This window comes from Nycticebus coucang, chromosome 17 (genome assembly GCF_027406575.1).
Source record: "Nycticebus coucang isolate mNycCou1 chromosome 17, mNycCou1.pri, whole genome shotgun sequence".
Classification (NCBI taxonomy): domain Eukaryota; kingdom Metazoa; phylum Chordata; class Mammalia; order Primates; family Lorisidae; genus Nycticebus; species Nycticebus coucang.
The window spans coordinates 70354111-70498289 of NC_069796.1; the positions used below are offsets into that span (position 1 = coordinate 70354111).

General features: G+C 38.0%; 1 non-coding gene across 1 annotated transcript; it reads right to left on the bottom strand.

Moving 5' to 3' along the window:
* Positions 1-109225: 109225 nt before the first annotated feature.
* Positions 109226-109328, bottom strand: LOC128569350 (U6 spliceosomal RNA). The gene has a single exon (XR_008375314.1). It is a non-coding gene; the product is annotated as a U6 spliceosomal RNA (small nuclear RNA).
* Between the last annotated feature and the right edge of the window lie 34851 nt (positions 109329-144179).

The following is a 144179-nucleotide window of genomic DNA, read 5'->3' on the forward strand; positions in this document are numbered from 1 at the left end:
AAGCAGTGAATTCATTTTACCTCCTGAAGAATTTGAAACAAATAGAATTTTTCTCTAAAATACATATTATGGAAATATTCTAGAAAGCGTCAAAATCATAAGTCTTTTAATAGATAGCTTGCTGTTAATTTACATCTTGAATATATGTAGTTTTAGGAATGACTTCAAAAGAACAGTGAGTTCTAAATGGTAGTGAGAAAAAGAAGCGGAAAGGGCTAGTGTCCCCCTCGGTCACATTCAGGTTGGTTTTTGTCATTATTAACATAGAGTGATTTATGTTTTCTGCCATAGTTCTACCCATGTAGCAGTTAACTACCACCTGGTCAGTATTATTCCTGCTAAATCTGAAATGATTGAAGGATTTGCTCCCTGGGCTCTGCTGTACTGGAAGTCTCACTAGAATTGCCTGAATCTTCAAAGTTCCTGAGCTCATTGTAGGGTAGTTTTGGCGGGTGGGGGTCTATTTTTGAAACTTTAGAACATTATCAGATCCAGAGTTAAGTGAAGGGGCAGTAAGATATCCCTACAAGCACAATGAATAAAGAATATTATACTTTCAAAAAGAAAAGAAAGAACAAACAAAGAATATTATATTTTCCAGAACATCTCTCTGAGATAAATAATTAAATTAACAGCTTAGGGATTATGGATGGAGGGCAGGTGAGATCAATGGCCAAAGTAAAAGCTTGAGTAACAATGGCAGATCCTTCCCTACCATTCCAAGAAAGGAGGGTGTGGCTCACAGAAGGGGTTCTGCTTTGCTGAGTGGGTCATAAGAGATTGGGGACAGAGCTAAGACTCTTGGGACAATCAAGAAATAATTTCCTATTCATTACATACCTCTCAATGGAGTAGTCCAGTTTCAAGAATGCTTTAAGTTCCTAAGGGAGCAATACACATGTGGCTACTTTTTTTTCATTCATCAGATAAATTGTAACCATTTCTGGCATATTAGGGAATTAAAAAAATTAAAAAGACAATGTCTTGCTCTCAAGCCTTTACAAGTTAGTATTCAGAAAATATACGTGTTAACAAATACATAACATGGCAAGAGTCTTTTAAAGGAGTATGGAGGATAGCAGGAGCCTAGAGAACACCAAGGTGTTCCTGGGGCTCTGAGAATCTTTCAAACAAGAAAAGGAGAACTAACAAGCAAACAGAAGTTTGACAAGGGAAGGTGCGGCATGGTGAGTCATCGCAGCAGCAAATGCAAGGCAAGTTGGTCTGTACAGCGAATGCTCAGGAAACAGCTACATTTTTCTGAGAGAGGAAGAGAATGTGAGAGAACTGGACAGGTTGACTGTCTGAATTAAATTTTAACTTTCATGTTAAGAAATTCGTATTTTTATCTACTAGTTCTGTAGAACCATTAATTGGCATGGTGACAATTTTCTCAGGGGCATTTTACTAAAACTGAGATATATCCATGCTCAAGGCTTAGAAGTCCTTAAGGTATTTTGAGCTGGATGGTTCTGTGGTCATGTTGGCACGTGTGTGAATCCCTAAGACAGAATGGATGAGGAAATGAAACTGGAAGACTATGGAGAGAGAAGTGAAGAGAAAGAGGTGATGTGCTTCTCAGCTGGGCAGGTCGTAAAGAGGACTTGAAGAAATGGGCAAACAGGCGCCTAGATTGAAGAGAATGGAAAAGAAGTATATGCTAAGTAACCTGGTGACTGCTGTGATGTGAGAGGTGAGAAATAAAGAGGCAAGGGTACCACCCACTTTGGCCGCTATGTCAAAGTGCCATTCACTAATAGCAGTAATTTCACTTGGCAATGTAGCTTTAGAGGAGGGTGAGATAATATTTTTTGATAATGTTGAATGGAATAAACACTCCGAAAATTAATAGACCTTTAATAAAGCATTAAGAATATACTTGGGTGGCGCCTGTGGCTCAGTGAGTAGGGCGCTGCCCCCATATGCTGAGGGTGGCGGGTTCAAACCCAGCTCCCGCCAAACTGCAACAAAAAAATTGCTGGGTGTTGTGGCGGGCGCCTGTAGTCCCAGCTGCTTGGGAGGCTGAGGCAAGAGAATCGCGTAAGCCCAGGAGTTAGAGGTTGCTGTGAGCCGTGTGACGTCATGGCACTCTACCCAAGGGCAGTACAGTGAGACTCTGTCTCTACAAAAAAAAAAAAAAAAAAAAAAGAATATACTTAATTAGGGTGGCGCCTGTGGCTCAAAAGAGTAGGGCACTAGCCCCATATGCCACAGGTGGTGGGTTCAAACCCAGCCCTGGCCAGAAATTGCAAAAAGAAAAAAAAAAAAAAATATATATATATATATATATACATACACTTAACTAATAACTTCTCAATGCTAATTTCTTTATTTTTTTTTTTATTTATTTGTGTGTGTGTGTGTGTGTTTTGGCTGGGACTAGGTTTGAACCTGCCACCTCCGGCATATGGGACCGGCGCCCTACTCCTTGAGCCACAGGCGCTGCCCTCAATGTTCATTTCTAAGTGAAGAAATTGCTTTTCATCAGCTGCTTTAATTCTGTTCATAAGAGTCTGTGAACAAAAAGAAAGATACTAAGAAAGGAATGGTTGGGGGAGATCCCTTTTGGGGGATCATAAAAGAAAATAATTGTGAAGACAGATATATCCTGGGGACCAAGTTTCAAGTTCTCCTCATGAGGACAAAGCATGTTTCAATAGCCCAAGAGCAGTCCTCCAAGTAAGAGTTGCTATTTCTGGAAATAAAAGTATACTGAAGCCAGGTGGTATTTACAAAAGAGCTAAATGGGATCCAAGGAAATATTGATAAAAGGAACACATTCTGTGCTCTATAAACCTTCTGAGACTCTCTCTAGAAGACTCCTGATTAGAGAATTCCCTATCACACTTAGTTTTGGTTCACAGAACTTTTCACAGTTGCCGTGAATTAACTGTGATGTAATATTGAAAATATGTTCCTCCCCATCTAAAGCATAAAGTTCAACAAGGCAGAAATTAGAATTTTCTTGTTTACAGCTGTATCTGTCAGGGTTCGACCAGAAAAGTAGAATTACTTAGCAGATGTATACACGTAATGGTAAGGAGTTTGCTACAGGCATTTGGCCTCGTGCCACGTGGGAGCTGGTGAAGCACTGTTCATGTAAGATACTAGAGTTTAAAGTCCACAGTAGGCAGGCAGGGAGGGAAGATGGATGTAAAGTGGGGGAGATCTAGAAGAGGCTGGAAGGCATGACACCAGCTGGAAGCTCACACGGATAGACTGAAGCCCAGGTCAGTTCTTCTTTCCTCTGAAGTTGATGTTATAGATATCCTGCAGAAACGAGGGCCCCTTTTCATAAAGCTAAACACACATTCCTGGTCCATGAGTCAATGAAGCTTAGGAGCAGAGCTTAGCTAGCAGAGTCACCAGCTAACTTACATCAGTGAGGTAAGTTAGCAGATCATTAGCAATGAGTGTCAGCTACACAGCTGTTGCTTTCTGTCTACATTCCATGCGTTTCAGAACAGTAGTATCTGAAGGCCACTCCAATCAGAAATCTCTAGGAACGGGAATTCTGGGAAATGTAGTTCTGCCAGCTAAAGTGATCCATTACAAATAACAACACACAGTAGGCACTCAATTAGCTTTCTTTGAATGAATGACTAAATGAATCAATGACCTGTAGAATGGGGAGGGTTTACCAAAGACCGGCAGGAATTGAAAGACTGAGGGTGAAATAACTATTTAATCTTTTTTTGGTTTGCAAATGGAGTCCATTGCTAAATGAGAAACCACATACCACTCTGCCTCTCTCCCTGTCTTTATCTCTCTTTCATGTACACACACATACACACACACACACACACTTTTTTCCCCTTTAAAATGTGTAAAGGGTAGGTAATGAATTAGTTGTAACAGCACTGTCCTAGTTTCCAGGCTATAAACTCATCACTGTAATAACTACAAAGTCTTTACAGTAATGGCATACGAGTAGGAATTTGCGAGATGAAATTTTTGGCAGTTCATTAGTAAATTCGGGTTTTGCCTCAGCCTTAGGGAACAGAAGGGATCCCAGACGGTATAGCAATCAGCAGATGAACTAACCCTCCCCTCAATAATGTGAAATGCTATTTTAAAAGAATTAAACAATGCAAAATAAAGCCTGGGAAATGAAATAATAGCTCATTAAAAATAATCTTTCAAGTTATGTGGGATGGGAGAGGATGCATTCTAATCGCCATAATTCAAATAACTAATGCAGTAATTTCAATGGAATTTCACTGTGTGTTCCCAAAAGCTCTGTTAACATTGGTTAGCTAAATCCTTCAAGATCTATGTCATGCTTTAATTCATGGTTGTGTCCCTGGCACCTATCAGAGTGCCAGCACATCTTAATGCTGAATAATTTTTTTGTTGGAAGAATAAATGGGAGAATGAATTAAGAGCATTTAATATGAGACATGGGAAATATTAACTTGAAGAGGAGACTGAAGTTAATGGCATAGACTTGAGTTGTAGGCTTAACACAACCTATGATACTAAATAATGGGTTCGTGTGGAGATGTCAAACTGGCCTGGGATGTGGATTCCTGCTCCAAGATCAATACAATGAAAACTACAAAATGTAGAGAAAATCATGGATTTGAGGAATGAAAATTTAAAAACCAAAGGATACCTGAAGAGTCTAAGGTATGCTTTCCCTATTTGGGAGTTTTGGGTGGGTGATGCTTAAAGCCCAAAGCTGAGATCAACAGCTGTAGGAGGCTATCAAACTTGGCTCCTGCTTTACCATAGATAGTGGATGCAATGCCATAGGCCTCCAGTATTGGAAAAGAGCAAGGGTAAGATCTGCCATGTTTGTGTGAATGGATATAAACTTGCAGGCTGGCCAGAAAAGCTCAGAAATTCACTTCTCTATGCTCAAACCCCAAGAAATGAAGGATTAGCGCTCAAGAACCCCGCTGCTGAAACAGTAATCAGAAGCATTTCCTGGTGTACTGGCAATGAATGGAAGTGTTTAGTTCCCAGGAGCTTTTCCCCCTTTAAGTCCTTATATGTAGCTGGAGGCATCCCAACCAGAGCCATCAGCCCTCCCATTACAGACTCCAGACAGAGCAGCAGGTGCCCTGTGATGTGTATTTGCAAAGCTAAAATAATAAGACACTTGAAGATGACAAGACAGCTAATAGCAAAGCAAGCCTACACAGAAGGAAAGTACACCATTTGATGCAGAATAAATTGAAAACAGAGAAAAATAATTTAAAGTATGTATGATAATCCTAGGTATTTCATTTTCTTTGAGACTATGGTGAAAGGAGTTGTGTCCTTAATTAGCTTCTCATCTTGACTGTTATTGGTGTATACAAAGGCTACTGACTTATGGACATTGCTTTTATATCCTGAAACATTACTGTATTTTTTGATGACTTCTAGGAGTCTTGTGGTTGAGTCTTTGGGGTTCTCTAAGTATAAGATCATGTCGTCAGCAAAGAGGGAGAGTTTGACCTCCTCTGCTCCCATTTGGAGTCCCTTATTTCCTTGTCTTGCCTAATTGTATTGGCTAGAACTTCCAGCACTATGTTGAATAGTAAAGGTGACAGAGGACAACCTTGTCTGGTTCCAGTTCTAAGAGGAAAAACTTTCAGTTTAACTCCATTCAGCAAAATATTAGCTGTGGGGTTGTCATAGATAGCTTCAATCAGTTTTAGAAATATGCCACCTATGCCTATACTCTTCAGTGTTCTAATTAGAAAAGGATGCTGGATTTTATCAAATGCTTTTTCTGCATCTATTGAGAGGATCATGTGATCTTTATTTTTGCCTCTGTTAATATGGTGGATAACGTTTATGGACTTGCGTATGTTAAACCAGCCTTGCATCCCTGGGATGAAGCCTACTTGATCATGATGAATGACTTTTTTAATGATAAGCTGTAATCTATTGGCTAGGATTTTGTTGAGAATTTTTGCATCTATATTCATGAGTGAGATTGGTCTGAAATTCTCCTTTTTGTTTGGGTCTTTTCCTGGTTTTGGTATCAGGGTGATGTTTGCTTCATAGAATGTGTTGGGGAAGATTCCTTCTTCCTCAACTTTTTGAAATAATTTCTGCAGTACAGGAATAAGCTCTTCCTTGAAGGTTTGATAGAATTCTGGTGTGAAGCCATCTGGACCAGGGCTTTTTTTGGTTAGAAGATTTTTTATTGTTTCTTTGATCTCAGTGCTTGTAATTGGTCTGTACAGGAGCTCTATTTCTTCCTGGCTGAGTCTAGGGAGAGGGTGTGATTCCAAATATTGATCCATTTCCTTCACATTGTCAAATTTTGGGGCATAGAGTTTTTGGTAGTATTCAGAGATGATCTCTTGTATCTCTGTGGGATCAGTTGTTATTTCCCCTTTATCATTTCTTTTTTTTTTTTTTTTTGTATATTTCTTTTTTTTTTTTTTATTTATTTTTTTTTTTTGTAGAGACAGAGTCCCACTTTATGGCCCTCGGTAGAGTGCCGTGGCCTCACACAGCTCACAGCAACCTCCAACTCCTGGGCTTAAGCGATTCTCTTGCCTCAGCCTCCCGAGTAGCTGGGTCTACAGGTGCCCGCCACAACGCCCGGCTATTTTTGGTTGCAGTTTGGCCGGAGCCGGGTTTGAACCCGCCACCCTCGGTATATGGGGCCGGCGCCTTACCGACTGAGCCACAGGCGCCGCCCTTCCCCTTTATCATTTCTGATTGAGGTTACTAGAGATTTTACTTTTCTATTTCTCGTTAGTCTGGCCAATGGTTTATCTACTTTATTAATTTTTTCAAAAAACCAACTCCTTGTTTCATTAATTTTCTGAATGATTCTTTTGTTTTCAATTTCATTGATCTCTGATTTGATTTTGGATATTTCTTTTCTTCTACTGAGTTTAGGCTTCTTTTGTTCTCCTTTTTCCAATTCTGGAAGAACATACCATGCTCATGGATGGGAAGAATCAACATTGTTAAAATGTCTATACTTCCCAAAGCAATCTACCTATTCAATGCCATTCCTATCAAAATACCAACATTGTACTTTCAAGATTTGGAGAAAATGATTCTGTGTTTTGTATGGAACCGGAAAAAAACCCGTATAGCTAAGGCAGTTCTTAGTAATAAAAATAAAGCTGGGGGCATCAGCATACCAGATTTTAGTCTGTACTACAAAGCCATAGTGGTCAAGACAGCATGGTACTGGCACAAAAACAGAGACATAGACACTTGGAATCGAATTGAAAACCAAGAAATGAAACTAACATCTTACAACCACTTCATCTTCGATAAACCAAACAAGAACATACCTTGGGGGAAAGCCTCCCTATTCAATAAATGGTGTTGGCAGTACTGGATGTCTACATGTAAAAGAATGAAACTGGACCCACACCTTTCCCCACTCACAAAAATTGATTCAAAATGGATAAAGGACTTATATTTAAGGCATGAAACAATAAAAATCCTCCAAGAAAGCGTAGGAAAAACACTGGAAGATATTGGCCTGGGGAAAGACTTCATGAAGAAGACTGCCACGGCAATTGCAATAACAACAAAAATAAACAAATGGGACTTCATTAAACGGAAAAGCTTCTGTACAGCTAAGGAGACAACAACCAAAGCAAAGAGACAACCTACACAATGGGAAAGGATATTTGCATATTTTCAATCAGACAAAAGCTTGATAACTAGGATCTATAGAGAACTCAAATTAATCCACATGAAAAAAGCCAACAATCCCATATACCAATGGGCAAGAGACATGAATAGAACTTTCTCTAAAGATGACAGATGAATGGCTAACAAACACATGAAAAAATGTTCATCATCTCTATATATTAGAGAAATGCAAATCAAAACACCCCTGAGATATCATCTAACCCCAGTGAGAATGGCCCACATCACAAAATCTCAAAACTGCAGATGCTGGCGTGGATGTGGAGAGAAGGGAACACTTTTACACTGCTGGTGTGACTGCAAACTAGTACAACCTTTCTGGAAGGAAGTATGGAGAAACCTCAAAGCACTCAAGCTAGACCTCCCATTTGATCCTGCAATCCCATTACTGGGCATCTACCCAGAAGGAAAGAAACCCTTTTATCATAAGGACACTTGTACTAGACTGTTTATTGCAGCTCAATTTACAATCACCAAAATGTGGAAACAGCCTAAATGCCCACCAACCCAGGAATGGATTAACAAGCTGTGGTATATTTATACCATGGAATTCTATTCAGCTATTAAAAAAAATGGAGACTTTACATCCCTCGTATTAACCTGGATGGAAGTGGAAGACATTATTCTTAGTAAAGCATCACAAGAATGGAGAAGCATGAATCCTATGTACTCAATATTGATATGAGGACAATTAATGACAATTAAGGTTATGCGGGGGGGGGAAGCAGAAAGAGGGATGAAGGGAGCGGGGTGGGGCCTTGGTGTGTGTCACACTTTGTGGGGGCAAGACATGATTGTAAGAGAGACTTTGCCTAACAATTGCAATCAATGTAACCTGGCTTATTGTACCCTCAATGAATCCCCAACAATAAAGAAAAAAAAAAAGTATGTATGATAAATGTACTTAAAGCTAAAAGAAGATGTTTGCAATATAAAGGAAGAACAAGAAAGAGTCAAGTGGAAAAACAGGAATGAGAACGGATGAAAAACTCAATAGTGTAAATCACAGGACATATAGAGACTAATAGTAGATGATCAGATGAATGAACTCTTGCCGGAGGCACCAAGAAAAGATAGATAGAAAATATAAATATAGATTCAATAGACGGAGAAGTTTAAAAATAAAAATATATACCTATCAATATCTGGGTAAAAGAAATTCTGCAAAGTGGAAGAAAAAAGAAAACAGAAAATAAGAGATATCTGAAGAAATAATTAAGGTAAATTTTCTAGAGTTTAGAAAAAACATGTTGAAAGATGTCAAACTGAAGGTGCTCGAGTAGGAAGAAATAAGAGCAATGTCAGAGTTAAATACTGTAGTTACATATAAGGATTAAATAAATAAAACTTGCAAAGAGGAAGGATAAATCACTTACAAAGGAATAAAAATTGAACTGGGAGTGGGTTTTAACAACACTGGATGCAAAAGGTTGAAGAAGTTGTGTTTCTAAAGCAGTGAAAGAATAACTTAAAGATATATGTCACACCAAAGCATCATTCAAATGTGAAGACAAAATACAAAATGTGCTCAGGCATACAGGACCTAGGACCTCGAAGTTTTCCACAAAGAGTCATACACTAGAAATGCACTTGAAAGATATACTTACAGATGGAAAAAAAAGTTCAAGAGGATTTTGTAAGTGAAATGGGAATGACAGAAATTAAATAACTTGATTCGATTTATGTTTTCATTAAAAAAGCTTGAGTATATCAAAGGATAGCATATATTCACAATAATTAAGAACAACCTAGGACTAAAAGTATAGATGAGAGAGGAGAAGATATAGATATTGATAAATTAAGAAATTAATAAGAATAAATAGACTTCAGATTTGGTCTTAAAGGCAAAAATATGAATACAAATATGTAATATATAATTTTATATCTGAGAATAAACCTTGTTTATATAGGGGAAAGTAAGAAAGGAAACAGTGGAGGAAAAAAAGTTCAGTAAATGAAAAATATCAAGTAAGAGAAATCTCCTACCATGAGGATAATTAAATACAGTAGAACCTCCATAGTTGACCACCTCCTTCAGTTGACCTAATTTTCATAGACTGGACATGCACCACATGTACTAAGGCCCAGTTTCTTATGTTGACCACCTCCCTATGTTGACCAGTTTGTTGCACTCTCTTGGGTGGTCAACTTACAGAAGTTGAATGAGAAAAATTAAGGAGTCTCAGACTCTATTTTTAATAATAACCTAAGCGATCTGGCAAAATCACTGCCTCAGCAGACAGAACAAAGCGGTGGGAGGAAGGACGTTGTGAAAGTTTTCTTTCAACAAAAGAAAACTTCAATGCAAAAATTCAGAAATATTAAAAATAGAGGATGAAAAATAAAATGTGAAACAGAACTAAAATGGGATGGTACTCTTACTGTCTGACAAAAGATAATTTAAAAAAATGCAAATGTGTAATGAGCTGATTTGTTCAGGATTTTGCTCTAGGTTACCTAGAAAAGCCAGTTAGAATCAGTCTCACATCCCTCTTTTCTCCGAGGAGGAGAGTCTGCATGTGAACTCAGCTTCCCCTGGGCATGTGCCCCACTCCTGCAACAGGAATAGATATAATTGCCGCAAACTGTAAGGAGTCAGCATTCATATCCACAGACCCTCTGGACGATCTGTGTCTCTCATTAATAAATTTGTGCTCTCATTTTTCCGTACTAAGAGCTCAGTAAGGGACTTGGTTCTACTCCCTGAAAAACAGATTCACCCTATGGGGCCTCACCCCTGACATTCCTCTCTGGAGGATGGTGAGACGGTGGGGGTGTCCTCTCCTCTTCTTTTTCTCTTGTTGATTCTTGGCTTCATAAGATGCCCCTTTCTCCTCAAAGTCCTAGACGATTCTGTAGAATGTGTCCTGAGCATCATTGCACCATAGGGGAACCACCACCAAGGAACCTCACCTTCCTCAGCAGACAGAACGAAGGGGTGGGAGAAAGGATGTTGTGTACTAGTAGAAAGAATGTTAGAGCAAGATGGCATTGTGTCTATGCATGTGACATGATAAAGATTAGTAAAAATAAAAGTTGACTTTTGAAAAGATTTTCAGACTTTTGGCAAATCACCTGGAGTGGGGGGGGGAGAGGGACAGCGGGAAAGAAGGAGGGCGGGACACTGATATTTTGTTGATAAACTAAAAACAAAATGAGGAGGAGAAATATCTACACTCAAAATAGAGATTTCAAATAATTGGGTTACTATAACTCTAGCCTAATATATTTAAAACATAGATAAATTCTCGGAACTATCTAAAGCAGCGGTTCTCAACCTGTGGATCGTGACCCCTTTGTTACAGTGAAAATACATCCTACACATCAGATATTTACATTACGATTCATAATTACAGTTATGAAGTGGCAACGAAAATAATTTTATGGTTGGGGGTCACCACAACATGAGGAACTGTATTAAAGGGTCGGAGCATTAGGAGACATTAGGAAAGTTGAGAACCACTCATCTAAAGTATCAAAATTGATGAAAAGTTGCATGAACCAAGAAATATTATGTTTAAAATTTGAAATGGTAATCAGAGACATCTCTTCCCATAAAACATGAGACCTATATGGATTTAGAGTTAAGTCCTAGGCAACTTTTAAGAAATAACTACATTTTAAAATATTTTCTATCTCAAATAGAGAAAGGACATCTTAGTTTATGTGGCTAAGAGTTATGTTATTCCTAATACCAGAAAAGTATAGGACAAAATAGTTGTACATATGCTTTTTTAATGAATATATATACCATAATTCCGAATATAATGTAGCTAACTGTATCTGACATAGTATCTAAAACATTAATGGATTGTTATTAAGAAATGCAAGAATGATTCAAAATTACACTGTTCTTAAAAGAAGAAAAACTAACACAGCTTAGTTCATGGTTCCAAATACAACTTCAGAAGCTTCAAAATCTTATGGAGGGCTTATTAAAATGCAAATAGTTGGTCCTCACTCCCAGAGATTCTGATTCAGTGGATCTGGAATAGAATCTTAGAATCTGCATTTCTGACAAGTTCCCAGAAGATGCTGGTGCTGCTGGTCTGGGAACCACACTCATAGATCTCCTGACTCAAGACAGTTAATAGAATTGATGCCGCTGTGTCTGCCATATTTTATCACATTCTTTCTATGTGCCAGACGCCGTGCTAATCACTTTACAGGCATTATATCCTTTAAGTTATTCCTCACAACAGCCCCCTTTTATTCCATTTATGGGCAGATTGAAACCGAGAAGTGTAAAATTACTTGCCAGGACATACAGCTTTTCAATGGTGAGACTGGGATTCAAATCTAGGTTCTTCTCATTTCAAAGCTGGTACTTGGGACCACTATATTAAACTGCCTTTCTGCTGCTAATTGCAGAAAAATTCAGGGAAGATCCCTGTGACTGTACCTACTTCATAGTAAGCTGTAGAGATGAGAGAAATAATTTTTTCATGCCTCCCTTTCTAGAGAGGCTGAGTACAAATGCTCCTGTAGTCTACAGCCATCCCAAATCAAACCGATCTACACCATGTGCTTTCCCTTGGTTTCCCAGGACACAGCAGGCAGCCCTTAGGGCACTGAAGACATCACAGTGTAATCACCTGTCCAAATAGTTGTTAAACCATTATTAAACTGAAGAGAGAAAAAAAAATCGAAATGATTTTCTCAAGTGAGGCAGAAAAAGCATTTGATAGGGTTCAACACCTATAAACAACTTAATAAGAAATTCAGCAAAGAAGGAAATGTTCTTATTCTGTTAAAGGTCATATATTAAAATAGCAAACATTTTACTTAATAGAAAAGCTTTGGATGGATTATTTATCTTTAAAACTGGAAACAAGAGAAACTTACCCATTGTCTCATGTAACATGGTATTAGAAGACTGACAAAGCTATAAGGAAAGAAAAATAACTAGGAAATAAAGGATTCAAAAGAGATAATTATTTTATTTAAATTACATTATTTGCAGTTTATACTATCAATCAACAGACAAATTATTCAAACTAATACAAACCATTCAGCAAGTTTTCTAGATTTAAAAAAATAGGCCATAACCAACAATGGCATAGTAGAGAAAATAGATACTTTTAACAATAGAAATACAAATTATAGAGTATCTAGGCATTACTAACCAAGGCTACCCATAATATCCATGAAAAACATTTTAGAATTGTAATAGAGCACAAAGAAATAAGAAGTAAGTGAATTATAGAGCATGATCTTTTTTTTTTTTTTTTTTTTTTGTAGAGACAGAGTCTCACTTTACTGCCCTCGGTAGAGTGCCATGGCATCACACGGCTCACAGCAACCTCCAGCTCTTGGGCTTATGTGATTCTCTTGCCTCAGCCTCCCGAGTAGCTGGAACTACAGGCACCCACCACGACACCCGGCTATTTTTTTGTTGTTGCAGTTTGGCCGGGGCTGGGTTTGAACCCACCACCCTCAGCATATGGGGCTGGTGCCCTACTCACTGAGCCACAGGCGCCGCCCAACATGATCTTAGATGATAGAAAAATTATATGATGTCAATTATCTTCAAATTACTTAATTCAGTACAATCTCAGTTAGAGTCCTCACTGGAGTTTTTGAAAAATTTGTCGAACTTACCTGAATTTTTTATGAAAAATAAATAAAAGACAATACGTAGCTAAATTAATAATAAAAAAGGAAGAAGAAATAAAAGGAGATAGCTCTCTCGGATATGAAAATATATGCTCCAAAGCCATGTTAATAAGTAGGCCAGGGGCGGTGTCTCACGCCTATAATCCTAGCACTGTAATTTTAGGAGGCTGAGGTGGGTGGATTGCCTGAGCTCACGGGTTTGAGACCAACATAAGCCAGAACAAGACCTCACATCCAAAAATAGCTGGGCGTTGTGGTGGGAACCTGTATCCAGCTACTCAGGAGGCTGAGGCAAGAGAATCATTTGAGCCCAAGAGTTTGAAGTTGTTGTCAGCTATGAGGCCAGGGCACTCTACCAAGGGTGACAAAGTGAGACTCTGTCTCACACACACACAAAAAAAAGACAAATGGAATACAGGAACTCCGAGGCAGACTCATGATATGCAATATGAATACATAAAATAGTCAACAAAGCATGAATCAGTGGGAAAGACTGTGTGGTTTAGTTGATTCTATTTGAAAATTTCATCAGTAGCAGCATGTACAAAAAGGGTTTGTGGATGAATAAAGACCTAGCATGTACAATAAAAACTATAAGCTAGGTAGAAGATAGCAGAGGAGAGTGTCTTCATAATCTACAGGAGGAAAATTATTTCATAATCCAAACATTAAAAACACAGAAACCACTGAGATAAAAAAATAAAGAGGTTGTGATTTTGAATAATCACTTTGATATATTCAAAATCAAGAATCTGTTCAGAAAAGAACCCCATGGACAAATTTTAATAGATGACAATATGAGAGAAGATATTTGAACCCAAGAAGGGTTGAAGGGTTTATTTGATATAAACCCAAGAAGGGATCATTATCTAGAATTCATGAGGAATTTCCACTAATCAACAAAAAGACTACAACTCTAATAAAAATGGGAAAGAATAAGAACAGGCAATTTCCGCAAGTGAAATCTCCAAAGGCTAGCAAGTGCATCAAGAGTTTTAAATTGTATTAGTAATTAAACTAAAATTACGATCACCTCCTATATTACACCTAATAAATTAGCAAAATTTAGACTGCTAGAAATACTAAACAGTGGTGGAAGTGGAGATTGTTGCCATCCTCTGAAGAGCAACCAGTAGTCCTTATTCAAATGCAGAGTGCAAATATTTAGTCTGCATGTATTCAGCATATATATATATATATTCAGCATATATATATATATATATATATGTATATACAGGCTATGTATACTATGTACACACATAAACATGAATATACTGTGACCAAGCAACTATGCTGGTAAGTTTATAATCCAAAGATTTTCTCACATAGGATGAGGGACATTTAGTAGCACACGCATTGCAATATTGCTCATGGTGGTTGTAAATTAGGTGTCTGTCCCAGTCTGAGTATCTATCACTCGGGCACCAGGTAGGTCCCCAGGGGTAGATATATTTCATGACGTACAAGGAACACATTAAGAACTCATACGACAGAAGCAATGACTTGATGACACACAGGGAAATGGATGGATTGTGTGAAAATACCGTTCTGCATATAAAAATAAGAGAATGTTATTCATTTGTTGTTAAAACACATTAAGATACATACAGACAAAGTAACAAACACATATTATATAAATTATATTGGACTATAATTGCTGGGCTTAGCAAATAAAAATGCAGGATGCTGAGTTCAATTTGAATTTCAGATAAACAATGAATAATTTTTAGTTAAAGTGTGTGCCAAATATTTAGTTTAGGTATATTCCCAACAATATTTGAGATGTACTAAAAATTATGTGTAGTTTATCTGAAATTCAAATTTAACTGGAGGTCCTGTGTTGTATCTGTGAACTCTACACAAAATAAAAGATACATAAACATGTCAAAATGGTTGCCTTTTTAGGGTAGGGAGAGGAATGAGTCTGGGAAACTACAAATAAAATGGATAAAGGAAAACACAAACAGGCTTGGCGCCCATAGGTCAGTGGTTCAGGGCGCCAGCCACATGCACGTGGAATGGTGGGTTCAAACTAGTACTAGCCCGGCCTGCTAAACAACAATGACAACTGCAACAAAACATAGCCCAGCGTTGTGGTGGGCACCTGTAGTGCCAGCTACTTCGGAGGCTTAGATAAGAGAATCACTTAAGCCTAAGAGCTTGAGGTTGCTATGAGCTGTGACGCCACAGCACTCTACCAAGGGTAAATATATCTCAAAAAAAAAAAAAAAGAATAAAGAAAACACAAACATAACCTGCAAATATCTTCTCCCATTCTGAGGGCTGTTTGCTTGCTTTACTTACTGTGTACTTGGCTGTGCAGAAGCTTTTTAGTTTGATCAAGTCTCAGTAGTGTATTTTTGAAGCTGCTTCAATCGCCTGGGGGGGTCCTCCTCATAAAATACTCGCCCAGACCGATTTCTTCAAGGGTTTTCCCTGCACTCTCCTCTAGTATTTTTATAGTTTTGTGTCTTAAGTTTAAATCTTTGATCCAGTGAGAGTCTATCTGAGTTAATGGTGAAAGGTGTGGGTCCAGTTTCAGTCTTCTACAGGTTGCCAGCCAGTTCACCCAGCACCATTTGTTAAATAGAGAATCTTTTCCCCACTGAATGTTTTTAATTGGCTTGTCAAAGATTAAATAACGGTAAGTAGCTGGATTCATCTCTTGGTTCTCTATTCTGTTCCAGACATCTACTTCTCTGTTTTTGTGCAAATACCATGCTGTTTTGATCACTATTGATTTGTAGTATAGTCTGAGGTCTGGTAATGTAATTCCTCCCGCTTTGTTTTTATTTCTGAGTAATGTCTTGGCTATTTGAGGTTTTTTCTGATTCCATATAAAACGAAGTATTGTTTTTTCAAGATATTTAAAGTATGACAGTGGAGCTTTAATAGGGATTTCATTGAAATTATATATTGCTTTGGGTAGTATGGACATTTTAACAATGTTGATTCTTCCCAGCCATGAGCATGGTATGTTTTTCCATTTGTTAACATCTTCAGCTACTTCTTTTATTAGAGTTTCATAGTTCTCTTATAGAGATCTTTCACGTCCTTTGTTAGATAAACCCCCAAATATTTCATCTTCTTTGGCACTACTGTGAATGGGATAGAGTCCTTAACTGTTTTTTTCAACTTGACTATTGTTGGTATATATAAAGGCTACCGATGTATGAATGTTGATTTTGTAATCTGAGACGCTGCTGTATTCTTTGATCACTTTCAAGAGTTTTGTAGTAGAGTCCCTAGTGTTTTCCAGATATACTATCATATCATCTGCTAAGAGCGAAAGTTTGAACTCTTCTGACCCTATATGGATACCTAGAATCCACAGAGAACTCAAACGCATTAGCAAGAATAGAACAAGGGATCCCATCGCAGGCTGGGCAATGGATTTGAAGAGAAACTTCTCTGAAAGACAGGCGCACGGCCTTCAGACATAAGACATAAAAAATGCTCATCATCTTTAATCATCAGAGAAATGCAAATCATACCTACTTTGAGATACCATCTAACTCCAGTGAGACTAGCCTATATCACAAAATCCCAAGACCAGAGATGTTGGCATGGATGTGGAGAAAAGGGAACACTTTTGCACTGCTGGTGGGAATGCAAATTAATACATTCCTTTTGGAAAGAGATATGGAGAACACTTAGAGATCTAAAAATAGATCTGCCATTCAATCCTGTAATCCCTCTACTGGGCATATACCCAGAAGACCAAAAAATCACATCATAACAAAGATATTTGTACCAGAATGTTTATTGCAGCCCAATTCATAATTGCTAAGTCATGGAAGAAGCCCAAGTGCTCATCAATCCACGAATGGATTAACAAATTGTGGTATATGTACACCATGGAATATTATGCATCCTTAAAGAAAGATGGAGACTTTACCTCTTTCATGTTTACATGGATGGAGCTGGAACATATTCTTCTTAGTAAAGTATCTCAAGAATGGAAGAAAAAGTACCCAATGTACTCAGCCCTACTATGAAACTAATTTACGGTTTTCACATGAAAGCTATAACCCAGTTACAACCTAAAAATAGGGGGAAGGGGGAAAGGGAGGGGAGGTGGATAGAGGGAAAGGGATTGGTGGGATTACACCAGCGGTGCATCTTACAAGGGTATATGTGAAACTTGGTAAACGGTCTGTGAAGCTAGTGAATGATGCCCCATGATTATATCAATGTACACAGCTATGATTTAATAAAATAAAATAAAAATGTTATCCAGGGTGCAGAATAACCTAGTACAGTGTCTACCAAAGATGACCATGTGGAATGCCCTAAAGCCCTGGATGTCCACTCCTGGGAATACACTCACAGAAAGACAGACGGGGGGGTATCAAAAGACATGAGTAAGAAAACCATAACAGGACCATTTGTGATGCTAAGAATTGCAAACTAACCAAATGTTCATAAAATGAGAATAGATAAACAATGGTATATTTCTACACGAAGATAATATTCAGCTGTTGAAACTGTATATAAGACGATAGATACATCCCATGAAATGCACAGATCTCAATTATGAATAGGGCTGCAATAAACATTCTGGTGCAAAAAAAAAAAAAAGAAAACACAAACAAACAAAAAATAAAAACTGAAGGTAATGAGTACATCAGTGGTGATAAAGTGCCATGAATTGGGCATAATTAACTATCTGCTATTCAGAGTAACAAGGGGTGGGGGAGGCAGAATAGTTCTTGGAGAAATAAAAAGGAATCTTCTGTTGCCATTTATAGGAGTTCATTATAAAAGACATACAGAGATTATGGAATGGAACTGACTTGTGAGTGAGATTCCCTAGTGAATTACAAAGTGTCCTTTTGGATTGGGAATCACTAATTATTTTTACATTAGCAAAAAAACTCATTTTCTTTTTCTTTCTGAAAGTCTTATCTTCAAGGAATAAAAATTTTTAATGATCATTCAGTGCATGAAAATGGTAAATTCAGGGTTATCGTGCAAATGAAAACCTATTTTCAAATGCCACACCATGTTTTCACACACATGGGTAAAGGCATATATATAATAATTATGTGAGCAGCAAAGCAAGTAAGATCTTAACATGGTTAGGTCTCCATTCTGAAGTTACCACTAAGAGAAAATGCCCTTAGTCAAGGCAAACAGCCATCCTAAATCAGGAAGTCCTGAACCCATAGCAAGCCCTGTGTTATAGCAGCAAAGCCAGACTTATAATCTCACCTGACCGCAGACAAACATTTTCCTCAGGCTGAACATGACAATCAAAACATGGATACCTGTACCTTGCAAATCAGAAACAATGTACAAACCAAAATGTGGGATGAACACACACACACCAAATTCACCAAATTCAAACAAGTGAGTTCAATCACAGGGAGATCCAGGGGAGCAAACTGCAGAATTCCTGGCTGGACTTTTCTTTGTGTAATTAATACTGTATCTGGGTGTGGAAATCCTCTGCTTATTTTTAATATACTGGTGAGCTTTTGGCATAAGATAGGAATGAGAGAAAAATCTGTAGTCCTGAAAACCAGTCCTCAAATACCTCCTATTCATGCCCAGGGAGCACCAATCTCCTTTCTCTATTTATTGTCCTTCACTTTTTTCTTTACCTTACTAATTGTTTTTAAATCTCTATCCAATTGCCCTCCTAAATCAGATCAAAGTTGGCACACTGTTTGTTCCTTCCTGCTTTGTGGTAGTTTCACTTTTTCTTCACCATTTATTTGTGTTTCCACCACTTTGCAAAGTCTGTTTCTAGAACTTAAGAGTCATTCCTCGTTTTATATTCCTGAGTTTATTACTAAAGGGTTTGCAAACCAATTGACACGAACAAGCAGCTTTATTCTGAGAACAAAGGAGATTTTTTTGAGCCCACTTCATATTTTCTCAATAAACAATAAAAGGCCATCTTTAATTATTTATTAAGTAAATAATTAATTGGGGTCGTATCATTCACCTTTTCAAAGTTTAGTGACTATTTTGTGAGGTCTAAAATTATTAGACTGAGTGCTTTGCAATTCAAACTCTGGAGGCCAATGGCTGTGTAAATTTGGCATGTTTCTTAACTTCTCTAAACTGTTTTCTCTAATGTACCATCTGAGTACAATTTTTGTTTCTTAACACAATAAAGAGATGATCATAGGCATTTCTTCTCTAACTTTCCATTAAAGTTCTTCTTTAAAAAAAGGATCTCAACAAGTCCATGTGTAGTAAAACATATTTGACCTTTTATTTCACTTAATTAGCTCATCATCTTGGACTATTTATTGAGTGTCTGTAATTCAGGCCTTCAGTAAACAGGATGACCTCTACCCTTTTGGAAGTTATATTCTAGTGTGGGGGGAAGCCACATAATAAACTAACAGGCAAAAATTAAACAGGGCGGGTATCACCAAGTGATAAGTGATATCTTGGAAACATTTTTGTGATGAAATATACACAGGATTTCAGAAGTAGTTGGCTTGCCTGTTAGTTCCTTTTATTGTATATATTAAAGGAATTAAGTTATATGTTCACTCTCCTTGATATTCTATTAAATAGACCAATGGTTGGCAAACTTCTACAGTAAAGGGCCAGATAATAAATATTTTAGGCTCTGTGGGCCATGCAGTCTCTATTGCACTAAGGCAGCCATAGATAATACATAAACCAATAGTCATGGCTATGTCTCCATAAAGCTTTATTCATGGACACTGAGCTTCAGTTCTCTTATAATTTTCATGCATTACTAAACATTAATATCCTTTTGATTTGTTTTCAACCATTTAGAAATGTGAAAAGCTGTTCTCGGTCAGCATGCCATACACAGAGGCCAGAAGCTGGGTTTGGCCTACAAGCTTAAACACTGTAGCTCGACACTCTCTGATCCATACCCCTTTCTCAAACTTTACCGTATGTACAGATGACTTGATACCTGGTTAAAATGTGCATTTTGATTTAGTACATGGAATCTGAGATTCTGAATATTGATGTTGCAGTTCGGGAGTTGTATGAATATAGAAATTGCTTTGAGAACACACAAAATAAAGTTCTGCAAGATACAGAGAGAGCAAAGTGCACCTCTGAGTAGGGGAGCTGTGTGACGAGGAGCGAAACTTTTCACTATTTTCTCTTTAAACTTCTGTTTAGCATGATTTTGCTTTTAAACTGAGATATTATTTCTAGAATACTTTTTTAAGAATACAAAATTTTGGATATACCCAAAAATGTGTCCATCCCACGGTGCAATTTTAAGGGCCTATTATATTTGTGTTTTCTAAGAATAGTACAAGACATGAAAATATCATGTTAAAAGGAAAAAAAAAACAATCCTGAGAATACACACAGTACATATTGTATCAGACATACACACGTGTACAGGCATACCTCATTTTATTATGATTTGCTTTGTTATACTTTGCAAATTTGGTCTTTTTTAATAAGTTGAAGGCTTGTGGCAACCCTGTGCTACATGAAGCAAGTCAAATAATCCCACTTTTCCAAAAGCATGTGCTCATCTCTGCATCATGTTTTGGTCCTTCTCACAATATTTCAAACCTTTTCATTATCATTCTGCCTGTCAGGGTGATCTGTGATCAATAATCTTTAATGTTACTATTGAAATGTTTTGAGGCGCTATGAAGTGTGCGTACAGTCACTAAATGCTGTGTTTTTTCTAATTGCTCCACCTACCAGCCATTATCCCTCTCTTCAGGGCTTCCTGAAACACAATATTGAAAATAGGCCAATTAATAACCCTACAATGGCCTCTAAGAGCTTAAATGAAAGGAATAATTGCTTGTCTCTCACTTTAAATTAAAAGGTAGAAATTATTAAGCTTAGTGAGAAAGGCACGTAGAATGCTGAGGCAGGCTGAAAGTTAGGCCTCTTGCATCAAGCATTTAGCCAAGATGTAAAAAGTTGTTGAAGGATGATAAAAATGCTACTCCAGTGAACAAATGTTAAGAAAGCAGAAGAGCCTGTTGTTGAGATGGAGAAAGTGTTGGTGGTCTGGGTAGGGGATCAGACCAACCATAGCATTCCCTTAAGCAAAAGCCTAGTCCAGAGCAAGGCCCTAACTCCCTTCAATTTCATGAAGACTGGAGAGGGGCAAAGAGCGACAGGAGAAAAATTGGAAGCTGCCAGAGGTTGGTTCATGAAGTTTAAGGACAAAAAAGGCCTTTCAATAACATAAAAGTGAAAGGTGAAACAGGATTGCTGACAGAGAAGATCTAGAACTAAAAATCACTGATGAAGGTCACTACTCCACCAGTGAATTTCAGTGTAGATGAAACAGCTTTCTCTTGGAAGAAGATGCTATCTAGGACTTTCAGAGAGAGAAGCCAAGGCCTGGCTTCAAAGGTTTAAAGGACAGGCTGACTCTCTTGTCAGGCCTAATGCAGCTGGTGACTTTAAGTTGAAGTCAATGTTCATTTACTATTCTGAAAATCTTAAAGTCCTTAGGAATTAAGCTAGGTCTAATCTGCCTGTGCTATGTAAAGGGAATAACAAAGCCAGGATGACAGCACACCTGTTTCCAGCATGGCTTGCTGAATATTTTCAGCACATTGTTGAGACATACTACTCATAAAAAGAGATTTCTTTAAAAATGTTGCTGCTTATAATAATGCTCCTGGTCACCCATGAACTCTGATGGAGATATACAAGGAGATTAATGATGTTTTCATGCCTACCAACACAACATCCAGTCTGAATGGATAGCTAGCTCATGGATGAAGACATTTAATAAAATTCATTTCATAAAGCTATCACTGCCATAGATCGTGGTTTCTCTGATATATCTGGGCAAAGTAATTGAAAATCTTCTGGAAAGGAGTCACCATTCCAGATGCCATTGAGTACATTCATGATTTATGGGAGGAGGTCAACGTATCAACATTCAGAGGTGGTTGGGAGAAGTTGATTCTAATCATCTTGGATGCCTTTGAGGGACTGAAGACTGCGGTGGAAGAAGGAACTGCAGATGTGGTAGAAATAGCAAGATAACTAGACTTAGGAGTGGAGCTTAAAGATGTGCCTGAATCATCGCACTCTCATAATTACACATTAATGGATGAGAAATTGCTTCTTAGAAGACCCTGCTCAAGATACATCAGATGATGTTGCTAGGATTTAATGAGGTAAGAATAGTAAAGGCCTTGGAATTGATAAAGATAGACTCAAATGTAGAGTATTATAATGAACAAGGTCAAATGACCTCAGCTTCCTAAGCAGCACGATAGGGGTTCTGGCATAGACTTCCACTTCTCCTGACTATTCCTTGTGGTTCCTGAGAAGACAAGGTATGCCAGAGGGTAGAAGTTCTCCAGCCTGAGCAGCCTGTAAGTGCTTTGTAAAGTAGATGTGGCTGAAACAGAGCAGATGATAGGGATCCACCCAGCGTCTCACAAAATTTATTTTCTAAGGTTTATTTCATAAATATGTGTTTCCTTTCATCACCCTCAGATTGAACAAAAATAGGCTGCATTTCCACTTTCAAAAGAGGAAGAATTAAGCCTCTAATTTGTATAGTTACGAGGTCTGAGATAAAAAAAAAAATCTCTCTGAAACTATAGGCATCCTTAAATTTCAACAAGTGATGAGACAAACCTCTTTGGAGTATGTCTGTTAAAATTAAAGTACCCTTTATATACATCTCAGGCTATAGCATTGTCTAAGCTAAACTTTGGTAAGTTTCTAGTTCTCTCGCAGGGGTCCTCAAACTGAGGCCCTGGGGCACATGTGGCGGTGTGATTGTATTTGTTCCCATTGTGTTTCTGTTTTTGTTTTTTTTTTGCAGTTTTTGGCCGGGGCTGGGTTTGAACCCACCACCTCTGGCATATGGGGCCGGCGCCCTACTCCTTTGAGCCACAGGGGCCGCCCTTCCATTGTGTTTTTTTACTTCAAAATAAAGTATGTGCAGTGTGCATAGGAATTTGTTCATAGTTGTTGTTTTTTTTTTGACTATAGTCTGGCCCTCCAACGGTCTGAGGGGCAGTGAATTGGCCCCCTGTTTAAAAAGTGTGAGAACCCCTGTGAGTCCTACTCATAAACCTGAGTGCATAGTGAGCTGTCTGGCATGACTCTACATTTTCTCAGAGGCAAGCAGCAAAGATAAGAAAGAGGAATGTGGGACTTGGCGTCAGAAGGCCTCATGCGGAGTCTGCGCTCTACCATTTGTCAGCTTTTGGGACTCAACTGCTATACACCAGGAGTCTCCAACCTTTTTTGCGCCAGGGCCAGCTTTCATGGAAGATAATTTCTTCATGGACTAGAGTGGGAGTGGTTTCAGGACAATTTAAATGTGTTATATTTATTGTGCACTGTATTTCTATTATTATTACTTTGTAATATATAGTGAAATGATTATACAAGTTAGCATAATGCAGAATCAGTGGGAGCCTTGAGCCTGTTTTCTTGCAACTGGAGGTCCCAACCTGTGTTTGCAGCTCCTTTCACTACTGGCATCGCTGCCTTAACTCCACCTAGATCATCATGATTTGGATTCTCTTAAGAGCTGGGCAACCTAGTCTCTGGTGCGGGCAGTTTACAGTAGGATTCGTGCTTCTGTGGGAAACTAGGAGGTGGAGCTCAGGTGGTGACATGAACAGTGGGGAGCAGCTGTCAATACAGATGAAGCTTTTTCTGGCTCACCCACTGCCACTGAAGCTTTTTCTGGCCACACTCATCCTGCTGTTTGGCCAGGTTCCTAACAAGTCACTGACCAACACCCGTCCACAGCCCAGGGGCTGGGGACCACAGTCCTAAGAGATAACTGCAGAGTGGTTACATGTGCCTAAGGACACACGGTGCAGAGATGGTAGAGCTCACAATGCCAGTTAAAATCTTCTCATTCTTGAAAAAAAAAAAAAATCTTCTCATTCTTGGCCAGATTTTCTTTCCCCTAAACCTCCCTATTGATTGTGCGAAGGGGATAAACAGACAGCCAGATGACAGACAATTAGATTTGCTAGAACATTTCATTTTATTTCAAGTTAAATTTTTCTGTAGTTGTTTAGCTCCACCATTGAATCCAGTATAAATGAAGCAGACACTGAAGTAAACTAGGGCACATTTAGCCCTGATGTTACATGTCAAAACACCATTTGGGTTTGTCTATTTGAATCTACATTCCAGGATTTTTCACAACAAAGAATAAATAGATGCATTCTTGAGCACTATACTTCATGAATTTGGGAGTTTCATTTTTGTGATTACTTTTTTTTTTTGGTATCTGATTATTATTCCAAGCATATCTTTTGATCTTCTAAGATAAATGCTATACTTTTAAAGAAATTGCTGTTGAAGTTGCTACTGTATTTTGACTTTGATATGTTATTTTATTAACATTTTCTTGTTTTCTCTACTATATATTATATTTCAAAGTCTTTAAGAAACAACCTTTTCATTTGCTAAATGCCAATTATGGATTTTTAATAAAAAGGGGTGTGGTTGGGTTTATTTGTTATTGTAGATTGAGTAAAAATCCATTAGTAAATTAAACTGAAACTACTTTTTTCACAAAGGAAGAGACTTATAAATCAAGAAACCCAAGGTTACCATAGCAATCTGTGGTATCTAAAGATTAGAAGCAGAGGGCTATATTCTACTTTCTAAAAAGCACTTCATTAAAGAAAAGATATAGGATATGCCTTCAGGGTGGAATATGACAATAAAAGTAGATCATCGCTTAACAAAAATACTTCCATTTTTTCCTCCAACTAAACATAATGCAAAGTAATTTGAAACAATTTTTTATCATAAATGTGCATAATAATTCCATATCTGACACTGTTTGGTATTTATTCAATAAGAGGAATGGGAGAGAATTGCATGTTCAGCTAACTATATTTATTAAAAATACCCTAGCTATAGCAAAAATATGATGTGGAAAATCCGGCAAAAGGCGTGAAATGGTAGAAAGAAAGGCATCTTTTAAAAAGCAAGAAGAAAACCGAAGGAGAACTCAGAGGTGGACTTACTGTAGCAATTAACACAAAATTGCGTGTGCGTTACTGTGTGTGCCTTTGTGTCATTTCTGTTCTTTTGGCTCATCAAAGACCCATCAAACAGACCTGCTGCAGTGGAAATCTGTTGTTTTTGCCTGCCCAGCATCCAGTCTTCCTTCTTTTGGTAATGGCATTTTAATTTTTCTTTGACAAATGATATTTTGCCCAACATGTGTAATCTATGTGTGATATTCATTCAAGGAATCCCGTTCTCTCCTGGCCAAAGGGTAAGCAAATGACCCCACACAGGCCAGCCAGACGATCCCTGGGGCATTGGAATCCTTTGTGAATGATACGTGGGCTGGAAATGTTTGCCAGAGATCTACCTCTGCAGAAGCACCATGGAGAAATTGTACTTTGTTCCCTGCAATTTTGATACTCAGAGCAATCCAGTTACTACCTTCTCAGGGACCTGATTGCTCAGGTTTTTCTTCTCTTCAGATTTAGTTATTTATTTTTAATTAGCTCAAGTTAGCCAGAGTTAATTTCTCTTCTTGATAACCACACCCTAACTGATAACTCATGCCAAATGAGGCATGAGATTGCTAGAGCGTGTATTCCCACAGTTTTCCTTTTTATAATTGAGTATCATGTGCCAAGTACTATGATTCCAAACATCAACGTTTTCTAGGAACGTGTTTCTGTACTTTAGTATCTTCATCTTCCCAAGGCAACTGCCAGCATCCTATTTAACTCATTAAATTTAAGATGAAGGATACATGGGAGAAAGGAAAAGCATGGTGAATTTCATGAGTCACTAGTCCAGTTTGATCGATCTAGTAAAGCCTCACAAGAAAAGAGAGAAAATGCTAATGTTCCAGATTTTACTAATATTCTAATAGATAGTACTTTTTATGCCAAAGACTACAATGGCCCTTAGCCACAGACAGAGACTCCACAGTACACAGAAGCCCAGGTAGGAAGGAAAACTTCACTTGATCATCTATATTTTATATACATTGGATCTATGAAATAAATAGTTCAAAAAGAGCTTAGTGCTCATAGCAGCATTTATTCACAATAACTAAGACATTCAAAGCAACCTGTGTCCATTGATGGATAAGGAAACTGTGGTGTATACATACAGTGGAATATTACCCAGTCTTGAAAAAGAAGGGAATTTGGACACATACAGCAACATGGATGAAACTTGAGGGCCTTATGCTAAATTAGCCTGTCACATGTGAGACTGCACTTACATGAGATACTTAGAGTAGTCAAAATCAACTTGTTTGCCAGGGGATAGGGAGAGAAGTAAATGAGGAATTATTATTTAACGGTAGAGTTTCAGTTTTACTAGAAGAAAAGAATTACGGAGATGGATGGTAGTTATGGTTATGTGACACAGTAAGTGTATTTAATACCACTGAACTGCACACTAAAAAATTGTTAAACAGTAAATTATGTTATTTTTTTTATCAAAATAGGAAAAAAAGAGGAAAAAAGATCTTAGTGGAAAAAGTTAATCAGCTTTTCAAGAAGGACATTAGGGCTACAGCTGTTTCTATGATTTGGACATACAACACCATACCCTGAGACTTGTGCTTTTTACTTGTTCTCGTCATTTATTTATTATTTCAGAATACATCCATGATAATTTCTTTCACAAGGTAGACATAATATGAGCCCATTTTTCATGTGACAAAAATGAGTGTCTTTGGAAAATAACTTACTCTAAAAACCAAAGCTAGTAAGTAAATAAGCCTAGTAAGTCCTTGCTTTGAATAGTCCAAACTTTCTTATATTTCATAATTTAAAATCAATTTCAAATTGCATACACTTCTTAAAGTAAACTATACTTTATGTGTATGGGGTATCATATAGCATATGGGTTTTAATCTCTCAGTATCCAAAGATTGTTTATTTCAGCCTCAGGAAGATTGTCAACTTTCCTCAGAACTTCAGATAGTTTTTTCTGAGCCTTGTGTGCTCCTCCAGAAATAGTAATTAAAGGTAATAGTGATAATAATAATAATTAGATGTCATAGATCCCTTGTTATTACTCAGACTGTGCTAACCCCAGTATCTGCATTATTTCATTCAATCCTCACGACGACTTTACAAACTAGACATTAATATTATCGCTCCTATCTTCTTTTTATAGATTAAAAAAACCCTTGAAGTTAGAGACGCATAAGCCCAAAGGAAGTCTCCGGGTTACTAAGAGGTAGAGGTGGGGTTCTAGCACAGGAAGCTTGACTCCAGCGACTCGCACTTCCAGCATCACCTTCTCCGCCGTCTACTTTTGACCCTTCCTTCTGTGTGGTGAGCTGCATCTTTGAGTTATCATTTCTTAAGGGTGAAAAATGGTAACTCTAGAAATTACCGACAACAGTAGACTTGTTTCTTTTACAACAGTCAAAAGCAAGTCAAATTCAATTCTCCATTAACAACAGGGTATCAGCCTTTTTTCTAATCAGCGAAGTACCTGATTCAAAGGTACTGAGGCAAGCCTCCTTCCCACCCAATCTCCCAGCTCCTAGTTCTTCTACTTGTTCTATTTTAACGCCCAACTAGAACCCACCCTTGCTTTCCCTTCCTGGCATTTGGTTACTCCCTTCTCTGTTCTCCCACAGAGTAGGTGACAGTTCCAATGGAATGCTTTGGTTATAAAGCTGTCTTCTCATGAGACTGCAAAGCGTTCTACACTTGCCACTCAGATCATGCCTCATTCTCTCCCTGGAGCCTAACACGATGCCGGGCACATGGCAGCACTCCGCAGGAAGTGCCGATGAATAACCCATCCAGGAAAGTCTATTTGAAATCCAAATTGACCTCTGTCTAAGTACATTTTTACAAACAGCACTCCTCCCCCCGATGTCCTCCCCTTCCCTGGATTTCAATTATTTACATCAGAATTACTTAATCATGTGGCAGATAATTAAGGAATCCATTATTTATGTTAAATAAATTAACCCGGCATCGCTTCTCCCCTCTTTCCCCTTGGTTGTAGAGCCTGAGTTTCAGTCTTCTCCAGACAAGTGCTGGCATCTTCTGCCCAGGCAGCAGCGCCACTGCGGTTGCTGGCTCTGCCAGCTTCTTTGACGAGTGTGCCTCCCGGCAAGTGTGCTCCCAATCTCTTTTCTCAGTCCTGTTGCTGCCAGTCCTGGTAGCTGCTGAACCATGGCAGCCCCTTGCCTTTGACTTGTGTGGGCCTTAGTTTCTTCATTTGTTAATGGCTTGCACAGCTGTGGTAAGGAGGTAATGCCTTGGACCCGTTAGGAAATAAAATGCCAGCTTAATTACTCTGTGCCCCCAAATACCTATTACGTGTCTGTAGGAGGCATCTATATTTACCAGCAATAAACTGGAGTTACAAAACTGTGGAATGCTGGAGCTGGAAGCATTTTATCATAATAATCTATTCCAATTTCTATTTTTCATAAGAGAAAATAGACTCTGAGTGCATAAGTCATTTTCTTCCAAGCTTACTAAACTATTAATAGTAATGATGAACATTTATTAATAATAAGTAACATTTAATGAGTCTTGGTCTGTACCAGGCATCGTGTTAAGTAAGGGCTTAACAGACTTCATTGCCTTTAATGAACACAGTGTCTTGAGGAAAGTATTACTGTTCCCATTTGACTGTTGAGGAAACTGAGACAGAGAGTTTGAAAAATGTGCCCAGAAACACAGAGGTAGTAAGCATCAGGGTCAGGGTGCAAGCCCAGGGTCATCTTAGATCAAAAGTGCAAATTCATGCTCATTATGCTAAATTACTTCCCACGAAGAGGAGCCAGTTAAGGACAGAACCCAGAGTAGGCTCTGAAGCTCTGTCCTCTTGTGTCTAAGCCAGTGACTCTGCACTATACGGCCTCTTAGCCTACCAACCTCCTGGCTGCACACCTCCCAGGTGCACAGGCCATCTCAAAAGAATGTCTCCTTTTTGCAGAAGCAGCCACATAGGTTTCTAATGACCTCTTCTTAGAGCTGTATGGCTGGGCTCTGCCTGTCTGTATCCATGCATCTAGTCAAACATCCTCTTTGTCTGCATTTGTGCTGGTGGAATTTTTACATTGGTAAGAGCACTCTCCTTTGCCATCAGAAGGTAAGTGCTCTCTGAAATATCTGTAGCATGTTCCCATCCAATGGATCTATGTGAGCACATTGCTTAATAACATACATTTAATCCATAGACAATGGCTATTTCCTGTGATCTAGATGGGCATTTATCTGTGTGATGTATGATACTCCAGTGGCCTGTCAGCTCCCAAATGAACCTTTTTGATTTCAGATGTCAAATATAACTTAATTTGGGCTCATTGGTGGTCATTTTGTCCAGTGTTTGTGTGGAAGCATTTGAAGGCTTCAGGGAATCTGTGTAGCATGCCAGTATTTTAGTTCACATGAGGGAAAAGGCTGTTCCCACCTCTGCTGCATGGACTGTGCTCTATTAAATCTGCAATGATAGTTGAACATGCTGTGTGGTGCAGAAGATAGTGTGTTCCCAGAGAAAAGATACTGTGTCTGATTGACAGGGCAGGTGACCAGGATGTCAAGGTTGCATAGTAGTATCGGCCATCTGTTATCTTGGCAAGTATTTGACTAGAGGGCATTAATGTGTTTGTAATTTCCCAGTTGATCTGAGAATGGGGTTAAAAAGACATTGTTACCACTGGGAGCAGCCGAGTATTCCTGCCCTAGCAGCCCTCCTGGCAGCTGCCTGCTCAGAATGGCATGGGCTGAACTCAACTTTTATTTTTGGGTTTCCCTCCCTGGTAAGTCATTGAGAGGGCAGCCCATTTTGTCATGCTGCTTGTAGAGAACAGCAAAAAGCAGCTCCCATCAGTGAGATTATAATAACTAGATTTTAAGTCATTCTGAAAGGTCTTGATCATTATAAACCTTCCTAAAGTAAAACAGCCAACTCTTCAGTTTTGTTAGAAAGCAATGAAATCCCAGTGTCTATTTGGCTATTCATTTCTCATTGCCCCACTTAGCTGAGAAGTCTGTGCTGAAACAGAGGATTTTGATTAAGCACTTAATATACAGGGAGACATTTACCTACTGTTGAGCTGTTGTATGGATGAGGACAGAAGTTATAGCTCTAGAGCTTTTGTGGTAAACGGTCAAGTCATTCCCTTATAGTTTCATCAATGCAAAATCCACAACAAGTAAAACACGTCAGAGGAAGATCAGCTATAAAATGTCCTCACAGCCAAACTGAAATCACAGGAGAGCAATACTGACTAGCGGGGAAACAGGATTTTAACATCATAATGAATGCATTGGTGGATCCCGCTATCTATCGAACTACTGAATTTAGGCAGCTCTCTCCCTTTTAAACTGAAACACGGAATAAAAGCAGATGGAGATGAAATTCTTAAGCAGACTATAAGTGAATCAAGAAAAATAACATATTTTCAGATGTGGTGTGCTTTAAAAAAGAATAAAGTAACCAAAGAGAGAGGAGGATTTATCAAGAAGACTCACTGCTGACGTTTCAGCTTTTGGCTGGAAACTTCAACTCCCTAGAAATGTTAGTCTAGCAGAGGACCAACATGTGTAAGTTAAACTTTAGAAGATTCCAGAAAACTTAAAAATATTATGAAGATAAATCCAGATCTCTCTTTCCTCATGATTTTTATCTGTCTCCAAATCATGGATGAAGACATTCAAGGAAATACATAGACCTTAAAACTAGAAAAATCTTTCTTTGCAAAAGATCTTTTGGCCTAGCTCAAAAGATAGACTCTCCAGACTTTCTCATCTCAGAGATGAAGGGATTTGGGGATTCTGGTGGGATTTGGAGTAAGGAGGTCTAGCTGTTTTGACCATTGTGATAACACTGCTTTTGACTGGTAATGAGAAAACAATTCCTCCAAAATCCTGCTTTCCTTATATTTCCTAAAATGTATTCAAATCCTTAAAGAAATCTCAAAATTTTGTTATTTTAATAAGAAACCCCAAACTGAACACTGCAAAGTAAAACCTCACCCTTTGTGTTATATTCTCTACACGAGAAGAAAGGGATATAGACGTATTATCAACTAAAACTTTCAGTAGAGAAAAAGTACTCAGTCCTGTTCTTTACCGTAACAGACTGGTGTTTACTGAGCTCTAAAGAAATTTTGTAGACTTTTGATATAGACCAGGTAAAAAATAACTGAGAAGGGTTAAAGAATCAAGTGATCAAAAACAAGTTGCTTTGCCCTTCTGAATATACTTGCTTACTTTCCACAGCAGATTTATTGGCAATGAATTATCTTAGTTTTCCTTCATCTGAATTGTGTTTTGGTTTAGCCCTTCATTTTTGAATGACATTTTCACTGGATATAAAATTCTGGCTTGTCAGTACTTTTCCTTCAGCACTTTAAAAAGGCTTTAAACTTCCTTCAGAGCGTCTTTGCCTACTTGCCCTGGCAACGGAGGCCCCTTCACTCTCTGTGGTGAACGGACCCAGTTCTATAAGGCTTCATCTTGCTTTCACTCTGTGAACCTCTCTCTCTTCCTCAATAAACTTTGTTCCAGGCTTGCCTTAAAAAAAAAAAAAAAAAAAAGCAAAAACAAACAAGCAAAAACCTTCCTTCTGGCCTTCATGGTGTTTTTAGTTTGGGGGGGGCTTTTTTGACACATAACATCACAGCTCGCAGCAACCTCAAACTCTTGGGCTCAAGTGATTCTGTTCCTTCAGCTTCTCAAGGAGCTGGGACTACAGGCGTCTGCCACAAGGCCTAGTTATTTTTAGAGATGAGGTCTCTGTCTGACACAGGCTGGTCTCCAACCTGTGACCTCAGGCCATCCACCCACCTTGGCCTCCCAGAGTGCTGGGATTATAGGCGTGAGCTGCTGTGCCTGGCCTGCCTCTATGGTTTTTGAAAAGAAATCTGCAGTCATTCAAATTATTGCTTATTAATAGATAATATATTGTTTTTGGGGATTTTTTTTCTTTGTCTTTGGTTTTCAGTGGTTTATGATATTTCTGAGCATGAATGTCTTTGAATTTACCATTTGCAATTGCTATCCTTTTTGAGTCTGTAAGTTTAAGTCTTTCACCAAACTTGAAGTTTTCACCCATTATTACTTCAAAAAACTTTTTTTCCAGACTCTTTAGATTCTTTCTCTGAGTTGATAATAAGCATTCAGTTATTTTCCCATAGATTCTGGTTTTTATTTTCCCCCAAAATTGTTTTGCTCTTTGTTTTTCTAAGATTGGCTAATTCCTATTGCTCTATCAACAGATTTAGTTACTTTTGAGACTATTTTGTGAGATTTGTAATTTTGTTTATTGTATTTTTTTCAGTTTATCTTTCCAATAAATTCTTCTGCATATCGTCTTTTTCTTTAAGGAGTTGTTTTATCTTTCTATTTGTTCTAAGTGTGTTCGGTGAGTTTGTAATTGCTTTTTGGAGCATTTTAATGTTTTAAATTCTTTATCAAACAATTCCAAAATTTTTGTCATCTGGACATTCGTATCTGTTGTCTTTTCCTATACAAATTGAGATTATCTTGGTTCTTTGTATTTTTGGTAATTTTGGATTAGGTCATGGATATTTGAATATTTTAAGACTTTGAATCTTTTTAAATATTATGTAGAATACTTATATCTTTGTTTGTGCAAGCTAGATTCAAGCTGCAAGTTACAACATGGATTCTGTAAGCTGTGCCTCAAGGTCACTTCCGTGTTCAAAGCCTTTCCAGAGCTATTCAGATCTGCTTTGGCTTGTGCTGTGGACTGGCCACCCTTGGACCTGGGCAGTGGTCTGTTAGTTCACCTATCAAATTATTTAATACCTTTATTAGAACCAGATCCAGATGTGAACATCTGAAACTGCTGGAAGTGAATCCAGCAGTTTATAAAGCATTTCATGGGGTTGTTCTTCCAAACATTTTCTCTACAATTTCCCTAATATTTTCTATTTCCTTGGACTTCCCTTTTGGACAGCCTCTTAGAACCAGAGGCCCACAATATGAAGAGGAAAATTCTTCTCACTCGGATTTTTTGGCTTCTGTGGGCTCTCCTTTCCACGCTGCCACTACTACTGACTGCGTGGGGCCTGGAGTGTGAAAAACGGAGAAAATGCTAGAGGAAGAAAAATGGGGAGGTCTGCTCTGTGAGTGTCGGGGGTTCCCTTTCCTTTCCTCCAAACAGAAGGAGAGGGAGCTATCTTTGTCTGTACTTCAAAGCTCACTCTGGAGAATCAGATGGTATGGACAGCAGATTGAGAGAAGCAGACGGAGAAACATCAGTGCCCTCATGGCAAGTCCAGTTGTACTGTGAGTCACTGTCTTCCCCAGTCTGTTTGCTGCTATTTATTTTTCAGAATTTTCAAATGGCTGCTCCAATCATCCTTTCTAGGTTTTATTGCTGTACTTGGTGTAAGAGAGTGGAATATGCTTACTTCATCTTATGTAGCACTGGAACCAGTTTGCTTAACTCCAAAGCATTAGTAGTAATAGTGAGGGCCCAGCATTGCATTGAACTTTTAAAATACTTAACACAGTTCTTTTTATTTATTTATTTATGTATTTATTTTTTATTGTTGGGGATTCATTGAGGGTATAATAAGCCAGGTTACACTGATTTCATTTTTTAGGTAAAGTCCCTCTTGGAATCGTGTCTTGCCCCCAGAAGGTGTGGCACACACCAAGGCCCCACCCCCTCCCTCCTTCCCTCTCTCTGCTCTTCTTTTCCCCACCCCTCCCTCCTTCTTTCTCTCTCTGCTCTCCCCTTTTCCCACCCCCACCATGACCTTAATTGTCATTAATTTTCCTCATATCAAAATTGAGTACATAGGATTCATGCTTCTCCATTCTTGTGATGCTTTACTAAGAATAATGTCTTCCACTTCCATCCAGGTTAATACGAAGGATGTAAAGTCTCCATTTTTTTTAACGGCTGAATAGTATTCCATGGTATACATATACCACAGCTTGTTAATCCATTCCTGGGTTGGTGGGCATTTAGGCTGTTTCCACATTTTGGCGATTGTAAATTGAGCTGCAGTAAACAGTCTAGTACAAGTGTCCTTATGATAAAAGGATTTTTTTCCTTCTGGGTAGATGCCCAGTAATGGGATTGCAGGATCAAATGGGAGGTCTAGCTTGAGTGCTTTGAGGTTTCTCCATACTTCCTTCCACAGTTCTTAAAATTTAAAATGTAAGCGGCACTAATTTAGCTTTACTATTACCCCCCACAAGGGCTACAATTATGCATTAGTAAATTTTAGAAATTAATAGGTATTCTAAGTATTGTCCATTTAGTGAGTACTCGGATTAAGTTCACAATCACTTGCCTCTTCTTTAAGTTCCCAAATTGTCTCAAGTGAACAGTTATAGCTGCTGCAGTAAGTGCTTTAGCAGAGGACTGTACTACATGACTGTGGCTCATCATTTTCTTATGTGATAAACTAAAAATGTTACTTTTAAACAAATCTTTAATATACTATACTATGCTTTAAACTATGTTTTAAAAACTGAAAAAAAAAGTATCCTGCTTATCAAGATAGGACTCAGAGAAGTAATTTGTGCAAAAAAAAAAAAATCATTCTGTAAAACTGTTCAACATTATTTGCATTCTACCTAAAGGCATACCCAATACAATTTTAAGTTGCTTTGTCCAAGTGAGTGCAGAATGCTGTGGGCCTCGAAGGACCATGGTCCATTTTAGGTAAGATTTCTTTTTAAGAAGAAACTGAAGCAAAGGATGGGGGGTATCCATGATAGCTTAGGCCATGCAAATTGGTCTAAGCTATCCTTTGTTTAGAATAGGAAATCTACATGATGGCATGTTGATAGTTCCCTGTTGTCTGAATTAAATACATTGCGATATATTTCAATTTACCTATGCTTTATTAAGTGAATTTGCAGAATATCTTACCAGGAGTTAACTAACTAAAACGGACAAATGGCATACATAGATTCTTGCAATAATACTGTAGATTGGCGATGATAATGTTCCACTAAGGGAAGCACAAATGAATCATAGAAAATGAAAAAACTAACACTTCTACCACTAGAATAAAATCCTTAAAAGTCATAAAACCAAATTAAAAAAAACAGACAATAATTACCTAATCAGAATTGACTCATTGAAAAGTTGGTGCCCATAAATCTATCAAGAAGTGTATCTGATGTAAGAATTTATATTTGATTCTATCAAGGATCAGCTTTATACTAAGCATTGGTTGTGTCTAGAGATATTAGCTAATGTTAGTAGAATGAAGTCATCACAATTAGTGAGACTTTTAAAAACTAACCATCCAGAACTTGAAAGCAAACTCTAGTGTTGTTTCAGGGATATTAAAAGGCATAGAATGTTCATTCCAAAAAACCTTCAAAATTTTATTGCACTTAAAGTTTAGAAGACTATTTTGAGGTTTCTTAATAGTAAAAAATAAAGTCATGTGTTTGTTCTTCCTCCTATTGTAAATGTAGCCGAAATAACATACCTAAGTAATACAGAACACAAACTAAAATACTTAAATTTGCCAATAAATACTGTAAAATGATGTGTAAAGTTACTGGTAAAAAATTTGAACAATCATCTTTTTTTTTTTTTTATTGTTGGGGATTCATTGAGGGTACAATAAGCCAGGTTACACTGATTGCAATTGTTAGGTAAAGTCCCTCTTGCAATCATGTCTTGCCCCCATAAAGTGTGACACACACCAAGGCCCCACGCCCCTCCCTCATGAAATATGAAACACATATGTAGAGTTTAATAAATGCACTGGTATGTCCAGTCATATGGTTGGTGTTTGCTAAATTTTGATTCAATAATGTATTATAAAAAGAACTCTTTTTATTTTGAACTACTGTTGGAAACACAATCCCAAGAAGTTATATTTTTACTATTATACAGTTTGTCCAATATAAAGTATGTTTTATTAAAATGTGTGAGATTCTTCCAGTAAATGACATTATTAATGACAGAGATTGGTTAATAAAAGAAGAGTCAGTATTGAGGTTATGGAAAAATGTACCAAATATCCATTTCATTCACCACCTCATCCAGTTGCAGACTAGAAATGTACATGTTAATATATTTGTTATCAACAATATAGCTAATTTTATAAAAGCAAGACTATTAACATACAGAAGTCTTTAATAGTATACAGATGTTTTTCAACTTACAAGGAAGCATGTAAACCCTACTGCAATTTAATCATCACATTGTGAAAGAAATAGTTATTTTTAAAAAGCTGTTGCTTTGGGAATGAATTTTGAAATATGATATGTGGAAAAGTTTACACTGATAGGTGATTTTATTGCTGAAAATGAAGGTTATCTTCAAAAAGATAACAAAACTAAAGTCTGAGCATGTAAAATTTTCAAAATTGTATTTTCAAAACTATTTAAAATTGTTCCAAGTATTTAAAGTTAGGTTTTGAACTCAACTTTTATAAATACAATAAATAAATGCTTTATGAAGTTTGTAAGTATAGTTGAATGACATTAAAGAAGATTTAAATTTATAAGCTAAATTTAAGAAAAAATAACTTTACATAATCAGTGAGTGTACTTGAAAAATAAATATCATGTCTTAATAAGCAAAGTCAAAGATTTGTTAGATTTTCTTTTTATCGGTGACAATGATTAAGAATAGCTATTTTTATATTTTTCAGATTAATGTGAGGGTACAAATGATAGATTACACTATTTGCATTTGTTAGGTAACGTTCCTGTTGTAGTTGTGTCCTGCACCAAGGAAGTGTGCCATATACCCTTACATTGTGCTGGTTTGATGAGAGCACATCAATCCCCCCTCCTTCCTCCCCTCTCCCCCTACATTCCTCCCCTCTCCCCTTCCTCCTCTTCTCTCCCCCAAACTTCAATTAAATTGAATTTTTCTTTTGTTTGGGCCTGTATTAGTTCATCTGTTGCAGCAGTTCTCAACATGTGGGTTGCGACCCACAGGAACTGTTTAAAGGGTGGCAGCATTAGGAAGGTTGAGAACCACTGATCTATTGGCTTCATATTGAAGGTTGAGAACCACTGATCTATTGGCTTCATTTCTACTAAAGAGAAAATTCTCTAACTACATCCAAGTTAATACAAAAGATGTGAAGTCTCCACCTTTTATGGCTGAATAGTATTCCATGGTATACATATACCACAGTTTACTAATCCATTCATGGTTGATGGGCACTTGGGTTGTTTCCACAGTGCTACTTTAAAAAAAAGAAAACTGAACTTGGAATCAAATCTGTGAATCATTTTAACACAAAGTGAGTATCTAATTACTTTGCCTTCATTAAACAATATCAATAGATGATGCTGCTGATGATGATGATATTCTTATATTTCTAGACCCTAAAATACAGGAAGAAACAATAGAATAAATGGAATGAGTCAGGTACCTTGGTTTTCCTCTAAATCTATCTAGTTTCCCCATTCTGAAACTTCTCATCAAACACAAAGCAATAAAATGCCTAATTGCCAAATAATACTGCTATCTGCAAAGCAAATGGCAATAATAACTGTTATTAATGTATTTTAGAAAGACATGTTTTATTTAGAGCATTAATGAGTTACATAAAATATTATGACATTTAGTTCTTACCTGTCCTCTAAAATTTCTATTGTAATGTGTTTCAAAAATTAATTTATGGAAATTTACTAAACACAGTATTAAGTTACAATAATGTACATTTAAATAAGAATTTATTGGATTCATGCTCAACAAATTTTGATTGGGAAGTGTGTTCAATTTTAAAAGATGGGAAGTCACATACCTCAATTTGCAATCACTAAGATGTGGAAACCTCTGAAGTCCCATCCACCCACGAATGGATTAGTAAACTGTGGTATATGTACACCATGGAATACTACTCAGACATAAAAAGATGGAGACTTTACATCTTTTGTATTAATCTGGATGGAGTTAGAGAACTTTCTTTTTAGTAAAGTATCACAAGAATGGAAAAGCAAATGTCCAATACTAACACAATCCTGCACAAGAGAAAAACTCGATTTAGGGAGAAGTAAGGGGACGGAGAGGGGGACTGGTGTCCTCTCACCTAACAGGGGCAATGTAAGGGTATATGGCACCCTTCCTGGGGGCAGGGTACAACTGCAACAGGGTCCTTACCTGACAAATGTAAACATTGTAAGCTAATTGTTTGTACCCTCATACTAATGTGAAATTAAAAGAAAAAAAATAAAGATTAGCAATCAACTGGAAAATTAAAAGCAAGGTAATGGAGTGAGTTCTCTTTCCCAGGGCATCAGTAGATGGGGGTGATTCAGGAACCAAGGGTCAGACAGGTCCAGATTGGAAGGTCAAACCTGCTCTGTTCTTACCAGTTACTTCAATTCCCTAAACCCCAGTTTCCTTTTCTGTACAATGGAGAGAAAACTACCTCTTCCAGACTATTACAATGTAAAATAAAGATCACAGTGGCAATGCCCAATACGAAGGCAATACATTTTAATTTTTTTAAATACAACAACCCCTTAAGTTGTCATAGAATATGTGGGAAGGTAACAACATAGTGTTGGATTGTTCCAAGCACATAAATATTTATCTCTATTTATGAACAAGTATAATAACATCAACATTGCTTATAACTGTAATGGAAAGAACTTAGACTATTTGAAAAGAGTTTATAATTAAATTGAAATAGAAACAAAAGTACTAATGTGAACTGACAATGTACCAACATTTCAAAAACACGATTTTGAGTTTTTTTTTTTTTTATTAAATCATAGCTGTGTACATCAATATGATCATGGGGCACCATACACTTGTTTCATAGAATATTTGACACATTTTCTTCTCATTAGTTGACATAGCCCTCCTGGCATTTTCCTAGTTACTTTGCCAAGACATTTACATTCCACATTTGCCAAGGCTCACATGTACCTTTGTAAGATGCACTACATGTGGAGCTGGAACATATTCTTCTCAGTAAAGTGTCTCAAGAATGGAAGAAAAAATATCCAATGTATTCACCCCTGCTATGAAACTAACTTAGGACCTTCACACGAAAGCTATAACCAAGTTACAACCTAAGAACAGGGGGAAGAGGGATTTTGAGTTTTTAATAAAAGCAAACTATAGAATTTAAAAAAAGAAATTGTACAATGTAACAAGTTTTTACAAGTTTCAAAACTTGTAAAAAGTTTGTAAACATGAAAAACAATATAGTTTGTTATTCACAGAGGATTCATATAGAATGAAGGTACAAAGGAGAGCTTCAGAATGATCCACGCCAAACGCAGGTTATGGTTACCTCGAAGAAGTGTGGGAAAGTGAGGCAGGACATAAAACCATGCAGTTTCACAGAAATTATGAATTTTCATTTTGAAACAGCACTAAAAACAGAAAAGTTTATTATATTCCTCTTTTTACTATTTCATTGCGGTATGTTTCACTATTTTTAAAAATAGTCAAAGAAAGAATAGTATTTGTCTCTACAAAAGGTAATAAATGGCTGACCATTTTAGAAGAAAAGAGGGAAGGAATAAACGAAGAAAGGGAGGGAGGGAGGAGGGGAGCAGTGAAGGAGAGGGAGGGATGGAGAAAAATTTTTAATAAAAGTAATCTTCTTGATATTTTCCTTCAAAATACATCTTGTACAAGCAAGTAAAAAACAAAAAAGGTGTTGGTGATCTGGTTCATGGAGTGGGACTGAATCCTTAAGACACCAGAACATGTTTTAACATCTCGAACATTCAGGTAACTTTCCTCGTGTGAAGTCTGAGGGAGTAAAGCAAATGCATTTGTTAGTCTCTACACCGCTCTTCTTTTTGCATTAATAAGAAACGGTATGGTAGGCAGACGATTTGATGTCACATTTTTCTATGATGTTTCCCCGGGCACGCCAGGGTGCCTGTACTCTGCAGCTCTGTGACACGCAGGACTTTTTTCTTTTTTTTCCCTTCACATCAGAGCCTCAAAAACAAGCCCCACAGCACCAGGCACAGAGGCGACCAGTCAACATTGCACCTTTTCATTTTCTCCTGTGTTATTTAATAAGGAAAACGCAGAGACCTGATTTCTGGATATCAGACAGCAAACATTTTGGAAATAATTGCTCTCCTCAAGGGTCTTTGACCTGGACGAGCTCCCCCAGCCCCGGCCTGTGTGCTCTGCCTGCGAGGATGCGCTCAGGGTGGGCTGAGCGCAGCCTTTCCCCTTGGCCAGACTGCAGGGCTCCGGTGAGTCCTGGGGCTCTGGGGGTCACCTGTGCATGTCCCCCCCCAGCCCCACGCCGGGCCGGATCTGGCCGGCTCCCTCCACTCTGCTCGGGTGGAGAGTCTCGCCCACGTCGCTGGCAGAATGCAGGTCACTGCGCATCCCAGCCACAAGGCCCGGGTTGCTAGGGAGCTACCCTCGGAGCTCGCCTTGATCTATTTTTAAATTTCCACGCTTGTTTCCTCTCTGAAGGAAGCAAAGAATAATACCGTTTGGCTTACTCCTCTTTTAAGAAACAAAGTAACCAACAAGGCTAAGACCTGTTGTGAAGTTAAAAAGCATTTGCTAATTAAGCTCCAGAATGTTACGCTGTTCGTGCCCATCTAGTTTCTGCTTAATTAAATTCCAGATAAGCCAGCGTCTCAGAAGAGGTAGTTGAGTGGTGAGTGTAGGGGAAATTGGCCGGTACTTCTTTTTCTTTCTTTTTTTCTTAAATCTATTCTGAAACTCCTGAACGACTACCGTTCCTAGAGTTCGACAATAGCCTATTGTGAGGCCCCCAGAATCCCCCACCACGGGGAAGAAATGAGAAATTTGGAGGGCTATTGAACAGCGAGTTTTCACAGCTGACACACAGAGAACTATTTAGCACAGGTGTTTCGGTAACTGTGAAATACTGAGGAAATTCAGTCTTCTGTGACACTCACATTCACTGTCTTGTGTGGGATGGAGTCTTATGGAACTTGTAAAATATCTGTAATATAAATACAACAAGAAGAAGAACAAAATTAGCTTTTCACAGAACTCTAGAAATTGTTCCTTGTATGGAAGAGTCTTCCTTTTTGGCCACTGGTAACTAGCAGTTTTCTTGGTATTTTTTTCCAAGTTAAAATGAATCCAATTTCAAATGTTGTTAGTGAATTTTTAAAATGATGTGTTATATGCATGCAGGTGTGAAGAAATCTGGTGGAATAACAAGTGTGCTAGTCTCCATGTGTTATTTTTTTTTTTTCTGAGCCTTTAAGAAAAGATTTTTCTCTCCTTCTCCATGATCACTTTCAACCTTCAACATGAGCTGATCAACAAAGTTAGCAGCTGTTCACTCTCAAAATTACAATGCTAAAAGTAAATTACAATTTCCAGCATTCATAGTAATACCCCAGTGTCGCCATTACCAAAAGCGTGAGCTTGCATATTGCCAGTTGCTGTGTACCTCAACGTGGGGTTCAGGAAGGTAGATGCATTTTGAGGGGACTGTTAGTCTGTATATATGTTTCCATAAAGCTCTCGGTTTCTCTTTTATAACCTTCAGTCTATCATATTTTTACCAGAGGTGATATTGCAAAATTATACACACCCATAGCAGAGATTGTATAGAAAGTACTAAAATTACAATGGAATTTCTTCTTTTACAACACACAGTCTAATTTCTAGTTTCTGCGGATAACATACTGGGACCAATCATTTTTTCTAAGCTCTTCATTGCCCATAATATTCATAAAAACCCTATAAGCGACACACCGTTATTATTTTCATGTTAACAGCTGAAATAACCCTATTTTCTTGAGATATAGATATTTTCTCTAGGTCACTAAAACTCAGAACTGTTGGATCACAGAACCTGTGTGTTTAACTACTATCCTATGTGATATCTCTTCTATGGACATGTGATACAGGTTATTGATGTTCATTTGAATTTCTGAAACAGTTTTTCAACTATGGAATTCAAGGTATCTACCAACATGCAATTCTGAAAAGTGGCACATGGGCTGCTCACTCTTAGTACGTGAGAGAGGGAGAGGGAGGGTGACACCCAGCCATAGGAGTCAACAAAAGGTGAATTTTGACTCTGTATTAACCTAACCCAGACAAGTTACCAAAACCCAGTCTCCTCATCTGTCAAATAGTGATATTCCCTCCCTCACAGGATAATTAAGAGGATTAAGTGCATATAACACATCATTTTAAAAATTCACTAACAGCCATACATAAAACTGGCATTTAGCAACACTCAATACATAGTAACCAAAAATTAAGACATCTGAGTATAATTTGGAAAGTATAGTCACAGGGTACCTTAGAATTTGAGAGGTAATTCTTACTCTTCCAACTTCAGGAACAAATGCTGAGTATTCATCTCTGAACACAGACCCACTTCCATATTTTCCATATCATGTGCAAGGGTGTAACACCTGTCGGAGACGGAAGAAACCACAAGAACAGAGAATGAAATCAACCTAAGAGCGTCTTGAGATGTATCCTCCAGGGTCAATCTCTTCTGTGTTTTGGTGGGTAATAATGTTCTTGGAGAGATAGGAATTGTTTCCTTTTTGCCATCTGTTTTTTGAGACTAAGAAGTCTTTTGATGCCACAACATGAAACATCACCTGTGAGAAATTTGTTTTCCCTTCTTAAAATATTCTGGCATAGCTTGGAAGCCAAGGACTGACGTTCTGAAATTTCAGACTGGTGACTTGCCATTCGCAGAAGTGGATCACAGAAAAACATAGGTCTCCCTAGTGAAATGTATTATTCTTGCTTTGTTTATGCTGCAGAGCTATCAAGTATTATACTCTATAAAGGGTAAACATTCTCATGTTCCTGCTGAAATGATAAACTGAGGAGGTGCTAAGAGAATCTAAGAATCTACCATATTCTTTTACTGAGTATCTGCTCCGTACTCGCTCCACAGTACTGAACACCCACCATCATGTACATTCTACCAAATACTGCTAGACACCAAGGATCCAGGTACAGTAATCTGTACCCTTGGCTCAGCTGCATGAGAAAATAGCCAAGTAAACAGGAAAATGAGTGCCCTAATAGTTTCCTATGATTATTACTAAAGGAGGTAAGGGAGGCTGGCATGGATTTTTCAGTGCAGGTATTCACTCCTTTCTCGCCCTTTGCTTCCAAACCAAATGAGAAATAAATATAGGAGTAACAGTAATGAAATGATCAGCTTTCCCTGCCATCAAGCCGAGTCAGAGAATGGGGCTGCAGTGAAAGCCAGCATGATTTCTCCTGACCTGATCCCCACCTCCCATTGCCACCAGCTTGCCCAGATGAAGTGGTTCCTCCTCCAGGCTCTGGCAGAGGAGCCAGACCACTGCCACTTCCCCAGCTGGGGCAGAGCTTGCCTCGTTGGCTCACTGTGCAGAGGAAACACATAGGTGTGTGGCTATAAGCAATACATTTCTAAGAAATCCTCAAAGAGGACATGAATGTGTAATTACTCTTCTCTTCTTACCATGAAAGTTAAGTCGCTCAGCCTCCCATGAACATAAATGAGAAATGAGCTTAGAAACAAGGCTGATCACTTCCCCCCACCTAAGAACTCAAACAAAACTATATTTTAGCTCAGGAAAGAAACATGCTTGTTCTGTTCCCCTTATGATGCTTTTCTGAGCTGAATCATGGAGAAGCATTTGCAGAAGAAGAAAGAGAAAAGCATTTTAGACAAGTCACGTGGTGTATGCAAAGCCGGGGATGCCCAGTAGGGCCCGGCTGAGGTCCAGGAGAATAAAAAGAAGACGTTTACTTTTGGATTTAGGTTTACAACTCCTGATGGGGTTTACGATCAGTGATTTCATTTTTGTCTTCAGAATAATGCTGAAAAGTAAAATCACAATAGGAACGGAGATTCTTCTTTCATATGGCTACTGAGACTAAATGAGCTAAGTTATATAAAGCACCTCACATAGTATATTTAGAATAGGGTTGGTTAACAAATGTTAGCCTTTATCATTAGCAGTGTGTATAATTATCTTTCTTACTATTACGGTTACCATGTATTGCTGTTGTTACTGCCAAGTTCCCGTAACTAGTGAGAGGCCTAACTAGTAAGTCCCATCGTTAGTAAGTGATACATTCGTTATAGCCAGTACCAGTCTGTGGCCTGTCAGGAAGTGGGTGGCACTGCAGGAGGTGAGTGGCAGGGCAGGCCAGTCAGCGAAGCTTCATCTGTATTTACAGCCACTGCCCACCACTGTCATCACCGCCTGAGCTTCCCCTCCTGTCAGATGCGTGGCGCATTAGCTTCTCACAGGAGCACGAAGCCTGCTGTAAACTGCCCTTGAGAGGGATGTAAGTCCAGAATCAAATGCCCCGACGATCCAAGGTAAAGATGGAATGCACTTGAATCATCCTGAAACCAGGTCCCAACCCCCCACCCCACCCCACCCCATCCTGCTCCATAGAAAAATTGTCTCTCATGAAACCAGTCCCTGATGCCAAAAAGGTGGGGGACTGCTAGTATATCTAGTAAGTCCGATAACTAGTAAGTGGCAAAACCCAGTGACATGTGCTTAGTAGAGTTCAGGGACTTAATAAGTACTCTCTCAAAAACTGTAAAGATTATCTTATTCTACTAACAACTTCGCCTGTCACTGGTGAACATTGGCACACTACACTCCTGACTGAGGAAAAGATAGCTGTATTACTCATGGCACACAGGAAGCAGGGGCTTCGTGCTGCCATTGGTTCTCCTTGTCCCCCAAGTCCCACAGGGTGACAGGGAGTGGCCCAGAAGAGTGCTGCACCTACAGTGGGTTTGCAGCACAGCAGAAGAATCCAAAGCTTAGAAAGCCACTGTTCAGAGCACTGAAGCTTCCCAGCCTGCACCTGGAGGGAGATACTGTCTTTATTATCCCTATCAGAAAACAAATCTGCTCGGTGCCCCAGAAGAAGGTAGGATCCCTCCCCTCTAGGACTGTTTGCTACACAAACATGCTAGTCTCAAATAAAAACCATCATAGACAGGGAGAAACAGAATTGTCTCAGCAAGCACATTGCCAGAAAGTTACTCTCACTTTTTTTTAGGCCATGTGGCTAATCTAACAGTAGTCAGAGAAAGTTAAATTGATTCAAATAATGGAGGCGTCAAAGATACGCTTGGTAAACTGCTTCTATTCCATGGAAACTTCCTTACACTTTTGCTTTAAGGTATTGGCAGAAAAGAAGGGAACTGTCCTTTCCCTGGGAGTGCAGCGAAGTCTCAATCCCCTCAGATGTTTGTATGGCTTAGAGACCCAGAGCAACCCGACCTCTCCCCGGGCTTGGAAAGCAGCATCAACATCTCAAGCACTGCAAGCTCAAGAAAGTGAGGATGCTGAAGCGGGTCCTAGGAGATGGAGGCATGGCCTGGGAAAGAGCAGCCACTGGTGTTAGAGGAGAAAGGAGTGAGGCTCTGTGTTTTTTCCAGCAGAAGCATACATTTGAATCTTGTACAGAATTTTCTCTCTGGCTTCCCCCAAGATGGGCAGATTAAATATTTTGGTGCATTATTTAACTTTTAAAAACACATATTTCTGGTTCCTGCCCCTGGAGTGTCTCATTCAATATGGTCGGAGGAATTCCTATTTTGGAAACTCTTCCCAGGTGATTAATATATAGTAAGGACTAGAAACTGCTGTTTTAGGACACATTTTAATACTTGGCTTTACATGTAAGGTAAATAATTTGTAAACAACTATTATAGGAGCTTATAGTTTAAGAATTATCTTTAAAAATCCCCCTCCCAAACAAAGTCAGGAGAATTAAATAGTAATCTTCTAAATCCTGTCTTCTATTTGGTATTAAGATACGCTGTTTCATTTAAGTATCTACTCTTGGAAACTCTAACACTTCCTCTTATTAGAAAATAGGTTATCATAGTAAAGAAGCTTTGCTAAATATAATGGTATATTTGGGTTTATTTTTCAACTTTAGAAATAGCAGGCCTCTTTACAATACCCGAAGAGGGTAAAGGCGTGTTAGTTTTGCTCCGATGGGGTGCACAAATTTATAATACGTCATTTTTCTACCGACCCACCATCTAATCTCCAATCAAAAATAGGTGCTAGGTTACTCCGACTGATTCTCAGAATAATCACATGCTAATTTGACTCCAGTATTTCTGGATACTTTCAAGCAATGTTGGGACTCTTCATAACTATCTTCCAACGTTCAGTTTTTCCAAAGAGCAGATCTATCGGTCAGAGACCATAAGACTGTTGCTGCATTTCCTATACTCACAAATCAAATGTAGCCACAGTGGCTCCAAGACAACCAACTTCGCACAGGCGTCTCTGATTCCACACTGAACTGTGCTGGAGCAACGAGCATTGTTCCTCAAACGTGATACTTCTCCATGTACTGAATAGACAGGCAGGTCGGTATACGCTGCCAGGAAGGCATGCCACACGCACACTTCAGACCTTATGAAAGAAAACCAGATTTTTGTTGTTGGTTAAATTAGTTTTGACCACTTTATTACATATTTTTTAAGGATGTTTCTCACTCATGTACTAGAGTTGTTTTGATATGTTAGAATTGGTTATTCTACCTAGGATTTCTATTTAAAGAAAAAAAATTAGTGGAAACAGTTATATTACTCTAGGTGCAAGTTGTAGTGAAACTAGAAATTCTTAAAGAGGAAATGGCCTGCTATGTTTTTATATTAGGATATTATTTTGTTCAACAAATAATAATTTAATGCCTCGTAGGGCAACACAGTAATTGACACTAAGAAAAATAAAATCATAATGCCTTTATTTTGTAGAGCATTTGCATTTCAGACATCTCTTGATGGTTGTCTTGTTTTGATAGAGAAAGCATTGCATTTTTCTTCAAAGAGATTATACCATTTGGGGTTGGGGTGGAAGAAACAGGGCAAAGTAAAAAATAAATTATTGGGTTACAAATTAAAATGTCATCCTTTAGCAATCAGATCATTTTCATACAAAATAAAGCACAGCTTTGGAATTTCTTCTCCCTGACTATTCACAATGACCCAAATTAGTCATGGCAAGGAAACCGAAATTATGAGCTTAAGCTACACAAGTAGTAGGGTGAAAATAGCTCCTCTTTAAGATAATAAATTGATTTGGCAACTTATTTAATTCACAAAAGGCCTTTTAATTTATGCTTTTAGAAAGAAAATAGTGGGTTCCTGTTGAAAGACAAGTTGCAGTGCCCATCAGAACATGTAGCAATGGGCTGGGTAATATAAACTGTCAGGCTTTTCTAAAACAGATATTATAAAGGTCAGAAGAAGGAGTGGGGAATGTCTATGATTATGAGGCAGACTCAGTAGCTATAGCTCATTCCAGCATCTAAAAAGTATGAGAAACGAAAATAGAATAGCCTGGTTTCCAAAAGGTGGTGAAAAATTCAAAATCCGGATAAAGTTTTCCTTAAACTGTCAAGCTTTCCTCTGGATTTATAAACAGCAACAAATGCTCATTGAACACCTGTTAAAAGAAACAAATCTTACAAGTAGAAGGAAACATTATTCCATTTCATGTAGTAATCTGTGCTGTACACCAAATTACTCCGAAACTTCATGACTTAAAACCACAAGCATTTAATACCTTAACAGTCAGTGGGGTCAAGAATCCAGGTGATCTTCCTCTGACCAGGGTCCTCTGATTCACAGTAGTAGAAGGCTGCAATCACATAGTTGATAGGGCTTCAGACATCTCAAGACTTGACTGGGGGAGGATTCACTTCCAAGCCTACTCACATTGCCTTTGGCAAGACTCAGGTTCTTGCCGGCTGTTAGCTAAAGAAATCAGTTTCTTGCCAGGTGGAGCTCTAAATAGGGCTATTCACAACTTAGAAAATTCCTTTAACGAGAGAGAGATAGCACGGTCTTTGTATCATAATCTAAGAAATACCACGAGATTGCTTTTGTTTTATTCTATTTGTTAGAAGTGAGTTATTAGGTCCAGCTCAAACTCAAAAGAGGAGGAACATGCAGAACATAAATCACAAGAGGCGCCATTAGGACCACGTCAGAGCATGCCTGCCTTAAACACAGATGAGCCAAGGAAATACAGCATAGCCTGACGCTGGCGTAGCAAGAGCCTAGATATCCTAACCTCATCTAAAACTCTCTAACCAGAGAGGAAGGAAAGGGTGAAACTATAGGACAACTTTCTACCACAGTGGTTTTCAAGCTAAAGGAGTTCCCCCTTTGTCCTTGGGGGATACATTCCAAGATCTTAGAGGGAGCTGAACTGTGGCTAGAGCCAAAGCTTGTATATACTATGATTTTTAATCTTAGTAACCAAGATGGCTATGAGGTGGTTAATGCATGAGCAGCATTTACCATTCAGATACCCTGGGTAAAGGCTTGACTAACATCATTGGTGAGCCAAAGAGGGATGGTGCAACATTTCATCACACTACTCGGGCCAGTGTATAATTTAAACTTATGAATTATTTCTAGACTTTTCCATTTAATATTTTGAACGATAGTTGACCACAAGAACTGATACCCTAGAAAGAAGAACCCTAGATAAGGGGTAACTACTGTGCTCTGACCACATGTATGCATTTTTTTCTAACTCTTTTCTCATTTTATCTAGAAATTATTTTCGATACTTATAAATAAAGGTTCAAGTTTTTCTGTGAGGCTTCATATATTTGAAAATGTCAGTTTTTAATCATTTTATCAATAACTTAATTAAGCCAATGCAAAGAACACCTTCCTTAAATTGTTCTCTCACATCATGCTACAATTAGCACCAGAGAGAAACTTGGCAGGACCAGTGATACATCTTTGAATAAACATTTGCTGTCTAGTAAAGAAGATAAATGTACATCTAGTTTGTGGACCAACCACATAGAAACTGAGTCCTTCGTATATTTCTGTCAAAGTCACTTTATAACCTATCACATTTACACAGTAACACAGTAAAAAAATAAAAATAAAATAAAAACTCAGGAAGACACCCATTAAAAAAAAAAAAGAAGAAGAAAAGAAAACCCTTCCTGGAAGGTCTATTTATTCTTTTGCCAAATTTCTGAAACTTGCTTGGAGACTTTGAATTGTTTTTAAATGTATCATCTTAACAGTCTGTTTTTTAAACTGATTTTTAACTTAAAATTCTATAAGCCTTGTTTAATTTTTGTAAAAACACATTTAGATCACTTTAATCCCTCATTGACATTTAGAATGTTTCCAACTTTGAAAATGTATTATAAACATCTCTGCGAAGACCAACCGTATATATTCACCTCTGTATACTTCTCTGAGTATCTCTTTCTAGTAATTCCCTAGAAGTAGAAGTTCAGAGGGAGAGGATGGACACATTTTAAAGACTTTGGGCTAAAAATACAACCAATTTGACTTTGAGTAATTTTATGGCCTCAGGAACAGATTAGGAGACAACAAGAATCTAAATATAGGTTTCTACACCAACCTCTCTTTGTGACAGCCCTTTTGTTTAACTTTTCTATATTTCTTTTTCTGGAAAGAAAGCAGCCATCATTTCCTGAGAGGAAAGAAACTTGTATCGTGAGAAAACATGAATTTAGGTGTGTGTGTCACTGCTTAAGAGAGCTGAGTAGTCTGACCATTGGCCAAATTCTCTCCTTTCCCCGATTGCTTCTGTGTGATCTAGTTTATTCAGTCTCTCCCATCCATTCCTCTACCACCTCACTTTAGGAAGTACGAAAAAATATATCACAAACATTTACAGAGGATCAGGGAACTCATTGATTTTCTGAAAGCAATTTGTTAATTAACATCAAAGGAATGAAATCTGACTTACATAGCCTGGTGAGTGGCATTTTTCCATAGTCCTGGTTGCTATGGTGATGAAGGAAACTCGTTTGTTCTGGGTCACTCCTAAATTTGTGCATGAAAGCATAAGAGATTATTCCTGTCTAATCAAGTTATATGGAAAAGTTGAAGGGGAGGTGCTGTGTTGTACAGCCATCAACCATCAACAGAATGAAACACAATAGCTGAGAAAAAGGGATTATTTTTTCCTTTAAAAAAATAGAGTAGAGAATTTCTAACTGACCCCAAAGCCTCTTCCAGGAGAATATCTTCCTTTTTTTTTTTTTCCTCTGTGCTAATATGAGGAATGTGGAATCACGTTTCTTAAAGGGAATTAGAGTACATATTGAAAAACTCTACAGCCCGACTTTGCATAATGAATAAGGACCAGGGTGTGCATTCATTAAACAATTTTACTTTTGAACTTGAATTCTACAGTGTGTCAAATGCCTCACTAGCTCTGTATTGCCAGGAAGCCAAGTTCTGTTACAATTAACATAATTGGGAAAGCTAGAATGGAGAAGGAATAGCACACCTCTTCTTTACCAGACCTCCCGGCCCCTGCGGTATAGATTTAAGTGTCTCCTACACATTCCCTTGCCTGTCCAGCACCTCAGTTACTCCTAAAGCAGATGGTAGTTTTGTAAGTCATCATTAGACCTTCTGTGTCACGCCAAACACTATTTTTATAAAAGATTGTGGCTTCACTAGAGTTTGATTTTTATTTGCAGAAAGCTTACTCTCCCCCAAACTCAAGACACTTAGAGGTTAATTCTAATCTTCATACTGCCATATATTAGCTATGTGCTTTCGAAAAAAATCCCTAAATATCTCTTACACCTCAGCCTTCTTATCTATGAATGAAGATTTACCTAGACAGGACTTTTTAATGGTTTCTTCCCCCAAAATTGTTATCTATTGCAACGTGACTAATTACATCCAACACCTGGCAGCTTAAAGCAATAAATAGTGTATTTATTATTTCACATAGTTCCTGAGGGTCATTTCCTAAAGTTGCAGCACTTTAGTTGAGTGATTCTAGCTCAGGGTACTGTCTTGAGGCTCCTATCAGACATCAGCCACAGATACAGTCATCCAAGGGCTCTACTGAAGCTGGAAGACCTTCCAAACTCACTCAGCAAACCTGCGCTGGTGGTTGGTCTGAGGCCACTGTTCCTCAGCATGAGTTTGTCTTCATGGCAGCTGGCTTCCCCTTAAATGAGAAGGAAAGAGTGAAAGACAAAAATAAGAAAAAGCACTTGACATAGACGCCATAGTCTTTTTTATAACCTAATCTTAGAAGGGACAGCCATCACTCTTGCTGTGTTTTATTTATTGGAAACAAGCTACTGACACCCAAGGAGCCCAATGAGACCACACCCAAAGTTCTACCTTTTGAAGAGATGAGTGTCAAAGAATTTGTGGACATATTTGTAAAAACACCAAGTCTTCCTTGGATCCCAAATTTACACTCACCTTACATGCAAAACAAACATTCCTCTCAAAGCCATCCAAGTTTCTTCCTATTGTAGCCTCAGTTCAAGGTCCAGAATCTCATCATCTAAACTGAGTCTAGGTGTGGAAAAGATTCATTGGATTTAGTACCAGTAGATCTGGAGCATAGTTTCTTTCCATCTAACGAAACCAAAGCATTTGTTATCTGCCCCCAACATAACATGTGATATGTATTTACACATGGAATGGTGGTTCAGGCTTAGGATAACTACTGAAGGTATTCCACACCCAAACATGAGAAAAAAGAAGGCTCTAAAGTGTTGTAGGTCCATAGTTACTGTGAAATGCAGCTGGGCAAGTGGTGCATGTTCACCGATTAGGTCTCATGGCCTAAGAATAATTCTCCACAGCTCTCAGTTTCACCATCTGGGGTTTTCGGTTCTCTTCCTCCTTATTTTTCCATGATGTGTAGAATGTGTTGGCAGCTGAGATGTTTTCTCAGCCTGCTTTCTGCCAGTAGAATTTGGGGAACCTAAAGAACTCTTTGGTTTGGTTTGGTTTTATATTGTCTCTGTCCTTTTGAATTCAAACTGGCAATGTCATTGTATAAATAATTCCTCTAAAAACTTTATTGGTCTTCCCTGAGTCTTATTTGGGGACATCTATTAGACAGAAGCCACCAGTCCCCCTCCCAATTTTCTCAAGATAAGATTTCCTCTACTTTCGTATTCTGCTGCGACTACTAAGGGACAATGTCCTTAAGATTTCCAGCACTACTAACTCTTGATTGAGAGACTCTGTAGGACATAAAATTGATATCTGTAGTGTAGTGGGTTTCTTGTCTGATCCCAAAACAAAACAAAACTCTGAAACATGACCATGTAGCTCTTTCTGAGGTCTTATGAGACAATTTCACAGTCACACCCATAGGGCATAATTGTCAGACTAGTTTTCCTGGCACCAACCTGAATATGTTCTTTGCCAAGGAACCATTTCTTAATTTTAGAAATGCTTGCTATCTGGAAACCATCACATCCTGGTTTCTTGAAGTTTAATCATCTTTTTTAGTGTATTTTTCTCTTCTCATATTTTACTATAAACAGCAAGAAGAAACCAGCCAGTACTTAAAACAACTTTCACAGAAATCGTGAGGTTGCAGTCAACTAGCTGCTGAGGTGACAGGCATCTCCAGCTTTAAGTGGGGCTGGAGAATCCACTTCCAAGTTTGTTTATGTGGTTGCTGGCAGGATTCCATTCCTCAGTGGCACTTGGGTAGAGACCTCTGTTCCTCATCTTGTGAGCCTCTTCATGGCAGTTGGCTTCCTCTGGAGTAAATGGTATAAGATGGTAAGAACTAGCAAATTCTAGTGAAACAGAGCACACAAGTTCAAGCTATATTCTTTTTATAACCTAAAATTGAAATGATGTCCTATCACTTTTACCTTAGTGTCCTCATTGAATCCAGCCTGCACTCAAGAGGAGAGAAATTAAGCTCCTCTTCTTGAAGGGATGAATGTCAGGTAATTTTTGGACCATCTTTGAAAAACTTTCCCACCTCATCCCTATGGACTGAATTTTATCCCCCTAATTTTCATACGTTGAAGTCTGAGTCCTCAGTATAACTGTCTTTGGAGACATGGCCTTTAAGGAGTTAATTAAGGTTAAATGAAGTCATAAAGATGGAGCCCTAATCCATTAGGATTTGTGTCTTTGTAAAAAGCAGGAGAGACATCAGAGCTTTCTGTCTCTGCTCACACAGACACAGAGGACAGGCCACATGACAATACAGAGAAGGTGGTTAGCTGAAGAAAGGCCTCACCAGGCACAATTATGGATGGTGCATCGAACTTGGACTTTCAGTATTATCTAGAACTGTTAGAAAATACATCTATGTTATTTAGGCCACCAGTTTGATGCATTTGGCTATAGCAGCCCAGTGAGATTAATACATCTACAAAACCCTACTAATGATGAAAGAAGAGAAGGAACTAAAACCTCTAAAAGTCAGAAGATTTGAACCCAAATCTACCCAAATGCGCAGAGGTTATCTGTATGGTTTTTTTTTTTGTAATTTGTAAAGTTTATGAAAATATTATATATGGTATAATATCAAGTAGCTCTGATGTTCTTTAACAACATGTTGTGGTGATACTGTGCTGGCTTTGAGTAAAGAAAACGTTGCATGTAGTAGTTCCTTAATAAATTATAATTGTTGTAAAAGATAGCTATTTACCTGTATCTGTTATCCTAAACTGTATAAAATTCCATGACGAATGATATTGTTATCCTTATTCTACATATGAGAAACTCAGGCTCAGATAAGTCGGTGCTCCCCATGGGTATGCCTAGCAAGTTACAAAACCGGGCTTACAGCACTGAAGGTGTCTTCTTTCTTACCACACCAATCTGCCTTTCTAAAGAGATCATGCTAGTATTTTGAAACAGTTCACTTCTTGGAAGACGACATTTTAAATAGGAACATGTCAGGATCCTCTAGAGACAAATACCATGAGTGGAGAACACAGTGTAAAATATTTTATCTTACAGAATCTTTGATTACATGAGATTCATGTATTTTTATTACAAAAGCGCCAAACCCTACTTTACATACCGGTACCCTTTGGGAAAATGGAAAAGAAGACATACATTTATTCATTCAACATTTTTGAGCACTCACAACCTATAAAATAGGGTGTTAGTTATTATCAAAATTTTAATGAAGACTTCCATATGCTCAGAACAACTCTAGGAAATATAATCTGGTAAAGAAAATTAAGTATGAACACAAAGAATTGTCATGAGTATGTCAGCTATGGCCCCTGCAGTATTGCATAAAAAACACTCTGAAACTCAGTGACCTACAATTACCATAATTTATTCTTGCTTACTTATCTGTGGGTTGTATAGGTAGGCATTGTCTGACCCAGCCTGCTCTCTGCTTGGTTTGCAATAGGTTATATCAAGTGTCCCCTCATCCTCCCTAATTTGGTGTGATTGCCAGAGCAAGCTAGTCTCATGATGATGACAGAAGATGGAGAGAGGCAAGCAAAATCATCAGTGCCTTTTAAAGACTCAGGTCTGGATATACTGTCACATCCCCTACTTTCCACCTGTCAAAGAAGTTGTGTGGCAAACTCAACATTAATGGTATGAGAAAATAAGCTCTGCGTTCAGTGGAGAAGCTACAAAGCACAGAGCAAAAGACATGGATACAGAGAACAGCAATGAATTGGGAATGATCATACAATTTATCACAATAAGTAACTGAATATGGCAAATTCCTGAAGATATATCAAAAAAATAGAAGAGTAATAAATGCCCAGAGTCCTTAGACCTTATCTTAATCTATCTCCTTCTCTAAAAGTGAATTAGTTGCCTAACTGGTTGGAGGCTTGGTTACCTTATCTTGAAAATGATTTTTGTAAAGACTAAAAGTGATCACATATGTAGAGGTAAATAACAGTGTCTGGCACACAGCAAAAGCTGAAAGAACAAAAATAAAGGAAAAGAAGGAAGGAAGGAAGGGAAGGGAAGGGAAGGGAAGGGAAGGGAAGGGAAGGGAAGGGAAGGAAAAAAGGAAAGCGAAGGGAAGGGAAGGGAAAGGAACCAAGACAAGGGCTATGAGAGTTTATATTCTACTCCAGGATGAAAGACATCCATTAGTGAAACAACTAGAAAGTGATAGCAGGCCAGGTCTGAACAAGAATGAGCAGCATATAAATTTGATCCATTTGGAGAGGGCTCAGGAAAGTCTTCTTTACCCCTGCAGAATGAAGCTCACCAAATAACTTCAGTCCTTTCTCTCTTTAATTTCTTAACAATTAATTTCAAGAGAGTATGCATATATTTCCATTCATCTTAACTGTTTATAAGAGCTGTTCTGACACTGAAATGACATGGTTGCCATGGAAGCAATCAAGAATCAGGAATCAGAACTCAGGAGCATCCGCAGCTGACCATGCTCATTGTTACAATATAAAAGATTTGGGTTTTTTTCTTTGCAAGAAGTCATTTGTAACAGGACACAGCCATCAAAATTTCCATTTTGTGGTACCAGATCAAATTCATTAAGCAAGTATAATCACATACATATCTAATCACAGGCACATGTGTATGTCCATGTATATACAGAGAGGACCAAAAAAGAAACATACATTTTTTTATTAAATCATAGCTGTACATTAATGCAATCGTGGGGTACAATGTGCTGATTTTATATACAATTTGAAATATTTTCATCAAACTGGTTAACATAGCCTTCATGGCATTTTCTTAGTTATTGTGCTTAGACCTTTATATTCTACGCTTAGCAAATTTTACATGTACCTTTGTAAGATGCACCATAGGTGTGGTCCCACAAATTACCCTCCCTCAACCCATCCTTTCTCCTCTATTCCCCTTCCTCTCCCCTTTCCCCTTCTTCTTGGGCTAGAATTGGTTTATAGCTTTCATAAGAAAGCTACAAATTGGTTTCATAGTAGGGCTAAGTACATTGGATACTTTTTCTTCCATTCTTGAGATACTTTGCTAAGAAGAATATGTTCCAGCTCCATCCTGTAAACATGTAAGAGGTAAAGTCTCCATCTTTCTTTAAAGCTGCATAATATTCCATGGTGTACATATACCACAATTTATTAATCCATTCATGGGTCGATGGGCACTTGGATTTCTTCCTAGACTTAGTAATTATGAATTGGGCTGCAATAAACATTCTGGCACAAGTATTTTTGTTATAATGTGATTTTTGGTCTTCAGGATATATGCCTAGTAGAGGAAATACGGGATTGAATTGCAGGTCTATTTTTAAATCACTAAGTGTTCTCCAAATATCTTTCCAAAAGGAACATATTAATTTGCATTCCCACCAGCAAATGTAGAAGTGTTCCCTTTTCTTCACATCCACAACAACATCTCAGGTTTTGGGATTTTGTGATGTGGGCTAATCTTACTGTAGTTAGATGATATCTCAAAGTAATTTTGATTTGCATTTATCTGATGAGTAAGGATGATGAGCATTTTTTCATATGTCTGTAGGCTGTGCACCTGTCTTCTTCAGAGAAGTTTCTCTTCAAGTCCCTTGCCCACCCTGTGATGGGATCACTTATTCTTTTCTTGCTAATATGTTTGAGTTCTCTATGGATTCTGGTTATTAAACCTTTGTCGGACACATAACCTACAAATATCTTTTCCCATTCTGAGGGCTGTCTGCTTGCTTTACTTACTGTGTTCTTGGCTGTGCAGAAGCTTTTTAGTTTGACCAGGTCCTAGTGGTGTATTTTTGATGCTGCTTCAACTGTCCAGGAGTCCTCCTTTAATATTCTCCCAGGCTGATTTCTTCAAGAGTTATTCCTGCACTTTCTTCTAGTATTTTATGGTTTCATGTCTTAAGTTTAAATCTTTTATCCAATGATAGTCTATCTTAGTTAATGGTGAAAGGTGTGGGTCCAGTTTCAGTCTTCTACAGGTCGCCAGCCAGTTCACCCAGCACCATTTGTTAAATAGGGAATCTTTTGCCCACTGAATGTTTTTGATTGGCTTATTGAAGATCAAATGATGGTAAGTAGCTGGATTCATCTCTTGGTTCTCTATTTTGTTCCATACATCTACCTCTCTGTTTCTGTGCCAATACCATGCTGTTTTGATCACTGTCAATTTATAGTATAGTCTCAGGTCTGGTAGCATGATTCTTCCTGCTTTGTTTTTATTTCTGAGTAGTGTCTTGACTATTTGAGGTTTTTTTTTCTGATTCCATATAAAATGAAGTATTATTTTTTCGAGATCTTTAAAGTATGAAAGTGGAGCTCTAATAGGGATTGCATTAAAATTGTATTGCTTTGGGTAGTATGAACATTTTAACAATGTTAATTCTTCCCAGCCATAAGCATGGTATGTTTTTCCATTTTTTAACATCTTCAGCTATTTCTTTTCTTAGAGCTTCATAGTTCTCTTATAGAGATCTTTCATGTCCTTTGTTAGGTAAACTCCCAAATATTTTATCTTCTTTGGCAGTACTGTGAATGGAATAGAGTACTTGACTGTTTTTTCAGCTTAACTATTGTTGGTATATATACAGGCTACAGATTTATGAGTGTTGATTTTGTAACCTGAGATGCTGCTGTATTCCTTGACCACTTTAAGAGTTTTGTAGTAGAATCCCTGGTGTTTTCCAGATATACAATCGTATCATCTGCAAAGAGTGAAAATTTGGTCTATTCTGACCCTATGTGGATACCCTTGATCACCTTTTCTTCCTTAATTGTGATGGCTAAAACTTCCATTACAATGTTAAAGAGCAGTGGAGACAATGGGCAGCCTTTTCTTGTTCCTGATCTGAGTGGAAAGGATTTCAATTTAACTCCATTCAATATGATATTGGCTGTGGGTTTGCTGTATCTCTATCAGTTTAAGAAATGTCTCTTCTATATCAATTTTCTTAAGTGTTCTGATCATGAAGGGATGCTGGATATTATCAAAAGCTTTTTCTGCATCAATTGAGAGACTCATATGGCCTTTTTTTTTAATTTGTTTATGTGATGAATTATATTTATAGATTTACATATATTGAACCAGCCTTAAGACCCTGGGATAAAACCCAGTTGGTCATGGCGTATAATTTGTTTGATGTGTTGCTGAATTTTGTTCGTTAGGATCTTGTTGAATATTTTTGCATCAATATTCATTAGTGATATTGGTCTATAATTTTCTTTTCTTGTTGGTTTTTTTTCCTGGTTTGGGGATCAGGGTGATGTTTGCTTCATAGACTGTGTTGGGTAGTATTCCTTCTTTTTCTATATTTTTGGAAAAGTTGAGTAATATAGGTATTAGTTTCTCTTTAAAGGTTTAGTAGAATTCTGATGTGAAGCCATCTGGTCCCGGGCTTTTCTTTTTAGGGAGATTTCGTATGGTTGATACTATTTCAGAACTTGATTTAGGCCTGTTCAACATTTCCACTTCATTCTGGCTACGTATATGAAGGTGGTGTGCTTCCAAGTATTGGTCAATTTACTTCAGATTTTCATATTTCTGAGCATGAAGTTTCTTGTAATATTCATTAAGATTTTTATGAATTTCTGAGGCATCTGTTGTTATTATGTCTTTACCATTTCTGAATGATGAAATTAGAGATTTTACACTTTTTTTTCCTGGTTAGGTTAGCCAAAGGTCTGTTGTATAATCCTTTTGTTTTCGATTTCATTTAATTCTACTCTAATTCTGGTTATTTCTTTTCTTATGCTAGGTTTGGGATTGGAATGTTCTTCCCTTTCCAGTTGCTTGAGATGTACCATTAAGTTGTTAACTTCCTTTCTTTCCCTTCTCTTGAGGAAGGCTTGCAGTGCTATAAATTTCCCTCTTAGGACTGCCTTTGCAGTATCCCAGAGGTTCTGATTATTCATGTCTTCATTATCATTTTGTTTCAAAAATTTGGCCATTTCCTTCTTAATCTCGTCTATTATGGGGCTGAAGGAAATCAAGTTTCTCATGTCTGTTAGAGTCTCTCTTATAAATTGAGGCACATTCTGGTTGGGTCCATAAATCTTAATAATTGAAATCTCATGTTGAGTGTTACCCTTAACAAATATGAAGTGACCATCATCATCTTTTCTTACTTTTCTTGGTTTAAAGCCTATTGGATCTGTGAATAAAATTGCAACACCTGCTTTTTTCTAATTTCCATTTACCTGAAATATAGATGACCATCCCTTCACCCTGAGTCTATATTTATCTTTTAAGGTAAGACGAGATTCTTGTATGCAGCAGATATCTGGCCTGAGTTTTTGTATCCATTCAGCCAACCTTTACCTCTTTAGAGGACAATTTAAGCCATTCACATTACTTGAGAATATTGATAAGCCTGGTAGAATTTTGGGTATCAAGTTTTTTGAAAGTCCAGTGGACATTTTTAATCCTTTCACCACTGGGGATGTTGGAATTTGATCAAAAGTTTCTGAGTGAGTTTACTTTTTTGGTGGAGGAGTGCACTGGTCATTATGGAGGATAGGTCTGAGAATATCCTAGAGAGCAAATATGGCAGATTTCTTCAACATGTGAACGTCATTAAAGTATTTAATTTCTCTGTCATAAGTGAAACTCAATTTAGTTGGATGTAGGATCCTGGGTTGAACGTTATTAAGTTATTTTGTTTTAGGAGATTAAAAGTCAATGACTTCTAATCTCTTCTAACTTGAAAGATTTCAGTAGAGAGATCTGCAGTCATTCTAATATTCTTCCCCTTGTAGGTTGTGGTTTTCTTACATCTGGCTACTTTCAGAATTTTCTCCTTCATATTAACTTTAGTGCCTGGGGGATGTCTTATTTGGGTTGAGTCATGCTGGGGTTCTGAAACTGTCTACTATTTGAATTTCATAATGTCTTGACATGTCTGGAAAGTTCTCCTTCATAATCTCGTGAAGAAGAGCCTCTGTGCCTTGTGAAGCAATTTCATCACCTTCAGGGATTCCTATAAGGCAAATATTAGTTTTGTTCAAATTATCCCACAGCTCTCTGAGAGAATGATCTGTTTTTGCTCTCCATTTCTCTTCTTCTTTGAGAGTTTGGGAGCCTTCAAAAGCTTTGTCTTCAATGTCAAAAATCCTTTCTTCTGCTTGCTCCATTCTGTTACTGAGGGATCTACTGTATTTCCCACATCTTTGAGGGCTGCAAATTCTTGCCTCAATGTGTCAAAATCTTTGGTGTTTTTGTCTTTGAATACATTGAATTCTTAAGACAACTTTTGAAATGCTCCTTGAATTTCTAATTCCAACTTTATCTCAATTCTATTAATCTTATTTGCAATCCAAATTCTGTATTCAATTTCTGATATCTCAGCCATTTGTTTATGAATGGGATCTTCAGTTGTGTCTGCCATATCGTTCCTTGGGGAGTTGATCTACTCTGGTTATTCATGTTACTGGACTTTTTCTGCTGATTCCACCCCATGATTATTTTATACTGTTTGGCTAGATGAGCAGATAACATGAAGTTGGGTTGAGGGCTCCAGGAGTAGTAATTAACCAGCCCTTTGCCCAAGAGCTTGGACTGGTGTCTGTACCTTTTTCTCTAGAGCTTTGCACAGGACTCGTACAGTGCTACAGCCTGAGAAACTGGGGTCCTGCTTGGTGTGGAGGGGCTAAGGGGCTCTGTCTTGTTTTCAGCTGGTCTCTGTCCTACCCTAGTGAATCAGTTACTCTTGGTTGAAGTCTCAGCTGGGGAGAAGTACCAAGAATTATATCACCCTGCCCCCCACAGGCAACAACTGAAAAGGAAAATCAGTCCTTCCCACAAGCACACACCCAGGGTACCACTTTGGATCATCATCAGGTGATTGGCCCAGTTCAAGAGGTCCAAACCAATTGTCCCCATCAGCACTGGTCTCAGGTGGGAGAGTTCCAAGGGTCTCTGGCAACTAGATAGCAGGGGTCTGCTGGCTGCTCAAGTATGACTACCTCCAGTGCTCTATGAGGTCAGAAGCACCCACTTAGCAAATGAATTAGTCTGGGAAGGTTGATGCCTCCTTCCCTACCTTGTACTTCTGTCACACCCAGTCACTGGTAACCCCACAGGGCTGTGACCCAGTTCCCTCCAATGAGCAGATGCTCCAGAGGTTCACGCATGCCTGAGTCACAGGGAGATGTGTGTCTCCTCAGCCAGGCCACTGCCTCTGCCACTATCCGGCAGGGGGAGCTGAGGCCTGACAACTTCAGGTGCTTAATGGAGACTGGGCTGGTTCAATCAGTTCCAGCCCTACCCCTGCTTGATGTTGCTAACAGAACTTAACAACTTTGTATAATTTGTTTCTGTCCTGACTTCATTCCCCTGTGGATCAGATGCTGTTTGAGTTCACAGAAATTGTGACTCAGCCCTGGTCTGTGCCACTGCCTGGAGCTGGCGTATCTGTCTCGGCTGCAGTTTTTGTGGGGTGATCTCAGCTAGAGCTCACACTCAGCTTTCGGTTTCTGCCTCTTCCCACCTGCCTTTGTCTCAGCTATGTCCCCTGAAGGCTGGGTGCATCTTAGGCTCAGTAAAGCAGGCCTGGCTCAGCTACACCATAGGAGTTTGCTGTCTCTGTGTGTGTGTATTGTAGTCCCCAGGCCCCACCCAGGCAGGTACCACCTCAGGCATACCCTTTACTCACAGGGCCTGTGTTTCCGTCCCAGATCTGTTCAGCCAGTGGCTGCCACCAGAGAAGATTCCTGAAATCTTCTGGTTTCCCAGAGAACAGGGAGTGTCTCTCCAAAATATCCCCAGGGGTGTGAACGCTATTGTTCCAGCCGCTGTCACTGATGCTCTGTGCCATTGGGCACCACCTCTCCCTCTCCCGTATGGTTCCCTCTCAGTTGACCATCTTCTCCTTACTCCTGTGCCGCAGAATCAGCACAGACCAGCAACTGCCAAAGCCCTGTCCCCTCCTCTTGAGAAAATGCCCAAGAATCTGGACTCCATGGGGAACAGGCTTCCAGACCTTGGGGGTGAGAGTGGAGGGGAGTTCTGGGAGTACAGAATTTCAGGTAGAGAATATGTATAGTTTTATGCCTGGCAGGAGAGTGCCATGGCACCCTAGTAGGAAAAGGAGGTCTGGTTTTTAGAGGGTCTCTCCCATGGGACAAAATGGGAGGACATTTGAACTCTGCTCATTTGTTTGTAGAAAGTATACTGTAAGCTGTTCTCTTGGGGGACAGGGCTCCCCAAGAACACATATTTTATGGGATATTATCTATGTATTCCTTTTGGGGATTGAACTGAAGGTACTATTACTGGTCAACTGTACCTAGACATGCTATTTTACCTGTAAGTCATACACTTTTGGGAAATGATCGATTTTACTTCCAACATGAGCTTTTAAAATGCGTATCCATTTTTTAGCATCCATGTAGACATGTACTTTATATGCATCTCACCCATATTTAAGCATTTTAGGTACAGCTCATTCTCATTCCCTCACTGACTTGGCTAGGCTTAGAATTGTTCTACCACTTTTGTTGGTGAGACTAAAACCCAACTCAAGGATCCTTTATATTCAACTTTGCTTCCTCAATGGAATGGCTAAAATCTGTACTCTCAAGGAGTTTCCAGTGTAGTTGCAGGAATGAAAATTATTCAAAAGTCAACTTTCAAGAGAATAGGTAAGGATATAGAGAAAGACTAACCAGGCTCCCCCAGGTCCTGTACATATATTCTTTCTGCACACTTTCATGTTTTTAACTTTAAATATTTGAACAAACTATTTTTGAAAGTGTCATCTTCATTTTTTTATATCCCTAAATATTTATTTCAGTTCAATTTAGCAGTGATTAAGAATGTTCTAATTACGGAAGTACTGTGTTAGGTGTTTGGAAGTACAAAATGATTGAGACACCGTGGTTGCCATAGAAATCCTAGCACATGGGAGGGTCCAATAAAAAATTTTTCATTGTTTTGTATGTTACAAGACAGAATGAAATTTTATGTGTTTCTTGTTCAGAGGGAAGAAGAATTTACAAAGAGAGTGACATTTGAGCTGTTCTTAAAAGATGGATAGGATTTAATTAAAGAAACACAAAGTGAGAGCAAAATACTCTAGAAATAAAAATATGGAGATGTCTTACAGGCCTTCAAAACACTCAATCTTGGACGTAGGCAAAGCAGCGAGGCTGAAAATGTAGCTCTGAAAGTTTTAAGAATAGTAGTGCTATATGAAGCCATACGCAGAGATACCCATAGTGAGAAAGACTATGAACAGAGAACAGGAAACATAAAAAAGCATCAGAATGAGCAGAAGAGGAAATTAAAAAAAAAAAAAAACCCACCAAAGGAGACTAAGAAATTATCACAATGTGTAATGAAAGGAGTGCAGTGTAATGGAAAATGAGAGTATCATATTCAAAAGAAAAATCAATTGATGATTGATGAATGAGGACCAAGAGGAGGAAGTGGATGAAAATTAATTATCTTACTGTAGAGACGATTTTCTTATGAGTCATGAGAAAATAAGGGAAGGACAAGGGAACAAATATAAAATTTTAAGGAGGATGAGCGAGAACTTGAAAAGGTCCACATAAAAGGGACTTGGTGTTACCATTTTATTGAATGATCTGATTCACAAAGGTGAAGGCAGGTAGTAATTTTATTCTTTCTCTCACTGCCCCTCAAACTGAATCCCTAAACTCATCCTTTCTTAAGCTAGATGAAATCTCAGCCAAGTATCACAGCTTTTCTGCTCTCTTTATTCCTGAGATAACCCTTATTTTACTAATTGAATAGTCCCTAACCAATGTAACATTTAATCTCAAAAGACACACAGATTGAAACTTTTTCTCCTCTCTAGCTCAGGGGGAGCTTTAGGCACAGATGTGTAGATTCATTTCTTTCTCTTTATTCACCACTTCCCCCTCCCTAGTTATTTTCATTCACTCCTCCAAGGTCTAGTTAGGTTGCCAGCAGACTAAGGGGGAATCTGCGCAGTCTAGGTACCTGGAATACTGTCACCTTTTGTTTTCATCCTCTTGAGATAGAAGTACAATTTCAGGCTCCATGTCTCTTGAGAATGTTTCTTTGAGTTCCTCCAAGGTGCTCCCACTTGGAAGCACCAATTGCAGCTTCTATAATATAGCCTGGCTGGCTGCTCTCAGTCCTATCCTCTGGTCTTCTGGCTGTCCATGCTTTGCTTGGTTACTTCATACTTTTGAGAATTTCTTCAGATGATTGGAGGATAACGCTTTACCTTGACCGCCATGTTATTTCTCAGAGATGTGTAGCTTTTCTGGCTATTAATGGGGTGGTTTCCCCTGATGCAGCCTTCTCTGTTCTTTCTGCTGCAAAGCAGGTCACTCCAGGCACCATCTTTTGCCTTCAGACTTTTCCCAGCAAGAATCATGTGCCAAACTTTACGTTCCCTAACTCAAGAGACACAATCTATTACTCCACCACCCTGAATGAGCTCGATCTTGTCTGATCTTGGAGGGGAACTTAAGGGACACATATTAAGGTCTCCTCAGGATCCTTTGGAAAAGTTTTCCACTTGGTATAAAGTGAAGATCAAGGACAGGATGTCACAGCATTCCAATTACTCACCCCAGTGAAATTCTCTTATAGACTCTTAAACTTCAATCTTTCATACATTCAAAAGGGAGTGATGGGCCTCTGTAGCAGAACTGGCTTCTAACCATTTCCTTCGCAAGTCGTGTGTACCTGGTGTAAAATCTCTCTTCAGAATGGGGGAGGATTTGGCAACTATTGTGTTAGTCTCAGCCAAGGACCTATGCAAAAAATTCTAGACAACCGGAAGAGATGGATTTAACATCCTGATACATTAGTAAAATGGGAGATTAGATCATTTATTGAGCTGGAATGAGGGCATTTAGGGATTTTTGTGGTTAATAAAAGAGAAAAAAACTCTAATAAGTGAGGTAGACAGTCAATTAGCAAAGAAGAAAGATTTGGTGGATAACAATTGTGAGGTTTGATAATATCAATATGAACTACAAGCCATCAATACAGTTATGGGAATTTTGCTGTCAAATCCAGTAATTTGGAAACTAGTGAGAAAAAAGAATTGAGATTCTTTTTTTTCCAATGACAACAATTGACAAAATATTTTGCAGTATGACATGGTAATAACCAATTGGGCCAAAGCCTGCAAAAACAAAATAAAACAATCAAGAAAGACTGGTTAGAAAAGGAATGACAATCACTTTCTGTGTACCAAGAAGTTGCTAACATCTTTATCTACCTTATGTAATATCATCTGTGTTTACAGAAAAGGAAAGGGAGTTATAGGTAAGTTGAGTAGTGTACCCCTAACATCCTTTATCTCTAAGTGATGAATGGGGTTTGAACTCAGATCCAGCCCACCCAAAGTCAGCACCCAGAGGTGAATCACAAGAGCACACAGTAGACTGGGAGATGAATGATTATACTTGCAAATGAAAAGAAGAGTAGGTGTTAGTATGAAGTAGAGTGATAGGAAATTGTAAATCAAGAGTATAAGTTCAAAATCACTGTCATATAGTACAAGTGTGGCTATGGGAAGGGATTGAACAAGTAGAATAAAGCTGGAGGCCATTAGAGTAGCAATAAATCAAAGGACTGATACACAAGGGGGCTGATTTCTTGATTTTTGTGAATGATGTATCCACCCAAGGGAGAGCTGGAAGATTGGGTGCAAATTAGGAAAGCTATGATTAGGCGAATAAAGATGTCAAAAAATATATAAGGAAAATCCTATAGAAAAGGGCAAAATCTGGTAGCCAAAATGAAGAAAGTTAAATGATGTGGGCTTCAGCTCCATAAGCTGGAATTCTTGGAAGAAAGAATTTGCAAAGTAATTGAGAAGTAGCAGTAGGAAGGAAATAGAATTTCAACAACTTCTAACACCAAGGCATGAGAAAATGAGTTACCTCTAAAGGAAATTGAGCAGGAAGTGTAGTTTTTAAAGAAAGAAAGTAGAAACCCATTCTTCCCTCTTTCCACCTCCCCAGAGAACCCTCTCCTAGTTACCCAATCTAGAGTAATTCCTTGCTCTGATCATTCTCCATTAGCTTAGCCTCTTCTTTTCTCCATTTTGCTTGTTATTACATAAAACTACTGTTGTTTATTTCTTAATACTTTACCCACCACTAACATATGAGATGTGAGCCCCCTGCACATGTTTCCTTGACCACTGCAGTCCCATCTTGGAGGGCAGAGCCTGTCCTGTAGCAAATAATCCGTAAGTATGCACTGGGTGAATTCATGAGTTGGAGTAGATGTTTGGGAAACATCTTGAGAATGTGTTCAAGTTCTTTTTTATTTTTAACAGTTTGTTAGATGTTAGAGCAAAAGTAGTAAAGGTAGTTGATGTAATCAAGAAGAATTGGCCTGAACTGGATGGAAGAAGTGTTTAGTAGAGAATAAAATATACTTAGCCAGGGCCAAGTGTGGGGGCTCACATCTGTAATTCTAGCTTTCTGGGAGGCCAAGGTAGGATTGCTTGAGATCAGGAGTTCAAGACCAGCTTGAGTAAGAGCAAGACCTCATCTCTACTAAAAATAGAAAAATTAGCCAGGTGTTGTGGTGGGTGCCTATAGTTCTAGCAACTCAGTAGGCTGAGGCAGGAGGATTGCTTGAACCCAGGAGTTTGAAGGTGCTGTGAGCTGGTTGATGCATCTCAGTGTAGCCTGGGCAACAGAGTGAGACTCTTCCTTAAAAAAAAAAAAAAAATTGTAAATAAAATGAAATATAAATGAAATCATGGAGATCCATTGAATGATAGAGCTATACAGCTTGGAATTAGGCTGCTGGATCAAGTTCAAACTGGGGAGATAATATTATAGGATTCTGAGTTCCTACTTGGAATACCTACTTGGTATTTGGGAACTACTTGGGATTTAGACAAACTATGATTTCTTTACTACCTGTGACTCTGTTCCTGGCATTTTTCTCTCTGTGGTGGGTCCTTGGTCTGGAGAATCAAGAATGACACCTCAGACCATGGGAATAAGTGACAGGAAAAATTTCATTTACAGAGAAAGACATAGAAAGAAGAGTAACAAAGCCTCCACCAGTAGGCGGGCGCCCAAAGTGGGAAGCCCCCGTGTGCTCTTTGTCTAGGGGTTCATGTACTGACTATGAGTGGGGAGGGTCTGGGGAATGTATGTCTCACTTGGCCAGGAGCCAGCATTCAGTGAACATCCTGCCCATGTTGATTAATGAATGAATGTATTGGCAAAAGAATGGGGTCCTCAGAGTTCCTGTCCCAGGTAAAGCAGGAGGGTATATGTTTTTCACTTTAGGAAGGGTGGTCAGATGACATACTGGTTAGGCTGCTTTTCTCTGATCCTGCTTATGTCCAGAGAGTGTGTTCTAGAGAAAGCCTCTTTACCAAGACCTAGAAAATGGAGGTTCCTGTCCAGCCCTGAATGGGGGAACCCTGTATCAACTCTACCTGACTTCCGTTGTTTGTGAACACTGAGGAAGGTTAGTAGGGTCACTTCCACTCTCTCTTCTTACTCTCATTTCTTGTATAGTTTTCTTAAAATAATAAATGACTATTTGATTAGCTCCAAACATCAGATTATTATTTTTTTCAGGTAAAATGAGTAGAGTAGTAATGTAATTCCTTGAATCACTTTGCTTGTTAAGGTTAGAAAGCTACCTTTGGAGGAGACTACAGGAGAGAAAGCCCACAAAATAGTATCATTTGTTTACAGGGTCTCAAATGATAGAGGAGAAAGAGAAAATGGGTAATTAGGGGTATGGTTATTTCACAATGGTAAAGACTAAGAGACAGGGAAGTCAGACGGAGGAGGCAAACAGTAGGGCTGAGAAAGCTGGAATTTTTTCCCATCCATATTGGAAAACAAACTGAAATTTGGGTTGAATGAACTGTCAGATGGTGAAAGGTGGGAAGGTGCCTCAAAGAACCAGGCCAAGTAGTGTTAATAGCAGAGATTTATTAAGAACATCTCAAGCAGATGCTGAAATTGGGAAATGTCTATATCACTGAGTTAGGATCAGGGACCTCTTTTAAAGCAATACAGGGTATGTTGTCCTGGCAGCTCAGGAGGCAGCTCAGTAACTGTGGGATGTGGCCCAAAGATCAAAGACCATCTGCTGGAGGCCTTGTGGAGGTCAGAAGGTTATTGGTTGTATCTCTACTATAACCTGGAACTGTTTTAACAGAACCAGAGAAGCAAGGAGAGTTATCTCCCTAGAACCTTGAAGCCAAAGAAACACTTAACAAGCCCTATTTGCTTAAGAATAGTTAGAGCCATTGGAGGTAAAAGAAGGCTAACAAGTCCTATTCTATTCTCTACTTAATGAGTATTTAATACCCTCCATCCCACACATGGAGACTTAAAGAGTATTTATTTCTGGAAGGAGTGAAGCATGACTACTTGAACTAACATGAACAGTATGACTGTCAGATTATACCACATTTGCTTAAAAGCCTGCACTGGAGTAACTAACTAGAAACAAAATGCCTGCTGGGCTACTTGGCCTTTTGTTTCAAGGGAGTGAAGGAGTATGATGAAGCCTCAGGAACTCCTTCACACAGAACTTTCCAAAAGTGTCTGTTCTTGAAATAGTTTAAAAAACTCAAGCAAAAGGGTCAAGGTCTTAGAGTTTGTATTTGAAGCTTATTTAGACCTGAATTGACTGAAGAAAAGAAAATCATCCAAAGGCTTAAAAAGAAATTGATTCTCTAAATTCCAACCAAACAGTTTGGAATGGTTGTTTATCCTAATACATTAAGGGCTCATTAGATAAAACACAGGAATTGCCAGAGAGGATTAGTGGGGGTTCTTTTTGTTTGTTTGTTTGTTTATATTTCCTTACTGGGATTTATAAAGTCAGCCTCAGATAGAAGGAGGGATACAGCAGGTGACTGATCTCAAAAGAAATTAATTAAAATATAGGAAAACGAGAGATTTGGTAAATGATCCAGATTAAAGCGTTGAACAAACATGGGAGAAATTCAGAGAACAAACAAAATTTAAAAACATGATGAGAAAACAATTCCCATTACATTCACAGTCTTACAGAAAGTTATAAAGGAGAAGTTACAAAACCGAGGGGGTCAAGGCATCATCCTGTGAGTCTGTGACATCAGAGGCTCTGTTACATAATGGTCAGGGCTGCTCTACTGTGTAACTAAACTGCTGGTTTCATAACCCAACCAGATCACTTCTGAATGGATCTTGGGCAAATTACTTTGCGTGTCTGAATCCCATTTTCTTATCTGTGAACTGAGGGTAATAATAAAATCTACCAGAGTGGTTTGTTGTGAAGATGAAAGATAAGCATTCTTAGAATAATATCTGACTCGTAAATATTAATTGTTATTTCTATCACTGCCGTTACCATCATCATCATCATCATCACCATTTCTAGTGCCTATTACAGGGCCTGATGCATGGCAGATACTCAGTGAATATATGATGACTGAGTGAGGGCATGAAAGCTAGCCAAAATGCGTGTTTCTACCTCCTGTTGTTACACTTAAAGCCTACTATGAGGGTCTAACACTAGCCATGAACTTGGTGTCTGCATGATTCAGTCAAGGTATGTAAATGAGTAAAGTATATAAAGAGTATGAAAAATAAGCAAGCCTTTTTGGCCTACCTTTTATTTTCTCACTTAAGATTGACATGGGCATAGAGAAATATGTCTGTACTCTGAGTAAAACCAAAGCTCAAACACTGATAAACCGACTACTCTTCTCTGTTAGCGAAGCAATAGGGAGTGGTGGGGATGGTGGCAAGACGGAAATCCAGTGACCTTCTAAGGGGGACAGACTTCAGACATACAGCTGATTATTGCATTTGATGTACAAGCTCAGTATTGCCAACTCTTTGATTTTTCAAAAGAACCTAGGAACTGTTTTTAAAATGTATTCTTATTTTCATATGTTGCCTCAATTTATTTATCTATGTATTTATTTATAACAGTGTTACTTATCTCTTAAATACTGGGCAGACTAAATATTATCGGACTGCTCATTGGTAATCCAGTGCCTGGGCCAGGTGGGTGGGAGTGTAACCTATTAAAATGCAGATCCCCCTGGAATGCATAACTGCTGACCACACTGCTATCAGCAAGAGTCTCTGAGAGGCGTTTGGGAGTTGGGGAGGTAAGATAAATGGAGAAGTGAGATGATGGGCAAAACCAGCCTTCTCCGTTATTACTGCTAAAACTATTCAGAACACCAGAGAAATGGAAGAAAATGAGAAGCCACTTTTGAGTGTTTAAGAAGGAAAAGTTAAGGGGGCTAGTTCAAAGTAAGATTTTTTGGGAATGAAGAATAATTAAAACTTAAAAATATTATTCCCCAGCCAACATGATAAGCATGAGGCAGAACATTTTAAAACTACTTGCTTGGAAATTCAGTGTTGTTTTCAGCTTACCTCCATCTAGCGTGTGTTTGTTTCTTAGAGACCCAGATACCTCAATGCTTTTAAATCTGTGAAATGTTTGGATAATTGAGAATTCTCTGTTTGTACCACTGCTGAGCACATTTTTGTTCTGTCTAATCTTGCTGCTCTTGTCATTGATAATGGCCTTGTCATATATTTGCAGAACGTCTGCCTTTGATTTTGGTCATGAACTATACTTCTGAAATGCATTCAGGAGCTCCCATAACTGCAAAGGATGCCCATAACCCTGCCTCTGGGTGTTGATTTCCTATCATTGACTACATCATTGATTTAGGACCCACTGCATTTAATTCTCTATTCAAGAAAAACCAGGCAATAAAACACAAACAAGATATAATTGTGGCCCTTTAGGAGCTTAAATTCTAGCTGAGATGATAAAATAAATAAATAAATAAATAAAATATATCAACAATAAAAGATGCTTCCGATAGTCTTATAGGTATATAGACTTATATTGTATACTATATTAATACTGTAAGACTAGTACTTATAACAATGTAACAATTGGTCACACAGTACACTGTATACAGTGTACTATTACTAAAAACAAAATACTGCATTGCAAGTAGAAAAATCAGGGCTGGAATCTTGCTCATCTACTAACAAGGTGATTGACATTAGGCTTACCTATAAAATTGGGATAATGACACCTACTTCTTGAGTGGCTGAGGATGAAAGGAAATAATCTTTATTCAGCAATCAGCATGCATGCCTAGCTTATAGTAAGTGCTCCAGAAAGGCAGACATAGAAAATGTTGCTTGCCTTTAGGCAGTTTATAATCTAGTTGCAGACAAAAGGTACATTATGTAAAAATTTAAATAGTAATGAGCTATCTCAAGTGAATAACTGATAACATACAAGGATGGTAAAGAGATTGTTAATGGAGTGTTACATGTACATACACACACACATTCAAGTTGTTGACTGTGGTTGGACACACATACCGTAAAGTGCACAAGCCTTAAGTACACAGCCCAGCAGATTCTTCACGTATAAACATCTACGGAACCACCACAAATCAAGACATAAAGCATTTCCATAACACTAGAACTTTCTGTTTTCCCCTTTTCTATCTGTATCCTCTGCCTTCCACCCTAAGATAACCACCATACTGGCTTCAATCATCGTGAACTAGTTTTGTTAACCTTCTCTAAGTGTAAATGTTCAGGATATAGTCCTTTGTATCTGGTTTCTTTTATAAACATTTCTTCCACTGACAATCATCCATTAAGGCAAAGTGTGAAAGTTCCAGTCGCTTTGCATCCTTTCCAACACTTGATATTGCGCATTTTACAATCGATACCTACTGTGGAAGGGAGGGTATCGTGGTCCCCGCAATTTTCATCCCTCCTGTGTCTATGATTATTAACACTTTCATTCTTTCTGGCCATTTGTTAATCTCTCTCTCCTTTCTGAATAACTGTACAAATCTCTTCCCATTTTTTAAAATAGGTTATTTGTCTAATGTTTTATATCCCTTATATTCAGGATAGAATTGAGAATATCTTCTATCTGTCTGTAAGTTGTCTTTTTGCTCTTAATGGTGACTTGATGAAAATAAATTCTTAATTTAATACTAATTTCTTCAAAAGTTCATTTATAATTAGTGTTTTTATAGCTTGTGTGTGAACTTCAGAATCTTTTCTTATTAAGCATTCTAGATGCTATGTTGATTCTTTTGACATGGCTATTTTAGAATACCAAAGATCAGAGGTGTGTCAAAAGTTTGCACAAACATTATTTCAAATCAAAGGATTTGCCTAAAGAGTATTGGATCTTATCACTACTATTTCTAGCCCTCGAATCTGAATGTTCTTAATGATTGAAACATTTTAGAGCTGAGTGGCCTACTTGGTGACTTTGGATCAGTCTCAGAAAAACTTTGTCTACAGCCCACAACTCACAGCTGAGAAGCAATCTGAAATAACTAGAAATAATTCCAGCTATGGGGTGGGGAATAAGGGATTCTGCCTCTTTCATTCTATGTTGAATTTTTGCATTTATTCTAAGATTAACTTTGGCCCCAGATGGCTATTTATTACATCAAGGAAAATCTTTGTTTTTTTTTTTTGTTTTTGTTTTTTTTCTGGCCTCTAGTATTTGATGAAGAACATCTATGATGAAGGGGGAAGTTCTGCCTCATTTTAAGTCTTTTCATCAGGACAGAATTAATAGGTCCATTGTAAATCCAATTCCCACTTCCTTTTAAGTTATATGGAATATTAAGAAGCAAATTTCTCCCTCATCTGCAGAGACAGAATTAAAAGAAATTGTTTAATAAAGAAATTTGAGATGATTTATTTGAAGATACTGCTTATTCTCCCTTCAATTGAACTTTCTCAGTGTTGACAGAGGTGTGGGGTTTAGATGACTGTATTAGTTTGCTAGTCTGCCATCATGAAATGCCACAGACTGGGTAGCTTAAACAGAAATCAATTTTCTCACAGTTCTGTAGGATGAAAGTCCCAGATCAAGGTGTTGACAGATTTGGTTTCCTCTGAGATCTCTCCTTGGATTGCAGATGGCCACCTACTGGCCGTGTCTCCACAGGTCTTTTCCTGTGCTTTCACACGTCTGGTGTGTCCTTCATACCCAAGTTTCCCCTTCTTATAAGAACACCATTCATACTAGATCAGGGTCTACCCTAACATCTTCATTATAACACAGCCATCTCTTTGAAAGCTCTATCTCTTAATTATAGTCACTTTCTGAGATGCTGGGGGTTAGAGCTTTGCTGTATGATTAGGGTAGGGAGTGCCATCACAATCACTGCTGGCTATTCTAGAAGAGCAGAACGAGGGAAAATCCTAGACTAAAAAGCAGAGGATATGTTTGGCAATCCTGCAAATGTGCAATCATCATAGAAGCCAAGAGTTCAAGGAATGGATTAGACATGGAAACCTCACAAAACAGCGTTACCTGAATGTACAGGAGAGGAGGCGTACACTGACTAGATGAGTGCTCAGGAGATCTGACCGGGGGCCCAGCACACACTGAGCCCAGAGTATCATGAAGAAAAGTTTTCTGATTGAGAAACTGGGAGCTGGTTTTGAAGGAGATGAAGATCATGGATTTTCTGGAATATGGAGGCTACTATCTCAGAGAAAAAAATTAAGCACAGTCAGATACAAATGACAGTGAAATTTAAATGATAAGGTAACAGGTTGTATTAACTTGGTCCTCTTAGGGTCTGCCTCCATGGAACTCAGTTTGGTGTATAAAATCTTGCTGTCAGTATGAGAAAACCTAAAAGCCTATTAAAGTGACTGTTATAACCAAATTCTCATGATACTTAAGTTCTTGTTTCCTGAAGGGGGAAAAACTATCCCCTCAATATACTCTTCAATACTAGTCAAAATGTGTGGCTTGTGTTCTCACCATGTCTCCGAATCCTAGGACTCAAATATCTTGTGAAAAACTTGAATTCCCTGTGGCCATGTCAGACTAGAGGTCTAACAGAGCAGTTCATGTCTAAGATCAGTGAAAGAGAAAAAGATGAAACTTCAACCAGCTCCCTCCTGGTGTGGCCGAGAACCCACAGCCTGTCTCATGTCTACAGAGGTCCCAAGCCAGGCAGTTGTTGGACACATCCAAAGACAAAGACATTTGAGCAGCACCTTGCCTAATGAGCTGCATGTCAAAAATATATTATACTATTCAGTCCTTCAAAAATGGAATTTTCTCTTTACAGAATGAAAATTAAACTACATCTAAAATGTTTTTCTCCATGTAACACTATGCTCATTGAGATAAACAATACAACAAAATAGAGAGATGAAAACTAGATTTACCTGAAAATTTCCCACCATGGATTACCCTTGTTATCTTTTCGGTGACTGTTATTTTCAACATCTCTCTGTGACTAGGTATTTACAAACTTTTTTATAATTGAGATCATGCATATGTGCTTATTGGAAGCCTTCTTTTGTTCTTTAATAATATGTCATGGACACCTTTTTATCTCAACATATTTATATCTACATCATTATTTTTAATGGCCACATGATACTCCTTGGTGTGGATAAACCATCATATTTATAGCATGGATTTCTCTTTGAGTGACCTTGAAATTGTTTCCAACTCTTCTGCTGTGATGAACAGCGTAATGAATATCCTTGTGCACCACTGTGCACTGTCCCTATTATTCTCTTTGGAAAATTCCTAGAATCTACAGATAGTCCTAAAATGGCTAGCTGTGGAAAAGATACAAAATTTTCCCAAGATATGTCATCCTTCTATATTATTTTTAATCATTTTGTCTAGCATATTTATGGCTCCTGTTGGGTGGCTTTCACTTTCCTCTTCAAAGATTCTGCTAGAGCTGCCAGATTTCTAGGTTGGTTGTAAGGCGAGAACATGCAGTCCTATTTATATTTCTATGTTGAAATTGTCAGGGACTGTTACTAATGGATGGGGTTGATAGAAACTCTTATGGTAGTTTACTGAAGTTCAAGATCACTGTGAGATTCATGGTGATTTTTCCCTGAGTCTTGAATGAAGGATAGAATTTAGGTAAAACATTTTAGGGAGAGAAAACTGGAAAGACAATGGGTAACATAATTGTAAAAGGGGCTGGTACTATGGTGCAGGCCTGTAATACCAGCAATTTGGGAGGTCGAGGTGGGAGGATCACTTGAGCCCAGGAATTTAAGACCAGCCTGAGCAACATAGCTGAGAAGCCATCTCTACAAAACAAACAAACAAACAAACAAAGTTAAAAATCAGCTGGGAATGAAGGCATGCACCTGTAGTCCCAGTTATTTGAGAGGCTGAGGTGGGTGGATCATTTAGCTGAGCCTGGGAGTTTGAGGCTGCAGTGAGCTATGGCGATGCCAGTGAACTCTAGCCCAGGCAACAGAGCAAGACTTTGTCTTAAAAACAAACAAAAAAATTGTAATGGGCTTGACATTTAAAGAGAAAAGGAGGAAAATACAGATTAAAACATTTTGGCTCAAAATTTGGGCTCTTTACTGCTCCAGACACATCTCCTTTCATTTCCCTTCTTGATCTAAACACCACCTAGGGAATTTCTTTCAATTCTTTGAACAGGGCAAGTTCTCTCCTACCCCTGCTTATGTTATTTGCTCTACCCTGTCATTCTTGTCTCTCGAACATACAGGCTTCACTCAAATAAAAACTGTCTGTGCAAGTGCTCTTCTTAGGTCCATTTTTGGAAGTCATTCTCCCTAGGAAGCCTTCCCTGAACCCCTCAGACTGTGTTAGATGCCTCTCCCATTTGCATCCATGTTGCCACTAACATCAAGTAAATTTCATCAGATTTAAATGTCTTGTTTCAATGGTCTGCTTCCCTCCATTCAGGGATGACACCTTGGAGTATAAGCAACTGTGTCTGTCATTTTCATCCTCTTATCATTCGGGTCTAATCCAGTGCTTGGCAAATTGTGGACATCGATACTTGATAAATGAATAGAATGCAATCACCAGTCTTGCTGGAATGAACACTTGAGCGAACAGATAGTTGGGATTTAGAGCAAAAGTCTCTGTTGCAGAGGGCCTTGGAAGCAAAGGAATGTTAAGAATAATATAGCATTAGAATCTGAATCCAGAGGTACAGAGCTCTAGAGTCTAAAATAAGAAGTGTCCAAGGTTTTTGAGGCCTGATTAAATGTTTAATTACCATTCTTAGAAAATTAGTGAGACCCATGCAAGCTTCAGGCTGGCCACTTAGGGTTGGAGTTATTGAAGCTCTGATTTGTTGGAAGAACACCTTCTTCTCCAGAAAGCTGGTAGAAGTGAAAAGGGGGAGGGGGGTAAGGAAATGATAGACAAGGCAAGAATCTATCTCCAACCATTATCAACCTCAAAAACCTTTTCCAAAATGGCGTTTTGTAGAAAACATTTTCAGAATATAATAATAGATGTGCCCAAAGAGACATTTAAGTTTGAGAAACACTGCTTACAGAATTTACTTCTTGGAGATTTACCGCACACATTAACATATTAGACCCTTTGAGGATTTTTAAAAGAATGAACGTTATTTACCTTCATTTATCCTCAGATTTCCCAGACTTCATGTGACACATAATACTTTTTCTAAAGCTTACCTATTTGTTGCACAAAGACAGTATGGGAAACATTGTCCTAAGAAGTCAAAGAGATTTCTGAGATTTTTCAGGACTAATTTGTCTGACAATACTTGTAACTATGCTTCATAGAGCTTGCATGGTCTTATATGCTTTAATTATAATTAAAGCTGCTTATTTTAAATGGTTTAAAATACATCCTAGACTCACCAGTTCAAGATAAATCTGTGGAGATAAAAGGTCTAAACTAAAACATACTGGTGATAAAATATATATTTGTCATTCTTGGGTACACATGAGATCCAAATATATTGAGAAGAAGAGGTGCCACTAGATTCCTCTTAATAATGATGTAAAAAATCATTTGAGATTGGCATACTGTTTGTAAACAGCTACAAGATTTCTGGTTCTTTTAAGTGCCCCAAATGTGTTTTCCTAAGGAGGATAAATATTCCCACTGAACTTCTACTTATCCTCCTAATTTGCTCATCTCTAAAATTCTATAAGTCAATGAATTTCAAATTGGCAGAGTCTGAATTAATGTGATTTAGATCATAGATCAAAGACTTAGCATTTTAAATGAAAATACATTTTCTATTATGCTTCTATGGCAGTGTTTTGTGAAGTGTATAAAGCATCCTTCATCTGAGTAAGCAACTCTTAAGAATTACCTATTCCATTTATTTCCAGACTTTTTGAGGAAAAGAAAAAAGTTCCACCGCTAGAAAGTTTTTCATGTGTAAAGAAAACTCAATCTATAAGAACAAAAAGAAAAGTGTTTGAAGTGGGGGTCATCCTCATTAAACAAAGACCCTGAGCTAAGTTGCAGAAACGTTTTTAAATTTAGTATAAATCTATCTTAAGGCAAACACTGCTGCTTATATGTAGTACTACAAAGAGCAATACATTGCAATAGTAGCAATTGTGTACCACTCACGGACTCTGCAACCTTGGGGACGTTTCCATCTGTAAAACTGGGAAAATACCATCATCACATCTGAATGGTGATAGTGAGAGGTAAATGAATTAATATACAGAAGCTCTTGACATATGCCAGGCATAAAACATTATTATCAGAAAGTGCTCAAAAACATTATTTATTATTAGTATAAGGTTATTAGAAGCTGATCCTTTAGTTTCCTTAGCCTTGTATTCATAATGTAGCTACCTTATTTACACCCAACTTTCAATGCTTACTAATACATTTTGTCTGTTGTGGGTATTCAATATTGATTTCCTACTTATTAGTTAATTTATTAGTATATGTTGATTAGTTGCTTCATTAGTATTTACTTATTTGCTAGTATTCTTTTGCTTACATCCCAAAAGTCTATTACCTGGATTTTTGTCACATCTCTATTTTCTAGGCAGTAAGGAGAAGGCTCCTATCATTATTCATTTCCCTCTCCCAACCAAGAGATCACCCTCTTTTTTAGAGATTATTATTATTCTTTTAATAACCATGCTCTATATGGACGGTGTCCTGTTTTCTACTCGCTTTGGCCGATTCTCTAGTTAAATTCTCTAATTAGAATCTATTCATCATCCTACTGCTTCTTGTTTTGGTTTGGTTTTGCTCTTCTGAAAGGACTGAAAAAAAATTTTTTGCCTTCACCAAAATGTACTATCCAGTGAGGGATAGTGGCAAAAGAATGGACTTTGTATACAAACTGACCTGGGCTCATAGTACCTGCTCTTTCCTTTACTAGCTTAGCTTATGGAGGTTACTTCAACTTTGGGGGCCTCAGCTTTCTCGCTGTCCAATGAGTGCGCTGACAATAACCTTGTGGAATGGCGAGGCTGAGAAAGCTTGTGTCTGGAATGGGGGGGAGTCAGTAAATGTTAACTTGAATGATTGTCATTTCTCTGTTTTACTATAATAACTCATGATACAATTTGCAAATCAGATGCCACAATTTATTTCAATATTTAATTTTCAGCAAAATGAGAATATGCTTAGACATCATTTATAAATTAAACCTGGCAGGGGCTAACTAACTTCAGCGTCTTCTCCTATTTAGTGGATGCAGCGTTATTTAACCTCTTTTCTTTACATCAAACAAGTAGTGTTAACTTTTAACTTTAAAAGCTCCCATTTTAAAGATGCCAACTGGTGCATCCTTCCTTGTTTGTTTTGTCAACTTACAAGTAGATATTTTGAAGAGCATGAAGGACTCAAGGCATCCTCCTCAGGGGTCCTCACACTGCGGCCCACGGGCCACATGCGGTGGTGTGATTGTATTTGTTCCCATTTTGCTTTTTTACTTCAAAATAAGATATGTGCAGTGTGCATAGAAATTTGTTCATAGTTTTTTTTTAAACTATAGTCCAGCCCTCCAACGGTCTGAGGGATAGTGAACTGGCCCCCTGTTTAAAAAGTTTGAGTGATGCCTGCACATGATCTGATTTTAACTTCTGAATAAAATTACATTTGAAATGTGATGCAACAAACACAAACTCTGTGTGTGTCTCTGTGTATTTATTGTATACTCTCCTCTCTTCCAAGAGAGAGGTAAAAAACCAACAAGGTTAAAGCTAAAGAAATTAGTCTTTGGGAAGCCACATAGTTCACTTGATTAAGGAATTAAGGAATGCCTTTGTGGCTTGGCACCCATAGCACAGTGGTTATGGCACCAGCCACATGCACCGAAGGTGGTGGGTTCAAACTCAGCCCCAGCCAGGTAAACAACAGCTAAACAACTGCAACAAAAAAATAGCCAGGCATTGTGGCAAGTGCTTGTAGTCCCAGCTACTTGGGAGGCTGAGGTGAGAGAATTTTTTAAGCCCAATAGCTTGAGGTTGCTGTGAGCTGTGATGCCACAGCACTCTACCAAGGGCAACAAACTGAGACTCTGTCTCAACAAAAAAAAAAAAAAAGAAAAAGAAAGAAATGCATTTGCCACCATGGATACCCAATATGCTGGAACAGAAGACCTTGGCTTTGGGGTGTTACCATTTGGGGGCACAAACCATCTCAACCACATGTTGGCTTTGTGACCATGTGCAAACACATTAGCCTCTGGGAACATTAATTTCTTCATAGAAATACTAGTACCTTCTCTATGAAGTTGTTTATAAAGAATAAGTGAGCTAACCTGCTTGCTATATACTGGCAATCCCTGAGTTACAAATATCCGACTTATGTACAACTCTCACTTACTAACAGAGGCTATTACAGGTAACAGGTAAATGTACTTATTCCACTTAACATAAAAATTCAACTTATAGGCAAACCTTAAGAACCTGTCTCATTCGTAACCTGGGAACTGTGTTTAATGATGACTCTCTAATTGCTAATATTCATTTTCCCATAGCCCTCCACTCTGGGCCAGGAGTGAGTTAAAAAAAATGGCTAAGAAACAGCCCCTGTCCTCACACTCACAGAAGTCCCAGTTTAACTGCTGCTGGGAGAGTGGACCAAGATGAGGAGCTGGAAACATTTAAAGATGCCGTAACCGGCACTTACCCCACATGCTAATTTCACACATTAGCAGAGTTTGGCATTGAAAATTGATTTGTTTGGGCAATTCCTGGCTCTACCGCCTACTTAGTTCTATGAGTTCAGGCAAATTATTTAACCCCTCTGACTTTAGTTTTTTTCCATCTATAAAATAAAACAAGAAGGACAATAGAAAAATATGCATAATACATTTATATGAAAAGTTTAAAAAACATTGAAGTTCTATATTATTGCTATTTACAAATGATTCTGCAGAAAAACAGAAGATATATTTGAGTCTTTTTTTTTTTTTTAAGAATAGTTTCTCCCAGTTATCAGTAATTCCAGGGGTGCTCCAAAGGAAGTTAAACAAGAGTTGGCAGGAATTATGATTGTTTTCTTCCATCTTTTTCAGACACTCAGACAATGGGCTCTCACTGAGTGCCACATGGGGGAAACTAAAGTTAACATTAATAAGAAAAAGGACGACCCCTTTGCAGCCTCAGAGAAAAGAAAAAGTCATTAGTTTTTTAATGCTCTTCTCAGGAAGCCTACCATTGCCTCCTCTAAAGCTCAGAACATTATCTTGCTATAGATATTTCCACTCTTGTGGCAGAGTCTACATTATTACAGAATCTCTAATCAAAACACAGTGAGATTCAGATAGTTTCCTCTAATTAATGTCATCATAAAGGGTGTGCTGTGATGAATATATGTAAATATCTCATGGATTTGACCATGCTTTCAGCTCTGAACTCTGGCTTCCAGGAGTCCATGTGAACTAATTGAATCACAGAAAACTCGTAATTTTGCAACTGTAAAGAAACTGAAAGTGTCCTGTAAACTAGGCAAGAAGGTCAGGATACAGGATTATGTTGAGAATAAAACTTGAAATAATTCTCCAGTTTCTTTGTACCTTCTAAATACTACCTGAAGGTATTAAATTCGTAGAAAGGACAGGAAACAACTTTGAAACTGAAGACACATTCTAAATGTGACTCCTATGGTCCCCAGGGTAAAACATACAAGTTAGACCCTCAGTGGGGGTGCTCCATAAATGCTTGTTAACCACTAGAAAAACACTGGAAGGTCACAAAGGAAACAACTCAGACTCTTCTGTGTTCATTTTTTCCTCAAGTTTGTATTGCTGCGTATCCTCAGGCAATGTCCCGGATTTTTCTGTCTGAGCTGAGAGGGATAAGTCATGTCTCCTCTCTCCCCTAAGGCCAGACCTTCATCAAATTCCATTTAAGTTGCCAAACCTGTGTTCTGGCTTGTATCTCTGTGTCTGGCCTCTCCTAACATGCACATGTCTGCCAGAAGACTCGCACTAGCATGTGGCTTTCACCATATTCTTAAAAGGACTCTGAAACGCTCTTACCTGCTCAGATAATATGTAGGTGAACATAAGATCATAACCAAGGATTACAGATATGAAGCATCATAGTAATCCTTGTTGCAAGTAGGCAAAACTCAACTTCCACTGACTTCAGCAGAAAGACAAACAGAATTTCCTGGCTAACTCAATTGAAAAATCTAGCAGGGTATTTGGCTTCCTGTGCACCAGGAATCATGTCAGGAAGGTCTAGTTTCTTTTGTTCTCTGGGCCTGACCCTCCTCCATGGATTACCTTCATTTTGGAGGAAGCGCTTTCCCCGTGGTTATACAGATCTGGGGCATCTTGCTCACCCTGAAGAAACAAGCAAGTCCCTTTTCTGATGATATCCACAAATGCCTTGTGATCTGCTGTCATGTGCTGTCATTGGGCAGCTTTGGTCACATTAACATTGCTGAGGTCTATAACTAGCGGAATGGAATTCACCAGAAGGCATAAAACCACATTACATACCCAATTCCCAAAGTCCCTCCAGAAGCAATAGAGATGGAAAGTCCTGGATGGGCAGCTGAGTTAATGATGATGGTTGCTAGGTGGCTCAAACAACAGCTGTGTATCATGTATGTCAACTATCAACTTAATACCTTGTCTATAGTGTTAGCACAGCTTTGGGAGATGAGGAAATTTAGAGGAAAGCCCAAATACTACACAATGCAAAACTAGCCGTAAACTCTTTCTAAAAGAAGTTAAATAAAATGCTCTGGCTACTTAGAGGAAGATGCAAAAATTACCTGAAAAGAAATCACAGAGGATCCTCCCCCATCCACCTCCTCACCCCTAAGAAGAAGAAAGAGTTGGGGGAAGAAAGACTATAGCTTTGATGTGAGATTTTTGAAAAGATAAACAGATTATTCAGTAGAAATGAGGTAAGATAAGTAATGTGAAAAGATAAAACAACCTATTTACCATTAGTCAAGAAAACATTGCAATGAAAGACTGAATATTTAATAGCCAAATCTTCTTTATTTCAAAAAGATGAAGCATATATAGCTTGTAATAATTTAGCTAATTCTTACCATTTCTGTTCAATAAGGCTCATGATTTCAGCGCCACAGAGGAGTTGTAAGTGGGGGAGAAGGGAAAAGAAAAATAAACTTTTATTCTGCTTCTAAGGAGATCTAATTCTTTCCCATAAACAGAATGTCTATGGATTTACCTCTGTAGATTGGGGAGGTGGCCTGCACATAGTCCCCATACGATAATTATTCTGTGAATATTACATTCCCCACATGCTTTGTCCCTTACATATTTTTGTTTGTGGAATTAATCACATCGTGATGGTAACACTGGTAAATTTAGAGCAGATTATGATTTTTTAAAATCCCCTCCAGGTGAAAGTTTCCATCCTCCATCATTTCAGAGTCAGCTGTCCTATCTTCTCTCATGTAGGAGGCTATCTTTCTGGCATAACCTACTTGAAGTGGACTGTGCAGGGTTAGATATGAAAGCATCCAGAATCCAGCTGACTTTGTTTGAAGTATTGCCACTGTACTATGGCAGGAGATGTTTTAAATCAAAGGAACAGAAAGCACCATAGAGAGAACACTCTTTTTTTCCTGGAGGTTTGCGTTCCTGGAGATACTGCTTGGAAGCCCAGCTTTTCCTTCCAAAATTTTGATTTCCTGACTATGAACAAATAGCCCTTTCCACCATTTGTTGAGAATCAGGGAAAAGAAAGAGACAATGGGACAATGGAATATGGTGTAGACGCTACTTTTGCCACAGTAGACAACAGAGGAGAGAGAGAGAAGGAGAGAGAGAAAGAGAGATGGGGGGTGTGGGAGTGGGGAGTGAATGCATTTATTACCTTAGGATTAGCATGGAGACTGGTACCAGCAATCAGCTAAGTTATAAGCATTCTACTATGGGACAAACAGTGTGTGTATTCCGGAGCAGAGGTTGTTGAACTACATCGCACGGGACAAATATAGTCTGTCACTTGTATTTTGTGCTAAGAGTTGTTTTTACACTTTTAAGTGTTTTAAAAAACAAAATGTTAAACACGTTCCATGACACATGAAAATTATGAAATTCAAATTTCCATGTCTATAAACAACATTTTATTGGCACATAGGTACGCTAATTCGCATGCATATATTGCATAGGGCTGCTTTCATGCCACAATTGCAGAACTGAGTACTTGTGACCTATGAACTGCAAAGCTTAATATATTTACTATCTGAACTTTTATAGAAAATGTTTCTTAACCTCTCATCTAGAGAAAAAAGGAGATTTTATGATGGAACAGTGGATTAATGTTAAGATCTGGATGTATTTTGTACTATTTTCACAGTTTTAAAATTACTTGGTAGAAATTATTTTGTTCACAAATAATTCTCCACCTAAAAAATCCCAGCCATATGTTTTATTGTTTGCTACAGAAATACAAGAATTTGGGTAGATAGCATTTAGGTTTGAATGGGTAACATCTGATTTAGTGTAGCTGAAATTTTTACCCTTCATCTGAGAATCAGATAAACTCCCCCAAAGTAGATAATTTTTGCACATTATTATCATCTTCTGGGAAGAAAATAAAACAGAGATGCATTTACTCAACTTCTAATGAAAATAGAATTAATTCTCTGAGCTTTGGGAATCCTTGATCTTTTGGGTCATGAACACCAGCTTGACATCGAAAGTACTTCTGTTATGAAATGTATGAACATATGAAGTATGTATGAGCTAATATAGATTTTGAACAAACTTATAGCTGTCAGGCTTCAAGTGAGTAAATTTCAGATTTTTATACAGTAATGTTATTTAGGTTTTTAGGGAAAAGGCCTAGATATCATGTCCATAAGTGCCTTCATTATATGACCAACATAAGAGTGAATATTCATAAAATGTCTATGAAATGAGTGTTGACAATACAAAAAGTAGTCTACTATTTTTTTCTCTCTCTTTTTTTTTTTTTTTTTGTAGAGACAGAGTCTCACTTTATGGCCCTCGGTAGAGTGCCGTGGCCTCACACAGCTCACAGCAACCTCCAACTCCTGGGCTTAGGCGATTCTCCTGCCTCAGCCTCCAGAGTAGCTGGGACTACAGGCGCCCGCCACAATGCCCGGCTATTTTTTTGTTGCAGTTTGGCCGGGGCTGGGTTTGAATCCGCCACCCTCGGTATATGGGGCCGGTGCCCTGCTCACTGAGCCACAGGCGCCGCCCATGTCTACTATTTTTTAAATGATGTAGGCAAATTATAGGATTATTTTCATTTGAACCGAATATAAATGTAAGCAAATAGCCATTGTATGTGTCTTCCTTTTTCAGCATGTACCTTTTGACCAATTATGGATACAAGTGGATTTCCTGAACTGGACATTCTCAGAGTTGACATCTATATAAAGACTTCCTATTTCTTCTTAATTTGTTTTTATAGAATCATTTAATTTCAGGACATGAAGACACATGAAAATTGCTTGTTTTAGCCAATTATTTCCAATTCTTATGGAAGACTTCCTAACTGCCAGTCAATTAAAGCTCCTGGCCTCAAGGTTTTATACTATAGTAGGAAGGACATTGAAAAGTGACTTAAGGGCGGCGCCTGTGGCTCAGTGAGTAGGGCACCGGCCCCATATGCCGAGGGTGGCGGGTTCAAACCCAGTCCCGGCCAAACTGCAACAAAAAAATAGCTGGGCGTTGTGGCGGGCGCCTGTAGTCCCAGCTACTCAGGAGGCTGAGGCAAGAGAATCGCTTAAGCCCAGGAGTTGGAGGTTGCTGTGAGCCGTGTGATGCCACGGCACTCTACCCGAGGGCGGTACAGTGAGACTCTGTCTCTACAAAAAAAAAAAAAAAAAAAGAAAAGTGACTTAAAATTAGGAATCTAAAGGGAAATGTGGATGATTTCCTTTCTTCCATTCAGACATTGATAATGGTTCATAATGCCTTATCATTCAGAATTGTGAGAATAATGGAAATACTCAGTAATTTAGAGCTAGAAATAATTATTAATAAACTTAGTTTTATACATTATTCATCAATCAATAGACAGTACGTAATGATAGGTCTTAGCAGTTTAGATTTAAATTTTTAATAAACCTTTGAGCCCTTACATGCTGAGAGGATTTAATTTCAGAAATACTAAGCAAATGTAGTGCAATGCTTGATATAACTCAATAATCACAAGCAACTATAGAGAAAAAAATAAAAAGCTATAATAAATATCAAGTGATTATGTCATGGAAAGTGACGGTTTCTACCTTGTAGTCAATAGTCATGTCCTTTATAGTATGGGGACATTTGTGTATTGATTAGATATATAAATTTTTGACTCATAGGGAAAACTACAAAAAATCAGAAATAAAAAGGAGCACTATGTGGTTATTTAATCATAACCATTAACCACACAGGCACTATCAGAACCCCCCCCCCCCGCAAATAAAAAAGGATGTATGATCAGATGACCCCATTTATGCCACGAGATAAAAATGAATGTGCACTGAGTTCTGACAATTCAGTTATGAGGGCATAAGTCAGGATTGTCTACATGACTCAAAAAAGTAGAATGTACAACTGAACCACTTAGGTATATCACATTAAATACAAGAAAACAAATTGAAGCAGAAACTTATTCTGTCTAAATCAGGTGCTGGCAAACTATAGTCCATGGGCCACTTACTATTCCAGTAAATAAAGTTTAATTGAAGCATACAAAGTAGAGGATATAAAGAGGCAATTCACAAATAGAAAGATCATAATGGCTATCAAATTTGTGAAAAAATTTCTCAGCATCATTATTTATCAGAAGCAAAAATAGAACATTATTTTATAATTATCAGATGGGTAAAAATTAGAAAGCTGGATATTATCAAATACTGGAGAGGATACTGGCAAACAAGAACTTTTGCCTCTGTCTTAGATGAATTGAGAATTTCTTGATTTCTTGATGGAGTATATCTGGAAACTCATGCATTTTAGCCTCTTTACTTTGTAAGTCAGAGATATATACTTCTGCGGACTTACTCCTCCTCCCTCAAAAATTAAACTCTCTCACAGGTTCACGAAGCCAGTGGTGAGTTAAGACACCTAAGATCCAAAACCAAAACAAACAAAAAACCCACCACCAACATAAATAAATAAATAAAAAAGAAAACCTAAACATAACCACCCTAAAATAAATGTTATTATGAAGTATTCACTGGGGGTCTCTAGACCAATAGCAACTGGGAAATTACATAAATTTTACTTTCTTAGTGTTAACAGTATATTAGGAGCATTTGGCTTTTGCAGAATTCTCAGTATTGGGCAGTGTCTGTGGTTCAATGCAGTAGAGCGCCAGCCCCACATACCGGAGGTTGTGGGTTTCAAACCTGACCCTGGCCAAAAAAAAAAAAAAAATGCTCAGTATTTTCATTTTTTAAATCCTAAATGAAGAGGCATAAATAACCAGAATATGTCACCTGCAACACAATTTATCTCCATTTTTATAAAAAAATCTTTTTTTTTTTTTTTTTGGCCGGGGCTGGGTTTGAACCCACCACCTCCGGCATATGGGACCAGCGCCCTACTCCTTGAGCCACAGGCGCCACCCTATAAAAAAATCTTTAAATTCTCCCTATCTCTCCCACAAAAAGTGAGTTACATATTTATTAAAAATTCTTCTATGATAGACAGAAAATCTTGACACATGGTTTACTCCCTTCTGCTTGCCCATTTGAACCTGTTTAATCTTCTCTACATTCTTTCTGTAAATTCTTGCAAGTCCCTTGCAAAAACAAACAAACAAATATAAGAAGAAGAAGGTTTTTTTTGGGGGGGGTATGGGAGTGGTGGCTATGATAGTACAGAAAAAAGGGCATCTTTCTCCTTCATATTTATTTCCAATAAACTTCACAGGTACATCTCAAAGTGAGATAATCACAAATGATCCATTCTATATGGGGTATTCACAAAGTACCCCATATGCACACATGTATCTGAATAAATACACTCAATTTTGCATAGACAGGGGAAGGCTTGGTCTAAGGCAGAGGTTCACTGGCCCATGTTCTATAGCTTCAAGGGCAGTCTTGAATTTATCCAGCCTTTCCACTTCCTAATGATGACTTTCCATGTTGGTGTTCTTTTGGAGTGACCTTCCTGACAGTTATGCTTGGTGAACTCTGCATTTTTTGAGTGTGCAGCAGAGCCCTCTCCAGGCATGACAGTTAACCTTCTTGCATACATTTCCAGAACTAAGTATTTAAATTGTTTTGACACTGTTGAAAGCAAGAAAAAGTAAACTCTGTTTGTAGTAAATTGTGGCACCAAAAAAGAACTAGTATTAGTCAAGTTTCTTTCCCTACCAAAATCCAAAGAAGCATTATAGAGATTTTAGGATTGATGATATTTATGTTGATAGAACTAACTGTGGAGAATCAGGATGAAGATTTAACAGTATTGTTTTTATTTGTGTTTCAAATCTACCTTAAACAGAAGATTTAGAGAAACTTGATCCATCAATTTTAAATGTTTGCATTCTCTCGGTACCACTTTTATGATTTCTGATCATATCATGTTTAGGGGTTCCCAATTAGAATAACAAATTACATGAAGCAGGAACAATTACACTGATAAAGCAATAACAAATTTATTATTGTGCACAGCTAAAAATCTGAGAGACTGGTGCAACTTTATATTTTATTCCATTTTCCTTGCTATATTCTATTTTAACCCTGTTTCATGAGAAGTCACATCCATGCAATTGCAAATATGACTTGCCTGCATTTCTAAGTGGTTTTGTGGGGATTTTTCTACTTTTCTGTGTCTTGCAAACTTAAACATGGCCAACAAGGTTATCATTTCATAGTTGTTGAAACGGTGCCATTCGTTGTTGTGATGTAATTTTACATAGTCAGTTCAAACCGTAGCTGTGCATAACAATTCCATTGATATTCTGTCAAATGTCACAAGCTTTCAAGTTCAGTACCTACACATTTATTGCATTGAAGCTGGAGATTGCCTGAAAAATCGTCTTGTCAGGTACTTCTTCCTATTAGATATGAAGAAGATGTAGAGGGCAAAGGGGGGGGCCCTGCTGTTTTAAAGTATGGTAAAAAAAATGAAGTTTTCTGGTAGAGGGAAGGGGATTGGTGGGATTATACCAGCAGTGCATCTTACAAGGGTATATGTGAAACTTGGTAAACAGTCTGTGAAGCTAGTGAATGATGCCCCATGATCATATCAATGTACACAGCTATGATTTAATAAAAAAATAAAGTTTTCTAAACACCAGCAGCTCTCCAAAATAATGATTGCAACTTATTTATTTTGATAGCTCAGTGCCTAGCACGATGTGTGGCTGTATTCTTGCATTTGGGGTTAAATGAATAAATAAATAAAATGAATGAAAATGTCTGTGGTTAGCTAAATATTCCTTAGCAATCCCTGAGCCCTCATGAAGTGAGGAAAAGGAGGGAAAGGAGAAGAGAAAAAGGAAAAAAGGGAGAAAAAGGAAGATGTAGGAAGGAGGAGGAGGAAAATGAGGAGCAGGATAAGTCATTTCTGGTAATGTAACAAAATGCTGAGTTAGGATCACACATTTTGGAGATAGGAGTTTTGAATCTTGAATATGCTATTTTATTGTTATGTGGCCTGATATAATAAAAATGGCTCTTACCTGAATTCTTGTTTTGTTCCAGGAGCAGTTTCAGAGATTTCCCATAGAAACTACTTTAAGCCTCATGACTCTAACATATGTGTTATTATAATAAATAGGAGTAGTATTGCTATTACTGTACTATCACCACTATCAAATGAGGCAACAGAGCACAGAGAGGGTAAATAATTTATCCAGCCAGTAAGTGGCAAAGGTGGATCTGAACAGTCTTCATTCATAACCACAACTCTTAACCACTGTCTATCTGATACAATGCTACCTCTCAAGAAAAGGACAGAACATATGATCATTATACCTCTGAGAATCCCATCAGGTAACTCACAAAGGACAAAATGTCCCCAAGACTCCAGGGAGTGGATACATCCCTGTCAGCAATTTATATTTTCTGCGTGCTTGCCTTCATTTGCTAACCCAGGGCCTCCAGAGCTTTCATGAAGTCATACTCCCCTACTTGCCTTTATGGAAGTCCTCAGTTATGCCTCACAGGGTGTTAGGAACCTGCCATCAGGTAGAGATAGCTCTTTCTTCCTCTTCATCTCTACTACTTCTTTATATTCACAGAAATACTTGAGAAGTCCCTCTAGTGCAGCGGTTCTCAACTTGTGGGTCGTGACTCACAGGAATTGTATTAAAGGGTCATGGCATTAGGAAGGTTGAGGACCATTGCTCTAGTGGTATAGCTGATGGAGTCACCACAAGCATGCTGGCATTCCTGCCAAGAATCCTGTCTCTGGACATGCTCCTATAGCTACTAGTCTTGGAAGAAGGTCAGGTCTCATGCAAGAACAGCAAGCCTCTCTCTGCCATAGTTTAGCCTCTAACATGATGCTCAGACCCAAGTGAAAACTGGTCCTGAGCTTCTCTCCCCAACCCATTTCTTTGATGGGGCTTAAAACTGTTCAAAGATTTGGGCAAGGTAAAGATGTTTTTCTTTCCTTTGAGTAGTCTCTTGGGATTCCCAGAGCACAAAGACATATGCACAAACAGCTTTAGTCAACACTCAGACAAAAATCAAGATCCTTTAGGCAAATCTGTTTATGCAAATAGATACTACAGATCCTTGTGGTGCTAACTAGTCATCAACAGATCCATTGAGATAAACCTAATTTTTTTTCAAATTCAGCTGTACACACAAAGTACTTATAGTAAACATTGTAAACATTCATTTTTCTCCATTACCATTAGGCCAGGAAATAGACTCTCTAAAATTAGCACTCCAACCATATGTCAAGTCATTCATTCAGCAGTTTTCTTAAGAGCATAACCTGCAAAGTTTACAAAGGGAATAAAGAAGAAGCTACGATCTCTGTAATCCAGAAGTTTATAATCTCCTTGAATAACAGAGAAATGAATGCTAGAAACATTCCAGTAGTTAAGTAAATCAGTGTGTGATGTTAACATTCTTTCATAGATTCAGTCACATATATGTATTGTCTACCAGCACACTACTCTTTTAGGAATTAGCAATAATGTACTCTCAGCCTGCATGGAGCTCTTGTTACAGTGAAAGAGATGAAAAAAACAAACAAAAAACAAAACAAAACAAAAAAAAAAACAGGTAACAAGATAGGAAAAGATTTTTAAAATCTTTATACAAATAAACAGTATAGACTAGAAGAGTAGAATTTTAGAGAAGGAGGCTACATTAGTTTGTAAGCTTGCTATAACAAAATACCACAGGGTGGATGGCTTAAACAATAGACATTTATTTTCTCACAGTTTTGAAAGATAGAAATCTAACATTAAGCTGTCAGAATGGCTTATTTCTTCTAAGGTGTCTCCTCTTGGTTTGCAGATGGCCAGTGTTTCCCTTTGTCTCCATTCACGTTTCTTCCATCTCCTTTCATGCCTGTGTCCTCATCTCCTCTTCTCATAAAGACATCAGCCATATTGGATTAAGACCCACCCTAATGACCTCAGTTTAATTCAACGAACTATTAAAAGATCTTGTCTCCAAACACAGTTATGGTCTGAGATGCTGAGTGGCTAGGACTTCAATGTGTACATTTGGAGGTTTGGAGCATAATTCAGGCCATCACAGAAGCCATCGTCATCATCATCATCTCTGGCAGGGTTACCTATCAGTGGCCCAAGAAAAACTGGATTAGAATCCTATGAGAATAAAATACAGAAACCTGGGCCCTACTCCTAGATAACTGGGGCACAGGGAATTGATGTCATTAAACTGTTCAGGTGATTTCATTGTAGATTCAAGCTTGGAACTCCCTAGTACATCGTGGATACCAGTGGGGCTTGGATTGAACTCAGAAGGATAGAAGGATTTGAGACACCTTTAAGTATGATCAAGAACTTTTGTGTATCCCAGTTATATCTTATTAATTTTACCCAACTGGAAATTAAAGCTAGAATATTTTAAACATAATTATTTATTAATATATTAAAAAGAACCCATTAGTATATGTTGAGACAAGTGATATCATTTTTATGACTAAATACCTTTGTTTTCTAAAACAAAGGAATTAGTAAAAGGAGTGTCACTGTTTTACATTTTTGCAATTCTCTTTAATACTGGCTCAATGTAAGACAATTGGCTTTGAATTCAATCTGTTGTGATATCACTTGTCATGCAGCCTCGAGAAATATCCACTGTGTGCTGGTAGAAGAATAGAGTTAAAAAGGCTAATAATGTCTTGGTGACATCATTAAAATAGTTTTGATCTCAGACTTCTATAAGGGCCTTAGGGATTCTCAGCAGTCCTTGGATCTGGAGCATACCTTGTGAATCACTGTTGCAGATAAGAAGAATTATTTTTGCTTTCATTGGGTGAGCTGGTTGAGAAGGTAGCTAACAGACACAACTATAACCTATTTAAGTATAGTATGATTATCTTGTCTAGAGTAAAGAATTTGTTTTCATTACCCTTTTTATTGCTCCTAGATATCATCCTCCATTAATAAACAGAATTGACCTTGTTTGTAGAAACATGCAGTTGTCCTCTTCATATAGGTTTAGTTTTCCATCCCAATTGTCTTACTGTTGTTTTATTGTAAACACTGAGAAACAATATGGCTAAATGAGAACAGAGGCCTGCAAACACTTTCTATAAAGGGTAAGATGGCAAATACAGTAGTCTCCCTTATCGTGGTTTTACTTTCTGCAGTTTTACTTGCCAGTGGCCAACATGGGTCTGAAAATGTTAAATGGAAAGTTCCAGAAATAAACTGTTCATACATTTTAAATTGTCCACCATTGTGCGTATCATGATAATCCTTCCCACCTGGTACATGAATCATGCCTTTGTCATGCTGTCTGACATCCTGCCCATTAGTCACTTAGTAGCCAGCTCAGTTATCAGAACCACTGTCCCAGCCTCACAGTGCTTGTGTTCAAGGAACACTTATTTTACTTAATAATCGCCCCAAAGCACAAGAGTAGTGATGTGATATATTGTTTATCATTGTTCTTTTTTTATTATTAGTTAGTATTAGTGATTGTTCTGTTTTATTATTATTTTTAAGACATAAGTCTTACTGTGACTTATGTATAAAATATGTACCTATGAGAAGAATACATACCTCCACAGTTGACCACCTGCCTACATTGACCACCTCCTTAAGTTGACCAAATTGTCATAGACCAGACAAGCACCACATGTATGCATCAGCACACCAGGCTTAGCTCCTTATGTTGACCACCTCACTGTGTTGACCAGTTTGTTACAGGACCTTAGGTAGTTCTGTGGTATTAGGTTTGGTACTCTGTAGCTTCAAGAATCCACTAAGGGTCTTAGAATACAGACCCTAAAATACAACTGTATTTTAAGTTTTGCATTCTTGTAACTACTCAATGCTATTGTGAAAATGTGAAATAGGCATGGACAATATGTATAAGAACAGGTGCCACTATATTTCAATAAAATTTTATGGATCCTGAAATGTAAATTTTGCATAATTTTCATGTGTCATGAAATGTTCTTTTTTTAAAAAAAATATTACAAATGTAAAAGCTATTCTTAAATTTAGGTCAGACAAAAACACACATTGGCCAGAATTGGCTCTGGGGGCTACAGGAGCGTGGCCCTCCCAGTGGCCTGGGCTTTGCAGTCAGATTGGGAGTTAAACACTGAGTCAGCAATTTAAGAGCTCAGTGATCACAAACAAAGCAACTTCTCTGAGCCTCTCTTTCCCCATCTGCAAAATGGAATAATGATAATGGCTTCATGGGAATTCCCTGTTTCTAATAGGCAAAAGGATTAATGGTAGTGCCTAAACTAAATACCAAACGGCAGTATGTATTATGTTAATGATTTTGAGCTGAATTCTATCATGAGCCTATTTTTCTATCTTATAGTGAGAGAAAAATAAAGTTTATCAAAGACAAAAGACCTAGACTCAGTATGCATAAATTTGAGAAAGATATTTTTCTCTCTGGGTCTCATTTTCTTCACCTTTAATATAAGTTTATTGGGAGGCCACATTCACTCTAAAATTCTAATGATTCTGAATCCAGAAATGCTAATTGACTTGCTTGTGTCCTTATTTTCCTATCAAAAAATGAGAGTGAAACAATATGGCTATACCTCTGGGAAATATAGGAATTTTTAAACTATCCCCTAGAGAAAGAAAGTTCAACACTTCAGATCCTTTTAATTAGCCAACAAATATAAGGCCCCATGAGACAATGGAAAAAGTATTGCCTCTCTTCCATTTTTGGTTGCTTACCCATGCTGGTTGCAAATTTCTGATTTTCTAATTTAATTTTCATGTATGGGCGAATAGAATATAGCATGTATTTCATTTCACTTCATTTCATTTTATCTCAGGATATAATAATTTAGTCTGAGTTGAAATAGAGTTCTGGAACAAAGAACTTACAGTTGTGTTATTTAGGAATTTTTGATAAGAATAGAGACCCAATCAGGCCAACTTAATTAAATGGGAATTGATTTTATGGGTGCACATGGGAGGCTCCCATAACTCAAAATCTTAGACTTCCTAAAATCTAGTTCATTACATCTTGATTTTGTGTTGGTATCCACTGAATTATCCCTTCATTCACAAAAGACTAATACATACATACTATTCATACCAAATCTTGGAAAAAGCCATTTCTGTAAAAGTTTGTAAATATTCTGTAAAAGTTGGTGTAAATAATTATTAGGTGAATTTCTATAGTTAAACCAGACCATATCATAGAACACTATCACAATATTTATTGAGCACCTACAATATGCAAGGTTCTCCATTAAGCCCTGGAGATATAACATTAAACAAAGCAATAAGACCTTGTTCTGTGAGAAAAGGAGAAGGTAAAACATGAAAACAAGGTTATTTTTGATAGTTTTGGGGACTACTTTGATGAATTGTTCAGTGCAGACCTCTCTAAGGAGGGAACATTCAAACCAAGACCTGCAGGATGTGAAGGAGATAACCATGCAAAGATGATAAGGACGGCATTGGTGCTGATGGTCATGATGATAGAGGTGAACATGTATAGTGATACTCTGTGCAAACATTGCTCTCCAGGCACTGCACACACTCACTCATTTAATCCTCAAAATCTTTCCCTGAGGTTGATAGTATTATTAATCAGTTTTACGGAACAGGAGTCTGAAACACAGAGATGAAGTCACTGTTCAAGGTCAGAGCTTATAAATGTCAACCAAAATTTGAACCCAAATCTCAGCTTTGGGTTAAAATACTACAATGCCTTTGACAAAAAATGCATTTCAAGCAAAAATAAAAGAAAAAACAAGGTTGACTTTCTGAGTCAGTCTTGCTCTGAGACAGGCAGTAGCTTCCTTGAGCTGGATACTGTTGGTGGAGAAGTTTCTGTGAGAAGGGGAAGTTGGTTGGGCTGTCATCATGACTGATAGATCAGGTATAACTCAGCCTGTGTCGACCTACTCAATTGAAAAAAAAAAAAAAGGTAAAAGAGAATGGTTTACACACACATTGGAAAAATGATATACTAGTGAAAATTACTATTCTAAATATCATTTATTTATTTCCTTTTTTTTGAGACAGAGTGTCACTCTGTTACCCTGAGTGGAGTGCCATGGCTTCATCATACCTCACAGCAATCTCAAAGTCTTGGGCTCACATGATCCTCCTGCCTCAGCCTCCCAAGGCAAGATTCATCTTCATCTTAGATTCTGATGGTGTGAAATAAATTACGCTTTATATTAACTTACTTTTTTTTACTGTTATTGTTCATTTCTAAAACACATTTGTTCTTTTATCTCACAGAATGCAGTACTCTTTTTTCTGGCTTTCAGGTAAATCCTAGGTGACTAAACCACAGAGGTCCTATTAGCCAAATCAACACAAAAAACAAAAAGAGCTTAAACTCCGTTTGTATTGAAGATGTGTACATCACTGCACAGTCAGAGCAATTATCCAACAACTGTCTGGGAAGTATCCAGCCATGTAATATGAAAACTAGAGATATACATGGCTGGATATTTTCTGGAAAGACCTTAGATGACATCCTTTTGAAATGTCTCAGGTGTTGTTGGAAGGCATATTGAAATGCCATTGTTCTGTGTCCATAGATGCATACTGATTTAATAAGAATATCAAACACACTAGCATATAATAAAAGAGAGGAAAACGAATCCATTCAAGAAACTATTTTGAAAACAGTAGTTAATGATGAAAATAATACATTTTAATTTCCTTGTTGTTTTTCCAAAGTGCTTATAAACCATCTATTAACTGTGGGAATTCTTCCACTGAAAAATCAGTTGTGGTTTTTGGACCCAGGCTGAGTCAGAGTTTTAATTTCTTTGTAGAAAACTGGTACCTCTTCAACTCAAATTGGGTTGTTGTCTGACATGGTATAACAGATAGTAATGTAAATCATCCTTTTCCTGTATCTCACCACTCTAATATAGGCATCGTATACATTCTACCCTGTATTTATTGAGTAAAATAATGCACAAGGTATTCCATCAGGAATATATGAGAGACTTCAAGATATTCTGCAATGTAGCCTATGCAAGACACATACATAAATAATTATAACATACAGTAAGGATATTGATGATACTAACATTTATGGTACACTTATTGTGCGCTAAATACCCTGTGAGGTATTTTACTTTTACTCTCTCTCTCATCCTTACAAGATGGCTTCAAGGTAGTTGCTATTATTCTGGAGAAGTAGAAACTCAGAGAGGCTAAGTAGCTTGCCTATAGAGCTAATAAGTAGCAAATTCAAGATTTGAACAGATTTGTCAGACTCCAAAGAACATGTCTGTTATGTTATTATGACATTTCCCTGTGTGTTCAACAGGATGTTATGAGGTCAAATGAGTTTGAGAACATTGGTTTAGGCAGATTTAAACAGCTTTATTAACTGAAGGGCTTTCAGAGCCTTTAATATGCTATAACCTTATAAAATTGCTTATAATTTGACCATGTTTACTTACATATGAATTTTTTTTTATTTTGACATGGAGAAGGTTCATATGGTTTAACCTAATTATATAAATGACTCACAGGTGGGTTCGAAGGAGGCTAAGTAGCATAAATTTGAAGCCTATATATATTCTATGCAATTCTTTGAGGATCGAACAACAAATATACTATTGAAAGGCCTACTCCACCTAATATTTTAATGTATCAAAAGGAGAGGAAAGATACATCAAAGATTAGGACAATAAAGTAAAAAGATTCAGTGGACATTATGGGGGAAATTTATAATATTTATTTTCAACAATATTTTTCAGAAAACAGAAATTTAAAAAGATAAAAGAAAAAGATTATGGAACTAAGTGGAAAAATTGATTTTCAAAATAAACACAGAAATAATGAAAAAGTGATACAATTACAGGAACAGAAAATTCTCAAAGACAGCATTGTAATGACAGAAGAGCAAAGTATAGAGAAATCACCTCGGTAGGGAATAGGAGGGGCCAAGAGAAAAGAGAAAAGGGATGGTATTGAGAATGGATACACAGAGGTAATTGATAATTGTTATGGATGTGTTAAGGGTCAGGATGATGCTGAGGTAAAAAAAAAAAGCACACATCGAATCTGTCAATTAAAGAACCTTTAGTGAACCTTGAGTGTTTTCCTTTGAGCAATGAGGCTGAAACCTAATTAGGTGGGGTTAAGAAAAGTCAAGTTAGAGAATGTAAAATATTCCTTCTTCCCCCATAAGTTGCCTGATAGTTCACTAAGCAGTATCAATGTCAAGGGCAACATCACATAAGAAAGGAAAACTGGAAATGATTTGAAGGCAAAACGTAAGACGTAATGAAGTGGTGAAGGTGAATAGGAAGGGTATTTGAGAAATGACATTTCAGGTGAGGTATTAGGGCTTGTGGAACAAAAATGTGGGAAGATCTTTTTGAATTTGAGGATGGTGGAGCTGGACTGAGATTAGAGAAAACGTGGATATGAGAAAAAAATAGAGAAATTCTATTTTCAGAAGGGTATTGAAGAAAAAAAAATTGACTGAATTCCTCTCTTGTGACCACCTAACTTACCCAGTGAAATTATTTATTCAAGGAAGAAATAGATATGGGGATGTTAATGTGAGAATGTTGAAAATATTCTGAAACTCTACTGAAAATATTATTTGAAATGAGAAATTAGTTCAAATCATATAAAAATTGCTTATAACTTGACCAGCTTTACTTAAATTATGTATATTTTTATTTTGGCATATAGAAATTTCATATGGCTTAACCTAGTGATACAAATGGCACACGGGGGGTGGGGGGGCTGTTCAAAGCAGGGTGAGTAACATAAATTTGAGACCTATAAAAATTTCTGCAATTCTTTGGGAATCAAACAATGAAAAAAGGGCCGAGAGAAGAAACCAGGAAAAGAGCTTGAGAAGAAGACAAATCAAAATATCAAGAGGCAAACCATTGGTGGTACTGATATCTTCAAGCAATCAGCTGATGCGTTTGAAGCCAGAGAGGGTTGGCTTGAGAGCACAAGACATGCGTGAAGGAAGTAGGCCTGAACAGAATGGGTAGATTTAGAAATGACTTTAAAAATAAAATAGTTTTTATTTTTTTAATATTGTTTGGATTTTTATTTTTTTATTATTTTCCCCCCTTTTAATGGTATGCCATTCACAGTTTCCTGGGCAAAACATGCCACTGTCCATGGTTCGGACACAGGTGAACGACCAGGGTTGGTTGCTCTTCCCTGTGCCACGGAGGTGGGTGCCCAAACTTAGATTAGAAAAAGGCAGAAGGTAACGCTGGAAACAAAGAGAAACAACAGACTAAGAGAAAAGAGATGAATGAAAGAAGAAAATGTTACTGTTGTAAATATACAAGGTCTGTCTGGAAATTATTCATCCAGCCTTATAATATGAAAAAAATAGAGACATGCATGGCTGGATACTTTCTGGACAGCCCTTGAAGTGTGAAGGAATTTTTAGGGAAAAGAGTAGAAAGCCATGTTACCCCATCTTCTTCTTTTTTTTTATTTTTTTTTTATTAAATCATAGCTGTGTACATTGATAAGATCATGGGGCATCATTCACTAGCTTCACAGACCATTTACCAAGTTTCACATATACCCTTGTAAGATGCACCGCTGGTGTAATCCCACCAATCCCCAATAAGTAAAGCAAGCAAACAGCCCTCAGAATGAGAGAAGATATTTGCAGGTTATGTCTCCGACAAAGGTTTAATAACCAGAATCCACAGAGAACTCAAACGCATTAGCAAGAATAGAACAAGGGATCCCATCGCAGGCTGGGCAATGGATTTGAAGAGAAACTTCTCTGAAGAAGACAGGCGCATGGCCTTCAGACATATGCTCATCATCTTTAATCATCAGAGAAACGCAAATCAAAACTACTTTGAGATACCATCTAACTCCTGTGAGACTAGCCTATATCACAAAATCTCAAGACCAGAGATGTTGGCGTGGGATGTGGAGAAAAGGGAACACTTTTGCACTGCTGGTGGGAATGGAAATTAATACATTCCTTTTAGAAAGAGATATGGAGAACACTTAGAGATCTAAAAATAGATCTGCCATTCAATCCTGTAATCCCTCTACAGGGCATATACCCAGAAGATCAAAAAGCACATCATAACAAAGATATTTGTACCAGAATGTTTATTGCAGCTCAATTCACAATTGCTAAGTCATGGAAGAAGCCCAAGTGCCCATCGATCCACGAATGGATTAATAAATTGTGGTATATGTACACCATGGAATACTATGCAGCCTTAAAGAAAGATGGAGACTTTATCTCTTTCATGTTTACATGGATGGAGCTGGAACATATTCTTCTTAGTAAAGTATCTCAAGAATGGAAGAAAAAGTACCCAATGTACTCAGTCCTACTATGAAACTAATTTAGGGTTTTCACATGAAAGAGGGAATGTTACCCCATCTTCAAGCAATCAGTGTTCCTAGGAAAAAAACCTGGCAAGTGTGGGACACATGAGCAGCATATACCTTCCTGCAATCACTGTCCTGGCTGCCCCTTCCAGGCCTCTCCTACACTATAATTAGGATTCTGAGCCCTGATGGAGACCTTGATATTGGTTCCTGAAAGAGAAAGAAGAGCAGCTAAGATATAGTAAGAATTTTGAGAGGCTGTGAGGTCAAGGTATTAGAAGGATGATAGATTTTTAAATCTTGGAGGAAAGACTGGCAATACACCTGAGAAAGATGCATACTGCCCTGTGTGTGTGTGCACACGTGTGTGCATGTGCATATGCTTGTGTATGTGCAAGGATGCATGTGTGTGTGCGTGTCTTATAAAACAAGAGAAATGAGAAAAGTGAAGTTCCAGCAATGATTGTTCCAAAGAAAATTATATTGAAAGTAGTTTGATTTCATTTAAAATGAGAATATAAAAGGAGTCAAATCTCTAAGAGGTAAATAATGGAGTGAAATATGCTCAAGAGCCAATAAGAAATGGGTCAGTATTAGTTTTCTCTTTGTTGCTGTAATTATCACATAGTTAGTAGATTAAACAACATATTTATTGTCTCACAGTTGTTTGGAAGTCATAACTGTCATAGGGACACACATAGGCCTCACTGGGATACAATGAAGACATTTTCAGGGCTCTGTTCCTTTCTGGAGGCTCTAAGGGTGAATTGATTGGTTTTGCTTTTCCATATTCTCAAAGCTGCTCACATTCTTTAGCTAATGGCCTTTTTCTCCATCTTCAAAGGTGGCAATGTTGCGTTTTGTTGAATTTTTATAGCCACATCTCCCTCTCACTCTCTCTTCCTTCCTTTTCACTTTTAAGGACCTTCGTGTTTCCACTGGGCCCAAGTGAATGATCCAGAATACTCTCCCTATTTTAAGGGCCTCTGATTAGTACCTTAATTCCTCTTTGCCATGTAACCTACCATATTCATGGTTTCCAAGGATTAGGAAAAAGCGGTTGTTTTATTGGGAATTAAAACTGGGGATTATTTGGAATCAGACAGGATTTTTCCTACCACAGAATAGGCAGAAGGAAACACTCAAACCCCATTTCACTTGCTGTGGGTAGCCTTTCATGATTCTGCCCCAAAGGTATCCTTCTTTATGAAAATAACATGAGAACATGCATTTACAGTGCTTAGAACAGTGCATAGCACATGGTCAACTACGCTGGCTTCCTTCACTGTCTCATGCAAGGAGATCGTATGGGGAAAAGATTCAAATTCAGGTCCAATTGATTTGGGTTTGGACATTAAATGCCTCTGGAAGGTCAGACATTAAATAAGAGATAAAGTTTACTGATGTGCTCATTTTAAGTCTTTCCTAATAAAGATTTTTTTAAGTACCCAGATTTATGGATAGGATTATTAAATCCAGTTTTTATCAGATATTTTTTGAACACCTGTACTGTACCAGGCTTTGTCATAGCTACTGGGGAAAATGATAATAAACAAGACAGACAAATTTCAGGTTTTTATGGAACCTACATTCTAGTTTATTTGTGCATGTGTTGTTTTTTTCCCTTTGGCTGTTGTTTGTTTGAGGGGGGTGAGTTGGGGTACGCATCAAAACAAGTAATAAAGTATATGCTTTAGGGTGAAGGAGCAGGGTGGCAGGTACCATCATGCCCATCCAGCCTTCTCAAAGGTGTCCACATCCTAATGCCCAGAACAAGGGGAATCTGCAGATATGCTTAAGATAAAAACTTTGAGATAAGAATATTATTCTGAGTTATTGGGTGGGGGGTCCAGGGAGTGAGGGGGCAATGTAATTACATCGTCCTTAAGAATGGGAGAAGGAGACAGAAGAGGAAATCTAGGTTATGGAATGTGAGGATTCAACCCACTGTTGCTATTTTTGAAAAAGGAGGAAAGTGATGATAAGCCAAGGAATGTGGGCAGCCTCTAGGAGCTGGAACAGGCAAAGAAGTGGATTCTCTCTCCTAGAATCTTTAGAATAAAATGCTGCCCTGCTGATACCATGATTTTAGCCCATTGAGACCTGGGACAGACTTTTGACCTTCAAAACTGTCAAATAATAAATCTGCACCATTTTGAGCTACTAAGTTTGCTACTTAGTCATGGTAATTTGCTGCAACAGCAATAAAAAACTAATAAACACAGTGAGAGGAGTGACAAAGATCATTCCTGCCAATCGTCTTCTCTAAGACACTTCTTATCCCCCCCAAACAACTGTATATTCTGAAACAATTAGGAACTTTTTGTCATATGTAAACACCCAAACCATGCTTGATAAAACAGAATGGGGAGAGATTATTATAAGGATATAGGGTTATCTCACAAAACCCAAGGACAGCAATGTAGCCAGTTCCCTGAAACAGGTACAGAGTCAAAAGCAGAAAGATTGTCCAGACTTTTTCACTCTTTATTTCCTTTCTGCTCTTTCATAAACACCTCTCCAGACTAGCTCCCTTAGTCTGTTTAGTTAGTACAACCAAATACAGATGTTGACACATCTCCAAATTACATGTTATGTGTCCAGACACTTAAAGGTAGACTCTCATTTGAAATGCTTCTCTCTCCCTCTCTATCTCTGTCTCTCTCTTAACTCTCCTCCACCCTCATCATTTGGGGGAAAGAAATTCTCATTATTCCAGCTTGGGAATTTCCTAGATCTATCATATATGGTCAAGAGCAGCTCATGCTCAATATAAAATGACTGTTCAGGGAAAGAAAGATTGTTATAAACAGGACAGACAACTCAATATTTTTACTCTACCATGTTTATCATACAAGTGGGAAGATAATTTTAGGAAAACCAGTCATTCTATTTTGCCAATGTTATTCAGTGCCCATTCAGGAGTTGTGGTGAGGTCATGAGTAAGACACAAAGGAAGTAACAAACATTTACTAAACACATATTTTTATGCCAAGAATTCTCTGCTAAAGACTTAGGTCATAAAGACAGAGAAAACAGCATGCTTAAGGAATGGAAAAGAGAAGACAACGTGAACTATTGCGTTCACAGCGTGAACTATGTACTGAATGGAAGATGGTACAAAGTGCTACCACAGCAGACAATGAAGTATTAGATCCTGCTTCATTGGGTAAAGTGTAGTGAGACGGGGCAAAGTCCTGGAGAAGATAATTGGAACTTCCAGGTAACCAAGGGAGGAAAATGCACCCCAGGCAGAAGAGCCATAAAAATAATCAGTGAAGTCCAGCCAGTCCCAGTGAGTAGTTCACAGTGACAGGAATTGCAGGTGATTCCAGCTATTCAAAGCTCAAGCAGATTTCAGCTATTCAAAGCTCATGATCTAGCAATGGAGAGTGTGTGGGGAAGAAATAACTCCTACAAGGGCTGAATACATCAGTGAAATAACAATGTGACAAAAAACACACTTAGAGTTTTGGAGGTAAGCTTGGGGATTGAGGTCAAGTTAAAACCCAATTGGGAAGACTAGCAATGTTCATAGGATAAGATGAGTTTTAAACAGTTTCATACATAGTCTGTGGTTGACAGGAATGAGCAAAAAAGAACTTGAAATTAATTAAAATCCTCCTCTTTGGTTTCAGAGCACACAAACATTATGCAAAGCAACTTCCCACCACGTGTCTTACCACAGCATTGATGCAGCGTGTGCTCCCCAAGGTGACATCGTTTCCATAAAACTGACTCTGTAGTGATTTCTATCATTTTTTTTTTTAAACCAAGAATTGTCTGGTTTCTTTAGAGGACCAGGCTGTACTATGCCAGGAAAAACATGGGAAAAGCATCTTGAATATCCAATGTCATCGGAAAACCCCAGAGAAAAGCATTTCCATCACAAAGTGTTCTCTTCTCATGGACTGTTTGAAGTAGGTCACTGGACTGCACATACCAAATTCCTCTTGCTTTGCTGCTTTTTAAAATTAATCATTTGGACATGTTGGGGCTTCGAATGTTTACTGGGTGGTTATAAACACACTGAAGTGCTGAAGGAAAGCTCCCTGGACACCGTATTCACCCTTCTCATCCTTTTAGATTTTATTTTGACGCAGCATCAATTGGAATTTTTAATTCAGACTATTCTCCAATGTTGCAGTAATTTTACATACTATATTATCAAAGTTCCAAGTCCTTTGATAAGGGTAATTAAGCATTCCGAGTTTGTTTCTAGAGCTCTGGGTCTGCAGTCATTCATCCACTGGTTCTGTTACTGTACTTAATTTACCACTTTCTGTGTTTTAATTTTATAGATCTCAAGAATTTACCCACTTTTAATTCCTTGAAAAGTGTGCACTAAAGCTAGAGAAAAAGAAACAAGCCAGGCTATATGGGTAAAGTTCTTAAAGACACACCATACTTCTGAGGCATTTGCTTCCTTTTTACTGCTTTTCTTCTAAAGAAAAGGCTCCGTCTTCTAGGATTCGGGTATTGATTATATCACTCCTTTTGACATAATCCCATACTCCTTATGCAGACAAAAACACCATTGATTTTTATAAACTTGTGGCATTTTTTTTTTCCATCACTGGAAGTTTTGTTTGGGAAAAAGAGAATGGAAGCCAGTTCAGAGTAATCTATCTTTCTACATAAGTATTTTTCTGGCACTTATCACAGCAGTACCTGGGCACTCAAAAGCTCTATTAGACTAAAACACATACACTGGAGGGGGGAAAAAAACCTGATGCTAAGAGAACACAAAGTTTAAAACATCAAGAGAAAAAGAAAGAAATGTTCTTTGTTCACAAGCAACCAATGGGAGTTGAAGAAAATTCTCAGGAGCAGTAAGAAAATGTATCCTTTCCCACATCCATTTGTTTATTTAAAGGCTTCTAAAGGACTATTCTGGGGTTTTGATTTAAGTGCAAAACACCACTGAGACTTGTTGTGGCAAATCAAGGATGGAATATGACTTTTATTCTGGGTAGACATTCTGGGAAGAAGACAAAACAGGAAGCAACAAACAATTGTATGAAAATAAATGAGGTACCATTTGACCCTAAAGGTGTATAGAATTCTCCAACATGACAAACCTTTTTTTCTTCTTTAATTGAGAAAATGGGCTGGATGCTCCTCTAGTTGAATACACATAGATTGTGGTATCTGTAGTAAGGCATACTTAGGAAAGGAATTGTTTGATGGAGAAACATGTAGAAATAACTAATTTGAAGAGCAAACAGCTGATGTCATAAGGCAAAATTCACACTGACTTTGTAAGTATCTTTTACCCTTTACTGTAGGATTAGTAAAATTATGATATTATATACTAGATGTCAGTTAAGAGGGCAGAATAGCTGTTAGTATCAATGACTATTTATTCCATAATTTTTAATATATAAAAGAGAAATTACTGAGTAATTGTTTGATTTTTTATTTAAAAATGTAACCTGCATAAGATTATCACATATGAAAATTCATATTTGAAAACAAGCTAAATTTCTTTGGCACATGTAATTTACAACTTTATATCAGAACCCAAGCCAATATATATTGAAACAAAAAACACATTAATGGGAAAGGAATAAATATCTAATGTGCAGGACAGTAACCACCATAAAGTTTTATTTGTATCATGATGTGATTTCTTTGTATTTTTTTATTATTTTTTTTCACATATACATGTGTTCATTAGACTTCCACTTTTTGCCATCACAGAATTAAAAAGGCTTAAAATTTAACAACAGAGACTGACTATGTCACCATGGGTAGAGTGCCATGGTGTCATAGCTCACAGCAACCTCAAAGTCTTGGGCTTTAAGTGATTCACTCGCTTTAGCCTCCCAAGTAGCTGGGAGTAGGTCCCCCCACCCAATGCCTGGCTATTTTTTCTTTTTGTTGTTGTTGTTGTCATTGTTGTTTAGCAGGCCCGGGCTGGGTTTGAACCCACCAGCCCCTGTGCATGTGGCCGGTGCCCTAACCACTGAGCTATAGGCTATGGGCACCGAGCCTATTGTGATGTAATTTCTGAGTCGAGATATCTCTTGCTCCATTTCATAGTGGGTAACCTACCAATTCTTGTGATTTCCCTCCTATTTTAACCAAAACAACCAAATTTATAATGTAATATTGTTATATCTGAAATGGTATATAGATACTACATTTCTAAGAGGAAAGCCATCTTCACTTCAGATTTATGTAGAAGTTGGCAAATTAAAAGTATTTTAATAAGGCTAGCAGTGATAGTTCAGGAATAAGATTTAAACTGAGCTTCTGTGCCAATGAGTGCATTAACTTTATTCAAAAATAGTGTATGTAAAATGGCACACAACTGACATGAGCTGATTATGATAATGTCTTAGTGCAAATTTTTGAAAATCAGGTACTATAAAAATATACCATTAACTTTATGTTAATAAAATATTTTGCTTGATGCCTTTTAAATTATTCATTTGAAGTAGTCTAAAAATATAAAAGAACTCTTATTATCATTCAATTTACATGATTACTTTTAAGTTCACTTTTTTGGTTTAACATAAACAGAGTGTAAAATTCACATCAAGCTTTTGGTATTTCAAATGTGTAATTTTTATGCAAAAATTGAATGCTGTGTTACATTTTTTAAGGTTGTCATTAGTATAAACATAATTTTGACTCCTGATTTGAAACAATTTAACCCTTAGGAGAAATTATCGTGTTTCCCGGGTTGACTCATTATTGCTGCTTTGATTATAGTTGAATTCTTTTGTAAAAACACTTTTTAAAGAATCTAAGCACTAGCTCAAAGCTTCGGGGTTTTCTGTGGGTGCAAAATTTTGAAGAAATGATGGAAATTACCAGAAAAAGTGGATCCTGTTCTCCCAAAGAGTTCAACTTTGATTTTAATTGTTAAATGATCCTTACGTGCCCAGGAATGTATGGGTTTACACAAGAGGACAGCACCCAGACTGCTTCTCACTGCTTACAGGCAAGTCGAAATTCCTACCATGACTTACAATGTACAAAGCATGGTGGTGGGCACACATATAGTAAAAACAGAAAAAAAATCTGAGGCTGTAAAACTGGGTAAGAGCTCTAAATATGGTAGGGCATAACTCAAGTAGTGGGGATGTAAGCTAGCTTTTTAAAGAAGACGGGGTGTAGCCCTTCAAATGGGAGGGGAGTGTGAATGAAAGATGAGCGTCATCTCCTTTCGAATACATCCAACATACCACAGCCTAGTCTCTGTTAGTCACATGGATGATTTAACATTTACACGTATATATCTATTTATATGCTTCAGTTCGTATGCAAATAAAAACTACTTATATAAATGATTACTTTAAGCCACACATAATTCCAAAAATACACAGATAGGGAAAAAATTCTCCAAATGCAAAACAATGGTTTCCTTCCTTCACAAGATGTTTGAAAACTCCATTCCTGAGAAGGAAGAGAAAGAGGAAGAAGAATGAAGCAGGAACCTGACTTGAAGCTTCATATTTCCTTCCCACGTAGGCCCAAGCAATGATTTTTTTACTCTTCCACAGTTAAGACGATCAGGTTCTGTTGCAGCCCCTTGCAGGCAAAGTGGCACCAGTTAAAACCTTTGGTGCTGGTACCTGAGTTTCTGACTTGTGCTTGGTGCTGTGGTTTGAACGTGTCCAGTAAAAAACATATATTAGAAATTTAATCCCTAATGCAACAGTGTTGGAGGTGTTTAGGTCAGGAAGGTGCTACTGTCATGAATGGAGTAATGCCAGTTATAAACTTGCATTGAGGCTAGAAGTTCAATCCCTTACCCTTCTACCAATGTATGATGGAAGGCAATTGTCAGATGTGGGCCCCTCGATCTTGGACATCCCGGCCTCCAGAAATGAAAGAAATAAATCTCTGTACTTTATAACTTACCCAGTTTCGGGTTTGCTGTTATAGCCACACAAAATAGGCAAAGATATATGGCTTAGTACAGCCCTATCTCCCCAGAATGGTACTAATTTGACATCACTGGACAAGGACTTAGGTGAGGTTTCCAGGAGCTTGGTAACATTTGTAGAATTAGAATATCTCACCCTGTCAAAATTTCCAGAAGCTGTACAACATATCCTTTCTGCTCCTACCCTACTGGAACTCCTTGGGCAACATCCTAAAGAGCAGATCATCAAAGCTCAGTTGGAACGGTTAAAGGAAAGGCGAGAACACTGTTGTCTGAGCTCTATTTGCTTGTCCAGAAGCCTTTTTCACGATCTTTCTTCTCCATGCTAAGCCTATATATTCCTTCATCTCTTCTTCGCATAAGAGTTCCCAAATTACCTCCCTGCTTCTTCATTTCCAGCAGAGCACTTTTAAATTTTATTTTATTTTTTTCCTATAAAATACACAATGATGCTATATATACGTAGTAATACACACACAAGCCTCAAAATGTATAGTCAAGAGGGGGAAGATAACATGAATCAAAAAATAGCATACATATCTAATTATAAATCATGCTAAACACAATTATAAATTGTGCTAAATGAAAAAAGAATCATCCAAAATCAAAATAGAACATCCAAAATGCTACATCACTTTCTCAATCTGATCAGACTTGCACAGAAAACAGAGGTGCTATTACAGACCTTGATCTGAATATTACGCTTTTAATATCATAGCCTAAGTCCCACCAGCAGTGTAAAAGTGTTCCCTTCTCTCCACATCCACGCCAGCATCTGCAGTTTTGAGATTTTGTGATGTGGGCCATTCTCACTGGGGTTAGATGATATCTCAGGGGTGTTTTGATTTGCATTTCTCTAATATATAGAGATGATGAACATTTTTTCATGTGTTTGTTAGCCATTCGTCTGTCGTCTTTAGAGAAAGTTCTATTCATGTCTCTTGCCCATTGATATATGGGATTGTTGGCTTTTTTCATGTGGATTAATTTGAGTTCTCTATAGATCCTAGTTATCAAGCTTTTGTCTGATTGAAAATATGCAAATATCCTTTCCCATTGTGTAGGTTGTCTCTTTGCTTTGGTTATTGTCTCCTTAGCTGTACAGAAGCTTTTCAGTTTAATGAAGTCCCATTTGTTTATTTTTGTTGTTGTTGCAATTGCCATGGCAGTCTTCTTCATGAAGTCTTTCCCCAGGCCAACATCTTCCAGTGTTTTTCCTATGCTTTCTTGGAGGATTTTTATTGTTTCATGCCTTAAATTTAAGTCCTTTATCCATCTTGAATCAATTTTTGTTGAGTGGGGAAAGGTATGGGTCCAGTTTCAGTCTTTTACATGTAGACATCCAGTTCTCCCAACACCATTTATTGAATAGGGAGTCTTTCCCCCAAGGTATGTTCTTGTTTGGCAAACTAGTACAACCTTTCTGGAAGGAAGTATGGAGAAACCTAAAGCACTAAAGCTAGACCTCCCATTTGATCCTGCAATCCCATTACTGGGCATCTACCCAGAAGGAAAAAAATCCTTTTATCATAAGGACACTTGCACTAGACTGTTTATTGCAGCTCAATTTACAATCGCCAAAATGTGGAAACAGCCTAAATGCCCACCAACCCAGGAATGGATTAACAAGCTGTGGTATATGTATACCATGGAATACTATTCAGCCATTAAAAAAAATGGAGACTTTACATCCTTTGTATTAATCTGGATGGAAGTGGAAGACATTATTCTTAGTAAAGCATCACAAGAATGGAGAAGCATGAATCCTACGTACTCAATTTTGATATGAGGACAATTAATGACAGTTATGGTTATGGGGGGGAAGCAGAAAGAGGGAAGGAGGGAGGTGGGTGGGGCCTTGATGTGTGTCACACTTTATGGGGGCAAGACATGATTGCAAGAGGGACTTTACCTAACAATTGCAATCAGTGTAACCTGGCTTATTGTACCCTCAATGAATCCCCAACAATAAAAAAAAAAAAAAATTCCATTAAAAAAAATATATATATCATAGCCTAAGACTGCTTTGCAGGTGGCGCCCGTAGCTCACTGGGTAGAGCGCCAGCCACATTCCCAGAGCTGGTGGGTTTGAACCCAGCCATGGCCTGCTAAAAACAAAAAAATAGCCGGGTGTTGTGGCTGTGACTGTAGGCCCACCAACTTGGGAGGCTGAAGCAAGAGAATTGGTTAAGCCCAAGAGTTGGAGGTTGCTTTGAGCTGTGACACTACAGCATTCTACCGAGGGTAAAAAAAATGAGACTCTGTCTCAATTAAAAAAAAAAAAAAAGACTGCTTTTGCAGTTTCACATTGGCCTTGTAGTCAACTCAAACTTCTGAGTGTTTTTCTTTTTTTAAATTATTTAAAAAAACATGGAATGCTTTATGAATTTGCGTGTCATCCTTGCGCAGGGGCCATGGTAATCTTCTCTGTATCGTTCCAATTTTAGTATATGTGCTACTGAAGCAGGCAACTTCTGAGTATTGTTCAAATGAACTACTGTTGTACCAACTTTCCTATACTTTCTAGTTCTATGTTTAACTTTCAAACATCAAGCACACCATATACATCGTACCTATGGCCTGTAACATTCCATCATCTTAGTTCTGGCTCCATGAGTCTAACATGTCAAAATAATTTCTGAATCATAATTAAGGCATTCAGAACATTATATAGATTTTTATATTAACTGAAAATGTAATAAACATCATTTCGGTGACTTCAGTAAAGTACCAAACCAAGGCAGAGCCTTGTGGTACATATCAGACATTTGTTCAAGCTAGTTGGTATTCTGATTCCTATATAAATCTCCCTAGGTAGGAGACATTTGTTGATTTTTCTACCCACTCTTCATGTCTTGTTCCTCTGATAGTGTATTTTTGTTGTTGTTGTTGTTTTTGAGGAATCATTCTTCTACCATTTTTACTCTGTAGTGTTTTAAGGGCTGGATCTATCCCTGGATCCCAGACAATCATGCGACCAAACTTGGTTAATGAGAATATTGACTTCCACAGGCTAAATGATGGAAAACATAATCCAAATCAGTTTATTGATATTAAATTCCTGACTTTTGTAGGACTGTTGGGAAGAGAGACTATCTTACTAGAAATGAAACTACTAAGAGTCAGCCTGTCCAGAGGGCCTAGCTGAGCACGCGAGGGACAGAGATAAAAAGAGAGCCAAGAGATGAAGAGAAGAGATCAGATCGTCATATACCGTTTGCGTTTTTAGATCCAGCTGTTTTACAGTCCAAACCAGGTCTGGCCTTTTTTTGTTAGATGAGCCATAATGAGACTCTTCTGCTTCAGACAGTTGGTATTAGTTTTCTGTCATTTGCCAAAAGTGCCCCAACTGATACTCCATACTATTATCTGATCCACATTTTCCTTTTGGTGACCAGAATATCATGGGCCTTTGTCATCTGTTTTGTTGAAATCCAGATATAGTATCTCTACAATGCTTTATTGGCCAATCAGTCGAGTAACACTTTTGTCAAAAGAGATTCGTTTGCCATGATTTGTTTGTTTGCAGTCAATTTGTGCTGGTTCACAGTGATCACCTCTTTTCTAAAACCATCTGTTTAATAATCTACTATAAAAGCTAACTATAAAAGTTCAGAAGACAAATTCCATTGCTCTGTGCATCACTGACCATAGAACTGTATATATTATTTTTCTCTGACCTTTGGATAATTGATTCTCCAGTCTCAGGCACATGGTTTCCAAAGTTTTTGCGTGTGAGCACCTTCTTTTCAAGATATCAAAAATTCCAGACATCCAAGGGCTGGGAGTTGTGCTTTATTATTTAAAGTTTATTAGAAATATATACATATATAAATGTAAATAGTTCTTATGAATGAACTGTCATTATAAAATAAAATCCCATTTTATTTATCATAGCATTTTTATACCTTTGAAAAAAAGTCCTACCTATATATTTTAAACATTACTTATTCAAGCTGCGTATAAATGACTTCCCAAGCCCCTTCCATCTGGGCCCAGGGGTAAGTGGGCCAGATGAGGAAGTCCTGTTCTAGTGTGTTTGTTTGTCTATGTCTAACATTTTCTGTGGCCCTTTTCAAATAAGTGCAAGACCCCACTGTCCCTTTCTTCTCAAATCCCCTTCACTTTTCCTGTCAACCTCTATGGAGGCTGCTGTTTGGACTCTGCACAATAGACATCTTGAAATGAAAAGATGACTTGATGGGAAAGAAATTTAGGCTCTCAAGCCCACACAGAACCTGGGGCATGAACTGCCACCAGAAAAACCTTACTTAGAACCAGAAAGTGAGGTAGGGCATGGGACAGTTCTTCTGGGTTGCTCTAGCACAGAAAAACAAAATAAATAAATAAATAAATAAATGACTGTAGTCCAAATACAGGGGCTCATTACCTGACAAACTGACCCTAATGAGAGAAACATTACACAGCCCCTTCTTAAAGGTCTTCGGTGAGCGTTTTTTTTTATCAAACGCAGACAGCTGATAATGCCCACATTTTCTTCTTGTCTGTGTGAGGCAGTTTATTTTTTAAATGAGGTTAAGCAAACTGTAGTTTAGGGAAAAACACATTTACTTTTACCTTAGTAAACTGATTGTCATTTTGACATATCACCTTTATTGTTGACACAACCTTGACAATGTGACACATTAGCTCAAGAAAAGAAGGAAAAAAGCTTTTTCGGAATCAGATTCCTAAATGTGAGGCAGCAGTGGTTTTCTTTCAACACAATGTTGTTGTTGTTGTTGTTGTTAGGATTTGCTATCTGTGCAAGATTGTGGGCTGGAATCTGACACTCCATAATTCGTGGTTGATAATTGTGCGTTGAACATGGCAAAACCCTGCTTCTCTACCCGCATACGAAGGCAATACATACTTTGTCCAGACTCTCTCCTAATTTTTGAGGACATGATACACAGTGGACACAAAACTGATCAATGGATCCAATATCTCCACATCACTGATGATTGAAATCTCTGCAGAGGTTTCTCCAAACACTGAGGCATAAACTACTCGAGGGAAGAGCTTTACAGTGCATAGTTCTTACTCAAATTTGTCACAAGATACGCAGCACACAAAGTTGAAAGCTTTCACAGAACAGTCCTCTTGATGTCTGAATTAATGTGAATAGCTGAAAAGATGCCATGTCTGGTTAAAATATCTTCAGAAGTGGCCAGTTGTTTGAAACCTGAGTAGGCAAATGCATAGTTCCGAGAGATAATAAATACTTAAACTATACTGGGAGGCCTCTTATTTTTATTTTTCCCAAATATCCTCCTACAAAAGCAGTTGGTTGTGGGACTCAGACTGGAGGTCTAACTCTCATTCCATAAACATCGCAGCAGCTTGAGATTTCGACACCTGATTATCCAACTGGTCTTCTTGTCTCTGATCCACTTTACTTCTTTTTTCCAGAAAAATCTTCCCAAAATACTCCTTATAACACATATTTTTTTCCCCATCAGTCTGCATTTGCATTTCAGGTCTATGGCCTAGGAGGAAATAAATAGCCTTCTACATGCCATTTATTACAAACCTCAAATTTAAAGTGACGGGGAAATGTCCCTAACTTTTTGTGTGGGATATTCTTGTTGCCTGGTTGACCTTGTTTTTTTTTCCACTCTGTCGCACGTGTATGTTTTAGGGACAGCACAACACAGTGAGAGGCAGAGTGACATAGTAGAAAGTTCATGAGTTAGGACAGGATTGGAAAAATTCATGTGTAAAGAGCCAGACAGTAAGTATTTTAGGCTTTGCACACCAGACATTCTCTGTTACAACTACTCCACTCTGCTGTTGTAATATAAAAACAGCTATAGACAATACCTACATACATGGGCATGGTGTTCCAATAAAATTTTATTTATGGAGACAATAATTTGAATTCATGGAATTTTCATGTGTCATGAAATATTCTTCTTTTGAGTATGTCCATCATTTAAAATTGTAAAGACATTTTTAACCTGGGCCGAACAAAAACAGGTTGTGGGCCAGATGTGGCTTGCAGGCTGGAGTTTGCCAACCCAGAGTTTAGGAGAGAGCTAGATTTGGGTAGGCATTCAGGTTGCCATATATGTGACCCTGAGTATAAGTTATAGTTTTTCTGGACCTTGGTTTAATTTTTCAGTTGTGTGTGTGTGAGAGAGAGAGAATGTCTGTGGCACTGAGTGAGTTGTCATGAATAGAAAAACAAACATGAGACTTTGCTCTAGTAGGGACTCTACAATTAGGACATGCCCCCAGTCTGGGAGATCAGATGCCGTGTCTCTCAATGTAATCTTAAGAAGACGGGCAGCTAATATTGACTTGTTATTTACTGCCAAGATGGAAAAGACTAGATTTCATCTCTATGCTCCTTACCCAAGGGACTACACCATTAAAGAATGCAGTTCTGAGGTCAGATAGCTGAGATTCAAGTCCCACTGTATGGACCCAGGGAATTTTCTAAAATTGTTTGAATTGTCAACACTTCATCTTAAAATTGGAATAGTAATGATTCCTGCTCTCTAGGGTTTCTGTAAAAATTATATGAAGTGGTACATATAAAATCCTTAGGCGATGTCTATCCCTTAAGGATTACTCAATAACAAAAAGCTATAATTAGTAATAGTGCTGATATTAATATTATAAGTAGCTTCAGAAAGCCTACTGACTAAATCCCAGTTACATAGCTTTATTCCAATTGTCGGGAGTTCTCCTTTCTGTGCGTATCATACTTACCTTCTGCCTTGTCTTCTCCTCTTCACAACTTGCTAGTTTCCCCTTGCCCGTCGTCACCCAGGAGCTTTCTCTTATCTGAAGAATTTTGCCCTAACTTTTCTGTCAGAATTTCAAGATTACACTCAACTTGCTCCTGTAGGACCTTCCGTAAGAATGTAATCTCCACTGATTTTTTTCCCTCCCTTTCAGTATCAGGCACACTCTTTTAGCAGCTAACATAGTTTTGCATCTTCTCATGTATGATCTTGTTTCATTCTCTTATTATCTCCCATTTTTAAGGCTTGTCTTAGGAACCAGACTGTGACCATCTGTGAAGGAAGGACCAGTGCGGTCTGCTTCTGTAACCTGCTCTGTCGGAAATACCCTGCATCACTTGACCACCTATCTGCAAACTGATGCAGTCACTTGAGCAGACCAGATCTGCAGTAGTCCTGATCTTGAATCGCACCTTGGCCCTGACCTACAGTACAACCTCCATATGATGAAATGCTGTCTACCTGTGGGGGCGTTTGGAGTGCACTGTTTTTCCTAATGCTCCCTCACTGTAGTGTCACGGCTCAAGCTCTGGCTGCTGCCACTGCTTCTGGTGGCATACACAGATCTTACCCTGAACATCAGTTTATTTTGCTAGTTTTTTAAAGCAAGTTTTGGATGTCACAACTAAGTATCTTCTCTTAATGGTGAGTGTTCAGATTCTCTTTGGAGTATTTCATGTAGATTCTGAACTATTCACCACATGATGGCTGTTTTTTTTTTCCTCTGGAGTTTATCAGCTGCTGAGTTAATTGTGATTCATTGGGTAGCATCTGGCAAGGCTGGTCGCGGTCATTCAAATAGAGATTTTCTACGTCCATATGCATTGTCTTCTGTTGCGTTAGAGATTGGGGAGACATGTATTTTCTTTTCCTTTTTTACTCAAATATTGCCTATGCTTTTTTTTTTCCTGCTTCGGAGTTAGAGGAAAAATCTAGAGGGTGGAACCTGGAAGAAGGGGAAGAATATAATGACATTGTTACTTTCTGCCAGGGAGATTTCCCTTCTTTTCTGTTCCTTTGGCCAAGGAGGTTCCGATCAGACGCCCTTCCAAGCTCGTGCGTTCCTCTCCTGGGGCAGCCACAGGGCGTACAGCAGGGTAACATATGATGTTGCTGTGCCCTGCAGACTAGACCTTCTGGTCTCACAATCCCACAGGCCTGTAAGGAGAAGAGGGAGAGCCGCCTTAGTACTGAGTGGCAGAACAGAGACTAGGAAGAGACTTCAATAGAAAAAATTACCATCTCCTCCTTTCCTATCTCCTTAGCAGGAGAAGATACCGAAATGATAGGAAAATTCAAGAGCTGCATCTTTGAATAAATCTAGGTCTCCCTGAGCACTGAAGGGAATGGCATGAAGGCCTAATACTGGTCATAAAGACTTGGCACCTTTCTGGACACCCCTGACTCTCTGAAAAAGAAACAAATGCAAAGCAAAGCATCTTTTTATTGGAACAAAAGCAAGGATGAGAAATACTTTCCAGCTAGAGCTCTCTCTTACCTTGCTTTATCCTTTTGTCTGGGCAGCAATCACAGACCCATATGCTAAGCGGTGGAAGAGATTTTCCAGAAGCATTTGTCTCCTTGGGAGGCTTCTAAGCCTGTTTTATTGGCAACTTTGAAATCACCACTGGGTCTGTTTTGAGGTTACTCTGCAGATGGTTTGCATGGGCGGCTTCTTTCTACTGGATGAAATCTCCCTTTGGACTTCAACTTGGATTTAAGAAATTCAAGTGCTACTCGTCTTTATATTCTTAGGGTAAAGTTCTTAGGCTGTTTCACCTGAAGACCTACTGGCTTTGGATTTTTTGAGGGGAAAGAAGGAAGCAACACAGTGGAGTCCCAGTCACATAACTGTGATGCAAAAGGACAATTTCTGAAGTTTCATCTGCCACCATGGTCAATTCTAGTACAGTTGGGTGGCAGGTGGTCCGGCAGTTTTCTCAGTACACTTGGAAATCAGTGTCCAATGGAAGCTCAAAATAACCTTACAGATTTCACCTAAAGGCAGATGGCTACAGCAATATTACACTTATGGGGAATTTTTCCCTTTCCTTTTCTTCCCCCAAACAACCACAATTGCACATTCAATTCATGCCAGGGACATTTATCTGTGCCCAAGAGCATGGAGTCCTTTTAGATGCACTCATTTCGGCATTATCACTTTAAAAATAGAATGCAACAGTATAAAATGGATCATTCTAGTTTGCAGGGGAGAAAAGTTAGGCTCTGATTTTTTAAAGACTTTGATTTATTTTAATTTCTTAATTTCTTCAATGACCCAAAAGATTCAGAACCAAATGTACTTTTCATGGAGTCAAAGAGATAACTGGCATGTCAAGGAATTGAGTTTTTAGAGTTATTAAAAATTGAGTTTGACTGTCTGTACCATTGCTTGCCAGTAGTTGGATTTTGGTAGGTTATTTTAATCAAAGTTTCTGAATCTGTTTGTCCACTAGTAAAATAGGGATAATATGACTTTCCTCAGAATTGATGTACACATTAGGTAGTATAATAAAAGCTCAGCAAAGGGTCGTCACCTAATCCAATTAGCTACTGTTTTTGTTTGGCTTGGCAAAGCCAAGGAGAAAATACTTAGTAAACAATATCTTCGCTCTTTGCAACTTGGATGTCTTCACTCAGCTCATTCTTCTAAAAAACGTGTATGTTAAGTAATAAACTATCCCCTGCTCAAATGGGGAAATTGAGGCAGAAAAAAGTTTAATCCATTTTAATCACCATTACCTTTTGGCTGTCCCTGGAGTACATGGATGGTCAAAAAATTTTAATTCTCTTCACCTTGCTCCCAACTTTCTGGGCCTTCATTTACCCCATCAATAAATTGTAATTAGATGAATGACTCTTAAAAGAGGTGCACATTAAAAACACCAACGAATGTTTTTAAACTTCCCAAGGCTGGACTCATCCCTATGAAGATTTTGATTTTGTAGTATTTATTTGGGGTCTTGGAATATGAGTGATTTATTATGATGCAAAATTCCAGAAAGGCAATCAGGTAGAGAAAGTTACACTAACCAACAAATGATTTTTAATCTTCCATTTCTTGAAATCGTGCATTAATCCAGAGGCAGAAGAAAATCTCTGCCTTTGAAATTGTTAGTGTCTCTCTTCTCAAAGGGTCAGTGGTGTCAAGTTATGGCTTTAATGTTTGTCTCTCCAAGGTTTTACCACCTGGTTCTCCTTTGTACACGACCTTGGGACTTTAAGATATTCACATGGAGCTGTCTTGCTTTTTGTGTTTTAAACAATTCTCATTTCAGCAACGTATTTGGCAGCAGCCTCCCTCTGCTTATGTGGCAGTCACACAATACAGGCTTTTAAGCCTTTCTTAACAGAATTACCCCCATGCTGCTTTCTTTCTTGATATGTCTTTGCTCTTAGTTCATTTTTAGCATTTATAAAGGGTTGTACGCTTTTTACTAGCATTCACCTAAACCAAGCATAAGTTGTGATCAAATTTCTCAATGTTAATAAGTGGCAGATAAAATTTTTATGGCATGGGAAAGAAAAAAGGAATTCAAGTTCACTGTGTTTCCAAATGTTAATCTAACCGAACCTCTTTCTTATTATGTCAACCAGCTTACATGCCCCATCTAATTTAAAGTTGCTGGGTAGCATCTGCTGAGCAATGAGCATGTGTGTGTACACGCTCATTCTCCGGGGGCAACTAAAGATTAAAATTAACACACCCTATCAAAAATCATTGGGAAACGTAAAACAGACCCCTGGAGTATCGGAAGTTTTGATATCAAGCATCATCAGGAAATCAAAACCTATGAATTGGTTGTCTTTTCAAAATTATTCTTTGCACAGAAGGGAAAAAAGAAGTCTTGAGAAGCACACAATAATAACATTTAAAAATACTAAAGACTGCTTACCTGTATATATGTCACTGTATACACTGCTTACCTGTATATACTGTCACTGTATATATGATTTTATTTATGTTATTTTATGTAATCACTATGGGAAACCTATAAGGTAGGTGCTATTATTACTATTCCTATTTCTAAGATTAAAAATAAAGAGGCTGGGCATGGTGGCTCATGCCTACAATCCTAGCACTTTGGGAGGTGGAGGCAGATGGATAGCTTGAGCTCATGAGTTTGAAACCAGCCTGAGCAAGAGTGAGACCCTGTCTCTAAAAACTAGCGGGGCGTTGTGGCAAGTGCCTATAGTCCCAGCTACTTGGGAGGTTAAAGCAAGAGGATTGCTTGAGCCCAAGGGTTTGAGGTTGCTGTGAGCTATGGCATTACGGCACTCTACCGAGGACAACAAGGTAAGACTCATGTCTCAAAACAAAGCAAAACTAAACAAAACCCTGAGTCTCAGACATTTGAGCAGCTCACCCCACGTCATCCTGCTGGAAATGGAGGAATGTAGATTTAGTCCGATTCCATAGCCTGAGCCCTGTACGATGTGAAGCATGCTTTCCCATAGGACAGATGTCCAAATACTCAAATGTTAGGAGAAAAATACTGTTGTTTACATAACTGAAAACAAAGTATGGGAAAACCCTTTGGCAGCTATAAAAGCTAAGTTGCTGAGCTGGAGATTTGAGAGTCAAGTGAGAAGCAGGGACAGCTTAGAAGGGAGAAGTCTAAAGAAGAATGGAGAATAGAGGCTCCAGGTAACAACAGCAGCCATGGAGAGATGAAGGAACTTGCTGGTTTGAAGTGTGGGAGACGAATGCCAGCTACAAGGAGAAAGAAGAGAGGACAGTGCTTTAACCAGCAGCTTAAATCTTCATAGGCCCTGAAGCCAACTGGATGCCACATTAAAGGCCCATCCATCATTAGACATATCTGCAATGGAAGCAGGCACAGGGACATTTAGTAAAAGGACTCTCCAGGTCCAGCTTCTGGCCTTAGCCTCTGAGAGCATGCATCATCATTTGTACCTAATCGCACTTTGTGTTAATCAGGACAGAGAATGGGAGAGCTTAATTGGGAATGACATGAAGTCATCCATTCTACTGCAAGGGAAAGCTAAACTCTGCTGTAGTGAAACAGACAAGCTATAACTTAAAACCCATCACATAAAGGTTGAAGTTTAAAATGCATCCCCAAGTGTGTGGTTCAAATTGAAGGAAAATTTTGGCCTCTACCTCTAAGGAAATTAATTCTAATTTCCTTGAACATACCCAACCAGTGTGTTTACCTGGCATATAATTGACAAAGAAGAAGGAAATAAAGAGAAACAGACAGTGGGAAGAAAGATGGAAAGGAAGAGAGGTGAGAGAGGAAAGGAGGCTGGAACACGTGTATAAATAACTGTATTCCTGTTAACTCGGGTGCTTTTAAAGGAGACATGATCGAAAGCAAAGTACAACTGGGGGAAATCAACCAATAACTCATGAAGCTACCAAACTATTTTATGGTTTATTCAGAGAAAAGACTTCTAAACACAGCTAACACTTGAACAATTTTAAATGTCCCATTAAAACCATATGTTTTATTATTTTTTCTTTCTCAATGACACTTTTTATTTTTAACTTTTTAAAATGAAAATGTTTGAACACATACAAAAAGAGGAAAGAGAACATAATAAGACCCTGGAGAGCATAAGGAACCCAAGTTCAACAATTACCAACTCACGGCCAGTCCGGTTTCATCTGTGCCCCAACAATTTATTATTTTGAAGCAAATACTAGATATTGAATCATTTCATCCATGAATATTTTAATATTTATCTGTAAAAGATAAGATCTCTTTTATTTTTTAACTCTTTATTAAATCTTAACTGTGTACATTAATGCTTTAATGGGGTACAATGTGCTGATTTGATATACAATGTGGAATGCTTACCTCTTTATTTTAAACTCATCAAATTGAATGTCAGTTTATTTTCTATGCACACTACACTTCCATAAAAATGAAAAATAATTGAAAGTTACCATTTTTTCCTCAGCTTTCAAATATACCAAATATTTAACAGAGTGAATTAGAAATGTTTTTATGGCCAATTCATTGACCTTTTGGTCCATTCAATGAATGATCTTTTCAGAATGGCAGATTTATCTAAGGAGAACAAAGTTAATCTATTGGGTGAACAAAACAGAGTTTACCATGAGGGGCATAGATGGTGCCATGTACTTTTCTATTTGTTTGTTTTCCTTTCTTAATAGGTGTTAATATTGCTTCATATTCAAAATCACCAGAATCTGAATCAGAATATTGAGGGACTATATCAGAAGAATGTTCAATCTCATTATCATTTTAAAGGGTACATGTTTATGTTTCTCATACCCTAATTTCTGTGAACTGTCAAGAGTTTTTTGTCAAGATTGTGAATGTCCATTCCATCTCTAAACTATCAACTTCTGGTCATAAACGCTATGCAAGTCTCTTTAAAACTCTTGAAATGGTACCGTGTTCTTCAGGCTTCTTTCCCACAGCAGGTCCATGGGGAGTGAGTCACATAGATCTGCAGGTGTAAACAAATAAGTAGACGGTTTTCCTCCTTCTGTTATGAATTCGGGAGTACTACACTATGACAAGTCAAAGGAGAAGGAGAGTACCATGGAAAAAGGTCATTGTCCAGAGAAGGAGAACGTTTCTTAGGAAGTAATATTTTGAGTTTTGATTCCCTAATGTATTTTTCAGAAAGTTGGCTATGTTGTGTCTTTCCAAAAGTCTGGCATGTGAACATCCTTTTCTCTGTTTTTAAAGAAAGATGTGAATCTTCTAAATAAAGCCAGTTATTACTAGGGGATTTTTTTTTTTCAAGAAAATAAATTCTTGGAATAGGGGTTGTAGTCATTTAACTTTAAACCCACTGGGTCTCACACCTGTGAAAAGGACCGTGACTGATGAGGATAATGAATGCCTTATGCCATCAAGAAAATATAAACCTTTCTCTAATATTCTTTACTATAGAAGGCAGAAAGGCATGCAACCATTGTAGAAAGAGTTCTGTTCCCCAACAATGAATAATTTTTAGATTTGATTCCTTGAAGTGTTATATTAACTACTGGGAAATTATCTGCAACAATTTTCAATGCCCAATAAACTAATCTATTGCTTCCAAAGTAATTAATCCATTCTAGTGAAACAATATAGAATTAATTCTAGAACAAATATCAGAGTTTCATCCCTGGTTTTGCCATTTCCAAGTTCTGTAACCTTTAGAAAGCAACTTAAGCTCTCTGAATCTCAGTTTTCTCCATGGAAAATAGGGACAACAATGCTGACCTCACATGTTGTGGAATGCACATTGAACACCCAGCACAGTGCCTGGCACACTAAGCGACCTTAAGATATGGTGTGTATTTTTACTTTAAATGGCAGATTACTGCATTGAGAACAATATATGAGTTTCTAAACATTAATTAATAGCAGTGCATTTTTTAAAAACTTTGAAGTCATGCCCTCTAAATATAATTAGCATGAAACTTAGCATAAAGGTGTAAGTTCATCCGTAGTCGTTAATCTTGCTGTGTCCCTTCGTGATCTCCAGCAGTTCAGGCAGCCTCCAAAAATCCCAGCTGCTCAAAGATTAGATATTATGGTCAAGTATTATTGAGGTTACCTTCTCGTTCCGTGCCTTGGCCACATCAGTGTATGCGCAGCCTCAGTCTGATGACAGCCAAAAAGGATCTAATGTGTTTGTAGCAGGAAAAGCAAAAACAAAGTTCTCATTTACTGACCACAGACTATGAACCAGGCACCAGGATGAACTTATGGGTCTATGATCTCATTTACCATAGTGTTTATGAAAATGGGCTCTAAGTCAGATTGCCTTAGGTTAAAGTCTCAGCTGTGCCCCTCATTAGCTGGATGACCTTGGTATGCTTTCTTTTCACCAATTTTTAAAATGTTGATGACAATGTATGTGCTTCAGAGGTCTGGTTTGAGGGCTAAGTGGAATAATAAATGTTAAGTGATTATAGCAGGATTTAGCCTATTGTAAACTTCTTGAACCCCTTCCTTCTTTTGGCTCTCACGACTACCTCTGGCTTTCCTCCAGCCACACGGACTGCCCTTTCTCAGTATCCCCGACAGTCCTCTGCTCTGTTTGGCTGGAAATGGAGAGCTTATAGAGGCTGACCTTGGTCTTTCTTTATGTGTCCAATCAGCCTAGCCTTATGACCCAGATGGCTTCATCCAAGCCCACGCCTCTGACTTTCCAGCAAGAGCTCTAACTTCCAACTTATTACCACTGTGGCAATAGCCAGAATCATACAGAAAATGGTTAAGTTGGCATAAACACTTACGTCTATCTGACACTGAAGTCCACGCTATTAAACCGGCAGAAGGAGAGGTTTAGGTGCACCCAAGCACCAACTCCGAAACTCAGTGAAAAGAAGAGGAAATATTGAGTGTTTACTTGAGTTGCTATATCTGAAGAAATCATGCAGTTTTTCCATACGATAGTACAGCTTATCCTTTAATTAAAAATTTTAAAACAGTTTTTGAAGGTTAAGAGTTCTGTCTAAAACTTCACATCATTTTCAAGGAAAATTAATGAAAATTATTAATTGTTATAGCTCATTTACAAGAAGCTAGATGAGAACATTATGAAAAATTAGTGAAATTATTATCAGATGGAATAACTAAAGATCAATTGTGAAATAATCACATAATTCTAGTTATATGCTGTATCACTCTTCATTAATCAAAGATAATCTGGAATTGCAATACTTAATTAAATGCAAGAAAGTGTTTGTGTGTTCTGGCTCTGAAAGGAGATGATTGGAGAGAGCAGAAACTGTACAGTTAGCAGCTTTTGCTGATTTTTGTGAGAGTCTAGAAATGTAGATTGTACGGTGTGGGAGTTGGTCATTTTGTCCAACAGTGCATTTTGTGGACTGTTGAAATCTGGCCTAAAATAGATACTACTGTTTTCAAGAAGATAATATTTTTCTCTTAATCTTGACCAATAAAAAAAAGGATTTAAAATTATTAATAAGCAGAAAGTAATGCATCTGATTCTGGCAGATGTATAAGATCTCAAAGGCCCATGAACAAATTCCATCTTACTTTGCTTTCTTCGCTGACAAAACAGAAACCTTATTGGTTGATATTCTCTGTGTTCAAAGTGGAAGCAGTTCTGTTCTTTCTCCCGGTTGTAAAATCAGGCCCTATATTATACCCCCACTGATTTCAAAAGCAGTTTGTTCTCAAAAAACTTTGTTAAGGTAAAATTTACCTTAATTTACAAGGAAAAAGACCTACTTAAAATACACAATATATACTAATAAGTTTTGAAAAGATAGCATTGTGACAATCAAGATAGTAAATGTTTTAGCCACTGCAAAGAGTCTCTTTTTGCCTCTTTTCAACCAATCCCCATCTGTAGCGGGCAACCGCTGCGCTGCTTGTCTGACAGCAGGGACGAGCCCTTCTCTGGAATTCTGTCTATGTGGAAGTACACAGTGCAGACACCCGTGGGTCCGGCTTCCTTAGCTCAGCATACTTTGAAGTTTGCTATTCCTGAGAGTGTTTTATTGGAGGAATATGCCCACATATGCTTATTGATTAACCTGTTAATAGGTATTTGGTTTATTTCCAGTTTTGAGCTAATATGATTAAAGTTGCTATGAAAATATTCTGTTTGGCTATATTGTAACTCACTTTTTATATTGCTTTAAGGCATTTTTTCATGCTTGTTCCCACTGTCAGCCATGTAAAAATCTACTTGAGAAATATCAGCAGAATGGAGGCCTGTTGGTTTTCATGCTACATGTGGAAATATAGACAAATGGAGAAATGAAACATTTTTCTATTTCTATTCATATTTCTAAAAAAGAGATATCTTTACATACTTTGTTTCCTTCCTTTGTCACGTCATACCTTTATAACGGGTAGGGAAGATAGTACCATTGCTCTTCATTTACCTTTGTGCAGAATCGATTTCAGAGGAGTTAAGAGATTTGCTGAAGACCACACCATTTGTAAGTGCTACAGTCACGACCACGGTCTGCCTTGTATGTTCCTAATTCTGTGCTTTTTCTACTCTAACACATAGCAAATTTTTCACTTCTTTCAACACATATTTATTAAACACCTGCTATTTGTCTAACACTGTGTTAGGATGTAGGCAATCATATACGCAACAAAAACAATTTATGTTTTTCCTCAGGAAACATGATTTAACTGAGAAGACAATAAATACATGTATATGAAAAAATCAGTACAAGGCAAAACTTAAGGGGGGAAGAAACAGGTATTCTGAATATGAGCATTTGAAGTAATAGATATCTAAATAAAAGAAGATGGAGTTATCTGGAAGAAGTTCTTTAAGGTGGTGATTTTTATATAATAAGTTAAAAAAAAAATTCAGGATTGGGAAGGAGCAGGTATAAAGGAAAGCTAAGTCTCTACAGCTTTGTAATGAGGAGAAATCCAGAACAAGCTGAACTAAAAGTATTTACTTTTAAGTGGAGTATATAGGGTAGGGCCAGTTGAATGTTGAGTTGAATTGTGTGGCAACTACCCAGTGGACAGTGGTAGGGAGACATGGTAGATTCTTTAGCAATGGAGACTGGTTTGTGACATGGTGCGAGTGATGCTATTTTAGAAAGAATCAATTCAATTGGTCTTAGCTTGCAGAATGGGGTAGATATAGGAGAGATGATCAAAGAGGCTGATTCAAAGACTATTGTAACCTGGGTATGAGGTGATGAAAACCCAGAACTGGGAAAGGAAAAGACAAATCTAACCGCTTTTACAAAAGACAGACAAGCTTTTATAGCTCTTCACCAACTGGTATCCTAATTCAGAGTTTCTTTACAAACTAAATACCCTTGTGCTAACAGAATCAGGTTTCACAGCCATAGAAATGGTTATAAAGCTAGGATGTTTTATGAGATTTAATTTTGGCCCAGATCTCAGTTCCTTTTTGCTACAGTTCACTGCCAGTCAACTTACCAAAAGATATCCTCGCTTGCTTATTTCAACGTCTCTCTTTAGAATATAGTTTAAAATAGTACCCATCAGTCTTAATCTCAACTGTTTTCCAAAATATCGCCCAAATTAATAAACGCAGTATCGAAAGCAGTGACCCTGTAGGAGACTACCAAAATAGCTCACCCACAGTTAGAAATGAAATCACCTTTCATGGAGCAATAGGAAATTGGCAAAATCTGGCACTTTTTCCTACTGTGCTGTTCCAGGGGTCCTTAAGGTAAGGGATCCCTAAGTCTTCTCTCCTGCTGCCCAATGGTCTGATGGTTGCTTTGATTTTGTTTCCTATGTTCAGGCTCTCCTATTATCAGCCTCATTCACCATGGTCTGGGCACACATGTAGGGTGGATGCCAGCAATTAAATGAACCATCTTCATAAGCAGACCTCAGTTAAGGTGTATGTGGGTCATGGCAAGTGGAGACCCCATTCTCCTACTTAGAACATAGACTAAATGCGTAACTCTTGATTGATTTGGAAGCAAAAAAAGCCCTTACACAGACATTGATGATAATGAAGTTAAATGCCTCTTGTCTTTCTGAAATAAGATTCTTTGGTTGTCAGTGCAGAGATTATTTCCTTGTACTACAATGGGGACGCCCACATAAACTTGGGGAGAAGATGAACTTGAATCCTGCTCTATGTCTGCTCTATACACTCTAAGCATTTGATGGTGGATATGTGATTTAGCCACCTGAAGTTCTACATCTGTTAAATTGGAAAAATAGTAGTGCTTTCCCCAAAGAACTGATAAATATCAAATAAAGTGACCTATTTAAAGTACTATGCATCGTGCCTGGTACAGAGTAAGCTCTCAAACACTCACGAGTATTTTTAGTGTGGTACTTTTGCTACTGTTATTGTTTCATGGTGGTGGTAGTTGTGTTTGTTCTTGCTTCAGCCCAGATTTTTAGAAATTCCCCTCAGGGTATTTGTGATGTAATAGGGAACACAGAAATATAAGTACCCTAAGGAAGGATTTTAAAAGATGTGCCTACAGACCCAAGCCATGCACTATGGAAACACCAGAAAAAAGAACAATCCTTGAGGGGCAATCAGAAAACATAATGGGTCAGATGCATTAAAGCACAGCTTTGAGAGGTAGACAGGATGGGTCGTATAATCCCGAGCAAAGAAAGGCTGCTGAATTTGTCTGAAGGGGGTCTCTAACTTGTGTTTTAGGAAGTTAGCTTTGGTTAAAAAAGTTAGCAGGATAAAAAAGGGGTGATGTAAAAGAGAAATTAGAGGCCTGAAGAGGGTAGCAAAGGAGAACCGGTTACGTTTGAGTTATTTGTTTCTGTGAAGATTTTGGCCTGAAAGCATGAGGGAGGCTGAGAAGTAGGTCGGGGTGGCCTGGGAAGGGCTACAGGAAGCCAGTGAGCATCTTTGATCTGTGCACCACACCCTGTGGGTCACCAGGTCCTGTGACTGGTCACTCCTCAGATAAAAACCTCAAAACTCATTTATTTCTCTCCCTCTTACCTCAGCAGCACTTCTCAAAGAGAATCATTTCCTGTTTCTTTTTTCTTTTCTTTTTTTTTTGAGACAGAGTCATACTATGTCACCCTTGGTAGAGTGCTGTGGCGTCACAGCTCACAGCAACCTCAAACTCTTGGGCTTAAGCGATTCTCTTGCCTGAGCCTCCCAAGTAGCTGGGACTATAGGCGCCCACCACGACATCCAGCTATTTTGTTGTTGTTGGAGTTGTCATTGTTGTTTAGCTGGCCCAGGCCGGGTTCGAACCCTCCAACCTCAGTGTATGTGACTGGCACCATAACCACGGTGCGAAGGGCGCTGAGCCCATTTCCTGTTTCTTGAACGTCTTTCTTCTCATCACACTCTTGCACACACTACTTTTCCTTCGGCTGATGGGCTCACCTTCTCGCTCTTCCTGGTGCCCTCTTGCTTTGCTGTCCCATGAAGGACTCCTCCCCGCCTCCTTCTAGCTACATGCTCATCTAATCCCACATCCCACGCCCTAGAACACCACTGACTTTCCAGTTAGTGTCACATCTATGTGTCCTGTTTTGAACTTCTTGCAAAGTCCAGATTCATGTCATCGTCTTCCAGTGTGATGGAAGACATGGATGTTGTTAGAGGAAACTCCCTAATAGCCTCTCAGCCATACTTTGCTTCTCTAAACTTGATCATCCCTGAGTTTCTCCATTTCCTAAATAAGGCACCACACCCACTTAACTGCCAAAGAAAAGATCTAGGATTTGTTCTTGATTTGTCTCTTTATTTCAATCTCCCTATTAAAGTCATCATTAAGGCCTGTTGATGTTTCCTCTGAAATCTCCAGATCTTGTCTCTACTGCTGCCACCCTGAGTCCATGGTCTTTACTTGGGCCAAAGTATAGAATTGTGAACCAGGCTATCTAGGCTTCTCTTTGCCCTCTACAATTCATCCACCGCACAGCAGCCAGAGGGATCTGTTCAAAATCTAATTCTAGATACATCATTTGCTTTCTTAAAAGTCTTTGCTCACCATCCAAAATCTTATCCAACCTAGAAAGGCCTGTGTATTGGACTGTTACTCTCACCTCTCCATCTCTGCCCCTATCACACCAGCTTTTTCTTGAGCATATCAGGCTCATTCCTGCTTGGTGGTTTTTGTGACAGGCTTGTTCTTATAAGTCAAGCCTGTCACACAAGTGTTTTGTGTTAATGTCTGCTCTTCAGAGAACCCTTCTTTCCTCATGTCCCAATCTTCAGTCCCCTCCAACATTGTGGTTCTCTGAATCACATTATCCTCTAGTAACTTGACTAGCTTTAATTATTATTTATTGATTTTTAATTACTATTAATTGATTTAATTATTATTCATTTATTCTTCTTAGCTCTATTTAGAAAGTAAGCTTTATTAGATCATAGCTCATAACATATAGTAACTATTCAACAAAATATATGTATATATTTTAAATAATCAACAGGTTTTATTTTCCTAGAACAGAAATTGTCTACAGTCCTCAGCACTAAACTTCAAAGCTACAGTCAGCAATTTTTCATCAGAGCCTGAGGGAGAGGAACAGGGTAAAAGAAATAAGAAATAGAAGAGAAGGAGAGAGACCGCTAGGAAGAGCATGGGAGAGGCCACTCACTTCCCTCTGTCCTTTCAGTAGGTTAAGAGTATTGTTTAAAGGAGTGTCTCTTTTAACACCACCACCCTAAATCCAAGTCATTATCCTTTCTTGCTGAGAATATAACAAGGTTAATTAACTATTTGTTTGACTTTAATATTCACCTCTAATTCTGTCTATATAAAGACCGAGGAACTTTTAATACTGCAATCTGATCACAACAGACCCTGTTTCTGACAGAGCACACCGGATAGGACCTGACCACATCCACCTCTCCAACACATGCCCTGGCATTCTCCCCTCAGCTCATCGTAATGCTTCTCCATCTATTTTTTCCCCCTAAATCCTAAATCCACAATGAGTAGAGGAGGTGTGGAGATGGTTTTGCTACATTTTTTTAGTCATCAGCATTCAGGAGGATTGCTGTGAGTTTTCCACTCTTGCAACCTCCCTGGATTGCCTGTGCACCTTGCACCAGGATGTTTTGCAGACTTCTTTTTAATTTGTAAAGAGAAGGAACAGGAGGCCCAAAGGTGATTACCAGTCAGAGCAGTTCATTATTAAAAAGGTCTGAGACTTGTGGCAAGCGGATGACTGCAAGATACAGGTCAAATGGATTTTGCACTATTCAGGCTCAGGCTGAATTACAAAAATTAAATAGCACTCTAATTAACAAGGGTAGTTAGCACATAATTCAGATCTCTGGAACTCCATCTGGTTATGGATTTAAATTTTTTTAATATTGTATAATGTAAAAATAATAAAATGAAAGAAAACCCACTCTGGTTGGTCTTCCATATATAGGCTTCAAGGGAAAGAAGTCATTATAGATGTCTGAAAAACTGGAAATATTCTTATTCAATGATAGGAAAAACAGTGAATTCAGTTTTTCTAAGTGAATAAAGGATTATTGTAGTAGGGATGAAAGATGGTCTGCATTTTGTTTTTAAGACATGCACATAGCCTGACTTGAGTCTTTTAGATCTATACCACATGAACGAAAAGGGTAGAAAATAAGGTGAAAGCAATGTCATATACAAGTTGTGTAACTAAAACTGCCTCACTGATTGCTTCTTGAACATGTGGAATAGCCATTCTCTGCCAAGTATAAATGAACACACTTAGATAAACTGAAAATTTGTTATTAAAAAAAAGATTACGTCAACAAAATTTTTTTAAGTACCTGATAAATAGATTCAAAACATGTTAGGAAACTTCTAAGGGGGGCTTGAGATGAGAGTAGGCACTGTGTGAATACAAGAGAGATTTTACAGCTTAGCTTCTGCACAGAGAATAAAAACTAAAATGAAGTTTGATTTTTACTATGGCACAAAAGAAGAACTGGGAAAGCACCATAAAATATAAGTAAAATATAAAATCTGAGACATGGAGCAGTCAAGCTGATAATTTAGAAATTAGAAAATATTAGCAAAAAGAAAATCTAACGAAGATTCTGTGGTTTTAGGTATTTTAAATTCTCAGATCACTTAAACTGTTTTAATTGAAGGTTCAATTTTATACTTTGTGTAATATCACTTTATGTTAATTTTTCCTAAAAATAATGAGGCTAATAATAATAATAGCTAACAAAGTACTAAGCTTTAACCGTGTCAGATACTATGCTGAATACCAGCATTATTCCATTCAAGGGCAGGACTAGGAATTACTGATAAGAATATGCTTTCCAGAAAAGGAAACTGATTCACAAACATATGGTAAGTAAATGACCCAAGAACTCACAGATAGAAAGAGAATAAATCATAAATCGAAGGGTTTCTGCTTCCAGCATCCATGTCATCAGTGCATATTACCTGCCTAATTTCAATTGTACCTTTTCCATGAAAACAAAATCAACAAATAATTGATTGATCTAAAATTTGTCCATATGAATTCCACTTGTACAGGGTGAAGGTCACCAATAATGTAAGGCTTGCAAATGTTTTTTTATCTAAAACTATTTTTATTTTTATTGTTGGGGATTCATTGAGGGTACAAGAAACCAGGTTACACTGATTGCATTTGTTAGGTAAAGCTCTGTTACAATTGTGTCTTGCCCTCAAAAGATGTGGCACATACCAAGACCCCACCCCCTCCTCCTTCCCTCTCTCTGCTCTCCCCTTCCCCCACCCCCACCATGTCATTAATTGTCCTCATATCAAAATTGAGTACATAGGATTCATGCTTCTCCATTCTTGTGATGCTTTACTAAGAATAATGTCTTCCACTTCCATCCAGGTTAATACGAAGGATGTAAAGTCTCCATTTTTTTTAATGGCTGAATAGTATTCCATGGTATACATATACCACAGCTTGTTAATCCATTCCTGGTTGGTGGGCATTTAGGCTATTTCCACATTGTAAGTTGAGCTGCAATAAACAGTCTAGTGAAAGTGTCCTTATGATAAAAGGATTTTTTTCCTTCTGGGTAGATGCCCAGTAATGGGATTGCAGGATCAAATGGGAGGTCTAGCTTGAGTGCTTTGAGGGTTCTCCGTACTTCCTTCCAAAAAGGTTGTATTAGTTTGCAGTCCCACCAGTGGGGTAAAAGTGTTCCCTTCACTCCACATTCACGCCAGCATCTGCAGTTTTGAGATTTTGTGATGTGGGCCATTCTCACTGGGATTAGATGGTATCTCAGGATGGTTTTGATTTGCATTTCTCTAGTACTTAGAGATGACGAGAATTTTTTTTCATATGTTAGCCATTCATCTGTCTTCTTTAGAGAAGGTTCTATTCATGTGTCTTGCCCATTGATATATGAGATTGTTGGCTTTTTTCATGTGGATTCATCTAAGTTCCCTACAGATCCTAGTTATCGAGCTTTTGTCTGATTCAAAATATGCAATTATTCTTACCCATTGTGTAGGTTGTTGATTTGCTTTGGTTCTTGTCTCCTTAATTGTACAGAAGCTTTTCAGTTTAAGTCCCATTTGTTTATTTTTGTTGTTATTGTAATTGCCATGGCAGTCTTCTTCATGAAGTCTTTCCCCAGGCCAATATCTTCTAGTGTTTTTCCTATGCTTTCTTTGAGGATTTTTATTGTTCATTCATGCCTTAAATTTAAGTTCTTTATCCATCTTGAATCAATTTTTGTGAGTGGAGAAAGATGTGGGTCCAGTTTCAGTCTTTTACATGTGATTATCCAGTTCTCCCAGCACCATTTATTTAATAGGGTATCTTTCCCCCAAGGTATGTTCCTGTTTGGTTTATTAAAGATTAGGTGTTTGTAAGATGCTAGTTTCAGTTCTTGGATTTCTATTTGATTCCAAATGTCTATGTTTCTATGCCAGTACCACGCTCTCTTGACCACTATGGCTTTGTAGTACAGCCTAAAATCTGGATGGTGATGCCCCCAGCTTTATTTTTATTACTAAGAACTGCATTAGCTACATGAGGTTTTTTCTGGTTCCATACAAAATGCAGAATCATTTTTTCCAAGTCTTGAAAGTACAATGTTGGTATTTTAATAGGAATGGCATTGAATCAGTAGATTGCTTTGGGAAGTATAGATATTTTAAAAATGTTGATTCTTCCCAGCCATGAGCATGGTATGTTCTTCCATTTGTTAATATCCTCTGCTATTTCCTTTCTTAGAATTTCATAACTTTCTTTATAGAGTTCTTTCACCTTTTATTAGGTGTATTCCTACGTATTTCATTTTCTTTGAAGTTATAGTGAAGGAGTTATGTCCTTAATTAGCCTCTCATCTTGACTGCTATTGCTGTATACAAAGGCTATTGACTTGTGGACATTGATTATATATGCTGAGACATTACTGTATTTTTTGATGACTTCCAGGAGTCTTATGGTTGGGTATTTGGGGTTCTCTAAGTATAAGATCATATTGTCAGGAAGGAGGGAGAGTTTGACCTCCTCTGCTCCCATTTGGATGCCCTTTATTTTCTTGTCTTCCCTAATTGTATTGGCTAGAACTTCCAGAACTATGTTGAATAGAAATGGTTACAGTAGACAACCTTGTCTTGTTCTGTTTCTAAGAGGAAAAGCTTTCAGTTTACTCCATTCAGTAAAATATTAGCTGTGGGTTTGTCTTAGATAGCTTCGATCAGTTTAAGAAATGTGCTACGTATTCCTATACTCTTTGGTGTTCTAATTAGAAAAGGATGCAGGATTTTATCAAATGCTTTTTCTGCATCTATTGAGAGGATCATATGGTCTTTGTTTTTGCTTCTATTAATACAGTGGATAACGATTATGGACTTGTGCATGTTAAACCAGCCTTGCATCCCTGGGATGAAGCCTACTTGATCATGATGTATGACTTTTGGATGATAAACTGTTATCTATTGGCTAGGATTTTGTTGAGAATTTTTGTATCTATATTCATTAGTGAAATTGGTCTGAAATTCTCCTTTTTAGTTTGGGTCTTTTCCTGGTTTTGGCATCAGGGTGATGTTTGCTTCATAGAACATGTTGGAGAAGATGCCTTCTTTGTCAATTTTTTGGAATGATTTCTGCAGCATGGGAATAAGATCTTCTTGACAGTTTGATAGAATTCTGGTGTGAAGCCATCCAGACCATGGCATGTTTTTGTTGGAAACTTTTTCATTGTTTCTTTAATATCAGTGCTTGAAATTGGTCTGTTCAGGAGCTCTATTTCTTCCTGGCTAAGTCTAGGGAGAGGGTGTGATTACAAATATTGATCCATTTCCTTCACATTGTCAAATTTCTGGGCATAGAGTTTCTGGTAGTTTTCAGAGATGATCTCTTGTATGTCTGTGGCAACAGTTGTTATTTCCCCTTTATCACTTCTAATTGAGGTTACTAGAGATTTTACTTTTCTATTTCGGGTTAATCTGGCCAAAGGTTTATCTATTTTATTTATTTTTTCAAAAAAACAACTTGTGGTTTCATTATTTTCTGAATGATTCTTTTGTTTTCAATTTCATTGATCTCTGATTTAATTTTGGATATTTCTTTTCTTCTGCTGGGTTTAGGCTTAGATTGTTCTTCTTTTTCCAATTCCATAAGATGGCTTGTGAGTTTGTTGATGTGCCCTCTTTCTGTTTTTTGAATGTAGTCATCTAAAGTGATAAATTGTCATCTCAGAACTACTTTTGTGGTATCCCACAGGTTTTTGGTAGCTTGTGTCTTCATTGTTGTTGTGCTCAAGAAAGTTAATAATTTCCTCTTTTATTTCTTCCTGCACCCAACTGTCATTCAACAGAATTTTATTTAATTTCCATACCTTTGTGTTGGGTTGAGTGTTTTTGTTGGAATTGAGTTCAACCTCTAGTGCCTTGTGGTCTGAGAAGATACAAGGTAAAATTTCAATTCTTTTGATTCTGTTGAGGTTTGTGTTGTGACCCAGGATATGATCAATTTTGGAGGATGTTCCATGGAGCAATGAGAAGAATGCATATTCTTTTATCTTTGGGGTGGAGTGCTCTATATGTGTCTAACAAGCACAGTTGTTCTAGGGTCTCAATTAAGTCTCCAATGTCTTTGTTTAATTTCTGTTTGGAGAATCTGTTCAGCTCAGTAAGAGGAGTGTTAAAGTCCCCTGCTATTATGGTATTATAGGATATCATATTGCTCAGACTGAGTAAGGTTTCTTTCAAGAATCTGGGAGCATTTAAGTTGGGTGCATAAGTATTTAGAATTGAAAATTTTTCTTGTTGTGTTTTTCCTTTGACCATCTTTGTCTTCTTTAACTTTCGTTGTTTTAAATCCACATGTATCTGAAAATAAGATTGCAACTCCTCTTTTCTTCTGAATTCTGTTTGCCTGAAAAATTGTCTTCCAACCCTTAACTTGGAGTTTTAATTTGTCTTTTGAAGCTAGATGTGTTTCCTGCAGACAGCAAATGGATGGCTTATGTTTTTTAATCCAGTCAGCCAATATATGCCTCTTTAGTGGGGAATTCAAGCCATTAACATTTATTGAGATAATTGGTAAGTGTAGTAGTGTTCTATTCACCTTATTTTGTAAGAGTCCATTGCTTAGTTTTATCTTTTGCATCAGTGTGGAATTTAGGTTCTGTCCTTTAATTTCTTAGTTCTTACTTTGCTGTTGATCCATTGTGATGGTAAGTGTGTAGAACAGATTGAAGTATTTCCTGTAGAACTGGTCTTGTTGTGAATTTCCTCAATGTTTATATATCAGTAAATGATTTGATTTCTGTCTATTTTAAAGCTTAGCTTAGCAGGATATAGAATTCTGGGCTGGAAATTGTTCTGTTTAAGTAGATTATAGGTAGATGACCATTGTCATCTTGCTTGAAAAGTTTCATTAGAGAAATTTGCAGTCACCCTGATGGATTTTCCCCTGTAGGTCAACAGTTGTTTACTCCTGGCAGCTTGAAGAATTTTTTCTATTGCCTTGACTTTGGACAGGTTCCTCATGATGTGTCTTGGAGAAGCTCTGTTACAGTTGAGGCAACCTGGGGTCCGATATCCCTCTGAAAGGAGTGTGTCAGAATCTTTGGTGATATTTGGGAAATTTTCATTTATTCTTCTGGGGCATTCTTCTTCTCCTTCTGGGCTGCCCATAACTCGTATATTTGAACACTTCATAAAATCCCATAATTCTGTCAGTGAACATTCTGCTTTCTCTCTCTTCTTTTCTGCCTCTTTAACTATCTCAGTTATCTCAAGAGCTTTGTCCTCTACCTCTGAGATTCTTTTTTCTGCATGGTCTAATCTGTTGCTGATACTATTTATTGCATCGTTAAGTTCCCTAATTGACTGCTTCAGTTCCTTCAGCTCACTATATCCTGTCTATATTCTTCATACTGCTTATATCTTATTTGATTCTGTTTTTGGATTTCCTTTTGATTATTTTCCACTTTATCAGCAGTTTCCTTCATTGTTTCCATCATTTCCTTCATTGTTTTCATCATGTGTATTCTAAATTCCCTTTCTGTTATTTCTAATATTTCTTTATAGGTAGAATCCTCTGCAGTAGCTACCCCACAGTCCCTTGGGGAGGGGGGTGGGGGGGCGGGTGTTGCCCTGGACTGGTTTTTCATGTTGCCAGGACTTTTCTGCTGATTCTTCCTCTTGAGTGTTTTCTTTTATCTGTTTCCTTGCCCTAATTTTCCTTTCACTTCCTTTTGCTCTTTAAGTTACCATGCCTCTAGACTAGGGTTTTGATGAGTCCTTTTGGTACAGGACCAGAAGGATGAGAAGAGTAAAGAGCAAAAAGGGAAAAAATTAAAAAATAAAAGAAAGAAAAAAGAGAAAGGAGATGGGGTGAGTAAAATGGAATATTGACAAAAGGAAAAGAGGCACAGAAAGAGGGAGACAGGAGAAATACAGGTGCACAGTAGGGTACTTTGACCCAACCTTAAAAACCCCCAACCTCTGGGGGTGCCATGTTGGATGGTTCCCTTGAGATTAGCAGCTCATTGCTAGCCTACTCGGACACAGTATCTTACCTCCACCAAGTAGAAAAGAAAGACAAAAATGCTATAAATCAAACCAAAACAAGCAAACAGAAAACATTACAGGATAAAATTGTGGGAAAAAACAAATAATAAGGGTAGAAACACTAGTAAAAATGAAGTTCTAATTGTTAAAGGAGGCAATTAATGGAAAACTATGTTTAAAGTAGAAAAATGAAGAAAAGAAAAAGAAAAAAAGAGAAAAATCTAGAGCCACAGCTGAACACTGTTAGCTACATTGGGCTTAATGGCTCAGTCTGGGGCCCTGGACAATGCTTAAAGGCCTCTGCACTCTTGCCCAAGTTCTCCCAAAGTAGCTCAACTGAGTGCCAAGTCCAAAACAAACAAACAAACAAAAAACACCAAACAGCTCACAGGTAAGGCCTTTCCAGTTTTCAATCTCACTCCTGCTGTACTTAACAGCTGCCAGCAGGATTAGACCGAATGAACACACACAACCACTTGCCAGTTTTCCACTGCTTTTGTCCTCCTCATGGGGTCCAGAAGTCTCTTGCTGATTCCCTGTGTTCCCAAAGGGATGTTTCTGGGCAGATCTCACTGCCAGAGATGCCTGGAGTCTTCTCTCCCCAGTCTCACCATGCCCAGTTGCAAGGAAACAGTTACTCGGCCGCATCTTGCTCCTCCCTCAAGCTTGCAATTGTAATGCTTAAACTTGGAAAAGTGGTCAGAGTGTCTTTTTGTCCACATCAGAATACCTCTTGCCCCAAGTCATAATGCCAGTAAAAAATAAAGAATGCTACATTTTTTTCTGCTTGTGTGTCAAGGTTGTCCTACAGTGATCTAGTCACTAGTAAAATCCGGGCTTTAGTCATTACTTTTTTTAAAAAGTAATTTATAGATCTTGTGTGATGACATTCCCTACTCTGTATTTTTCTTTATGGCCTATATGAATGAAGGTTCTTATGATCAAGTGTTTTAAAAGACTATCTAAAGATTAAAAATATTGAAGGAAATTACAGTGGAAATTTTTATTCCTCATAACCTTGTGCTTTTGGGTCATTTTTAAGGTCAAAAATTTTCCACAAAAATTCATCTTAAAATTTAGTAAGCATGTTGGCTCGGCACCTATAGCTCAGTGGCTATGGCTTTGGCCACATACACCATGGCTGGTGGTTTAGAACCCAGCCAGACCCTGCCAAACTACAATGACAAATAAAAAAAAAAATAGTTGGGCATTCTGGTGGGCACTTGTAGTCCCAGCTACTTGGGAGGCTGAGGCAAGAGAATCGCTTAAGCCCAGGAATTTGAGGTTGTTGTGAGCTGTAATGCCATGGCACTCTACCAAGAACAACCTGCTAAGATTCTGTCTAAAAATAAAAGTAAGCAATAAAAAAAAAAGTAATCATATTATTTGAGATATGCAGAACAACATTTATGTATTTTTTAAGTGTGCAAAAAGTGAGTAGATGCTTTCTATACCTAAGAGATCCAGTAACAAATGGCATATATAACTATAGTTAGATAACATAGATATAGATATATTGATGCTCTTTTTCTTTCTCTCTCTCTCTCTCTCTCTATATATATATATATATATATATATTTTTTATTATTATTAAATCATAGCTGTGTACATTAATGCAATCATGGGGCACCATACATTGGTTTTATATAACATAGGACATATTTTCATCACACTGGTTAATATACCCTTCCTGGCATTTTCTTAGTTGTTGTGCTACGACATTTATATTCTACATTTAGTAAGTTTCACATGTACCCTTGTAAGATGCACCATAGGTGTGATCTCACAAATCACCCTCCTTCTGCCCATCCTCCCCTGTCCCCACCCCTCCTTCTCCCCCTTCCCCATATTCTTAGCTTGTAATTAGGTTATAGCTTTCATATGAAAGCCATAAATTAGTTTAATAGTAGGGCTGAGTACATTGGATACTTTTTCTTCCATTCTTGAGATATTTTACTAAGAAGAACATGTTCCGGCTCCATCCATGTAAACATGAAAGAGGTAAAGTCTCCATCTTTCTTTAAGGATGCATAATATTCCATGGTGTACATATACCACAATTTATTAATCCATTCGTGGATCGATGGGCACTTGGGCTTCTTCCATGACTTAGCAATTATGAATTGGGCTGCAATAAACATTCTGGTACAAATATCTTTGTTATAATGTGATTTTTGGTCTTCTGGGTATATACCAAGTAGAGGAATTATAGGATTCAATGGAAGATCTATTTTCAGATCTCTAAGTGTTCTCCAAACATTTTTCCAAAAGGAATGTATTAGTTTGCATTCCCACCACCAGTGTAGAAGTGTTCCCTGTTCCCCACATCCATGCCAACATTTCTGGTCTTGGGATTTTGTGATATGAGCTAATCTTACTGGAGTTAGACGATATCTCAAAGTAGTTTTGATTTGCATTTGTCTGATGATTAACAATGATGAGCATTTTTTCATATGTCAGTAGGCCGTGTGCCTGTCTTCTTCAGAGAAGTTTCACTTCAAGTCCCTTGCCCACGCTGAGATGGGATCACTTGTTCTTTTCTTCCTAATATATTTGAGTTCTCTGTGGATTCTAGTTATTAAACCTTTGTCGGAGACATAACCTGCAAATATCTTCTCCCATTGTGAGGGATGTCTTCTTGCTTTACTTACTGTGTTCTTGGCTGTGCAGAAGCTTTTTAGTTTGATCAGGTCCCAGTAGTCTATTTTTGATGCTGCTTTAATTGCCCAGGGGGGGTCCTCCTCATAAAATATTCACCCAGACTGATTTCTTAAAGAGTTTTCCATGTACTCTCTTCTAGTATTTTTATAGTTTTATGTCTTAAGTTTAAATATTTAATCCAGCGAGTGTCTATCTTAGTTAATGGTGAAAGGTGTGGCTCCAGTTTCAGTCTTCTACAGATTGCCAGCCAGTTCACCCAGCACCATTTGTTAAATAGGGAATCTTTTCCCCACTGAATGTTTTTAAGTGGCTTGTCAAAGATCAAGTAACGGTAAGTAGCTGGGTTCATCTCTTGGTTCTCTATTCTGTTCCATACATCTAACTCTCTGTTTTTGTGCCAGTACCAGGGTGTTTTGATCACTATCAATTTATAGTATTGTCTGAGGTCTGGTAGTGTGATTCCTCCCACTTTGTTTTTACTTCTGAGTAATGTCTTGGCTATTCGAGGTTTTTTCTGATTCCATATAAAATGAAGTATTATTTTTTCAAGATCTTTAAAGTATGACAGTGGAGCTTTAATAGGGATTTCATTAAAATTTTATTCTGCTCTGTGTAGTATGGACATTTTAACAATGTTCATACTAGCCATGAGCATGGTTTCCATTCATTAACATTTGTTAAAATTTTCAGCTATTTCTTTTCTTGGAGTTTCATAGTTCTCTTTATAGAGAACTATGTTAGTTTATCTATGTTAGATAAACTCCCAAATATTTCATCTTCTTTGGCACTGCTGTGAATGGAATAGAGTCCTTGACTATTTTTTCAGCTTGACTATTATTGGTGTATATAAAGGCTACCAATTTATGGATGTTGATTTTTAACCTGAGATGCTGCTGTATTCCTTGATAACTTCTAAGAGTTTTGTACTAGAATCCTTGGTGTTTTTTAGATATACAATCATATCATCTGCGAACAGTGAAAGTTTGATCTCTTCTGACCCTATATGGATACCCCCGATCAACTTTTCTTCCCGAACTGTGATGGCTAAAACTTCCATTACAATGTTAAAGAGCAGTGGAGACAATGGACAACCTTGCCTGGTTCCTGATCTGAATGGAAATGATTTCAATTTAACTCCGTTCAATATGATATCGGCTATGGGTTTGCTGTAGATGGCCTCTATCAGTTTAAGAAATGTCCCTTCTATACCAATTTTCTTAAGTGTTCTGATCATGAAGGGATGCTGGATATTATCAAAAGCTTTTTCTGTATCAATTGAGAAAATCACATGGTCTTTGTTTTCTAATTTGTTTATGTGCTGAGTTATATTCAGCCTTGACACCATGGGATAAAACCAACTTGGTCATGATGTATAATTTGATGTGTTGCTGAATTCTGTTTGTTAGGATCTTGTTGCATATTTTTGCATCTATATTCATTAGTGATATTGGTCTATAATTTTCTTTTCTTGTTGGGTCTTTTCCTGGTTTGGGGATAAGGGTGATGTTTGCTTCATAGAACATGTTGGGTAGTCTTCCTTCTTTTTCTATATTTTGGAACAGGTTGAGTAATATAGATACTAGTTCCTCTTTAAGGGTTTGGTAGAATTCTGATGTGAAGTCATCTGGTCCCAGGCTTTTCTTTTTAGGGAGATTTTGTATGGTTGATGCTATTTCAGAACTTAATATAGGCCTGTTCAACATTTCCACTTTTTTCTGGCTAAGTCTTGAAAGCTGATGTGCTTCCAAGTATTGGCCGATTTCCTTTGGGTTTTCATATTTCTGAGAATAAAATTTCTTATAATATTCATTAAGGATTTTTTGAATTTCTGAGGAGTCTGTTGTTATTTCGTCTTTGTCATTTCTGATTGATGAAATTAAGGATTTTTCTCTTTTTTTTCCAGGTTAGGTTAGCCAAAGATTTATCCATTTTATTGACCTTTTCAAAAAACCAACTTTTTGATTTATTGATCAGTTGTATAATCCTTTTTTTTTTTTTTAATTTCATTTAACTCTGCTCTAATTTTTGTTATTTCTTTTCTTCTACTGAGTTTGGGGTTGGAATGTTCTTCCTTTTCCAGTGGCTTGAGATGTCACATTAGGTTGTTAACTCCCTCTCTTTCCGTTCTCTTGAGGAAGGCTTGCAGTGCTATAAATTTCCCTCTTATGACTGCCTTTGCGGTATCCCAGAGGTTCTGATAATTCATGTCTTCATTGTTGTTTTGTTCCAAAAATTTGGTAATTTGCTTCTTAATCTCATCTATGACCCAGCTATCATTCAGCATAAGGTTATTTAACTTCCATGTTTTTGTATGAGTATGCAGTTTCCTGTTGTTACTGAGTTCAACATTTATTCCATGGTGGTCCGAGAAGATGCATGGAATAATTTCTATTCCTTTAAATTTACTGAGGTTAGACTTGTGACCTAAGATGTGATCGATTTTGGAGTATGTTCCATGGGCTGATAAGAAGTATGTGTATTCAGTTTTGTTGGGATGAAATGTTCCGTAGATGTCTGTTAAATCTAAATGTTGGATGGTTAGGTTTAAATCTAAAATTTCTCTGCTCAGCCTCTTATTGGAGGATCTATCCAACACTGCCAAAGGAGTGTTAAAATCTCCAACTATTATGGAGCTGGGGGAAATCATGTTACTCATGTCTGAGTTTCTCTTATAAATTGAGGTGCATTTTGGTTAGGTGCATAAATATTAATAATTAAATATCATCATATTGAGTATTACCCTTAACAAATATGAAGTGACTATTCTTATAGTTCCTTACTTTTATTGTTTTAAAGCCTATTGTACCTGCAAATAGAATTGCAACACTTGCTTTTTTTCTGATTTCCATTTGCCTGAAATATGGATGACCATCCTTTCACCCTCAGTCTATATTTATCTTTTAAGGTAAGATGAGATTCTTGTATGCACCAGATATCTTGCCTGAGTTTTTGTATCAGTCAGCTAACCTGTGCCTCTTTAGAGGACAGTTTAAGCCATTCACATTAATGGAGAATATTGATAAGCCTGGTAAAATTTTGGGTATCGAGTTTTTTGAAAGTCCAGTGGACATTTTTAATCCTTTCACCACTGCGGAAGTTGGAGTTTGATCAAAAGTTTCTGAGTGAGTTTACTTTTGTGGTGGAGGATTCTGCTGGTCATTGTGAATGATAGGTCTGAGAATATCCTGAAGAGCTGGTTTAGTTATGGCAAATTTCTTCAACATGTGAATGTCATTAAAGTATTTCATTTCTCCATCATAAATAAAACTCAGTTTAGCTGGGTACAGGATCCTGGGTTGAAAGTTATTTTGTTTTAGGAGATTAAAATTCAATGACCACCCTCTTCTGGCTTGAAAGTTTTCAGCAGAGAGATCTGCAGTCATTCTAATATTCTTCCCTTTGTAGGTTATGATTTTCTTATGTCTGGCTGCTTTCAGAATTTTCTCCTTCGTATTAACATTAGTTAAGTTAATTTTGATGTGCCTGAGGGATGTCTTATTCAGGTTGAGTTGTGCTGGGGTTCTGAAACTGTCTAGTATCTGAATTTCAGAATGTCTTGGCATGTCTCGAAAAGTATTTTTCATAATTTCATAGAGAATAGCCTCTGTGCCTTGCAAAGCCACTTCATCACTTTCAGGGATGCCAATGAGGTGGATATTAGCCTTTGAATTATCCCAGAGCTCTCTGAGTGAATGATCTGTTTTTGCTCTCCATTTCTCTTCCTCTTTGAGAGTTTGGGAGTATGCAAAATCTTTGTCTTCAATGTCAGAAATCCTTTCTTCTGCTTGCTCCACTCTGTTACTGAGGGATTCTACTGTATTTTTCAGATCTTTGAGGGCTTCAAATTCTTGCTTCAATGTGTCAAAATCATTGGTGATCTTGTCTTTAAATTCGTTGAATTCTTGTGACAACTTTCGAATTTCTCCTTGAATTTTCAATTCCCACTTTTCCTTCCTTCTATTAATCTTGTTTGCAATTCAAACTCTGAACTCCATTTTGACATCTCGGCCATCTGTTTATGAATGGGATCTTCAGTTATGTCTGCCATATCTTTCCTTTGGCGGGGGTGGTGGGGTTGATCTACTCAGGTTATTCATGTTACCAGAGTTTTTACACTGATTTTGCCCCATGATTATTTTACACTGTTTGACTAGATGAGTGGATAAATAAAAGTTGGGTTTGGGGCTCCACGAGTAGTGATTAACCAGCTCTTTTCCCAAAAGCTGGGAGTGGTGTCTGTACCTTTTTCCTGGAGCTTTGCCAAGGACCCGTATTGTGCTATGGCCTGAAAAACTTGGGAACTGCTTGGTGTGGTAGGGCTAAATGGCTCTGTCTTGTTTTCAGCTGGTCTCTGTCTGACCCTAGTGAATCAGTTACTCTGGGTTGAAGTCTTAGCTGTGGAGAAATACTAGCAATTAAGTCACCCCACCCCCCACAGGGAACAATTGGAAAAGGAAAATGAAACCTTCCTACAACCACACACCCGGGGCACCACCTGAATAGTCCTCGGGTGATTGGCTCAGTTCAAAAGGTCTAAATCAATTGTCTCAGTCAGCACCTGTCTTAGGTGGGAGACTTTAAATGGTCTCTGACAACTGGATCACAGGGGTCTGGTTGGCTTGCTCTAGTGTTGCGTGGAGTCAGGAGTAGCCACCCAGCAAATAGATCAGTCTGGGAAGGTTGATGCCTCCTTCCCCACCTTGCACCTCTGTCACACTCAGTCACTGATAACCCTGCAGGGCTGTGACCCAGTTGCCTCCAATGAGTAGATACTCCAGGGGTTTGCACCTGCCTGAGTCACAGGGAGATCTATGTCTCCTCAGCCAGGCCACTGTTCTCTGCCAGTATCCAGCAGGGGGAGGTGAGGCCTGACAAACTCGGGTTCTTAATAGAGGCTGGGGCTGTTCACTCAGTTCCAGCCCTGCACCTGATTGATGTTACTGACCAAACAGAATAACTGCGGAATTTGTTTCTGTCCCAGCTAAATTCCCCTGCAGAAGAGAAGCTGTTTTGAGTTCACAAAACCTGTGCCTCAGGCCCTGTATTTGCTGCTGCAGGTTTGTATTTGCAGCACGGTTAGCTGTCAGTTCTAGCCTCTTGCCCTCCTTTAGTCTAGGCTAATGATCCCCTGGGGGCTGGGTGCATCTTAGGCTCATTAAAGTGGTCCTCTGGGTCAGCCCCACCCTGGGAATCTGCTGCCTCTGCTAATGTGTTTTCTAGTCCCCACGCTCCACCCAGGCCAGTACCACCTCAGGCAAACCCTTTACCCCTGGGGTCTGCATTTTCATCCCAGATCTTTTCTGCCAGTGGCTGCCACCAGAGAAGATGCCTGGCCTCCTTTGGTTGCCCAGAGAGACAAGGGGTGTGACTCCGGAATATCTAGGGGTGAGCCCTATTGTTGCCAAAACGGCTATTGCTCTACATCTCAGGGCACTGCCGTCCTGTGTGTTTCCCTCTCAGCCGACCGTCCTCTCCTCACTCCCATGCCACAGAATCATCACTGACCAGCAGAAGTCCATGCCCTGTCCACACCTCTCAAGATAATATCCAAGAATCTGGACTCCTGGGGGACAGCCTTCCAGACCTTAGAGTGAGAGTGGGGGGGGGGGGAGTGCTGGGAGCTCAGAATTGCAGGTAGAGAAAATATACAGTTTTATTCAGTTTTATGCCTGTCAGGAGAGTGCCATAGAACCCTAGTAGGGGAAGTAGTTCCAGTTTTTAGAGGGTCTCTCCCATGGGATTTAATGGGAGGACTTTTGAACTCTGCTCATTTGTTTATGGGGTACTCTGAGCAGTTCTCATGGGGGAGGGGACTCCTGTCTGCTTGGTGATGGATTTTGTACCTTTTTTTGGTATCCTTGGGGTTGCAGCTCGCCTCAGCAGGGTTGATGCATATTCTTCAACCTTCTCTCTTGGCGCAGCTCTAATCCACCAGGTTACTCGGTAAATTTCTGTCCTTTAATTCTCCTTCTGAAGGGGAGCCTCTGTGGAAAGCCGGCTTCAGTCAGCCACCTTGTATCTGCCCACATTTATGGATTTTTCAAATATATTTTAGGAATAGGTTAATTATAGGCTTACAATATATGCCCATCATTAAAAATTAGATAAGCTGTAATGTTAAAGCTATTGCCCTAAATTTTCTGTTGCAGACAGTAGTGTGTGCATTTTCTCTCAACGTACATGAATATCTACCAATACCACACTGTTTTGATTACTCTAGCTTCCAAATACAGTTATATTTTGAAATTAGGTAGAGTGATGCCTCTAGGTTTATTCTTTTTGCTCAAGATTGCTTTGGCTATTTGATGTCTTCTGGGGTTCCATACAAATTTTAGGATTGTTTTTTCTATTTCTGTGAAAATGTCACTGGAATTTTTATAAGGATTACATCACATTTATAGTTCTTTTTGGGTAGTATGGACATTTCAACAATATTAGTTCTTTAAATCATAAATATGGGATATCTTTTCATTTATTTCTGTCTTCTTCAATTTATTTTGTCAATGTTTTGTAG